At 44.3% G+C, this 126,389-nt stretch overlaps 2 protein-coding genes across 5 annotated transcripts; both read right to left on the reverse strand.

The window, feature by feature from the left end:
- Positions 1 to 26,526: 26,526 nt before the first annotated feature.
- LOC124045456 (host cell factor 1-like) lies at positions 26,527 to 91,668 on the reverse strand. 4 transcript variants are annotated; one of them, XM_046364762.1, is made up of 29 exons: positions 90,337 to 90,596; positions 89,758 to 89,948; positions 88,770 to 88,918; positions 88,375 to 88,535; positions 84,549 to 84,745; positions 82,725 to 82,809; positions 81,760 to 81,866; positions 79,153 to 79,332; positions 77,120 to 77,416; positions 76,741 to 76,892; positions 74,847 to 75,023; positions 73,697 to 73,921; positions 73,340 to 73,399; positions 72,770 to 72,880; positions 69,632 to 69,839; positions 61,687 to 61,820; positions 60,578 to 60,716; positions 59,832 to 59,968; positions 58,080 to 59,151; positions 50,453 to 50,604; positions 45,230 to 45,406; positions 44,931 to 45,120; positions 42,499 to 42,650; positions 40,543 to 40,766; positions 37,610 to 37,739; positions 31,376 to 31,561; positions 29,733 to 30,042; positions 28,482 to 28,545; positions 26,527 to 28,184 (listed from the first exon to the last, which is right to left on the reverse strand). In XM_046364762.1, the coding sequence occupies exons 2-29, from the start codon at positions 89,924 to 89,926 to the stop codon at positions 28,145 to 28,147; spliced, it is 5,385 nt and encodes a 1,794-aa protein (XP_046220718.1). In that variant the 5' UTR covers positions 89,927 to 89,948; positions 90,337 to 90,596; the 3' UTR covers positions 26,527 to 28,144. The 4 variants fall into 4 exon arrangements, with proteins under 4 accessions (XP_046220718.1, XP_046220715.1, XP_046220716.1 ...); XM_046364759.1 differs by lacking the exons at positions 26,527 to 28,184; positions 28,482 to 28,545; positions 29,733 to 30,042; ... (1 more) ...; positions 37,610 to 37,739; positions 90,337 to 90,596 and adding exons at positions 42,273 to 42,293; positions 91,509 to 91,668 and having other exon boundaries at positions 40,302 to 40,766; positions 42,415 to 42,650; XM_046364760.1 differs by lacking the exons at positions 26,527 to 28,184; positions 28,482 to 28,545; positions 29,733 to 30,042; positions 31,376 to 31,561; positions 37,610 to 37,739 and adding an exon at positions 42,273 to 42,293 and having other exon boundaries at positions 40,302 to 40,766; positions 42,415 to 42,650.
- Positions 91,669 to 94,055: 2,387 nt separating this feature from the next.
- Positions 94,056 to 120,954, reverse strand: irak1 (interleukin-1 receptor-associated kinase 1). The gene is made up of 16 exons (XM_046364687.1): positions 120,644 to 120,954; positions 117,364 to 117,531; positions 116,402 to 116,554; positions 115,351 to 115,433; positions 112,699 to 112,761; positions 112,589 to 112,666; positions 107,314 to 107,378; positions 106,110 to 106,168; positions 105,814 to 105,863; positions 104,388 to 104,500; positions 101,706 to 101,916; positions 97,337 to 97,408; positions 96,865 to 97,158; positions 96,253 to 96,673; positions 94,831 to 94,944; positions 94,056 to 94,547 (listed from the first exon to the last, which is right to left on the reverse strand). The coding sequence occupies exons 1-16, from the start codon at positions 120,753 to 120,755 to the stop codon at positions 94,429 to 94,431; spliced, it is 2,175 nt and encodes a 724-aa protein (XP_046220643.1). The 5' UTR covers positions 120,756 to 120,954; the 3' UTR covers positions 94,056 to 94,428.
- Positions 120,955 to 126,389: the final 5,435 nt, after the last annotated feature.

Consider the following 126,389-nt stretch of genomic DNA (forward strand, 5'->3'; position numbering starts at 1 on the left):
GGTGATGGATCGTGATGATGCAGTAATTAGGTGATGGATCGTGATGATGCAGTAATTAGGTGATGGATCGTGATGATGCAGTAATTAAGTGATGGATCGTGATGATGCAGTAATTAAGTGATGGATCGTGATGATGCAGTAATTAATGGATGATGGATCGTGATGATGCAGGATAATGCAGTAGTGATGGATCGGATGATGCAGTAATTAAGATGATGCAGTAATTAAGTGATGGATCGTGATGATACAGTAATTACGTGATGGATCGTGATGATGCAGTAATTAAGTGATGGATCGTGATGATGCAGTAATTAAGTGATGGATCGTGATGATGCAGTAATTAAGTGATGGATCGTGATGATACAGTAATTACGTGATGGATCGTGATGATACAGTAATTACGTGATGGATCGTGATGATACAGTAATTAAGTGATGGATCGTGATGATGCAGTAATTAAGTGATGGATCGTGATGATGCAGTAATTAAGTGATGGATCGTGATGATGCAGTAATTAAGTGATGGATCGTGATGATACAGTAATTAAGTGATGGATCGTGATGATACAGTATGTTAGTACATTCTTACATGGCAATGTAAATGAAAGTACCAGGAACCAAATAAGGTATTTAAATAACAGAGAATTACTTTTACTTGACATTGATAGGGAAATACTAGGATCTTGGAATAGGACTTAATTGAGCATGAATCCATAGTGAATCTACATTGATGATCAGTAACTAAATCCATAGTGAATCTACATTGATGATCAGTAACTAAATCCATAGTGAATCTACATTGATGATCAGTAACTAAATCCATAGTGAATCTACATTGATGATCAGTAACTAAATCCATAGCGAATCTACATTGATGATCAGTAACTAAATCCATAGTGAATCTACATTGAAGATCAGTAACTAAATCCATAGTGAATCTACATTGATGATCAGTAACTAAATCCATAGTGAATCTACATTGAAGATCAGCACACAGGGGAAATTATTATAATCATTTATAGTGGTTTGATCATAACTTTAATTTTGATTTAACTAAATCCATAGCCAGGAAAGTCAATGTATCAGTAACACCATAGTGAATCACTGTGTCCATTAAATGTAATAACTAAATCCATAGTGAATTACATTGATGATCAAATAAATATTACTCACTGAATCAAACTGTTTTCAGGAATCAGATGATGCTAAATCTCCTCATTGATGAACAGTGAATCAGATGATCAGTAACTAAATCCATAGTGAATCTACATTGATGATTGTTCTGATGATCAGTAACTAAATCCATAGTCAGTGATCAGATAACTAAATCCATAGTGAATCTACATTGATGATCACTAACTAAATCCATAGTGAATCTACATTGATGATCAGTAACTAAATCCATAGTGAATCTACATTGAAGATCAGCACACAGGGGAAATTATTATAATCATTTATAGTGGTTTACATATTTAATTTTATTTAGCCAGGAAAGTCAATGTATTAACACTTGCCACTGTGTCCATTAAATGTAATATAACGTGTTACCAAATAAATATTACTCACTGAATCAAACTGTTTTCAGGTCAGTGATGCTCTCCTCAGGAACAGCAGAGAGAGAGAGTTGTTCTGGATCAGGTCATGAAGACTAGAGGTCTGGAACAGGGACCTATCAGGATGAGTGTTGGTCGAGGCTGAGGTGAGATAAAAATGTGAGCGAATTCTGCTTTTTATCCGTTTTTTTCTTCTTCTGTGAGCAAGAATCAAGTCAAGTCTAAGAGTGGGAGATGTGGTTGGCACAGCCAGGGCACTATGGTAGAGGAATAGAAACCGTCTGGTGCCTGGGTTAACACTAGGCGGAGGTTAGGGTTGAGGGGAGGGGAGTGGAGGAGGGGGTATGGGGAGGGGAGGGGGAGGGGGTATGGGGAGGGGAGGTGGGGTGGGGAGGAGGGGGTATGGGGAGGGGAGGTGGGGTGGGGAGGAGGTATGGGGAGGGGAGGAGGGGAGGGGGTATGGGGTGGGGAGGAGGGGGAGGGGGAGGAGGAGGGGGAGGGGGTATGGGGTGGGGAGGAGGGGGAGGAGGAGGGGAGGGGGTATGGGGAGGGGAGGGAGGAGTGAGTATGGAGAGGGGAGGAGGGGGGGGGTATGGGGAGGGGAGGGGGTATGGGGAGGGAGTATGGGGAGGGGAGGAGGGGAGCAGGGGAGGGGAGCAGGGGGTATGGGGAGGGGGAGGAGAGGGGGGTATGGGGAGGGGGTATGGGGAGGGGAGGGGAGGAGGGGGTATGGGGAGGGGAGCAGGGGAGGGGAGGAGGGGGTATGGGGAGGGGAGCAGGGGAGGGGAGCAGGGGAGGGGGTATGGGGAGGGGAGGGGGTATGGGGAGGGGGAGGGGGGTATGGGGAGGGGGTATGGGAGGGGAGGTGTGGGTATGGGGAGGGGAGGAGAGGAGGGGAGGGGGTATGGGGAGGGGGTATGGGGAGGGGAGGAGGGGGGGGGGAGGGGGAGGGAGGGGGGAGGTGTGGGTATGGGGAGGGGAGGAGGGGGGAGGGGAGGGGGTATGGGGAGGGGGTATGGGGAGGGGAGGAGGGGGAGGAGAGGAGGGGAGGAGTGGGTATGGGGAGTGGAGGAGGGGAGGAGGGGAGGGGGTATGGGGAGGGGAGGGGGTATAGGGAGGGGAGGAGGGAGGGGGTATAGGGAGGGGAGGGGGTATGGGGAGGGGAGGGGGTATGGGGAGGGGGTATGGGGAGGGGAGGTATGGGGAGGGGAAGTATGGGGAGGGGGTATGGGGAGGGGAGGTATGGGGAGGGGAGGTATGGGGAGGGGAGGGGGTATGGGGTATAACTACAGGTCGTTACTTTCTCTGACGGGCAGTGAAACACTACTCGTGTGTCAGTTAGGCACCACAATACCCTAAACTCTCTAGATTCCTCAGGGTGACGAGATCAGAAAGGAGACGTTAGATAGAGGTTAGAACAGAGGTTAGACAGACGTTAGATAGAGGTTAGAACAGAGGTTAGAGGTTAAACAGAGGTTAGAGGTTAGATAGAGGTTAGAACAGAGATTAGACATTAGATAGAGGATAGAACAGAGGTTAGACAGACGTTAGATAGAGGTTAGAACAGAGGTTAGAGGTTAAACAGAGGTTAGAGGTTAGAACAGAGATTAGACATTAGATAGAGGATAGAACAGAGGTTAGACATTAGATAGAGGATAGAACAGAGGTTAGACATTAGATAGAGGTTAGAACAGAGGATAGAGGTTAGACATTAGATAGACAGAGGTTAGACATTAGATAGACAGAGGTTAGACATTAGATAGAGGTCAGACATTAGATAGACAGAGGTTAGACATTAGATAGACAGAGGTTAGACAGAGGTTAGACATTAGATAGAGGTCAGACATTAGATAGACAGAGGTTAGACAGAGGTTAGACATTAGATAGAGGTTAGAACAGAGGTTAGACATTAGATAGACAGAGGTTAGACAGAGGTTAGACATTAGATAGAGGTTAGAACAGAGGTTAGACATTAGATAGACAGAGGTTAGACAGAGGTTAGACATTAGATAGACAGAGGTTAGACAGAGGTTAGACATTAGATAGAGATTAGAACAGAGGTTAGACATTAGATAGACAGAGGTTAGACAGAGGTTAGACATTAGATAGAGGTTAGACATTAGATAGACAGAGGTTAGAACAGAGGTTAGAGGTTAGATAGACAGAGGTTAGACATTAGATAGACAGAGGTTAGACATTAGATAGAGGTTAGACATTAGATAGACAGAGGTTAGAACAGAGGTTAGAGGTTAGATAGACAGAGGTTAGACATTAGATAGACAGAGGTTAGACATTAGATAGACAGAGGTTAGAACAGAGGTTAGAGGTTAGATAGACAGAGGTTAGACATTAGATAGACAGAGGTTAGACATTAGATAGACAGAGGTTAGACATTAGATAGAGGTTAGACATTAGATAGACAGAGGTTAGACATTAGATAGAGGTTAGACATTAGATAGACAGAGGTTAGACAGAGGTTAGACATTAGATAGAGGTTAGACATTAGATAGACAGAGGTTAGACATTAGATAGACAGAGGTTAGACAGAGATTAGACATTAGATAGAGGTTAGACATTAGATAGACAGAGGTTAGAACAGAGGTTAGAGGTTAGATAGACAGAGGTTAGACATTAGATAGACAGAGGTTAGACATTAGATAGAGGTTAGACAGAGGTTAGACATTAGATAGAGGTTAGAACAGAGGTTAGACATTAGATAGACAGAGGTTAGACATTAGATAGAGGTTAGACATTAGATAGAGGTTAGAACAGAGGTTAGACATTAGATAGAGGTTAGACATTAGATAGAGGTTAGAACAGAGGTTAGACATTAGATAGACAGAGATTAGACATTAGATAGAGGTTAGACATTAGATAGACAGAGGTTAGACAGAGATTAGACATTAGATAGAGGTTAGAACAGAGGTTAGACATTAGATAGAGGTTAGACATTAGATAGAGGTTAGAACAGAGGTTAGACATTAGATAGACAGAGATTAGACATTAGATAGAGGTTAGACATTAGATAGAGGTTAGAACAGAGGTTAGACATTAGATTATTATTATTATTAGATAGACAGAGGTTAGACAGAGGTTAGAACAGAGGTTAGACATTAGATAGACAGAGATTAGACATTAGATAGAGGTTAGACATTAGATAGACAGAGGTTAGACAGAGATTAGATAGAGGTTAGAACCGAGGTTAGAGGTTAGATAGAGGTTAGACAGAGATTAGACATTAGATAGACAGAGGTTAGACATTAGATAGACAGAGGTTAGACAGAGATTAGACATTAGATAGAGGTTAGACATTAGATAGACAGAGGTTAGACAGAGATTAGATAGAGGTTAGACATTAGATAGACAGCGGTTAGACAGAGATTAGACATTAGATAGAGGTTAGACATTAGATAGACAGAGGTTAGAACAGAGGTTAGACATTAGATAGACGTTAGACAGAGGTTAGATAGAGGTTAGAACCGAGGTTAGAGGTTAGATAGAGGTTAGAACAGAGGTTAGACTTTAGATAGACGTTAGACAGAGGTTAGACATTAGATAGAAAGAGGTTAGACATTAGATAGACAGAGATTAGACGTTAGACAGAGATTAGACGTTAGACAGAGGTTAGACGTTAGATAGAGGTTAGAACAGAGGTTAGAACAGAGGTTAGAGGTTAGAACAGAGGTTAGAGGTTAGACAGAGGTTAGACAGACGTTAGATAGAGGTTAGAACAGAGGTTAGAGGTTAGACAGAGGTTTGATAGAGGTTAGAACAGAGGTTAGACATTAGATAGACAGAGGTTAGACAGAGATTAGACATTAGATAGAGGTTAGACATTAGATAGACAGAGGTTAGACAGAGATTAGAACAGAGGTTAGACATTAGATAGACAGAGGTTAGACAGAGATTAGACGTTAGACAGAGGTTAGAACAGAGGTTAGACATTAGATAGACGTTAGACAGAGGTTAGATAGAGGTTAGACATTAGATAGACAGAGATTAGATGTTAGACAGAGGTTAGACGTTAGATAGAGGTTAGAACAGAGGTTAGACATTAGATAGACGTTAGATAGAGATTAGAACAGAGGTTAGACATTAAATAGACAGAGATTAGAAGAGGTTAGACATTAGATAGACAGAGGTTAGACAGAGATTAGAAGAGGTTAGACATTAGATAGAGGTTAGACGTTAGATAGACGTTAGACAGAGGTTAGATAGACGTTGAATAGAGGTTAGAACAGAGGTTAGACATCAGATAGACAGAGGTTAGACAGAGATTAGACGTTAGACAGAGGTTAGACAGAGATTAGACGTTAGACTGAGGTTAGGCAGAGGTTAGACGTTAGATAGAGGTTAGAACAGAGGTTAGAACAGAGGTTAGAGGTTAAACAGAGGTTAGACAGAGGTTAGACGTTAGATAGAGGTTAGAACAGAGGTTAGATAGAGGTTAGATAGAGGTTAGACAGAGGTTAGATGTTAGATAGAGGTTAGAACAGAGGTTAGAACAGAAGTTAGAGGTTAGACAGAGATTAGACAGAGGTTAGACAGAGGTTAGACAGAGGTTAGACGTTAGATAGAGGTTAGAACAGAGGTTAGATAGAGATTAGAACAGAGGTTAGATAGAGGTTAGAACAGAGGTTAGAGGTTAGACAGAGGTTAGACAGAGGTTAGACGTTAGATAGAGGTTAGAACAGAGGTTAGATAGAGGTTAGACCAAAACCTCTCAGTGGAACTATAGAACCACAATGATTTAAAGCATTTATTACCAACAATAAAACTTGATGATTTCACTGGTTCTCAAAAAAACAAACACATGCTGAAGTCACAGTTTTTTATTTTACCTTTATTTAACTAGGCTGGTCAGTTAAGAACAAATTCTTATTTTCAATGACAGCCTACCGGGGAACAACTGCCTTGTTCAGGGGCAGAACGACAGATTTTTTACCTTGTCAGCTCAAGGATTTGATCTTGCAACCTTTCGGTTTCTAGTCCAACGCTCTAACCACTAGGCTACCCTGCCTCCCCAGGATCAACAAATGTCATTGATACAGTATGTTAAATATCTAGATGTATAGACTACAACACTTGTAGTACAATGCTCTTTTTGCATTTTACAGTGTTGATGATACACAGATCTGTCAATAATATTGTCAAAAGTGAGAATACACAGGACAAAATAACATGTAGGGTTAACCCTAACCCTAACCCAAGCATAATGTTACAGACAGACACTTGGTGATTCGCAATGAAACTGTTACTGAACTCAACCAATGACACTGTTACTGAACTCAACCAATGAAACTGTTACTGAACTCAACCAATGAAACTGTTACTGAACTCAACCAATGAAACAGTTTCTGAACTCAACCAATGAAACTGTTACTGAACTCAACCAATGAAACTGTTTCTAAACTCAACCAATGAAACTGTTTCTGAACTCAACCAATGAAACTGTTTCTGAACTCAACCAATGAAACTGTTTCTGAACTCAACCAATGAAACTGTTACTGAACTCAACCAATGAAACTGTTACTGAACTCAACCAATGAAACTGTTTCTGAACTCAACCAATGTGAAACTGTTACTGAACTCAACCAATGAAACTGTTTCTGAACTCAACCCATGAAACTGTTACTGAACTCAACCAATGAAATTGTTTCTGAACTCAACCAATGAAACTGTTTCTGAACTCAACCAATGAAACTGTTACTGAACTCAACCAATGAAACTGTTTCTGAACTCAACCAATGAAACTGTACAAAGTAAAGGTTTGAGTGGGGAGCAAATCCAGCCAAACTCTGCCATCATACGGAGAGATATGCCTTTTCCATAGTGAGAGTAGAGATAGAGCTGAAACTGTACAAAGGTCAGTTGTTAACCAAAGTGTACAGATAGGGAGGGAGGTGTGGTGGTGGGCGGTGGGGGGGGGGGGGGGGGGTTAGAGATTTTTGGTTCCAACCGCCAAGTCTGTGAGATGCAGTGTAGGTGAATGGATAATCTCTGCATGTGTGGTTCCCACCGTGAAGCAAGGAGGAGGAGGTGTGATGGTGTGAAGGTGCTTTGCTGGTGACACTGTCAGGGATTTATTTAGAATTCAAGGCACACTTAACTATTATTTGTTTTTCAACAAGACATTGACCCAACACACCTCCAGGCTGTGTAACGGCTATTTGACCAAGAAGGAGAGTGCTGCATCAGATGACCTGTCCTCCACAATCCCCTGACCTCAACCAAATTGAGATGGATTGGGATGAGTCGGACCGCAGAGTGAAGGAAAAGCAGCCAACAAGTGCTCAGCATATGTGGGAATTCCTTCAAGACTGTTGGAAAAGCATTCCAGGTGAAGCTGGTTGAAAGAATGCCAAGAGTGTGCAAAGCTGTCATCAAGGCAAAGGGTGGCTACTTTGAAGAATCTCAAATATAAAATATATTTTGATTTGTTAAACACTTTTTTTGCTTACTACATGATTCCAAATGTGTTATTTCATAGTTTTGATATCTTCACTATTATTCTACAATGTAGATAATTGTCAAAATAAAGAAAAACCCAAGAATGAGTAGGAGTTGTAAAACCTTTGGACCAAATCAAATCAAATCAAATTTTATTTGTCACATACACATGGTTAGCAGATGTTAATGCGAGTGTAGCGAAATGCTTGTGCTTCTAGTTCCGACAATGCAGTGATAACCAACAAGTAATCTAACTAACAATTCCAAAACTACTGTCTTATACACAGTGTAAGGGGATAAGGAACATGTACATAAGGATATATGAATGAGTGATGGTACAGAGCAGCATACAGTAGATGGTATCGAGTACAGTATATACATATGAGATGAGTGTGTAGACAAAGTAAACAAAGTGGCATAGTTAAAGTGGCTAGTGATACATGTGTTACATAAGGATGCAGTCGATGTTGTAGAGTACAGTATATACATATGCATATGAGATGAATAATGTAGGGTAAGTAACATTATATAAGGTAGCATTGTTTAAAGTGGCTAGTGATATATTTACATCATTTCCCATTAAATATACACCAGTAGTGTATATTTAAAAACTAACAACTATAAAACGTGGGAGATTATCACACTGGAGTAAAGTGTATCGTTCTACAGTAGGCCTATCTGTCAATCAGCTGATGGCCTAAATCAGCTCATAAACTCAGCCAGGGAGTAGCCTATTATGGGTTTTCACAACTTTTATTATGTGACTATTGATAGGCTAACGGTTAGCTTGCAAAATGGAGCCTATTAGAATATAATCAATTAACAAGGGGCCTATTGGAATATAATCAATAAACAAGGGGCCTATTGGAATATAATCAATTAACAAGAGGCCTATTGGAATATAATCAATAAACAAGGGGCCTATTGGAATATAATCAATAAACAAGGGGCCTATTGGAATATAATCAATTAACAAGGGGCCTATTGGAATATAATCAATTAACAAGGGGCCTATTGGAATATAATCAATAAACAAGGGGCCTATTAGAATATAATCAATTAACAAGGGGCCTATTGGAATATAATCAATAAACAAGGGGCCTATTAGAATATAATCAATTAACAAGGGGCCTATTGGAATATAATCAATAAACAAGGAGCCTATTGGAATATAATCAATTAACAAGGGGCCTATTGGAATATAATCAATTAACAAGGGGCCTATTGGAATATAATCAATTAACAAGGGGCCTATTGGAATATAATCAATTAACAAGAGGCCTATTGGAATATAATCAATAAACAAGGGGCCTATTGGAATATAATCAATAAACAAGGGGCCTATTGGAATATAATCAATAAACAAGGGGCCTATTGGAATATAATCAATTAACAAGGGGCCTATTGGAATATAATCAATTAACAAGGGGCCTATTGGAATATAATCAATAAACAAGGAGCCTATTGGAATATAATCAATCAACAAGGGGCCTATTGGAATATAATCAATTAACAAGGGGCTTATTGGAATATAATCAATTAACAAGGAGCCTATTGGAATATAATCAATAAACAAGGGGCCTATTGGAATATAATCAATTAACAAGGGGCCTATTGGAATATAATCAATAAACAAGGGGCCTATTGGAATATAATCAATTAACAAGGGGCTTATTGGAATATAATCAATTAACAAGGGGCCTATTGGAATATAATCAATAAACAAGGGGCCTATTGGAATATAATCAATAAACAAGGGGCCTATTGGAATATAATCAATAAACAAGGGGCCTATTGGAATATAATCAATAAACAAGGGGCCTATTGGAATATAATCAATTAACAAGGGGCCTATTGGAATATAATCAATTAACAAGGGGCCTATTGGAATATAATCAATAAACAAGGGGCCTATTGGAATATAATCAATAAACAAGGGGCCTATTGGAATATAATCAATAAACAAGGGGCCTATTGGAATATAATCAATAAACAAGGGGCCTATTGGAATATAATCAATTAACAAGGAGCCTATTGGAATATAATCAATTAACAAGGGGCCTATTGGAATATAATCAATTAAACAAGGGGCCTATTGGAATATAATCAATTAACAAGGAGCCTATTGGAATATAATCAATTAACAAGAGGCCTATTGGAATATAATCAATTAAACAAGGGGCCTATTGGAATATAATCAATTAACAAGGGGCCTATTGGAATATAATCAATTAACAAGGGGCCTATTGGAATATAATCAATTAAACAAGGGGCCTATTGGAATATAATCAATTAACAAGGGGCCTATTGGAATATAATCAATTAACAAGGGGCCTATTGGAATATAATCAATAAACAAGGGGCCTATTGGAATATAATCAATTAACAAGGGGCCTATTGGAATATAATCAATTAACAAGGGGCCTATTGGAATATAATCAATTAACAAGGAGCCTATTGGAATATAATCAATTAACAAGGGGCCTATTGGAATATAATCAATTAACAAGGGGCCTATTGGAATATAATCAATCAACAAGGGGCCTATTGGAATATAATCAATAAACAAGGGGCCTATTGGAATATAATCAATCAACAAGGGGCCTATTGGAATATAATCAATTAACAAGGGGCCTATTGGAATATAATCAATTAACAAGGGGCCTATTGGAATATAATCAATTAACAAGGGGCCTATTGGAATATAATCAATAAACAAGGGGCCTATTGGAATATAATCAATAAACAAGGGGCCTATTGGAATATAATCAATTAACAAGGGGCCTATTGGAATATAATCAATAAACAAGGGGCCTATTGGAATACAATCAATAAACAAGGGGCCTATTGGAATATAATCAATTAACAAGGGGCCTATTGGAATATAATCAATTAACAAGGGGCCTATTGGAATATAATCAATTAACAAGGGGCCTATTGGAATATAATCAATCAACAAGGGGCCTATTGGAATATAATCAATTAACAAGGGGCCTATTGGAATATAATCAATAAACAAGGGGCCTATTGGAATATAATCAATTAACAACTATCAACGTCACTAGATTATCACCAACTGATGTTCAGTTCAACCATCAATATGTGCTATATTCTGCCTTCCTGCCTTCCCCAAGGCAGAGGACAAGCTTAGGCCTGCATATTACACCCATAGAAACGCATTGGACTGATTTTGGCCAGAGTGAACCCTCTCGCTTCGCCCTCTTCCGCTCTGCCTGAGTCCTTCTTGCAAACAAGGAGATATGTTCACCCGCTGGTTGGTCTTGTCATCCAAACCCCACTTAGACCTTTCGAAACTAATATTGGTGTAGCCTACACTGGAATGGTACCCACACTTTGTATGAACAGAAACTAATATTGGTGTAGCCTACACTGGAATGGTACCCACACTTTGTATGAACAGAAACTAATATTGGTGTAGCCTACACTGGAATGGTACCAATACTTTATATGAACAGAAACTAATATTGGTGTAGCCTACACTGGAATGGTACCAACACTTTATATGAACAGAAACTAATATTGGTGTAGCCTACACTGGAATGGTACCAACACTTTATATGAACAGAAACTAATATTGGTGTAGCCTACACTGGAATGATAACAACATGGCATTTGCTGAAGGCAACGGGCCTGACCACTACATCAACCCAGGCCATAATTCAATTCAATTTTGACAGCTCATTCGCTCATAACCTTAGGATACACTAAACACTTGTAGGTCGTAGCCTAGTGGAGACCAATATCTATCTTGTGTTATTAAGCTATATTAAACAACAGTTGTTGATGTGCTTGGCTGCATTTCAGATACATTGTTGTACATTTGAATGTTGCAGTAGTAGGACCTTGGCCTGTAGTGTTTGAACATCATTTTGATAGCAAGCCCTGATCCCAATGACTAGACTGCCCCCCGATGGAGAGAAAGAGAACTGGCTCGTTTTTGAATTTCCTAATGCTTCAGGAAAATTCTCTGTGACAAAAGAGTGATCAAATTAAGATCCGACATCTGTACTGCAGGCCAAAATGGAGGAAGGGTGGCACATCTGTACTGCAGGACAAAATGGAGGCACATCTGTACTGCAGGCCAAAATGGAGGAAGGGTGGCACACTGTACTGCAGGACAAAATGGAGGAAGGGTGGTACATCTGTACTGCAGGACAAAATTTGTATTTGTATTTATTATAGATCCCCATTAGCTGCTCCCAATGTTATACAGTCTATCACAGTGCCATCCTTTTTGTCACCAAAGCCCCATATACTACCCACCACTGCGACCTGTACACTCTCATTGGCTGGCCCTCGCTTCATACTCGTCGCCAAACCCACTGGCTCTATGTCATCTACAAGACCCTGCTAGGTAAAGACCCCCCTTATCTCAGCTCACTGGTCACCATAGCCGCACCCACCTGTAGCACACGCTCCAGCAGGTATATCTCTCTGGTCACCCCCAAAACCAATTCTTTCTTTGGCCGCCTCTCCTTCCAGTTCTCTGCTGCCAATGACTGGAACGAACTACAAAAATCTCTGAAACTGGAAACACTTATCTCCCTCACTAGCTTTAAGCACCAACTGTCAGAGCAGCTCACAGATTACTGCACCTGTACATAGCCCACCTATAATTTAGCCCAAACAACTACCTCTTTCCCAACTGTATTTATTTTATTTATTTATTTATTTTATTTTGCTCCTTTGCACCCAATTATTTCTATCTCTACTTTGCACATTCTTCCACTGCAAATCTACCATTCCAGTGTTTTACTTGCTATATTGTATTTACTTTGCCACCATGGCCTTTTTTTCCTTTACCTCCCTTCTCACCTCATTTGCTCACATCGTATATAGACTTGTTTATACTGTATTATTGACTGTATGTTTGTTTTACTCCATGTGTAACTGTGTGTTGTTGTTTGTGTCGAACTGCTTTGCTTTATCTTGGCCAGGTCACTGTTGAAAATGAGAACTTGTTCTCAACTAACCTACCTGGTGAAATAAAGGTGTTCTCAACTAACCTACCTGGTGAAATAAAGGTGAAATAAATAAATACATTATAAAAAACATGACAATACATTTACAATAGATTTCACCACATATTAAGTGTGTTCCCTCAGGCCCCTACTCTACTACCACATATCTACAACATATTAAGTGTGTTCCCTCAGACCACTACTCTACAATACATTAAGTGTGTTCCCTCAGACCACTACTCTACAATACATTAAGTGTGTTCCCTCAGGCCCCTACTCTACTACCACATATCTACAACATATTAAGTGTGTTCCCTCAGACCACTACTCTACAATACATTAAGTGTGTTCCCTCAGACCACTACTCTACAATACATTAAGTGTGTTCCCTCAGACCACTACTCTACAATACATTAAGTGTGTTCCCTCAGACCACTACTCTACAATACATTAAGTGTGTTCCCTCAGACCACTACTCTACAATACATTAAGTGTGTTCCCTCAGACCACTACTCTACAATACATTAAGTGTGTTCCCTCAGACCACTACTCTACAATACATTAAGTGTGTTCCCTCAGACCACTACTCTACAATACATTAAGTGTGTTCCCTCAGACCACTACTCTACAATACATTAAGTGTGTTCCCTCAGACCACTACTCTACAATACATTAAGTGTGTTCCCTCAGACCACTACTCTACAATACATTAAGTGTGTTCCCTCAGGCCCCTACTCTACAATACATTAAGTGTGTTCCCTCAGACCCCTACTCTACAATACATTAAGTGTGTTCCCTCAGACCACTACTCTACAATACATTAAGTGTGTTCCCTCAGACCACTACTCTACAATACATTAAGTGTGTTCCCTCAGACCACTACTCTACAATACATTAAGTGTGTTCCCTCAGACCACTACTCTACAATACATTAAGTGTGTTCCCTCAGACCACTACTCTACAATACATTAAGTGTGTTCCCTCAGACCACTACTCTACAATATATTAAGTGTGTTCCCTCAGACCCCTACTCTACTACCACATATCTACAACATATTAAGTGTGTTCCCTCAGACCACTACTCTACAATACATTAAGTGTGTTCCCTCAGACCACTACTCTACAATACATTAAGTGTGTTCCCTCAGACCACTACTCTACAATACATTAAGTGTGTTCCCTCAGGCCTCTACTCTACTACTACATATCTACAACATATTAAGTGTGTTCCCTCAGACCACTACTCTACAATACATTAAGTGTGTTCCCTCAGGCCTCTACTCTACTACCACATATCTACAACATATTAAGTGTGTTCCCTCAGACTACTACTCTACTACCACATATCTACAATACATTAAGTGTGTTCCCTCAGACCACTACTCTACTACCACATATCTACAACACATTAAGTGTGTTCCCTCAGACCACTACTCTACTACCACATATCTACAATACATTAAGTGTGTTCCCTCAGACCACATATCTACAATACATTAAGTGTGTTCCCTCAGACCACTACTCTACTACCACATATCTACAACATATTAAGTGTGTTCCCTCAGACCACTACTCTACAATACATTAAGTGTGTTCCCTCAGACCCCTACTCTACTACCACATATCTACAACATATTAAGTGTGTTCCCTCAGACCACTACTCTACAATACATTAAGTGTGTTCCCTCAGACCCCTACTCTACTACCACATATCTACAACATATTAAGTGTGTTCCCTCAGACCACTACTCTACAATACATTAAGTGTGTTCCCTCAGACCACTACTCTACAATACATTAAGTGTGTTCCCTCAGGCCACTACTCTACAATACATTAAGTGTGTTCCCTCAGACCACTACTCTACTACCACATATCTACAACATATTAAGTGTGTTCCCTCAGACCCCTACTCTACTACCACATATCTACAACATATTAAGTGTGTTCCCTCAGACCCCTACTCTACTACCACCACAACACATAACACATGTGTAAGTGTGTATGTTATTGTGTGAGATTGAGCGTGTTGCCTCTCACCAGACCCGGGTTGAATACTGTTTAAAATATTTGATGAAAGTGTTTGACCTGAGCTTGATTCAACTTAGAGTGTGTACTTTTGGGACTATTCTATTGGTTCATTGAGTTCACTGTACCTGACTGACTAACTAAATCAAATGCAACTGAAATATGTAGCAGAATAATAATGTATATATATTTGTCACCAATAAAATCATGTAGCTTTTGGTAGGTTATATTGTGTCATCCTTAAATCGTTGTTGATCATTCTAGTAGCTGATCTGTCGGGCCTTGATCCTCTGATGAAAGGGGTAGACCAGGAACGTGTTGAGCAGGTCCACGGCCTGAGACGAGACATCAGGTCCACAGCCGGAGACATCAGGTCCACAGCCTGAGACGAGATATCAGGTCCACAGCCTGAGACATCAGGTCCACAGCCTGAGACGAGATATCAGGTCCACAGCCTGAGACATCAGGTCCACAGCCTGAGACGAGACATCAGGTCCACAGCCGGAGACATCAGGTCCACAGCCTGAGACGAGATATCAGGTCCACAGCCTGAGACATCAGGTCCACAGCCTGAGACGAGATATCAGGTCCACAGCCTGAGACATCAGGTCCACAGCCTGAGACGAGACATCAGGTCCACAGCCGGAGACATCAGGTCCACAGCCTGAGACATCAGGTCCACAGCCTGAGACGAGACATCAGGTCCACAGCCTGAGACGAGACATCAGGTCCACAGCCGGAGACATCAGGTCCACAGCCTGAGACGAGACATCAGGTCCACAGCCTGAGACGAGACATCAGGTCCACAGCCGGAGACGAGACATCAGGTCCACAGCCTGAGGACGAGATATCAGGTCCACAGCCGGAGACGAGACATCAGGTCCACGGCCTGAGACGAGATATCAGGTCCGAGAGAGAGAGAGAGAGAGAGGGAGAGAGACAGGGGGAGACAGGGGGAGACAAAGACAGATGGAGGCAGAGAACCCAAAGAGCTGTATCCAACATCCTCCACCATTGTTGCTAAGCAGCAGACAATCATTTAATTCCGAATGCTCTGAGTTGACTGGACTGAATGATGCAGAACGCTCTCAGTTTAAACTTTGATCACCAATGACATTGTTGTGAATTGTGAAACAGGCCATTCATAAATTCCAAGCATTATCATGTTCCTCAATTCATTCAGCGCATTTCAGCAGTAGGCCTAGGCTATCTCGACACCCGAGTAGGCTATAGCGTTGGGTGAGAAGTAATCCCTCTCACCTCCCCCCCTTTAAGATTTAGATGCACTACTGTAAAGTGACTGTTCCACTGGATGTCATAAGGTGAATGCACCAATTTGTAAGTCGCTCTGGATAAGAGCGTCTGCTAAATGACTTAAATGTAAATGTCATGGAAGTCAAACAAAAGTAAATTTATCAAAGTTGATAACCTCCAACAAATGACAGAATGCTTCCTATTTGGCCAAGTTGATCATTATACAGAAAGCAGATCACCTCATGGATAACAGAGACATGAAGAGTGGAAATAGTTTAAATATCAAGGTATCTTAAACGGGGAACAACTAAAAATATATCCATCGCCCACTTTCATACCGTTTGTTGATCACACATTTTCTACCGAAGCTCTCATATGGACAGCAACAGGGGACAGCGCAGAGATCAATTAACCAAACATACAGACAGAGATTCAGTGAAACAGAATCACATTGATTGATTATAAAGTCACAGAATTCTGGTAGGAAGTAGGACAGGCTGAAGAGAAAAATCCACGTGTATAGTTCAAAACGTTCTGATCAGCTAATGTATAACACGCTAACAAAACGTTCTGATCAGCTAATGTATAACACGCTAACAAAACGTTCTGATCAGCTAATGTATAACACGCTAACAAAACGTTCTGATCAGCTAATGTATAACACGCTAACAAAACGTTCTGATCAGCTAATGTATAACACGCTAACAAAATGTTCTGATCAGCTAATGTATAACACGCTAACAAAACGTTCTGATCAGCTAATATATAACACGCTAACAAAACGTTCTGATCAGCTAATGTATAACACGCTAACAAAATGTTCTGATCAGCTAATGTATAACACGCTAACAAAATGTTCTGATCAGCTAATGTATAACACGCTAACAAAACGTTCTGATCAGCTAATGTATAACACGCTAACACGCTAACAAAATGTTCTGATCAGCTAATGTATAACACGCTAACAAAATGTTCTGATCAGCTAATGTATAACACGCTAACAAAACGTTCTGATCAGCTAATGTATAACACGCTAACAAAATGTTCTGATCAGCTAATGTATAACACGCTAACAAAACGTTCTGATCAGGTCATGTATAACACGCTAACAAAATGTTCTGATCAGCTAATATATAACACGCTAACAAAACGTTCTGATCAGCTAATGTATAACACGCTAACAAAACGTTCTGATCAGCTAATGTAAAACACGCTAACAAAACGTTCTGATCAGCTAATGTATAACACGCTAACAAAATGTTCTGATCAGCTAATGTATAACACGCTAACAAAATGTTCTGATCAGCTAATGTATAACACGCTAACAAAACGTTCTGATCAGCTAATGTATAACACGCTAACAAAACGGTCTGATCAGCTAATGTATAACACGCTAACAAAACGTTCTGATCAGCTAATGTATAACACGCTAACAAAACGTTCTGATCAGGTCATGTATAACACGCTAACAAAACGTTCTGATCAGCTAATATATAACACGCTAACAAAACGTTCTGATCGGGTCATGTATAACACGCTAACAAAACGTTCTGATCAGGTCATGTATAACACGCTAACAAAACGTTCTGATCAGCTAATGTATAACACGCTAACAAAATATATAACACGCTAACAAAACGTTCTGATCAGCTAATATATAACACGCTAACAAAACGTTCTGATCAGCTAATATATAACACGCTAACAAAACGTTCTGATCAGGTCATGTATAACACGCTAACAAAATGTTCTGATCAGGTCATGTATAACACGCTAACAAAACGTTCTGATCAGCTAATATATAACACGCTAACAAAACGTTCTGATCAGGTCATGTATAACACGCTAACAAAACGTTCTGATCAGCTAATATATAACACGCTAACAAAACGTTCTGATCAGGTCATGTATAACACGCTAACAAAACGTTCTGATCAGGTCATGTATAACACGCTAACAAAATGTTCTAACAAAACATTCTGATCAGCTAATGTATAACACGCTAACAAAACGTTCTGATCAGCTAATATATAACACGCTAACAAAACGTTCTGATCAGCTAATATATAACACGCTAACAAAACGTTCTGATCAGGTCATGTATAACACGCTAACAAAACGTTCTGATCAGCTAATGTATAACACGCTAACAAAACGTTCTGATTAGCTAATGTATAACACGCTAACAAAACGTTCTGATCAGCTAATATATAACACGCTAACAAAACGTTCTGATCAGCTAATATATAACACACTAACAAAACGTTCTGATCAGCTAATATATAACACGCTAACAAAACGTTCTGATCAGCTAATATATAACACGCTAACAAAACGTTCTGATCAGCTAATATATAACACGCTAACAAAACGTTCTGATCAGCTAATATATAACACGCTAACAAAATGTTCTGATCAGCTAATGTATAACACGCTAACAAAACGTTCTGATCAGCTAATATATAACACGCTAACAAAACGTTCTGATCAGCTAATGTATAACACGCTAACAAAACGTTCTGATCAGGTCATGTATAACACGCTAACAAAACGTTCTGATCAGCTAATGTATAACACGCTAACAAAACGTTCTGATCAGGTCATGTATAACACGCTAACAAAACGTTCTGATCAGCTAATGTATAACACGCTAACAAAACGTTCTGATCAGCTAATGTATAACACGCTAACAAAACGTTCTGATCAGCTAATATATAACACGCTAACAAAACGTTCTGATCAGCTAATGTATAACACGCTAACAAAACGTTCTGATCAGCTAATGTATAACACCCTAACAAAACGTTCTGATCAGCTAATATATAACATGCTAACAAAATGTTCTGATCAGCTAATGTATAACACGCTAACAAAACGTTCTGATCAGGTCATGTATAACACGCTAACAAAACGTTCTGATCAGGTCATGTATAACACGCTAACAAAACGTTCTGATCAGGTCATGTATAACACGCTAACAAAACGTTCTGATCAGGTCATGTATAACACGCTAACAAAACGTTCTGATCAGGTCATGTATGAGCAAACTAGGAAAAAGATGATAATTAGCACACACCTCAATTTAGCTAACATTTCCCCAATTGAATTGTTAACAAATATCCAAACAGAGATTCAATGAAAACAAAGATGTGCCATTGATTGATTTATCGAGACAAGTCCCCCCCACTTGTCAAAACGGTGCCAACAAGTAGAATGTAAGTGACCACACACAACTATTGCTTTAAATTAGTATAATGGTTGCATATCAATCAAATGTATTTATAAAGCCCTTCTTACATCAGCTGATGTCTCAAAGTGCTGTACAGAAATCCAGCATAAAACCCCAAACAGCAAGCAATGCAGGTGTAGAAGCACAGTGGCTAGGAAAAACTCCCTAGAAAGACCAGAACCTAGGAAGAAACCTAGAGAGGAACCAAGCTATTAGGGGTGGCCAGTCCTCTTCTGGCTGTGCCAGGTGGAGATTAGAAACCTAGAGAGGAACCAGGCTATGAGGGGTGGCCAGTCCTCTTCTGGCTGTGCCAGGTGGAGATTAGAAACCTAGAGGAACCAGGCTATGTGGGGTGGCCAGTCCTCTTCTGGCTGTGCCAGGTGGAGATTAGAAACATAGAGAGGAACCAAGCTATGTGGGGTGGCCAGTCCTCTTCTGGCTGTGCCAGGTGGAGATTAGAAACCTAGAGAGGAACCAGGCTATGAGGGGTGGCCAGTCCTCTTCTGGCTGTGCCAGGTGGAGATTAGAAACCTAGAGAGGAACCAGGCTAAGAGGGGTGGCCAGTCCTCTTCTGGCTGTGCCCGGTGGAGATTAGAAACCTAGAGAGGAACCAGGCTATGAGGGGTGGCCAGTCCTCTTCTGGCTGTGCCAGGTGGAGATTAGAAACCTAGAGAGGAACCAGGCTATGAGGGGTGGCCAGTCCTCTTCTGGCTGTGCCAGGTGGAGATTAGAAACCTAGAGAGGAACCAGGCTAGGAGGGGTGGCCAGTCCTCTTCTGGCTGTGCCAGGTGAAGATTAGAAACCTAGAGAGGAACCAGGCTATGTGGGGTGGCCAGTCCTCTTCTGGCTGTGCCGGGTGGAGATTAGAACAGAACATGGCCAAGATGTTAAAATGTTCATAGATGACCAGCATGGTCGAATAATAATGTTTATTTATCCGTTATTTTACCAGGTAAGTTGACTGAGAACATGTTCTCATTTACAGCAACGACCTGGGGAATAGTTACAGGGGAGAGGAGGGGGATGAATGACCCAATTGTAAACTGGGGATTATTAGGTGACCATGATAGTTTGAGGGCCAGATTGGGAATTTAGCCAGGACACCGGGGTTAACACCCCTACTCTTACAATAAGTGCCATAGGATCTTTAATGACCTCAGAGAGCCAGGACACCAGGGTTAGCACCCCTACTCTTACAATAAGTGCCATAGGATCTTTAATGACCTCAGAGAGTCAGGACACCAGGGTTAGCTCCCCTACTCTTACAATAAGTGCCATGGGATCTTTAATGACCCCAGAGAGTCAGGACACACGTTTAATGTCCCATCTGAAAGACAGCACCCTACACGGGGCAGTGTCCCCAATCACTGCCCTGGGGCATTGGGATATTTCTTTAGACCAGAGGAAAGAGTGCTTCCTACCAGCCCTCCAACACCACTTCCAGCAGCATTTGGTCTCCCATCCAGGGACTGACCAGGACCAACCCTGCTTAGCTTCAGAAGCAAGCCAGCAGTGGTATGCAGGGTGGTATGCTGCTGTCTTAATAATCACAGTGGTTGTAGAGGGTGCAACAGGTCAGCACCTCAGGAGTAAATGTCAGTTGGCTTTTCATAGCCGATCATTCAGAGTTAGAGACAGCAGGTGTGGTAGAGAGTCGAAAACAGCAGGTCCAGGACAAGGTAGCACGTCCGGTGAACAGGTCAGTGTTCCCTAGCCGCAGGCAGAACTGTTGAAACTGGAGCAGCAGTACGACCAGGTGGTCGTGGGGACAGCAAGGACTAGTACCCTCCAAGCTCGTCATCAAGCTCGAGAACCTGGGTCTCGACCCCGCCCTGTGCAACTGGGTACTGGACTTCCTGACGGGCCGCCCCCAGGTGGTGAGGGTAGGCAACAACATCTCCTCCCCGCTGATCCTCAACACGGGGGCCCCACAAGGGTGCGTTCTGAGCCCTCTCCTGTACTCCCTGTTCACCTCAGGAGGCTGAAGAAATTTGGCTTGTCACCAAAAGCACTCACAAACTTCTACAGATGCACAATCAAGAGCATCCTGGCGGGCTGTATCACCTCCTGGTACGGCAACTGCTCCGCCCTCAACCGTAAGGCTCTCCAGAGGGTAGTGAGGTCTGCACAACGCATCACCGGGGGCAAACTACCTGCCCTCCAGGACACCTACACCACCCGATGTTACAGGAAGGCCATAAAGATCATCAAGGACATCAACCACCCGAACCACTGCCTGTTCACCCCGCTATCATCCAGAAGGCGAGGTCAGTACAGGTGCATCAAAGCTGGGACCGAGAGACTGAAAAACAGCTTCTATCTCAAGGCCATCAGACTGTTAAACAGCCACCACTAACATTGAGTGGCTGCTGCCAACACACTGACTCAACTCCAGCCACTTTAATAATGGGAATGGATGGGAAATGATGTAAAGATATCACTAGCCACTTTAAACAATGCTACCTTATATAATGTTACTTACCCTACATTATTCATCTCATATGCATACGCATATACTGTACTCTACATCATCGACTGCATCCTTATGTAATACATGTATCACTAGCCACTTTAACTATGCCACTTTGTTTACTTTGTCTACATACTCATCTCATATGTATATACTGTACTCGATACCATCTACTGTATGCTGCTCTGTACCATCACTCATTCATATATCCTTATGTACATATTCTTTATCCCCTTACACTGTGTATAAGACAGTAGTTTTGGAATTGTTAGTTAGATTACTTGTTGGTTATCACTGCATTGTCGGAACTAGAAGCACAAGCATTTCGCTACACTCGCATTAACATCTGCTAACCATGTGTATGTGACAAATAAAATTTGATTTGACTCAGGTAGTCCTGAGGCATGGTCCCAGAGCTCAGGTCCTCCGGGAGGGGAGAGGAGGGAGAGAGAATTAGAGAGAACATACTTAAATTCACACAGGACACCGGATAAGACAGGAGAAATACTCCAGATATAACAAACTGATCCTAGCCCCCAGTACATAAACTATTGCAGCATAGATACTGGAGGCTGAGACAAGAGGGGTCGGGAGCCACTGTGGACCAGTCTGACGATACCCTGAACAGGGCCAACCAGGCAGGATATAACTCCACACACTTTGCCAAAGGACCAACTTACTACCCTGAGACAAGGCCGAGTATAGCCCACTAAGATCTCCCCCACGGCACAAACCCGGTGGGGTGCCAACCTGGACAGGAAGATCACGTCAGTGACTCAACCCACTCAAGTGACATACCCCTCCTAGTGACGGCATGGAATAGCACCAGTAAGCCGGTGACTCAGCCCCTGTAATAGGGTTAGAGGCAGAGAATCCCAGTGGAAAGAGGGGAACTGGACAGGCAGAGACAACAAGGGCGGTTCGTTGCTCCAGAGCCTTTCCGTTCACCTTCCCACTCCTGGGCCAGACTACACTCAATCATATGACCCACTGAAGAGATGAGTCTTCAGTAAAGACTTAAAGTTGAGACCGAGTTTGCGTCTCTCACATGGGTAGGCAAACCATTCCATAAAAATGGAGCTCTATAGGAGAAAGCCCTGCCTCCAGCTGTTTGCTTAGAAATTCTAGGGACAATTAGGAGGCCTGCGTCTTGTGACCGTAGCGTACGTGTAGGTATGTACGGCAGGACGAAATCAGAGAGATAGGTAGGAGCAAGCCCATGTAAAGCTTTGTAGGTTAGCAGTTAAACCTTGAAATCAGCCCTTGCCTTGACAGGAAGCCAGTGTAGAGAGGCTAGCACTGGAGTAATATGATCACATTGTTTTGGTTCTAGTCAGGATTCTAGCAGCCATATTTAGTACTAACTGAAGTTTATTTAGTGCTTTTAGTGCCCCTCCCCATACCCCCTCCTCCTCAACCCTAACCTCCGCCTGGTGTTAACCCAGGCACCAGACGGTTTCTATTCCTCTACCATAGTGCCCTGGCTGTGCCAAACACATCTCCCACTCTTAGACTTGACTTGATTCTTGCTCACAGCAGAAGAAGAAAAAGGCCAGTCCAAGATGGACTTATTTTCCACCAAAATTTGCAAATAAATTCATTAAAAATCATACAATGTGATTTTCTGGATTTATTTTCCTCATGTTGTCTGTCATAGTTGAAGTGCACGTATGATGAAAATTACAGGCCTCTCATCTTTTTCAGTGGGAGAACTTGTTCAATTGGTGGCTGACTAAATACTTTTTTGCCCCACTGTATAACCGAACAGTATGTACTTTATATTTTACATTTACACAAGGATGAACAATTTCACTTAAGTAGAGGTGGTGGTGAACTCAACCAGTGTCCAAGTTAAGGAAAAGATGTCTCTCCCCTCATTTAGCTACACAACATTCACACAAAATAAGTCACATCTCCAGAAATTGTAAGAAAAGGATGCACTAAAAAGTTTTATTTTCCATAGTAATATTCACAAACAGTTTAATACCCAAACGTCTGTCAGATCAAATTGAACACAGCTCAAATCTCCATCAGCTAGCTGTTGCTTCCATAGAAATATAATCTATTCAACAATCTATTCTAGATTCTATTTCTATGTTTGGTTCAACCTCCTGACCTCCTTGCCTGCCAACGCAACTTGGGCATTATAACCATAACAACGATATCAAGAAGAAGGGTTCTTTCTGCATTATAGTCAATGAGGAAAAACAGAAGTGATAACAAGACAAGAGCAGGAAGACATTTCCTTTTTAATTATTATTATTATTATTATTTTTATATCTAGACAAAGCAACCGAGTTGACAAACATATAAAAGCCAATTTTGTTACAGATAATTATATAAAAAGCAATTTTTTTCTCAAATGTTTTTATTTGATTTTAAATGTTTTTTTTATTTATTTTTTAAACTTCTTGCTAAGTGAAGGAACGTATTTACAACTGAGCCGATACTAGCTACGCCAATCAATCACTCTTCCTGCCATCCTATCCACACTAGGTCACTGAAAACAAATTCCGCTCAAAAAGACTACGTGGAAAACACTCGTCACGTTACACAACTACATACCTTAACACATAATACACCAAAAACAAAATGTCAATGTTGAAATACGAAAACTTCCTCCACAATTTGGGGGCGGAATAAACTGGGATATATCTAAAAAAAAAAAAAAACAAGCCGTGGGAAAATAAAACTAACCTTTTGGATTCCATTGTCCAACAAATTAATCCTACTACGGAATATCGACAGATTGAAAAAAAAGGGGGGGGGGGGGTAAAAAATAAATATTTTTTTTCCAGCAAATTAATTTCTTTAATAAAAAAAAAAACGAAGTAAACAAAAATAAAACAATCCACTCCTCTTTTTCTGGTAAATCTTATGTTCTGCAGCAGAACAAGTACAAAAAGTCCTTGTTACGTAAATTGTTCCTTACACCACCAATTCTGAAACGGTCAAATAAGGTTATAAAATATGTATTGGGTTGTTTCACCCTGGCAGTCAGCCAATCACTGTCACCCTGGCAGTCAGCCAATCACTGTCACCCTGGCAGTCAGCCAATCACTGTCACCCTGGCAGTCAGCCAATCACTGTCACCCTGGCAGTCAGCCAATCACTGTCACCCTGGCAGTCAGCCAATCACTGTCACCCTGGCAGTCAGCCAAATCACTGTCACCCTGGCAGTCAGCCAATCACTGTCACCCTGGCAGTCAGCCAATCACTGTCACCCTGGCAGTCAGCCAGATCACTGTCACCCTGGCAGTCAACCAAATCACTGTCACCCTGGCAGTCAGCCAGATCACTGTCACCCTGGCAGTCAGCCAGATCACTGTCACCCTGGCAGTCAGCCAGATCACTGTCACCCTGGCAGTCAGCCAGATCACTGTCACCCTGGCAGTCAGCCAGATCACTGTCACCCTGGCAGTCAGCCAGATCACTGTCACCCTGGCAGTCAGCCAGATCACTGTCACCCTGGCAGTCAGCCAAATCACTGTCACCCTGGCAGTCAGCCAAATCACTGTCAACAAACTCCTCCAATGAAAGCAGAGAAACTACCGGAGTAGATTGTCAACTAGAGGGAGAATAAAGCAGTCTCCTAAACCTACATGAATCACAGATATTTTTTTCTGAAGCTAATCCTTTAACTCAAGTCTCCTCTCTGACATAGCTACACATTAAAAACACAGTGATGTCACAAAGCAAGATGACAGCCAGGACAGATACAGAGTGTTGATTGGTCGATGAGGATTCCCTTGGAATGGGGAACACTTGTCCTCTCCCCAGCGACCTGCTGTCCATTTGGTGTATTTATTAAATCTCTATGACGATGTGACAATGATGTCATCTTCTTATGTTCCAACCGTCTCCTATAGCAACCGTCTGATTCTTCTGAATGGAACCTACTGATGCCGCCGCCCCCCCCCTCCAATAATGAGATACACTAGATTATATTATGAGCAGTTATGTGTGTTGTCTATTGCTTGTGTAGATTAACAGGGGAGAGGAAACGCACGAACGAGACTAGAGAACTATCTAGCAACAACAGTTAAACCAGACAGAACAGTATTTTGTATTCCACAGAAAATCATATCATAGGAAAATAAAAAAAAGTTAATTATGTGCTTTCCATGGTTTAAAAAAGTAAATGTCAATAATAATAATAATAATAAGAAGAAGAAATACAGAAGAGTGAAATAAGGCGTCCATAGCACCACAATGTTCAGTGATGAGGGGATCTGGTTTTTCTCAGCTTTATCTATTTTGCAGCCATTTTGTGACTGATGGGTGGTCGGGCCTGGTCTGGGTTCAGGATGGGGGCCTGGTCTAGGTTCAGGATGGGGGGCCTGGTCTGGGTTCAGGATGGGGGGCCTGGTCTGGGTTCAGGATGGGGGGCCTGGTCTGGGTTCAGGATGGGGGGCCTGGTCTGGGTTCAGGATGGGGGGCCTGGTCTGGGTTCAGGATGGGGGGCCTGGTCTGGGTTCAGGATGGGGGGCCTGGTCTGGGTTCAGGATGGGGGCCTGGTCTGGGTTCAGGATGGGGGGCCTGGTCTGGGTTCAGGATGGGGGGCCTGGTCTGGGTTCAGGATGGGGGGCCTGGTCTGGGTTCAGGATGGGGGCCTGGTCTGGGTTCAGGATTGGGGGCCTGGTCTGGGTTCAGGATGGGGGGCCTGGTCTGGGTTCAGGATGGGGGGGTCTGGTCTAGTTTCAGGATGGGGGGCCTGGTCTGGGTTCAGGATTGGGGGCCTGGTCTGGGTTCAGGATTGGGGGCCTGGTCTGGGTTCAGGATTGGGGGCCTGGTCTGGGTTCAGGATTGGGGGCCTGGTCTGGGTTCAGGATTGGGGGCCTGGTCTGGGTTCAGGATTGGGGGCCTGGTCTGGGTTCAGGATTGGGGGCCTGGTCTGGGTTCAGGATGGGGGCCTGGTCTGGGTTCAGTAAGGGGGCTGGTCTAGGTTCAGGATGGGGGCCTGGTCTAGGTTCAGGATGGGGGGCCTGGTCTGGGTTCAGGATGGGGGGCCTGGTCTGGGTTCAGGATGGGGGCCTGGTCTGGGTTCAGGATGGGGCTGGTCTGGGTTCAGGATGGGCCTGGTCTGGGTTCAGGATGGGGCTGGTCTGGGTTCAGGATGGGCCTGGTCTGGGTTCAGGATGGGGCTGGTCTGGGTTCAGGATGGGGGGGCCTGGTCTGGGTTCAGGATGGGGCTGGTCTGGGTTCAGGATGGGGCTGGTCTGGGTTCAGGATGGGGGGCCTGGTCTGGGTTCAGGATGGGGCTGGTCTGGGTTCAGGATGGGGCTGGTCTGGGTTCAGGATGGGGCTGGTCTGGGTTCAGGATGGGGCTGGTCTGGGTTCAGGATGGGGCTGGTCTGGGTTCAGGATGGGGGGCCTGGTCTGGGTTCAGGATGGGGCTGGTCTGGGTTCAGGATGGGGCTGGTCTGGGTTCAGGATGGGGCTGGTCTGGGTTCAGGATGGGGCTGGTCTGGGTTCAGGATGGGGCTGGTCTGGGTTCAGGATGGGGCTGGTCTGGGTTCAGGATGGGGCTGGTCTGGGTTCAGGATGGGGCTGGTCTGGGTTCAGGATGGGGCTGGTCTGGGTTCAGGATGGGGCTGGTCTGGGTTCAGGATGGGGCTGGTCTGGGTTCAGGATGGGGCTGGTCTGGGTTCAGGATGGGCCTGGTCTGGGTTCAGGATGGGCCTGGTCTGGGTTCAGGATGGGCCTGGTCTGGGTTCAGGATGGGGGGCCTGGTCTGGGTTCAGGATGGGGGGCCTGGTCTGGGTTCAGGATGGGGCTGGTCTGGGTTCAGGATGGGGCTGGTCTGGGTTCAGGATGGGGCTGGTCTGGGTTCAGGATGGGGCTGGTCTGGGTTCAGGATGGGGGGGTCTGGGTTCAGGATGGGGCTGGTCTGGGTTCAGGATGGGGCTGGTCTGGGTTCAGGATGGGGCTGGTCTGGGTTCAGGATGGGGCTGGTCTGGGTTCAGGATGGGGCTGGTCTGGGTTCAGGATGGGGCTGGTCTGGGTTCAGGATGGGGCTGGTCTGGGTTCAGGATGTGCCGTTGTAGGGTTAGATGGGGTTCTGGTAGAGGTTGGAGTCCGGGGTCTAGGTGGAGCCTGCGGTATTGTATTCAGTAGGAAGGTGTTGTATTCATTTCAGTCATAGTCATCATGGACAACAAGGGGAGAGGAAGGTAACCCCTCACTGGTCTGATCTGGCCTTCTTCGGACCAGCAGGTTTCCTACATGAGGAGACAAAACATGAATCAACAGATGAACATGGATAAGGCTGCAGAGTTAGGACAGAGAGTTAAGTTGAGAGTTATGACCGAGGGGTGACTACGACCGACGACTGAAAAACTTTTTCAAACACTTTTGCATTTCCAAATAAATAAATAAATTCATAGTATTTTTTAAAATAGGAATGTACAGTTTAAAAACACCCGAATTCACGAATTCTAACTTCTTATTTAAATCGTTCTGTGGATACTAAAAATAAAAAGAGAGAGAGAGAAAGGAGGATGAATCCTAGTACTCACATGTCAGGTGAGGAACCTGGTCGCTTCACGGTAGGTTTACCAGCAAGGCCATCTTTACTAATCTCTACAGGGAGAGGGGAAACAGATTGTACTGAACAACATTTCAAAGATTTTACTGGAGTTACAAGTTCATATGAGGAAATCAGTCAACTGAAAAATTTTGATTCCGGCCCTAATTTATGGGTCCTTCTGTAGCTCAGTTGGTAGAGCATGGCGCTTGTAACACCAGGGTAGTGGGTTCGATTCCCGGGACCACCCATACGTAGAATGTATGCACACATGACTGTAAGTCGCTTTGGATAAAAGCGTCTGCTAAATGGCATATATTATTATTATTATTATGGCCTAGATGAGAAAACCAGTCGGTGTCTGGGTGTGACCACCATTTTGTCTTTTTGCAGCATGACATCTTCACAGAGTTGTTGTCCCGCTCCTCTTCAATGGTTGTGTGACGATACCGGATATCGTCAGGAACTGGAACACACCGCCATACACGTCGATCCAGAGCATCCCAAACATGCTCAACGGGTGTGGTGACGTCTGGTGGTTATGCAGACCATGGGGGGGCTGGGAAACCCTGGTGAGGACGAGCACGCAGGTCAACTTCCTTAAGACAGGTTTCTGACAGTTTGTGCAGAAATTCTTCGGTTGTGCAAACCCACAGTTTCATAAGCTGTCCAGGTGGCTGGTCTCAGACGATCCCGCAGGTGAAGAAGCCAGATGTGGAGGTCCTGGGCTGGCGTGTTTACACATGGTCTGTGGTTGTCAGGCCGGTTGGACTTACTGACGGCTTAGAGGCGGCTTATGGTAGAGAAATGAACATTCAAATTCTCTGGCAACATCTCTGGTGGACATTCCTGCAGTCAGCATGTCAATTACACGCTCCCTAAAAACTTGAGACATCTATGGCATTGTGTTGTGTAACAAAACTGAACATTTTAGAGTGGCCTATTAATGCTCCCAGCACAAGGCGCACCTGTGTAATGAATATTTTGTTCACTCAGCTTCTTGATATGCCACATGTCAGGTGGATGGACTATCGTGGCAAAAGAGAAATGCTCACTAACAGGGATGTAAACAAATTTGTGAAAAACAATTTAGAGAAAAAAAGATTCTTGTTCATAATGGAACATTTCTGGGATCTTTAATTTCAGCTCATGAAACATGGGACCAACACTTTACATGTTGCGTTTATATTTTTGTTCAATGTGATATTGACAAGTGAATCGAGTTTAACATAACGTTCCGTACCTTGGAGCCACCTGACTTGCGTGGCAGGGCCATAACCTTTCTCGTTGCGAGCTGCGATGCGGAAGATGATGGCAGGCTTGGTGGTGTAGTCTATGTGTGCGTTGGAGAGGCTGGACGACTGCACCAGGCAGGAAGGGTTGGGCCCACAGAACACTCGCATGAAAGCCAGCTGGGCTGGGGTGGTGGTGGTGGTGGGCTTGGCCTGCTCCCCGCTCTGGGCGCTCTGGATGGCCAGGTACACAGAGTACTCAATGATCTTACCAGATGTGACCGACGGAGGCTCCCAGGTCAAGTGGGCGCCGTCTGGGCTCTGAGGGGAGAGAGGGAGGAAAGATAGAGGGAGGAGGGGGGAGAGGAAGAGGGGGAGAGGAAGAGGGGGAGAGGAAGAGGGGAAGAAAGTGTGATATGAGCTAAAAACACAATCATATAAACAAGGTGAAATAAAACATGCGTGATAAAATAACACTTCCTGGGTCAAATATGTTTGATAAAATAACACTTCCTGGGTCAAATATGTTTGATAAAATAACACTTCCTGGGTCAAATATGTTTGATAAAATAACACTTCCAGGGTCAAATGTTTGATAAAATAACACTTCCAGGGTCAAATATGTTTGATAAAATAACACTTCCAGGGTCGAATATGTTTGATAAAATAACACTTCCTGGGTCGAATATGTTTGATAAAATTACACTTCCTGGGTCAAATATGTTTGATAAAATTACACTTCCTGGGTCAAATATGTTTAATAACACTACACTTCCTGGGTCAAACATGTTTGATAAAATTACACTTCCTGGGTCAAATATGTTTGATAAAATTACACTTCCTGGGTCAAATATGTTTGATAAAATTACACTTCCTGGGTCAAATATGTTTGATAAAATTACACTTCCTGGGTCAAATATGTTTAATAACACTACACTTCCTGGGTCAAATATGTTTGATAAAATTACACTTCCTGGGTCAAATATGTTTGATAAAATTACACTTCCTGGGTCAAATATGTTTGATAAAATTACACTTCCTGGGTCAAATATGTTTAATAACACTACACTTCCTGGGTCAAATATGTTTAATAACACTACACTTCCTGGGTCAAATATGTTTGATAAAATTACACTTCCTGGGTCAAATATGTTTGATAAAATTACACTTCCTGGGTCAAATATGTTTAATAACACTACACTTCCTGGGTCAAATATGTTTGATAAAATTACACTTCCTGGGTCAAATATGTTTGATAAAATTACACTTCCTGGGTCAAATATGTTTAATAACACTACACTTCCTGGGTCAAATATGTTTGATAAAATTACACTTCCTGGGTCAAATATGTTTGATAAAATTACACTTCCTGGGTCAAATATGTTTGATAAAATTACACTTCCTGGGTCAAATATGTTTGATAAAATTACACTTCCTGGGTCAAATATGTTTGATAAAATTACACTTCCTGGGTCAAATATGTTTGATAAAATTACACTTCCTGGGTCAAATATGTTTGATAAAATAACACTTCCTGGGTCAAATATGTTTGATAAAATAACACTCCCTGGGTCAAATATGTTTAGAATTGGTTCTTTACTGACTTAACTGGTTAAATACTACAAATGTAATTGAATCAAATAAAATGTGTTACCTTGCTGATCTTGATAGCACAGGGAGCTCCGGGGAAGCCCGGTAGACACGTCTTGAAGGCCGAGACCTCTGAGAAGTTCCCCCGACCACAGGTGTTGATCCCGGCCACTCTGAATTTATACGCCGTCCCTGGCTGGAGGTCCATCTTCCTCATCTGACTGTAGTCCGGGATCGTCCCAGAGTCATCCTACAACACACAGAAAAACGACATGTTTTCCTTGATATCTTATCAGGCTCCGTGACATAGGCTGACGGGACAGTAGTGGGTAGTAAGTTAAGTTCCTCGGCGTACACATCACAGACTAACTGAATTGGTCCACCCACACAGACAGTGTGGTGAAGAAGGCGCAGCAGCGCAGGTGCATCCTGTTTCCATTGATCGTCCTTGAGATGTTTCTACAACTTGACTAGAGTCCACCTGTGGTAAATTCAATTGATTGGACATGATTTGGAAAGACACACACCTGTCTATATAAAGGTCCCACAGCTGACAGTCCATGTCAGAGCAAAAACCAAGACATGAGGTCGAAGGAATTGTCCGTAGGGATTGTGTCGAGGCACAGATCTAGGGAAGGGTACCAAAACATTTCTGCAATATTGAAAGTGCCTAAGAGGACAGTGCCCTTTATTCTTAATTAGAAGAAGTTTGGAACCACCAAGACTCTTCCTAGAGCTGGCCGCCCGGCCAAATTGTGCAATCGGGTGAGAACGGCCTTTGTCAGGGAGGTGACCAAGAACCCGATGGTCACTGACAGAGCTCCAGAATTCCTCTGTGGAGATGGGAGAACCTTCCAGATGGACAACCATCTCTGATGAAACCAAGATTGAACTCTTTTGCCTGAATGCCAAGCGTCACGTCTGGAGGAAACCTGGCACCATCCCTACGGTGAAGCATGGTGGTGGCAGCATCATGCTGTGGGGATGTTTTTCAGAGGCAGGGACTTGGAGACTAAATCAGGATCGAGGGAAAGACGAACGGAGCAAAGTACAGAGAGATCCTTGATGAAAACCTGCTCCAGAGCGCTCAGGACCTCAGACTGGGGGCGAAGGTTCACCTTCCAACAGGACAACAAGCCTACGCACACAGCCAAGACAATGTAGGAGTGGCTTCGGGACAAGTCTCTGAATGTCCCTGAGTGGCCCAGCCAGAGCCTGGACTTGAACCTGATCGAAAATCTCTGGAGAGACCTGAAAATAGCTGAGCAGCAACGCTCCCCATCCATCCTGACAGAGCTTGAGAGGATCTGCAGAGAAGAATGGGAGAAACTCCTCAAATACAGGTGTGACAAGCTGGTAGCGTCATACCCAAGAAGACTCGAGCCTGTAATTGCTGCAAAAGGTGCTTCAACAAAGCACAGAGTAAAGTGTCTGAATACGTATGTAAATGTGATATTTTTTTATATTTTTTTTTAAAACATGTTTTTGTTTTGTCATTATGGGGTATTGGGTGTAAATTGATAAGAACAAAAAAAAACAATTTAATACATTTTAGAATAAGGCTGTAATGTCATGAGCTCTCTAACCTTGTTCCTGTAGCTACCCAGAGCTTCATTTAATAACATTGATTGTAACATGTTGTCGCAATGAAAGATAGTGTCACTAAACAGTTGACAGCATTGCTGTGCGCTCTAGAAAGGACTAAAAAGTGAGGGAGGAGACTGGTGGTGAGATATTCTGTATAACTAAAAAGGTAATGTGTCACTCAATTAATTATGAAAATATATAAAAATTACCTTTTACGAGGCTATTCAAAATCAAAATTCACTATAACCGAAGGTGAACTATAAGCCGCCCTGCACAATCATTTAACCAACAGTATCGCCAAGGGTTATAGGTTCTCTCCCACAATCAATGGACCAACAGTATCGCCAAGGGTTATAGGTTCTCTCCCACAATCAATGGACCAACAGTATCGCCAAGGGTTATAGGTTCTCTCCCACAATCATTGGACCAACAGTATCGCCAAGGGTTATAGGTTCTCTCCCACAATCATTGGACCAACAGCATCGCCAAGGGTTATAGGTTCTCTCCCACAATCATTGAACCAACAGTATCGCCAAGGGTTATAGGTTCTCTCCCACAATCATTGGACCAACAGTATCGCCAAGGGTTATAGGTCCTCTCCCACAATCATTGAACCAACAGCATCGCCAAGGGTTATAGGTTCTCTCCCACAATCATTGGACCAACAGCATCGCCAAGGGTTATAGGTTCTCTCCCGCAATCATTGGACCAACAGCATCGCCAAGGGTTATAGGTTCTCTCCCGACAATCATTGGACCAACAGCATCGCCAAGGGTTATAGGTCCTCTCCCACAATCATTGAACCAACAGTATCGCCAAGGGTTATAGGTTATATAATTATGGGTGTTTTGAAATAATCATTAGCTCGGAAAGCATTGTCCATTTTGTTGTGTTAAGGCTTTAAAACAGGGGTGTCAAAGTCAAATGGACGGAGGGCCAAATAAAAAATTTAGCTACAAGCCGAGGGCCGGACTGTTCGAATGTTCATTGAATTTTTTTAAATGACGCATATAGTCTAGTGAACCTAATTGAACCTACTGAAAACCTAACAAATATATTCCAATATGATCAGATAAATAAAGCAATATTTTCTTATGGCTCTGTCAGTAATCTTTAATTTTCAACAGACACAAAAGACACATTTCCTTTATATAAAAATCCCCATAACATGAACATTAAATGAAAGAAACCGGTATTCAAGGCACCATCAGTAGCCTATATTTTCTATTTTAGCAAAAGTGGGCTAAATTTACTTCAAAGAAAAAAACAATAATAGCAATTTTCTATCATCCACTCAACTGAAATATTTTTAAAATATAATTGGATTGAAATACAATAAAATAAAGTGCAAAAATCTATTAATCAAAAACAACACTTTGTTTAAGGAGAAGTAACATGCAGTGAAAACAAATATTAAACTTTAACTTTTAAACTTGAACTGAGTAAAAACTCTAAATATGTGATTGCACAGTAATGTTCACTTGTTTGAGGTTGAGGGTGATACTTGGTGGTGTCCCATCTTTTCCACAAGTTCATCAATGTTCGGGGTAAGGCTCTGAGCTGAGGAAATCCTCAGAATTGAGTGGAGGTGTTCAGCAGTAAGTCGACTTCTGTGTGATGTTTTGTTCAAGTTCATCAAAGAAAACAGTTGTTCACACAGGTATGTGCTGCCAAACATAGACAACGTTTGAGCAGCCTGGATGCGCAGCTGGGGCATTGTGTCGGGAGGAAACGGGCGAACTCCGCAGCACCCACTGCCGCATATTTTGCCCTCAGTGCATCATTGCATTGGAGGTCAATCAACTCCATTTGGAGGTTTGGTGGTGAGCTTTCCACGTCAACAGCAAATGGGTTACCGAGCAGTTCCAACCTGCTTTTTGTGCTTCAAAGTCAGCAAATCGGCGTCGAAAGTCAGCGGCAAGCATACCTATTTTATCAGCCAACTGTGCGCTCGGGAACGCACTGGTAGAGAGCTTCTCTTTCATGGTCTGGCAGCTGGGAAAGTGGCTCAAATTTTCTTTCCGCATCTGCGTCTCCCACAGAGTCAGTTTGGTTTTAAATGCCTTCACTGTACTGTACATATCAGAGATGACACGATCCCGACCCTGCAGCTGCAAGTTCATTGCATTCAGATGACTCGTAATGTCACACAGAAAAGCCATTTCACACAGAAACATTTCGTCTCGGAGTTGTGTTGTGTCTTTCCCTTTGCTGTCCAAGAACAGACAAATCTCCTCACGAAGCTCGAAACATCTTTGAAGCACCTTTCCCTGGCTTAGCCATCGCACCTCTGTGTGATAAGGCAAATCACCATGCTCCGTTTCTAACTCCGTCAGAAATGCCTTGAACTGGCGGTGATTCAAACCTTTGGCTCTGATAAAGTTAACTGTGCGCGTGATGATGCTCATTACATGCTCCATTTTCAAGGCTTTACCGCACAACGCTTCCTGGTGTATGATACAATGATAAGCTGTCAGCTCACCTGTCGCGTTTTCCTCTTGCATCTTTTCCCGTATCTTTGACACCAGTCCGCTCCTGTGTCCACACATCGCAGGTGCTCCGTCGGTTGTCAAACCCACGAGTTTTTCCCAAGGCAGCTCCATCTCATTTACACATCTTGACACCTCTTCATACAAATCATGCCCCGTAGTTGTGCCATGCATAGGACGTAAAGCCAAAAACTCCTCTGTCACGCTTAGGCTGGAGTCCACTCCGCGGATGAAAATTGACAACTGGGCAATGTCAGAAATGTCGGTGCTCTCATCCACAGCCAAGGAATATGCAATGAAATCTTTTCCCTTTTTCACAAGCTGCTCTTTTAGATTGATGGACAACTGGTCTACTCTCTCGGCAATGGTGTTTCTGCTCAGACTCACATTTAAAAAGAGTTGCCTTTTTCTGGGCAAACTTCGTCACAAACTTTAATCATGCAGTTTTTGATGAAATCCCCCTCCGTAAATGGCCGGGCTGATTTAGCGATCTCTTCTGCCAAAATAAAACTGGCCTTGACAGCAGCCTGGCCTTGTGATTTGGCTTTTTTGAACAGAGCCTGTCGAGATTTGAGGCCTCGTTTTAATTCCTCTGCCTTTTGTAGCCTTTGTTCCATGTCCATATTCTTGTTTTTGTCCGCGTGTTTCGTTTCATAATGTCGTCTCAGATTATACTCTTTCAGTACCGCCACACTTTCTCCACACAGAAGACACACAGGTTTTCCAGCTACCTCCGTGAACAAATACTCCGACTCCCACCTTGTTTGAAACCCCCGGTTCTCAGTGTCCACCTTCCGTTTTGCCATTTTTGATGGGTATCTGAAAGTTAATTTTACTGTGATGCTGACAACTGCTGTGCCAATAAATATTGAAATGAAGCAGCCTACTGCTCGGTGCGTCACCGTTGCATTGTGGGAAATGTAGTATTGGTGCGTGTAAAAGATCTGCGGGCTGCTGGCTTGCTGCGGTCTGCGGGCCGGTTCTAATAATAAATCAAGATCATCCCAGGGGCCGTAAAAAACCTTCTCGCGGGCCGGATGTGGCCCGCGGGCCTTGACTCTGACATATGTGCTTTAAAACAACCATGTTTTCCACTGTTTCAACCTGCTGTTGAACTTGTTTCTTCAATACTGATCATCACAGTGAGGGGAGTTTTAAAAAGCTTTTAAAAGCTGTGTACTGTTTTGATGATAAGTGTTGGATGTGATTTCAGATCACATCTGCATCAAAGTCAGAGGCGTTAGAGTGACAATAGAGCCCTGAGTACCAGGCCATTAGGACCTGATGGAGGGACAACAGAGCCCTGAGTACCAGGCCATTAGGACCTGATGGAGGGACAATAGAGCCCTGAGTACCAGGCCATTAGGACCTGATGGAGGGACAACGGAACCCTGAGTACCCGACCATTAGCACCTGATGGAGGGACAACAGAGCCCTGAGTACCAGGCCATTAGGATCTGATGGAGGGACAATAGAGCCCTGAGTACCAGGCCATTAGGACCTGATGGAGGGACAATAGAGCCCTGAGTACCAGGCCATTAGGACCCGATGGAGAGACAATAGAGCCCTGAGAACCAGACCATTAGGACCTGATGGAGGGACAATAGAGCCCTGAGAACCAGGCCATTAGGACCTGATGGAGGGACAATAGAGCCCTGAGTACCAGGCCATTAGAACCTGATGGAGGGACAATAGAGCCCTGAGTACCAGGCCATTAGGACCTGATGGAGGGACAATAGAGCCCTGAGTACCAGGCCATTAGGACCTGATGGAGGGACAATAGAGCCCTGAGTACCAGGCCATTAGGACCTGATGGTCATTAGCAAGTTGGGTACAACCAAAGCATGTTTATAATGCATAAAAGGAGATCACCGTGACTCAATGGCCATGTGGAATTTTACTGTGGCCATGACTGATGACTGCCGGTACTACGGTCAACCGCCGTAGATCATAAGTCTCTCCTTGATTCGTCGCATCGTCTCTCCTTAGCTCCTCCCCCTCAAAAAGCATTGGAGGAGAAGTTCAGAGGGCTGAACCTTGGGAGGTTCTCCTCCAACACATTTTGAGAATGAGACTATGAGCGAGCGTGTGAGGAATTGAGGAAACACAAAGTCCGAATGTGTGAAAGCACTTAGAAAAGCTCTATATAAAAACCCCAATGCATTATCATCGGTAACATCAGTGGCTTCAGAACAACAGTAGTCACGTCAGCGGAGTCTTACATCAACGGCAGCCGCGTCTTCGTCGGGTAGGTAGTAGTGCGTGACCACCGTGTTGGTCACCTTGACGATGCCAACGTCAAACCACTGGTTGTCTTTCTTCAGCGGGGCTTTGGCCACCGCAGGAGGCGTGGTTAGAACAAAACACAAAGGTTAGAACAAAACACAAAGAAGAAGAAGAAGAAAAGAAGAAGAAGAAGAAGAAGAAGAAGAAGAAGAAGAAGAAGAAGAAGAAGAAGAAGAAGAAGAAGAAGAAGAAGAAGAAGAAGAAGAAGAAGAAGAAGAAGAAGAAGAAGAAGAAGAAGAAGAAGAAGAAGAAGAAGAAGAAGAAGAAGAAGAAGAAGAAGAAGAAGAAGAAGAAGAAGAAGAAGAAGAAGAAGAAGAAGAAGAAGAAGAAGAAGAAGAAGAAGAAGAAGAAGAAGAAGAAGAAGAAGAAGAAGAAGAAGAAGAAGAAGAAGAAGAAGAAGAAGAAGAAGAAGAAGAAGAAGAAGAAGAAGAAGAAGAAGAAGAAGAAGAAGAAGAAGAAGAAGAAGAAGAAGAAGAAGAAGAAGAAGAAGAAGAAGAAATGTCACATTTAGGAAGACAAAACAGAAAAAATATGTAATAATTAAAATGAGCGAATCTACATTAATATATATATATATATATATTTACAATTTCAAAAAATATTATTTCTTTTGGAACCTTTATTCAGCCAGATTAGTCATTTAAAAAAATAAAAATAAGAAGATATTATACAATAATGAGGTGGTTTGTCAAAGAAGAGAAGAGAAAATCAGGACTCTGGAAGAAACATGATGGTTAGGAAACATACGCATCATTCTTTGGCAGGGTTTTTTCCTGTATAAAAAAAGTCTTTGGCGGGCCGCCTATGTTCAAACAGATTATTTTAATAATAATTTTCAGGGCGGAAAAATATTTCTTCAGTGTAAACTTAAAATGATTAAAACCAGATATTTAAAGATATATTATCTTTTCTAAGATCAACAATCACCAAAATAAAAGTTTGATGAGAATCTTAAATTCCAAAAATTACGCATTACGGAGGATTTGTCATTAATGTTATGTTTGAGTCACTCAGATAGCATACAGGTGAAGTCGGAAGTTTACGTACACTTAGGTTGGAGTCATTAAAACTAGTTTTAACCAGGCCACACATTTCTTGTTAAGAAACTATAGTTTTGGCAAGTCGGTTAGGACATCTACTTTGTACATGACACAAGTAATTTTTCCAACAATTGTTTACAGACAGATTATTTCAGTTAACCCACTAGTTCCTAGGCCGTCATTGAAAATAAGAAGCCATTGCTCCAAAACCGCCATAAAAAAAGCCAGACTACAGTTTGCAACTGCACATGGGGACAAAGATTGTACTTTTTGAAGAAATGTCCTCTGATCTGATGAAACAAAAATAGAACTGTTTGGCCATAATGACCATCGTTATATTTTGAGGAACAAGGGGGAGGCTTGCAAGCCGAAGAACACCATCCCAACCGTGAAGCATGGGGGTGGCAGCATCATGTTGTGGGGGTGCTTTGCTGCAGGAAGGACTGGTGCACTTCACAAAATAGATGGCATCATGAGGAAAGGAAAATTATGTGGATATATTGAAGCAACATCTCAAGACATCAATCAGTCAGGAAGTTAAAGCTTGGTTGCAAATGGGTCTTCCAAATGGACAAAAACCCCAAGTATACTTCCAAAGTTGTGGCAAAATGGCTTAAGGACAACAAAGTCAAGGTATTGGAGTGGCCATCACAAAGCCCTGACCTCAATCCTAGAATATTTGTGGGCAGAACTGAAAAAGCGTGTGCAATCAAGAAGGCCTTCAAACCTGACTCAGTTACACCAGCTCTGTCAGGAGGCCTACACACCTGACTCAGTTACACCAGCTCTGTCAGGAGGCCTACTAACCTGACTCAGTTACACCAGCTCTGTCAGGAGGCCTACACACCTGACTCAGTTACACCAGCTCTGTCAGGAGGCCTACTAACCTGACTCAGTTACACCAGCTCTGTCAGGAGAAATGGGCCAAAATTCACCCAACTTATTGTGGAATGCAACCGAAACGTTTGACCCAATTTAAACAATTTAAAGGTAATGCTACCAAATACTAATTGAGTGTATGTAAACTTCTGACCCACTGGGAATGTAATGAAAGAAATTAAAGCTGAAATAAATCATTCTCTCTACTATTATTCTGACATTTCACATTCTTAAAATAAAGTGGTGATCCTAACTGACCTACGACAGGGAATTTTTTACTAGGATTAAATGTCAGGAATTGTGAAAAACTGAGTTCAACTGTACGTCATGGCAAGATGTGAAGAATTTCAGGAAATTTGCTTTAAAACAGCACATTTTCTCTCAGCCTCATGGCAAAGTGTAGAATTGAGGTCTGGGCGATAAATCAAACTAAATTGAATTCATTTGAATGTATGTTTTCACTCAAAAAAAGCAGGTTAAACTAGTTTGATAAAATACTCCAATTAATTAGTGGGTCTCATGGCTGTGGCTTGTATTTAGACTAAGTATAATTTTACAAGCCCTAAATTAATTACATTAACATTAAATTACTGACTGTTTTAAAATGCAGTTTATTTTACCTTTACATTTTTTTTTTTACAAAAACTTATGTAGAGAAAACATTGTATATATTAAAATCGGGCATCACCCATTTTTGCAGGAAATTCGCCAAGCCCACCACCTAAACCCCATTTTTATCCAGGAAAAACCCTGTTTGGTAACACTTTACCTGAAGCCTGCGGTTATAATGCATTATAAGACATGTCATGAGCATGTGTGACCCGTTTTATAATGTCTCATAGTGAACCTAACTAAATAACAGCCATTTTGAGTTACTTCAATAATTATTTTTTATTTATTTTTTAAAATCAGGTTAACAGAGGTCAGCCAGAAAGCCAATCTAGTCCAATCCACTCACCCCAGCAGCAGACTCTATTCCATTGACCACCTCTGCCATGGTTGTAGCTGCCTGTATCTTAGCCGGGCTGGTCACCATCATTGTCTGAGTGGGGGTTAAGGTGCAGGACGGAGCCAATCGGGCCGCAGCCTGGGTCACTGCGGCAGCCAGCTCATTGGCGTTGCTCTCTGACGCTGGGTCGTTCAGGCTGTCTGCCGGGGCCAGGCCCTCGGTGGGCTGGGTCAAATCATAAACTTTACTTATAAAAGCATTTCGTAATAATTAAAATGCAGTTCAAGGTGCTTCCTTAACAAATGCAAACAATACATTCAGATCGCCTATAAGACAGACAGAAAACAGACAAGACAGCAGGGCTGCACAATAATTCACATCGAAACCATAATATCAATATCGCAAAAAGAGATGCATATCGCACGCAATACTAAAGCCCAACGTTCGTTTCCCCCCCCCCCTAGTTTACTCTGTCGTCTCCCTCCTCAACTCGTGGCTACTTCCCACACACACAACAAGCCCCGCCCCCTGTCAATCAAGCAGCGCAGGTAATCCTCCTCGCTGTTAGATTCACTATAAAGTTAATTCTGTTAGGTCAACGAATGGTTCCATACACGAACGGTGTTGCTTTCTATCTTAACATAAATCATACTATTTAAATGATTCCAAGTGTCGTGATCTATACGATCAATAGAATGAGACTAGACAGAACGATAGATACAGACAGACAGTTAGACAGAGACAGTTAGACAGAGACAGTTAGACAGAGACAGTTAGACAGAGACAGTTAGACAGAGACAGGCAGACAGAGACAGTTAGTTTGAGGCAGGCAGAGCGATTAGAGACAGGCAGACAGAGACAGGCAGAGCGATTAGAGACAGTTAGACAGAGACAGTTAGACAGAGACAGGCAGACAGAGACAGTTAGTTTGAGGCAGGCAGAGCGGTTAGAGACAGAGACAGGCAGAGCGGTTAGAGACAGGCAGAGCGGTTAGAGGCAGAGGCAGGCAGAGCGGTTAGAGACAGGCAGAGCGGTTAGAGACAGGGACAGGCAGAGCGATTAGAGACAGGGACAGGCAGAGCGATTAGAGACAGAGACAGGCAGAGCGATTAGAGACAGAGACAGGCAGAGCGGTTAGAGACAGAGACAGGCAGAGCGGTTAGAGACAGGCAGAGCGGTTAGAGACAGGCAGAGCGGTTAGAGACAGGCAGAGCGGTTAGAGACAGGCAGAGCGGTTAGAGACAGGCAGAGCGGTTAGAGACAGGCAGAGCGGTTAGAGACAGGCAGAGCGGTTAGAGACAGGCAGAGCGGTTAGAGACAGGCAGAGCGGTTAGAGACAGGCAGAGCGGTTAGAGACAGGCAGAGCGGTTAGAGACAGGCAGAGCGGTTAGAGACAGGCAGAGCGGTTAGAGACAGGCAGAGCGGTTAGAGACAGGCAGAGCGGTTAGAGACAGGCAGAGCGGTTAGAGACAGGCAGAGCGGTTAGAGACAGAGACAGGCAGAGCGGTTAGAGACAGAGACAGGCAGAGCGGTTAGAGACAGAGACAGGCAGAGCGGTTAGAGACAGAGACAGGCAGAGCGGTTAGAGACAGAGACAGGCAGAGCGGTTAGAGACAGAGGCAAGCAGAGCGGTTAGAGACAGAGGCAAGCAGAGTGGTTAGAGGCAGGCAGACCAGTTAGAGACAGAGACAGGCAGACCGTTAGAGTAAAACAGAGGTTGGGCCGACTGACCTGGTTGTGTTGTGCTGCTGCCTGGGCAGTAGGAGACAGTTGGAGACAGGCAGTTAGCGACAGACAGGCAGAAAGTTAGTGACAGACAGGCAGGCAGACAAACGGTTAACGACAGGCAGTAAAAGTGGTTGGGTTGACCGACCTGGTTGTGTTGTGCTGCTGCTGCCTGGGCCTGAGCAAGAGCCTGGGCCTGAGCAAGAGCCTGGGCCTGAGCAAGAGCCTGGGCCTGAGCAAGAGCCTGGGCCTGAGCAAGAGCCTGGGCCTGAGCAAGAGCCTGGGCCTCCTGCAGCTGCTGCTGTTGTTGTACCAGGGCTGCCAGCTCAGCCTGAGTCAACACAATGGGGATGGTGGTGGTGTGATGGCCACCGTCTCCTTCATCTGGAGGGAGACAGGAGAGACGAGACTGCTAACACCAAGGTTTCTCTCTCCAGCCCTACCACACATCTGGTTAAAACAGCCAACCTGCTAGTCTTCATAAGATGTGCCAGCGCTGGGATTCAACAAGTCTGTAATGACACGCCTGCTGGTTCTACATCAGGGCCCGTATTCATAGTGTCTCAGAGTAGGAGTGCTGATCTCGGATCAGGTCCCCCTTGTCCAAGTAACCTCATTCATTTTTATTTTAAAAAGTTTAAACTGATCCTAGATCAGCACTCCTACTCAGATGCTTTGTGTAAACAGGCCCTGGTGCTGGAGCAGTAGGCCCTAGTGGAGCAGTAGATTCTAGTGGAGCAGTAGACCCAGTAGGACCTAGTGGAGCAGTAGGCCCTAGTGGAGCAGTAGGCCCTAGTGGAGCAGTAGGACCAGTAGACCCTAGTGGAGCAGTAGACCCAGTAGGACCTAGTGGAGCAGTAGGCCCTAGTGGAGCAGTAGGCCCAGTAGGCCCTAGTGTAGCAGTAGATTCTAGTGGAGCAATAGACCAGTAGGCCCTAGTGGAGCAGTAGGCCCTAGTGGAGCAGTAGGCCCTAGTGGAGCAGTAGGCCCTAGTGGAGCAGTAAAACCTAGTGGAGCAGTAGGCCCTAGTGGAGCAGTAGGCCCTAGTGGAGCAGTAGGCCCTAGTGGAGCAGTAGGCCCTAGTGGAGCAGTAGGCCCAGTAGACCCTAGTGGAGCAGTAGACCCTAGTGGAGCAGTAGGCCCTAGTGGAGCAGTAGGCCCAGTAGGCCCTAGTGGAGCAGTAGGCCCAGTAGGACCTAGTGGAGCAGTAGACCCAGTAGGACCTAGTGGAGCAGTAGACCCAGTAGGACCTAGTGGAGCAGTAGGCCCTAGTGGAGCAGTAGGCCCTAGTGGAGCAGTAGATTCTAGTGGAGCAGTAGACCCAGTAGGACCTAGTGGAGCAGTAGGCCCAGTAGGACCTAGTGGAGCAATAGACCCAGTAGACCCTAGTGGAGCAGTAGACCCAGTAGACCCTAGTGGAGCAGTAGACCCAGTAGACCCTAGTGGAGCAGTAGACCCAGTAGACCCTAGTGGAGCAGTAGGCCCAGTAGGCCCTAGTGGAGCAGTAGGCCCAGTAGGACCTAGTGGAGCAGTAGGCCCAGTAGGACCTAGTGGAGCAGTAGACCCAGTAGGACCTAGTGGAGCAGTAGACCCAGTAGGACCTAGTGGAGCAGTAGGCCCTAGTGGAGCAGTAGGCCCTAGTGGAGCAGTAGGCCCTAGTGGAGCAGTAGACCCAGTAGGACCTAGTGGAGCAGTAGGCCCAGTAGGACCTAGTGGAGCAGTAGACCCAGTAGGCCCTAGTGGAGCAGTAGGCCCTAGTGGAGCAGTAGACCCAGTAGACCCTAGTGGAGCAGTAGACCCTAGTGGAGCAGTAGGCCCTAGTGGAGCAGTAGGCCCTAGTGGAGCAGTAGGCCCTAGTGGAGCAGTAGATTCTAGTGGAGCAGTAGAACCTAGTGGAGCAATAGACCCAGTAGACCCTAGTGGAGCAGTAGACCCAGTAGACCCTAGTGGAGCAGTAGACCCAGTAGACCCTAGTGGAGCAGTAGACCCTAGTGGAGCAGTAGACCCAGTAGACCCTAGTGGAGCAGTAGACCCAGTAGACCCTAGTGGAGCAGTAGACCCAGTAGATTCTAGTGGAGCAGTAGACCCAGTAGACCCTAGTGGAGCAGTAGACCCAGTAGACCCTAGTGGAGCAGTAGACCCAGTAGACCCTAGTGGAGCAGTAGACCCTAGTGGAGCAGTAGACCCTAGTGGAGCAGTAGATTCTAGTGGAGCAGTAGATTCTAGTGGAGCAGTAGATTCTAGTGGAGCAGTAGATTCTAGTGGAGCAGTAGACCCAGTAGACCCTAGTGGAGCAGTAGACCCAGTAGGACCTAGTGGAGCAGTAGACCCTAGTGGAGCAGTAGATTCTAGTGGAGCAGTAGACCCAGTAGACCCTAGTGGAGCAGTAGACCCAGTAGGACCTAGTGGAGCAGTAGACCCTAGTGGAGCAGTAGACCCAGTAGGCCCTAGTGGAGCAGTAGGCCCTAGTGGAGCAGTAGATTCTAGTGGAGCAGTAGGCCCTAGTCCCCAGTCTGTCTTTCTCTACTTCCTCATGACAGCGTGTATGGCCAGGGCCAGGCTGGCTGGCTCTCTCTCGCTCTCTCTGGCTGGCTCTCTCTCTGGCTGGCTGGCTGTCTGGGTCTCTGCCCACCCTTCCGCACACCCACCCATCTGTGCACTCACTCATGACAGCGTGCTGTGCGGCCTGCAGGACAGCCTGTATGGCCTTGGCCTGGGCCTCCTCAGTCGCAGCGTGTTGTGCTGCCTGCTCGGCTGCAGCGGTAACAGCCAGCTCCTCGGGGGTTAAACCCGTCACCATCAGGGTCTGCTGGCCCCCCGAGCCACCTTCAGACATCAGCTCCGCAGGCAGACCCTAGACAACAGGATGCAGAGAAAAAAAGGGGGAAAATGTTGAGGACAATGTAATTACATTCACACACCTTGACAACTAAACAACAAGCTTGCTCAGAAATGAAGCGTACCTCCTGCTCCCCTTGGTTCTGTTCCTCCATATGGACCTGTATCCCAGCTGCAGCAGCCTCTTCCAGGGTCACGACCCTCACTGTGCCCTCTGGGAGAGAGTCGGTCTGCATGGCCTCCTCTTCCTCTTCAGCCCTCGATGCCACCGCCTCGGACGACCCAGACATTGATGAGATCTCCTGGAGAATATAGAAGAGAAAGAGTCAAGGAGAGAAGAGAGAAGCAGAGCGGGAAGCAGAGAGAGAGAGAAGGAGAACGAGAAGGAGAGCGAGAGAGAGAAGGAGAGCGAGAGAGAGAAGGAGAGCGAGAGAGAGAAGGAGAGCGGGAAGGAGAGCGAGAGAGAGAAGGAGAGCGAGAGAGAGAAGGAGCGAGAGAGAGAAGGAGAGAGAGAGAAGAGAGCGAGAGAGAGAAGGAGAGCGAGAGAGAGAAGGAGAGCGAGAGAGAGAAGGAGAGCGAGAGAGAGAGAGCGAGAGAGAGAAGGAGAGCGAGAGAGAGAAGGAGAGCGAGAGAGAGCGAGAGAGGAGAGCGAGAAGAGAGAGAAGGAGAGCGGGAAGGAGAGCGAGAGAGAAAAAAGAGCGAGTGCGAGGAAGAGCGAGAAGGAGTGAGCAAGAGCGAGAAGGAGAGAGAAGGAGAGCGAGAGAGAGAAGGAGAGCGGGAAGGAGAGCGAGAGAGAGAAGGAGAGCGGGAGAGAAGAGAGCGAGCGAGAAGAGAGAGAGAAGGAGAGCGGGAGAGAGGAGAGCGAGAGAGAGAGCGAGAGAGAGAAAGGAGAGCGGGAGAGAGAAGGAGAGCGGGAAGGAAGAGAGCGAGAGAGAGAGAAGGAGAGCGAGAAGAAGAGAGAGAAGGAGAGCGAGAGAGAGAAGGAGAGCGGGAAGGAGAGCGAGAGAGAGAAGGAGAGCGAGAGAGAGAAGGAGAGCGAGAGAGAGAAGGAGAGCGAGAGAGAGAAGGAGAGCGAGAGAGAGAAGGAGAGCGAGAGAGAGAAGGAGAGCGAGAGAGAGAAGGAGAGCGAGAGGAGAGCGAGAGAGAGAGAGAGGAGAGCGAGAGAGAGAGAAGGAGAGCGAGAGAGAGAGAAGGAGAGCGAGAAGAAGAGAGAGAAGGAGAGCGAGAAGAGAGAGAGAAGGAGAGCGAGAAGAAGAGAGAGAAGGAGAGCGAGAAGAAGAGAGAGAAGGAGAGCGAGAAGAAGAGAGAGAAGGAGAGCGGGAAGGAGAGCGAGAGAGAGAAGGAGAGCGGGAAGGAGAGCGAGAGAGAGAAGGAGAGCGGGAAGGAGAGCGAGAGAGAGAAGGAGAGCGAGAGAGGAGAGCGAGAGAGAGAGAAGGAGAGCGAGAGAGAGAGAAGGAGAGCGAGAGAGAGAGAAGGAGAGCGAGAGAGAGAGAAGGAGAGCGAGAGAGAGAGAAGGAGAGTGAGAGAGGAGAGCGAGAAGGAGAGAGAGAAGGAGAGAGAAGGAGAGCGAGAGAGAGAGGAGAGCGAGAGAGAGAGAAGGAGAGCGAGAGAGAGAGAAGGAGAGCGAGAAGGAGAGAGAGAAGGAGAGCGAGAGAGAGAGAAGGAGAGCGAAGGAGAGCGAGAGAGAGAGAGAGAGAGAGAGAGAGGAGAGCGAGAGAAGGAGAGCGAGAGAGAGAGAAGGAGAGCGAGAAGGAGAGAGAGAAGGAGAGAGAAGGAGAGAGAGAAGGAGAGAGAGAAGGAGAGCGGGAAGGAGAGCGAGAGAGAAAAAAGAGCGAGTGCGAGGAAGAGCGAGAAGGAGTGAGCAAGAGCGAGAAGGAGAGAGAAGGAGAACGAGAGAGAGAGAGAAGGAGAGCGAGAGAGGGAGAAGGAGAGCGAGAGAGAGAGAAGGAGAGCGAGAGAGAGAGGAGAGTGAGAGAGGAGAGCGAGAAGGAGAGAGAGAAGGAGAGAGAGAAGGAGAGCGGGAAGGAGAGCGAGAGAGAAAAAAGAGCGAGTGCGAGAAGAGCGAGAAGGAGTGAGAAGGAGAACGAGAGAGAGAGAGAAGGAGAGCGAGAGAGCGAGAGAGCGAGCGAAGGAGAGCGAGAGAGCGAGAGAGCGCGAAGGAGAGCGAGCGAGAGAGCGAGAGAGCGAGAGAGCGAACGAGAGAGAGAGAGAAGGAGAACGAGAGAGAAGAGAAGGAGAAAGGAGAGCGAGAGAGAGAGGAGAGCGAGAGAGCGAAGGAGAGCGAGAGAGCGAAGGAGAGCGAGAGAGCGAAGAGAGCGAGAGAGCGAAGGAGAGCGAAGGAGAGCGAGAGAGCGAAGGAGAGCGAGAGAGCGAAGGAGAGCGAGAGAGCGAAGGAGAGCGAGAGAGCGAAGGAGAGCGAGAGAGCGAAGGAGAGCGAGAGAGCGAGAGAGCGAGAGGAGAGAGCGAAGGAGAGCGAGAGAGCGAAGGAGAGCGAGAGAGCGAAGGAGAGCGAGAGAGCGAAGAAGAGCGAGAGAGCAGAGGAGAGCGAGAGAGCGAAGGAGAGCGGGAAGGAGAGCGAAGGAGAGCGGGAAGGAGAGCGAGAGAGAGAAGGAGAGCGGGAAGGAGAGCGAGAGAGAGAAGGAGAGCGAGAGAGGAGAGCGAGAGAGAGAGAAGGAGAGCGAGAGAGAGAGAAGGAGAGCGAGAGAGAGAGAAGGAGAGCGAGAGAAGGAGAGCGAGAGAGAGAGAGGAGAGCGAAGAGAAGGAGAGAGAGGAGCGAGAAGCGAGAGAGGAGAGCGAAGGAGAGCGGGAAGGAGAGCGAAGGAGAGCGAGAGAGCGAGAGAGGAGAGCGAGAGGAAGAGAGCGAGAGAGAAGCGAGAGGAGAGAAGGAGAGCGAGAGAGAGAAGGAGAGCGGGAAGGAGAGCGAGAGAGAGAAGGAGAGCGAGAGAGAGAGCGAGAGCGAGAGAGAAGGAGAGCGAGAGAGAGAGAAGGAGAGCGAGAGAGAGAGAAGGAGAGCGAGAGAGAGAGAAGGAGAGCGAGAGAGAGCGAGAAGGAGAGAGCGAAGGAGAGAGCGAGAAGCGAGAGGAGAGCGAAGGAGAGCGAGAGAGAAAAAGAGAGCGAGAGGAAGAGCGAGAAGGAGAGCAAGAGCGAAGGAGAGAGAAGAGAACGAAGGAGAGAGAGAGAGAGAGCGAGAGAGGGAGAAGGAGAGCGAGAGAGAGAAGGAGAGAGAGCGAGAAGGAGAGCGGGAAGAGAGCGAGAGAGAGAGCGAGAGAGCGAGAAGAGGAGAGCGAGAGAGAAGGAAACGAGAGAGAGAGAGAGAGAGAAGAGAGCGAGAAGGAGAGCGGGAAGGAGAGCGAGAGAGAAAAAAGAGCGAGTGCGAGGAGAGCGAGAAGAGAGAGCGAAGGAGAGCGAGAGAGAGAGGAGAGCGAGAGGAGAGCGAAGGAGAGCGAGAGAGAGAGCGAAGAGAGCGAGAGAGCGAGAGGAGAGCGAGAGAGCGAAGGAGAGCGAGAGAGAAGGAGAGCGAAGGAGAGCGAAAGGAGAGCGAGAGAGAAGGAGAGCGAGAGAGCGAAGGAGAGCGAGAGAGAGAGAGAGAGCGAAGGAGAGAGAGCGAGAGAGCGAAGGAGAGCGAAGCGAGAGAGAGAGCGAAGGAGAGCGAGAGAGAGAGCGAAGGAGAGCGAGAGAGAGAGCGAAGGAGAGCGAGAGAGAGAGCGAAGGAGAGCGAGAGAGAGAGCGAAGGAGAGCGAGAGAGCGAAGGAGAGCGAGAGAGAGAGCGAGAGAGCGAGAGCGAAGGAGAGCGAGAGAGAGCGAAGGAGAGCGAGAGAGCGAAGGAGAGCGAGAGAGCGAAGGAGAGCGAGAGAGCGAAGGAGAGCGAGAGAGCGAAGGAGAGCGAGAGAGCGAAGGAGAGCGAGAGAGCGAAGGAGAGCGAGAGAGCGAAGGAGAGCGAGAGAGCGAGAGCGAGAGAGCGAAGGAGAGCGAGATTCGAAGCGAGCGAGAGCGAAGAGAGCGAAGAGAGCGAGAGAGAGAGAGCGGAGAGCGAGAGAGAGCGAGAGAGGGAGAGCGAGAGAGCGAAGGAGAGCGAGAGCGAAGGAGAGCGAGAGCGAAGGAGAGCGAGAGCGAGAAGGAGAGCGAGAGAGCGAGAAGGAGAGCGAGAGAGCGAGAAGGAGAGCGAGAGAGCGAGAAGGAGAGCGAGAGAGCGAGGAGAGAGCGAAGGAGAGCGAGAGAGCGAAGGAGATAGAGAGCGAAGGAGAGCGAGAGCGAGAGAGAGAGAGCGAAGGAGAGCGAGAGAGCGAAGGAGATAGAGAGCGAAGGAGAGCGAGAGAGGAAGGAGAGCGAGAGAGCGAAGGAGAGCGAGAGAGCGAAGGAGAGCGAGAGAGAGCGAAGGAGATAGGAGAGAGCGAAGGAGAGAGAGAGAGCGAGGAGATAGGAGAGAGCGAAGGAGATAGGAGAGAGCGAAGGAGATAGGAGAGAGCGAGAGCGAAGGAGAAGGAGAGAGAGAGCGAGCGAGGAGATAGCGAGAGAGCGAAGGAGATAGGAGAGAGCGAAGGAGATAGGAGAGAGCGAAGGAGATAGGAGAGAGCGAAGGAGATAGGAGAGAGCGAAGGAGATAGGAGAGCGAAGGAGATAGGAGAGCGAAGGAGATAGGAGAGCGAAGGAGATAGGAGAGCGAAGGAGATAGGAGAGCGAAGGAGATAGGAGAGCGAAGGAGATAGGAGATCGAAGGAGATAGGAGAGCGAGAGATAGGAGAGCGAGAGATAGGAGAGCGAGAGATAGGAGAGCGAGAGATAGGAGAGCAGGAGATAGGAGAGCAGGAGATAGGAGAGCAGGAGATAGGAGAGCAGGAGATAGGAGAGCAGGAGATAGGAGAGCAGGAGATAGGAGAGCAGGAGATAGGAGAGCGAAGGAGATAGGAGAGCGAGAGATAGGAGAGCGAGAGATAGGAGAACGAGAGATAGGAGAACGAGAGATAGGAGAACGAGAGAGCGCGAAAGGAGTCAGCGATGAAGTAAAAAAAAGAAAGGGATGAATTGTCATTCTCAAAAAACTTACTGGGTGGTTTGCACCAACATTGTTGAAATTTATTTTAGATTAAGGTTAAATAATACTAGGATTAATTAAAAGCTTGGTTTAAAGTTTGATTAATAGATAAAACCTGGATTTAACCAGTTTAATAGTTAATCCATGTTGGTGCTACCCATCCATGATGTCCAAAATAAATATCTTTAACAGTCTATAGTGCAGAGAACGGCTGTGGGGCTCAAACCAGGGATGCCTAACCCCCAAGGACAAATACACTAACCACAACCCCAAGAAGAGTTGACCGTATGAAAGCCAGGTGTAATAATGTCCTTACAGGTACGCAGGGCCCAGGTGTGGGCGTGGACTGAGTAACCGTGGTGACGGCTCTGCCAGATGTCGTCGATGCGCTGGACTCGGTGGTTGCCGAGGACGACGAGGGAGCCTCTTGAGTTCCGTTGTCTCCTTGTGTCGAGTCTCCAGGCTGGGCTGGAGGGAGAAGAGACATCCCAACAGTATGAATAAAAACGGTCCCCCCAACAGCAGGACTAACACACAGGTGTTGACCAATCAGATCTGTTGACAATAATTGGGCAAAAAAATAAATAAATTGGGCTGCCTGTGTAAAACGCAGCATAAGGGACAACTTCCCGGACCCAAATTAAAACCGATTCCTTACGGAGATTCATCTTCGCTGTCTAGGACCAGACTCAATCTGTGTCCGGAAAAATCTTTCCTATTATATACATGTAAGGGTTCATACACATTTTCAAAGATGGAATTTCATTACTTTTCCATGAGCAACAACTGTCAGCGTCTCTTAGTACGTATACACAAAAAATAAGGAGTTTGGTGTCGACACCGCGAGGCTGTTCTCTGATCCCATTTGGTGTCGACACAGCGAGGCTGTTCTCTGATCACATGTGGTGTCGACATCGCGAGGCTGTTCTCTGATCCCTGTTCTCTGATCCCATGTGGGTATCGACACCGCGAGGCTGTTCTCTGATCCCATGTGGGTATCTCCACCGCGAGGCTGTTCTCTGATCCCATGTGGTGTCGACACCGCGAGGCTGTTCTCTGATTCCATGTGGGTGTCGACACCGCGAGGCTGTTCTCTGATCCCTGTTCTCTGATTCCATGTGGGTGTCGACACCGCGAGGCTGTTCTCTGATCCCTGTTCTCTGATTCCATGTGGGTGTCGACACCGCGAGGCTGTTCTCTGATCCCTGTTCTCTGATCCCATGTGGTATCGCCACCGGGAGGCTGTTCTCTGATCCCATGTGGTGTCGCCACCGGGAGGCTGTTCTCTGATCCCTGTTCTCTGATCCCATGTACCAACTCCTGTTGTTCTGTACATCCAATAAAGTAGAATACCTGTTAGGTAACTGTATAAAACACATACATTCAAACCCATTATCTCTCCCAGAGGATGGTGGCCCACCCATTATCTCTCCCGGAGGATGGTGGCCCACCCATTATCTCTCCCAGGGGATGGTGGCCCACCCATTATCTCTCCCAGGGGATGGTGGCCCACCCATTATCTCTCCCAGGGGATGGTGGCCCACCCATTATCTCTCCCAGAGGATGGTGGCCCAACCAAAAAATTTGATCATATTACTCCAGTGCTAGCCTCTCTACACTGGCTTCCTGTCAAAGCAAGGGCTGATTTCAAGGTTTTACTGCTAACCTATAAAGCATTACATGGGCTTGCTCCTACCTACCTCTCTGATTTGGTCCTGCCGTACATACCTACACGTACGCTACAGTCACAAGACGCAGGCCTCCTAATTGTCCCTAGAATTTCTAAGCAAACAGCTGGAGGCAGGGCTTTCTCCTATAGAGCTCCATTTTTATGGAACGGTCTGCCTACCCATGTCAGAGACGCAAACTCTGTCTCAACCTTTAAGTCTTTACTGAAGACTCATCTCTTCAGTGGGTCATATGATTGAGTGTAGTCTGGCCCAGGAGTGGGAAGGTGAACGGAAAGGCTCTGGAGCAACAAACCGCCCTTGCTGTCTCTGCCTGGCCGGTTCCCCTCTTTTCACTGGGATTCTTTGCCTCTAACCCTGTTACGGGGGCTGAGTCACTGGCTTGCTGGGGCTCTCTCGTGCCGTCCCTGGGGGGGTGCGTCACCTGGGTGGGTTGATTCACTGTTATGGTCGGCCTGTCTGGGTCCCCCCCCCCTTGGGTTGTACCGTGTCGGAGATCTTTGTGGGCTATACTCGGCCTTGTCTCAGGATGGTAAGTTGGTGGTTGAAGATTTCCCTCTAGTGGTGTGGGGGCTGTGCTTTGGCAAAGTGGGTGGGGTTATATCCTTCCTGTTTGGCCCTGTCCGGGGTGTCCTCGGATGGGGCCACAGTGTCTCCTGACCCCTCCTGTCTCAGCCTCCAGTATTTATGCTGCAGTAGTTTATGTGTCGGGGGGCTAGGGTCAGTTTGTTTATCTGGAGTACTTCTCCTGTCCTATTCAGGTGTCCTGTGTGAATCTAAGTGTGCATTCTCTAATTCTCTCCTCTCTTTCTTTCTCTCTCTCGGAGGACCTGAGCCCTAGGACCATGCCCCAGGACTACCTGACATGATGACTCCTTGCTGTCCCCAGTCCACCTGGCCATGCTGCTGCTCCAGTTTCAACTGGCCTGGGCCCTAGGACCATGTCCCAGGACTACCTGACATGAGGACTCCTTGCTGTCCCCAGTCCACCTGGCCATGCTCCTGCTCCAGTTTCAACTGACCTGAGCCCTAGGACCGTGCCCCAGGACTACCTGACATGATGGCTCCTTGCTGTCCCCAGTCCACCTGACTGTGCTGCTGCTCCAGTTTCAACTGTTCTGCCTTATTATTATTTGACCATGCTGGTCATTTATGAACATTTGAACATCTTGGTCATGTTCTGTTATAATCTCTACCCGGCACAGCCAGAAGAGGACTGGCCACCCCACATAGCCCGGTTCCTCTCTAGGTTTCTTCCTAGGTTTTGGCCTTTCTAGGGAGTTTTTCCTAGCCACCGTGCTTTTACACCTGCATTGTTTGCTGTTTGGGGTTTTAGGCTGGGTTTCTGTACAGCACTTTGAGATATCAGCTGGTGTACGAAGGGCTATATAAATAAATTTGATTTGATTTGATTTTGCTTCCTAAGTGGACAGTTTTATTTCACAGAGGTGTGATTGACTTGGAGTTAGATTGTGTTGTTTAAGTGTTCCCCTTATCCCTTTATTTTGAGCAGTGTATATTGTATGACGGTCATTCATATTCACCCAGTTCAATGTAACAGTGACAGGTTTAGGCTACTGTCATTCATATTCACCCAGTTGAATATATATAAACCCATTACGAGGTTACGTAGGTGCACACAGGTCGAGAGACAAATCTGAGGCGACCGACAGTGACATTCAATATTTCCTTGCACACTCTTGCCTTGTTATCTAGCTGATCTGGGGGTGTAATCATTAGTCCAACTGTTGCAAACGAGAGTTTCTATTGGACAAACACAGGTATGTTTTTTTTATACCCGTTTTGTTTCGTTTGCTTCTGTTGAATAAACTTTTTTTTCTTTCTTCCCCACCAACAGAATCGACGGAATGAATACACCCCTGATCACATGTGAAACACAGTTCACTTTCATAGCAGCCACGTTGTATTCCTTCTATGCACTCTCCTCTCACCTTTTCCATTCCCTTGAGGACTTCAAATGCACAACACATCTGCTGTTTGTGACCAGGCAAAAAAACAACAAAAAAAACAACTTTAACCATATTAGTTAAAGTAGCATCATAGTCAACATTGCTAATATAACTAATGCATTAGTAAACCCGCTACAATCACGCAGTAACGTTAGTGTACAGTCAGTAAGCAGTTACAGGGCCCCGGTAGAAATACATTAATAAAACCAAAAACTTAGCTTGGAAGAGTTCCAGTGTTGTGTTAGAAAGTCATAGCCTGTTAGCTAACATAACATCCAGGGTGTTGCAGTAGGCTAAACTAGCTAGCGGCATTTGCTAGCTACGTAAGTGAAACAAAGTGAGAAAAATAAATAAATAGTAAATCTCTCTATTTCCACTCTTGCTTCTTCTTCATTTTGGAAGAAATTAATTTGTTCATAACTGTTCAATTACTGTCTTTCTCTCTCTTTGAGTCAACTACCCACCACATTTTCTACACTGCAGTGCTAGCTAGCTGTAGCTTATGCTTTCAGTACTAGAATTATTCTCTGATCCTTTGATTGGGTAGACAACATCAGTTCATGCTGCAAGAGCTCTGATAGGTTGGAGGACATCCTCCGGAAGTTGTCATAATTACTGTGTAAGTCTATGGAAGGAGGTGAGAACCATGGGCCTCTTAGGTTTTGTATTGAAGTCAATGTACCCAGAGGAGGATGGAAGCTAGCTGTCCTCCAGCTACACTATGGTGCTACCGTACAGAGTGCTGTTGAAGCTACTGTAGACCTTTGCAAAATAGTGTTTTAATCAATTATTTGGTGATGTGATTATATTTAGGATAGTGTTATCTAAAAATTATAACTTGAATGTTTTACAACTTATATTTTTATGAAAGTCACTGAGGAGGATGGTCCTCCCCTTCCTCCTCTGAGGAGCCTCCACTGGTACAGACACATGCCATAGTGCCAGCTAGGCTACTAACATGCTGCAGTCTGGCTTCGGTTTCTAATGCTTGACAATAAACAGCCCCTCCAAAAAAAGCAGCAACCCCCTCATCTAGGCCCATCACAGCATAATTTTGAACAGTAGTCTAGGCTGGCTACTCAACGAGGCCTACAACACATTGAGTGCACCATACAACAATTCAACTGCACCACTGGAGTTATGCACATCTGCAAGCATAGCAGCAAAGGCTGGACAAATATAACTGATCTCTTGTTTTTATAATGTTAAAACTTTATTTATAGCATCCTGTGTACATAAGTGGACATTATAAAAAAGATCGGATCAGTTGTATGCACTGATCGTAATAATCGTCTGGCCCGCGAATTCGTAGCGTTTTCAATATGGCCCGTGTGGTGATCGAGTTTGACACTCCTGCAACAATGTGTCATTTACATCCTGGCTGAGATATATATCTATATCTACACACACACAAAAGTATGTGGACACCCCTTAAATTTAGTGGATTCAGCTATTTCAGCCACACCTGTTGCTGACAGTTGTATAAAATCAAACGCACAGCCATGCAATCTTCATAGACAAACATTGGCAGTAGAATGGCCTTACTGAAGAGCTCAGTGACTTCCCAATGTGGCACTGTCCTGTGAGGCCTCCTTGTCAACAAGTCAGCTCATCAAATTTCTTCCCTGCTAGATGTGCCCCGGACAACAATAAGTGCTGAAAGTCGTCTGTTCTTTCTTTATACCCTATGTGTATAATATCAACTTTCGTGCATTGAGCTTGTCTGATGCTTTAAGCTTACAGTTTTATGCCTCAAGAGGGTGCCAGAGATCTAGATAACCAGAATTTAAAACACTTTAACCTCCAGCTCCTACTGGCTGAAGCATATTTTGGTTAATCAAAATTATATCTAAATCTAAATGAAAATGATACTAACCTAAAAAGTTACTTCTATTGCCGTTGCAAAAACATGGCTTTATGTAGGCTATATTTGACAACAAAAACATTACAGCTTGCAGGTAGAAAATATCCAGATTAAAAATAAATATCCTATAAATCACCATTGGCTACACATGGCCTGTCTGCAACAAACTTTAAACATTGTATCAACTATTAACTTGGGTCAGGCCCAAAGCGTGCACTAGCAAACTTGCAACATTGTATAAAATATTCTGGGTCCTCAGAGTTTCCATGCCAGTGAGGTCGGGATAAGTAGCAGTGCTCAACTTGGGCAGGAGCTCGCTCGAGGGATTCCCGCCATCCTCAAAATAGTTTTGATATCTCCATTATTATTCTACAATGTATAAAATACTAAAAAATAAAAAAACACTTGAATGAGTAGGTGTCCCCAAAGTGGACTGGTACGTTTGTTTTAGTGGAGCAGTAACACAATCTCGGTCGATCAACAGCCTAACGACCAAACAATCAACTAATTGGGGTCAGCTATACAGTGCTGTTATTGTGAAGTGGAAATGTCTAGGAGCAACAACGGCTCATTTATACTGCGAAGTGGTAGTCCACACAAGGTCACAGAACCGGACCACCGAGTCCTGAAGCGCGTAAATTCGTCCTCGGTTCCAACACTCCCTACTGAGTCCCAAATTGCCTCTGGAACCAACATCAGCACAAGAACGGTTTGTTGGTAGCTTCATGAAATGGGTTTCCATTGGCGAGCAGCCGCACACAAGGCTAAGATCACCATGTGCAATGCCAAGCGTCGGCTGGAGTGGTGTAAAGCTCGGCACTATTGGACTCTGGAGCAGTAGAAACACTTTCTCTGGAGTGATGAATCACGCTTCACCATCTGGCAGTCTAACGGACAATTCTTGGTTTGGCGGATGGCAGGAGATACTACCTATCCCAACGCATAGTACCAACTGTAAAGTTTGATGGAGGAGGAATAATGGTGTGGGGCTGTTTTTCAGGGTTCAGGCTAGGCCCCTTCGCTCCAGTGAAGGGAAATCATAAAGCATGACATTCTAGACAATTCTGTGCTTCCAACTTTGTGGGAACAGTTTGGGGAAAGCCCTTTCCTGTTTCAGCATGACAACGCCCCCGTGCACAAAGCGAGGTCCATACAGAACTGGATTGTCGAGATCGGTGTGGAAGAACTTGACTGAGCTGCACAGAGCCCTGACTTCAAAAACATTGAACACCTTTTCGGATGAATTGGAACGCCGACTGCGAGCCAGGCCTAATCACTTGTGGATGAATGGAAACAAGTCCCTACAGCAATGTCCCAACATCTAGTGGAAAGCCTTCCCAGAAGAGTGGAGGCTGTTATAGCAGCAATGTTCCTACATCTAGTGGAAAGCCTTCCCAGAAGAGTGGAGGCTGTTATAGCAGCAATGTCCCAACATCTAGTGGAAAGCCTTCCCAGAAGAGTGGAGGCTGTTATAGCAGCAATGTCCCAACATCTAGTGGAAAGCCTTCCCAGAAGAGTGGAGGCTGTTATAGCAGCAATGTCCCAACATCTAGTGGAAAGCCTTCCCAGAAGACTGGAGGCTGTTATAGCAACAATGTTCCAACATCTAGTGGAAAGCCTTCCCAGAAGAGTGGAGGCTGTTATAGCAGCAATGTTCCAACATCTAGTGGAAAGCCTTCCCAGAAGAGTGGAGGCTGTTATAGCAGCAATGTTACAACATCTAGTGGAAAGCCTTCCTAGAAGAGTGGAGGCTGTTATAGCAGCAATGTTCCAACATCTAGTGGAAAGCCTTCCCAGAAGAGTGGAGGCTGTTATAGCAGCAATGTTCCAACATCTAGTGGAAAGCCTTCCCAGAAGAGTGGAGGCTGTTATAGCAGCAATGCAACATCTAGGGCCTTCCCAGAAGAGTGGAGGCTGTTATAGCAGCAATGTTCCAACATCTAGTGGAAAGCCTTCCCAGAAGAGTGGAGGCTGTTATAGCAGCAAAGGGGGGACCAACTCCATATTAATGCCCATGATTTTGGAATGAGAAGTTCGACGAGCAGCTGTCCACTACATGACCAAAAGTATGTTGATTTTTATTTGATTAATAAAATATTTAAAAACTGTGCTTAAATAAATGACATTAAATTAATTTCCATGACTTTTCCGATTTGATAATTTCCCCAAACTTTCCAGGACTGGAAAATAAAAACATTTTCAAATACAATGACCTTTCCAGGATTTTCATTACTGTACGAACCCGAATCTGTCAACTTGAAGAAAGGGATGGGTTACAGTCATGCTCAGTGGATAGATAACAGTAGGTCCTACCTGTGGTAGCTGGGTTACAGTCATGCTCAGTGGATAGATAACAGTAGGTCCTACCTGTGGTAGCTGGGTTACAGTCATGCTCAGTGGATAGATAACAGTAGGTCCTACCTGTGGTAGCTGTGTTGGTCGTCCCCGTTTCGTGCGTTTCACACGGAGGATTGGAACACACCCTCTGGACCGTGCCCGTCCCTGTCAGGTTGGACGTAGTCTGAGACGGGGTGTTGGTCGTCCCCGTTTCGTGCGTTTCACACGGTGGATTGGAACACACCCTCTGGACCGTGCCCGTCCCTGTCAGGTTGGACGTAGTCTGAGACGGGGTGTTGGTCGTCCCCGTTTCGTGCGTTTCACACGGAGGATTGGAGCAGACAGGAGATGTGAGGGGGGATCCTCCTCCTCCTCCACTGGATGACTTGCTCTGGTTATCTGAGGACGAGGAGCTGAGGGTCATCCCCATCTGATCAGAGCCCATGTTAGAGCGTGCGGTGGTGGAGGTGTAGGTGGTCCCTGTTCTCAGAGTCTCCGGTCGCAGCACCCCGGGCACAGAGCTGGTACCAGAAACAGACGAGGGGGAGAGGTCTCCGGAGGAGGAGGGCGGAGAGGACGGGGGGTCAGACCCGCAGCTGTTTGTTACGCTGGAGCCTTGTTGTTGCTGGTTGGAGCCTTGTTGTTGCTGGTTGGAGCCTTGTTGTTGCTGGTTGGAGCCTTGTTGTTGCTGGTTGGAGCCTTGTTGTTGCTGGTTGGAGCCCATGTTACAGCTGGCTGTGGTCTGGGTGTTGGTGGTACCTGTATCGTGGGTCTCTGACGGTGGATTGGTGCACACCTGCTGTACCTGGCCCATGTTGGAGGACGCTGTCGTTTGAGTGTTGGTGGTGCCGGTCTCGTGGGTTTCACACGGCGGGTTTGAACACACCCTCTCCACCCCACCATTACCAGTCATGTTAGCGGAGGCCGTGGTAGCTGTATTGGTGGTGCCGGTCTCGTGGGTCTCGCAAGGGGGATTTGAGCAGACCAGGGTCACGGTGCCTGGGTCGCCTGCCTCAGGCTGGGTGGAGGAGGGGTCGGCGGAGGTGGGGGACGACAGGATGGAGACAGGAAGGTCATGGACAGGCTGCGCCTCCACACCGCTAGGGGAAGTGATTAAGGTCACCTGGGTGGCCTGGCCTCCTGCCTGGCCTCCTGCCTGGAGGACAGAGATGCAGGGGGTCAATTAAACAACTTAATACAATTCAATCTAGCCATTATAATTAAGAAAAATGTATATAAAATGGAATGTTATGTCACTCCGAGTCATATGTTTTCATGGTGGCATGTTTGAACAGAAAAATAATTTCCACAGTTCAGCTAGGTGTCTCCCAGGTGTATCATAGTCAGCTTGGTGTCTCCCAGGTGTATCATAGTCAGCTTGGTGTCTCCCAGGTGTATCATAGTCAGCTTGGTGTCTCCCAGGTGTATCATAGTCAGCTTGGTGTCTCCCAGGTGTATCATAGTCAGCTTGGTGTCTCCCAGGTGTATCATAGTCAGCTTGGTGTCTCCCAGGTGTATCATAGTCAGCTTGGTGTCTCCCAGGTGTATCATAGTCAGCTTGGTGTATGGTCTCCCAGGTGTATGCCACCAGGAGAAGCATAGCAGCAAATTTAAATGGAAGTCAATCCACTCCAAGTATTAATGACGACACCTGTACTAAACTGGACTGACATAGCAAATGTGCTAGATAAAACACTAAGGCTGCAATTCTGATCTTTTTATTCACTAATTGGACTCTTGACCAATTAGATTAGCTCTTTTGCCAATAATTGGGCAAAAGACCAGAATTGGGCTACCTGTGTAAATGCATCCTAACGTCATCTACATAAACTGTACCTGTGCTGCGGAGACAGTGACCTGTCCAGGCAGGGTCGTCATGGTGCCCAAGGTGGTGATAGGAGCAACGGTGGCAACACTTCCTCCTGCCAGGCTGGTCGACACTGTGCCAGTCACCGTACCCAACGAAGTCACACCTGTTCAGAGGGAGAACATTGAATTATGAATTGATTGACGGCCATTGGTAGCGCAAACAGACTGGTTCCCAGGCTCATGTAACGGGACTGATGCTGCAAAACAGCACAAGCTAAAGCCTGCCGGTGACCTGTTGATAATTCAATGTGTCGCTAACTAAAATCACTACCTAAAATCACATTAAATCATATTAAATCACTACCTAAAATCACGTTAAATCACTACCTAAAATCACATTAAATCACTACCGAAAATCACATTAAATCACTACCGAAAATCACATCAAATCACTACCTAAAATCACATCAAATCACTACCTAAAATCACATTAAATCACTAACTAAAATCACATCAAATCACTAACTAAAATCACATCAAATCACTAACTAAAATCACATTAAATCACTAAAATTAAATCACTACCTAAAATCACATCAAATCACTAACTAAAATCACTTTAAATCACTAACTAAAATCACATTAAATCACTAACTAAAATCATGTTAAATCACTAACTAAAATCATGTTAAATCACTAACTAAAATCATATTTAGTAGCATAACTAGACATGAATAGCAAAGCTGTGATGAGATTATCACTGAGCTCCTTACCTGTGGTTCCCTTGACGACCAGGGTGGTGACGTTAGGTTTGACACCGGAAACCGTTACCGGGGAGACGAGACGTACACCTCCCATGGGGACAGTCCGTAAAATAGTTCCGGGCTGTCCTGGGGCACCCTTCAGCACCACCTGGTAGTAACATAATAATAATAACAGCTACATAGAGGCCTTATATACAGTAAAATAGTTAGTGGGGATCCATAATAAACCCCAGGAAGAGTAGCTGCTGCCTTGGCAACAGGAACTAATGGGGATCCATAATAAACCCCAGAAAGAGTAGCTGCTGCCTTGGCAGGAACTAATGGGGATCCATAATAAACCCCAGGAAGAGTAGCTGCTGCCTTGGCAACAGGAACTAATGGGGATCCATAATAAACCCCAGAAAGAGTAGCTGCTGCCTTGACAGGAACTAATGGGGATCCATTATAAACCCCAGGAAGAGTAGCTGCTGCCTTGGCAGGAACTACCAGTCCATTAGGATAGGATAAGTAATCCTTCTCACCCCCCCCTTTAAGATTTAGATGCACTATTGTAAAGTGACTGTTCCACTGGATGTCATAAGGTGAATGCAACAATTTGTAAGTCGCTCTGGATAAGAGCGTCTGCTCTTATATGTAAATGTAAATGTAAATTTGACATTGTATTGAATGGTTTTGTTCTGGTTTCTTATAGGTTTTTAGTGTCATCTTTCTCTGCTTACACAGCCTAGTGGTTAGAGCGTTGGACTTGTAACCGAAAGGTTACAAACCCCCGAGCTGACAAGGTAAAAATGTGTCGTTCTGCCCCCGAACAAGGCCGTTAACCCACTGTTCCTAGGACGTCATTGTAGATAAGAATTTGTTCTTATTAACTGACTTGCCTAGTTTAAAAAAAAGTCAAATTTCTGCAGCATTTTACAAATGTTAGTTTTACTAATGTGAGCCACTCACGTTATGGCTTTTTATCATAAAGGGGTTTATTAATGACTTGTACATCCTCTTTACCTGTGTGAGTCCCTGTTGACCAGTCCCAGTTCTGGGCATAGTGCTAATGATCATGCCTGGTGTTACTGCACCAGGGTTAAAGGTTAGAGAGGGGATAGAGGGGGGGGTTAGGGTACCTGTGTGAGTCCCTGCTGACCAGCCCCAGTTCTGGGCATTGCGCTGATGATCTTGCCTGGTGTCCCGGTGCCTGGTGTCATCATCTTAGTGGTAATGATGGTAATGGGGGACTTCATACCACTTCCTGTCACTCCTGACCAGACAACAGATTAAAACACATTAGTAAATGTAGTAGGCAAGGGGGAACCCATTTCTGGTAAATCAATCAAATAAATCCCAGCACGCTTCTGGATTCATTTAGTAGTTACCTGATAAAGTACAATATCATTGGAAATTAATGTTGAAAATTAAATTTATATTCCCGAAAATTTAATTGAAAATTATGCTATAGCTAGAACAAGGAGACGGAACAAGGAGAAGAAACAAGGAGACGGAACAAGGAGACGGAACAAGGAGACGGAACAAGGAGACGGAACAAGGAGACGGAACAAGGTCCTTCTGTAGCTCAGTTGGTAGAGCATGGCGCTTGTAACGCCAGGGTAGTGGGTTCGATCCCCGGGACCACCCATACGTAGAATGTATGCACACATGACTGTAAGTCGCTTTGGATAAAAGCGTCTGCTAAATGGCATATATTATATTATATTATTAACAAGGAGCCAGACGTTTCACCAGATTTATAAACCTGAAGAATCCGGTTGGAATTTCTACTCCCCACCAAATATGGTCATGACAGGAAGCCCAGTAGCCGGCAGTGGGAAGAGATGGAACTGGGACAAATTTCTGCTCGCGGAAGAAAATCCCGACCTCAATACAGATTTCAGTTTTTGTGTTCTTAATGTTTACACTGCATTTATTTTTTAATTTTTTTTTTTTTTGGGGGGGGGGGTTAAATCTATAAGACAAAACTGCAGGTGAAATCCTATGGGTGGTATGACTACTAGGGGGGCCAATACAATTCCACTGCAGTCATACAGTTGGCTTTGGCAAATAGAGTCTGCTTTGTGGCAGGTGAAATTATCCCACAGACAAACGTTAATTCACACAAACTCCAGTGGTCCTTCGATTTGTTAAAGCGACTCACACAACAACAAAAAGAAACCAAACCAAGTGATCAGTTGTGTTCCCTACGTTCTCCTTTTCCCACTCCGTTACGTGTCTGAAATTGTGTTCCCCTCCACTCCCTCTGCACCTGCGCATCCTGTCACTCCCTCCTACAGAAATGTACTTTTTGCAAATGTGTCTTAATTTCTGCTAAATCTGTGTGTTAATTTCTACCAAATCGGTGTGTTAATTTCTCCAACCCGGTGTGTTAATTTCTACCAAATCGGTGTGTTAATTTCTACCAAATCGGTCCTGAATTTCTCCCCCCTCGGTGTGTTAATTTCTGCAAATGACTGTGTTAATTTTGAAAAAATCGGTCGTGTTAATTTCGATCCAAATCGGTGTGTTAATTTCAAACAAATCGGTGTGTTAATTTCTACCAAATCTGTGTTAATTTCTACCAAATCGGTGTGTTAATTTCTACCAAATCGGTGTGATAATTTCTACCAAATCGGTGTGATAATTTCAACCAAATCCGTGTGTGCCATCCCCTACGGTTTTCATATCCACCTTTTCAGGTTAAATTTAATTTAAAAAAATAAAATGGCTTCATCAACTCCAAATCATTGCCCGTAGTTAATCAAAATTATAAATAAATTATAAAAACCTCAAAAAGTTACTTATATTAGCAACTATGTAAAAAAAAAAATCCTCCATAAAGCCAACAATTACAAACAGTGCAGCATTCAAATAGACTTTCTGGATAAAAATAAATTATAAATCAACATTGGCTACACTGGTCTGCCTGCAAAAAACTTGAAACATTGTATCAACTATTAACTTGATCAGGCCCAAAGCAGCACTAGCAGTTTCAAAACTAGTCCTGGTCCTCAGACCAGGAATATACTCTGTATCACTGAGATGGCGCTCCGCACTGCTAAAACTAACAGTTTTTTGTTTTTTGCTCTTATTTCTTACATTAGTACCCCAGGTCATCTTAGGTTTCATTACATACTGTGAAAGAACCAATATAAGATCAGCTCAACTCACCATCAGTACTCCGAATATGTTTTCCGGGCATCCTGTGTTCTGCCCAAACGGACAACGGAATGGATCGCATGCCTACCTGACAGGTCGACTCCTAAAGAGTGGCGTGGCGAGAATTCTGTCAGACCTCACCACGCGCACCACTTGTCCCCCAGGGCTCTGTCTTGCCAATGTCCAGTCTCTACACAACAAGGTTGATGAAACCGACATGGTCTCTCTTATCATTGCTATCAGAGACTGCAATTAATCTTCTCTGCTTTACCATGGCTTACTGAAAACGACCAGGTGGCAGCCAACGGGTTTCTGCATGTCTGGCAGAAACAAACATCTCTCTGGTAAGAAGAGTGGAGGGGGCATGCCTCATGACTAACGGGACATGGTGTGATGAAGGAAACATACAGGAACTGCAAATCCTTCCTCCCTGGGAAGGACTGCCACAATCAAATGATCCGCATTATCTTGAGAACTCCATTATAATCCAGCCGTATATATCCCCCCCAAGAACCATCGTGGCTCCTGGACAACATTTAACTCTTTGCAAACTGGAAAATCATTTATCCGGAGGCCCGTTCCTTGTAGGGGATTCAAAGCCAATCTGAAAACAAGACTCCGCAAATTTTATCAGCATATCTGCCTCACACAGGGGTGGTAAAACCTTGGATCACTGTCCTAATCCAGGCACTATAAGTCATCTCCCGCCTGGAAAACTGACAACTCCATTTTGGCTGGGCTCCCTGCCTACAGGCAGAAATTAAAACAAGAACGGCAGCCCGCTGGTCTGTCAACCTGGTCCCAAGTTCTCTCACTCCAAGACTGCTTCCATCACGTGGACTGGGACTGGCTTCCAGTTGAAGCGTCAGATCCGAAAGACCATGGTGATTGCCTGGAGCATGTGAGGGGAACGTCGTTCCCATAGCAACGATAAAAACATTCCCTCCAGGCTCTGATCATGGCAGCATTCACCCAAACAAGGGCCACTGCTTTTAATCCAAGGTGTCTGGCCTGACTGCCTACAAACCACTGAGGAATTCCCTCCGCTAAGCCCAGTCAAAAAGCTAAGCGTCAGTACAGAGACAAATGTGGAACAAATTCAATGGCTCACGACACAAGAGGCATGTGGCAGGGTCAATCAATCCGGAGACAAGATGAAACCCCACCCAGTCAACCAGAATACTTGCTCCCAGGCAGACTAAATAACTTTTGCCCGCTTTGAGGACAATAAGTGCCACTGACACGGCCTGCAACGGAAACATGCAGTCTCCCTTCACCCCCCTGTTTTAGATGTGATTAAGACATTGTCAAAGGTGATTGCACCAATTTGCAAGGCTGCAGGCCCAGACGGCATAAGAGCGCCTCCGAGCATAAATGACTTAAATGTAATATTCAATCAATCCCTATACCAGTCTGCTGTTCCCACATCCAAGAGGGCCACCATTGCACATCCTGTTCCCAAGAAAGCTAAGAAATGTACTTGAGCAAATGTGTCCGTAATTTCTACCAAATCGAAGTGTTTAATTTCTAGTCAAACCATATCACCTAATTTCTACCAAACCGACCCACTTAATTTCTACCAAATCGGTCCACAGACGATAATTTCTACCAAACTGCACACTGATAACCCACCAAATACGTGAGAATGCTGTTAATTTCTACCAAATCGGTGTTCAACACCATAATTCCAAGCTCTAAGCCAAACCCTGGGTCTGAATTTCTACCAAATGGGTGTGTTAATTCCTGACCAAATCGGTGGTTAATTTCTACCAAATCTCCTCCCCGCTGATCCTAATTTCCCCAAATCGGTGCGTTAATTTCTGAGCCCTCTCCTGTACTCCCTGTTCACCAAATCTGCGTGGCCACGCACGCCTCAACTCAATCCACCTTTTCATGGAACAGGTTAAATTTAATTACCAAAACGAAATTGCCTATCTCAAAATCATTGTCACGTAGTTAATCAAAATTATAAATAAATTATAAAAACTAAAAGATGATTATATTAGGAACTATGCAGAAACACCCCTATCCATAAAGGAACAAATAGAAACAGTGCAGCATTCAAATAGACATATCTCATAGAAAATAAATTATAAATCAACTGACAGCGGTCTGCCTGCAAGAAACAGCAGCGCCTATTCAACTCAGGAGGCTGAAGAAATTCGGCTTGTCAAAAAGCACTTGGGTCAGATGCACCAAAGCTAGCACTAGCACCGCATTGTATAAAATATTCCTGGTCCTCAGAGTTAGTTTCTGTGCCAGAGAGGTCAGGACAGACACAGCTGAAGGCCATTTTGCACTCCAGGATTAGACCATTTCCATTGGATCAGGAAGGCCATAAAGATCATTTTGTCCATCAACCACCGAACCACTGGTTATTCACCCCGAGAGCTCCAGACACATTGAGGAACTATTGTCAGGTTTGCATGTTGTTTGGGACCGTGAGACTGAAAAACATTCTATCTCAAGGCCATCAGACTGTTAGTGGCCACCACTAACATTGAGTGGCTGCCAATCACTGAAATACATCAGATCCCAAATGGACCATTTTAATAATGGGAATTGATGGGAAATGATGTAAATATATCACTAGCCACTTTAAACAATGCTACCTTATATAATGTTACTTAGGTAGTTATTCATCTCATTCTATATGTAATCAGGTAGTCTATAACATACTTCCTTATGTAACACATGTATCACTAGCCACTTTAACTATGCCACTTTGTTTACTTTGTCTATATACTCATCTCATATGTATATACAGGTAGTCTATAGACCATCTACTGTAATCAGGTGTCTGTAGATCACTCATTCATATATCCTTATGTACATGTTCCTTAGACCTACTTACACTGTGTATAAGACAGTAGTTTTGGAATTGTTATTAGATTACTTGTTGGTTATCAGGCAGTCTAACTAGACACAAGCATTTATGTGTAATCAGGTAGTTAACATCTGCTAACCATGTGTAATCAGGACAAATAAATTTGATTTGATTTGATTTGATTTGAGTTAGTTTCTGTGCCAGTGAGGTCAGGACAGACACAGCTGAAGTCATTTTGCACAAGGGATTAGACCTATTTCCATTGGATCAGAGCATGACATTTTGTCCCTTTCACACCGAGTGGTTATCGAAAGAGAGAGCTAGACACATTGAGGAACTATTGTCATTGGTTTGCTTGTTGTTTGGGGTGAAGAAAACATTACTTTGAGAGGCTCTACAGCTCATTAGTGGTGGCAGTTAAGTCAATCAGAAATACTATCAGATCCCCAAATGGACACATTTAAATGTTTAAATTTGCATGTGTAAGCCAGGTGGTCTATAGACCTACTTCTATGTGTAATCAGGTAGTCTATAGACCTACTTCTATGTGTAATCAGGTAGTCTATAGACCTACTTCTATGTGTAATCAGGTAGTCTATAGACCTACTTCTATGTGTAATCAGGTAGTCTATAGACCTACTTCTATTTGTAATCAGGTAGTCTATAGACCTAATTCTATGTGTAATCAGGTAGTCTATAGATCTAATTCTATGTGTTATCAGGTAGTCTATAGACCTACTTCTATGTGTAATCAGGTAGTCTATAGACCTACTTCTATGTGTAATCAGGTAGTCTATAGACCTACTTCTATGTGTAATCAGGTAGTCTATAGACCTACTTCTATGTGTAATCAGGTAGTCTATAGACCTACTTCTATTTGTAATCAGGTAGTCTATAGACCTACTTCTATGTGTAATCAGGTAGTCTATAGATCTAATTCTATGTGTTATCAGGTAGTCTATAGACCTACTTCTACTGGTAAAGGAAGTCTAAACCTAAATTGGTGTTATCAGGTAGTCTATAGGTTTTCTACTTCAATGTGTAATCAAACAGTCTATAGACCTACTTCAATGTGTAATCAGGTAGTCTATAGACCTACTTCTATGTGTTATCAGGTAGTCTATATACCTACTTCTATGTGTAATCAGGTAGTCTATAGAACTACTTCTATGTGTAACCAAGGTAGTCTATAGACCTATTCGGGTATGTGTTATCAATTTAGTCTATAGACCTACTTCTATGTGTAATCAGGTAGTCTATAGACCTACTTGAGTATGTGTAATCAGGTAGTCTATAGACCTACTTCTATGTGTAATCAGGTAGTCTATAGACCTACTTCTATGTGTAATCAGGTAGTCTATAGACCTACTTCTAACTGTAATCAGGTAGTCTATAGACCTACTTTATGTGTAACAAGGTAGTCTATAGACCTAGCTTCTATGTGTAATCAGGTAGTCTATAGACCTACTTCTATGTGTAATCAGGTAGTCTATAGACCTACTTCTATGTTTAATCAGGTGCGCATCCTTACTTAACATTGACAGTGTCGCTCCAAACAAAAGACAATCACTAAACTGACAAAGGAAATTAAATAAATTGGTGTTTCAATGGGCCATAAAACAAAAATATACATTTTCTACTGCTAAAAAAATGAAACAGCCTATTGACCAACCAATCGATCAGTCAGCCCTAAAAAACATGACACCAAACTCTGTCATAAGATTGGTTAGCACTTGAGGTCCCTGGTTTACAATAGGACTATTTGTAGAAGACTGCTTGGTTCAAGACTATTTGTAGAAGACTGCTTGGTTCGAAGACTATTTGTAGAAGACTGCTTGGTTCAAGACTATTTGTAGAAGACTGCTTGGTTCTTTATAAGACTATTTGTAGAAGACTGCTTGGTTCGAAGACTATTTGTAGAAGACTGCTTGGTTCGAAGACTATTTGTAGAAGACTGCTTGGTTCGAAGACTATTTGTAGAAGACTGCTTGGTTAGAAGACTATTTGTAGAAGACTGCTTGCTTGGACTTTTGTAGAAGACTGCTTGGTTAGAAGACTATTTGTAGAAGACTGCTTGGTTAGAAGACTATTTGTAGAAGACTGCTTGGTTAGAAGACTATTTGTAGAAGACTGCTTGGTTAGAAGACTGTAGAAGACTGCTTGGTTAGAAGACTATTTGTAGAAGACTATTTGTAGAAGACTGCTTGGTTAGAAGACTATTTGTAGAAGACTGCTTGGTTAGAAGACTATTTGTAGAAGACTGCTTGGTTAGAAGACTATTTGTTGCTTGGTTAGAAGACTATTTGTAGAAGACTGCTTGGTTAGAAGACTATTTGTAGAAGACTGCTTGGTTAGAAGACTATTTGTAGAAGACTGCTTGGTTAGAAGACTGCTTGGTTAGAAGACTATTTGGTTAGAAGACTGCTTGGTTAGAAGACTATTTGTAGAAGACTGCTTGGTTAGAAGACTATTTGTAGAAGACTGCTTGGTTAGAAGACTATTTGTAGAAGACTGCTTGGTTAGAAGACTATTTGTAGAAGACTTGGTTAGAAGACTTTTGGTTAGAAGACTGCTTGGTTAGAAGACTATTTGTAGAAGACTGCTTGGTTAGAAGACTATTTGTAGAAGACTGCTGCTTGGTTAGAAGACTATTTGTAGAAGACTGCTTGGTTAGAAGACTATTTGTAGAAGACTGCTTGGTTAGAAGACTATTTGTAGAAGACTGCTTGGTTAGAAGACTATTTGTAGAAGACTGCTTGCTATTAGGTTCATTTTGAAGCGTTGCATTTTGATTCAAGTCAAGACAAATATCTATGGAACGTCGAATGTTGATGTCGAGAGACTGCCATCACAGAAAAGGGGGAAGAGACCACTTTTCCCTGTTAATTTAAACCAATCACAACATGGCATAGCATAGCAGCAGTGACAACGGTTGGCTGCTATTTAAGTGATAGTTTGACTGTCCAATCCATGAACTGGTGCGCAGCAAGAGACTTTTTCCAGAGTAATATTCACCAGCGCCTGACAATTATAAAAAAAAAAGGCTCCAGACCTGCAATTGACTGATTGAAACGATTGATAGGAAGCAGACGAACCAGTTTGTCCGATGGAGGACATGGGTATGGTCTTGATAATGTGGGTGCCCGGCTTGGAGGTGGAGGTAGGCATGCTGCTGTAGGACAAGATGGTGGGCTTGCCCCCTACGGTGGCCCCGGCCTTGGAAGTGGTGATGATGGTGGTGGGCGTGCCGTCGGCTGACGTCACCAGCTTCAGGATAGTACCCGCCGGAAGAGGACCCTTCGTCTGGCGGGACAGGAAGAGGAGAGACAGAGACATACAGAGAGAGAGTCAGAGAGAGAGACAGACAGAGACAGAGAGAGTCAGAGAGAGAGTCAGAGAGAGAGTACCACTGTCCCGTATTACACAACTACCACTGTCCCGTATTACACAACTACAGGCACCACTGTCCCGTATTACACAACTACAGGCACCACTGTCCAACTACAGGCACCACTGTCCCGTATTACACAACTACAGGCACCACTGTCCCACAACTACAGGCACCACTGTCCCACAACTACAGGCATTCCACAACTACAGGCACCACTGTCCCACAACTACAGTGTCCCACAACTACAGGCACCACTGTCCCACACACAGGCACCACTACAGGCACCACTGTCCCGTATTACACAACTACAGGCACCACTGTCCCACAACTACAGGCACCACTATTACACAACTACAGGCACCACTGTCCCGTATTACACAACTACAGGCACCACTGTCCCATATTACACAACTACAGGCACCACTGTCCCACAACTACAGGCACCACTGTCCCACAACTACAGGCACCACTGTCCTGTATTACACAACTACAGGCACCACTGTCCTGTATTACACAACTACAGGCACCACTGTCCTGTATTACACAACTACAGGCACCACTGTCCTGTATTACACAACTACAGGCACCACTGTCCCGTATTACACAACTACAGGCACCACTGTCCCGTACACAACTACAGGCACCACTGTCCCGGCACCACTGTCCCGTACATCACACAACTACAGGCACCACTGTCCCGTGTCCCACAACTACAGGCACCACTGTCCCACAACTACAGGCACCACTGTCCCGTATTACACAACTACAGGCACCACTGTCCCGTATTACACAACTACAGGCACCACTGTCCCGTATTACACAACTACAGGCACCACTGTCCCGTATTACACAACTACAGGCACCACTGTCCCGTACCACTGTACACAACTACAGGCACCACTGTCCCGTATTGTCCTGTATTACACAACTACAGGCACCACTGTCCCGTATTACACAACTACAGGCACCACTGTCCCGTATTACACAACTACAGGCACCACTGTCCTGTATTACACAACTACAGGCACCACTGTCCTGTATTACACAACTACAGGCACCACTGTCCCACAACTACAGGCACCACTGTCCTGTATTACACAACTACAGGCACCACTGTCCTGTACATTACACAACTACAGGCACCACTGTCCTGTATTACACAACTACAGGCACCACTGTCCTGTATTACACAACTACAGGCACCACTGTCCCGTATTACACAACTACAGGCACCACTGTCCCACATTACACAACTACAGGCACCACTGTCCACCACTGTCCTGTATTACACAACTACAGGCACCACTGTCCCACAACTACAGGCACCACTGTCCCACACAACTACAGGCACCACTGTCCCACACAACTACAGGCACCACTGTCCCACAACTACAGGCACCACTGTCCTGTATTACACAACTACAGGCACCACTGTCCTGTATTACACAACTACAGGCACCACTGTCCTGTATCACACAACTGTCCCACAACTACAGGCACCACTGTCCTGCATTACACAACTACAGGCACCACTGTCCTGCACACAACTACAGGCACCACTGTCCTGTATTACACAACTACAGGCACCACTGTCCTGCATTACATTACACAACTACAGGCACCACTGTCCTGTATTACACAACTACAGGCACCACTGTCCTGTATTACACAACAGGCACCACTGTCCTGTTACTACAGGCACCACTGTCCTGCATTATCTGGCACCACTGTCCTGTATCACACAACTACAGGCACCACTGTCCTGTATTACACAACTACAGGCACCACTGTCCCGTATTACACAACTACAGGCACCACTGTCCCGCATACAGGCACCACTGTCCTGCATTACACAACTACAGGCACCACTGTCCTGCATTACACAACTACAGGCACCACTGTCCTACAGGCACCACTGTCCTGCATTACACAACTACAGGCACCACTGGCATTACACTGTCCTGCATTACACAACTACAGGCACCACTGTCCTTACACAACTACAGGCACCACTTACACCACGTCCTGTATTACACTACCACTGTCCTGTATTACACAACTACAGGCACCACTGTCCCACATTACACACCACTGTCCTGTATTACACAACTACAGGCACCACTGTCCTGCATTACACAACTACAGGCACCACTGTCCTGCATTACACAACTACAGGCACCACTGTCCTGTATTACACAACTACAGGCACCACTGTCCTGCATTACACAACTACAGGCACCACTGTCCTGTATTACACAACTACAGGCACCACTGTCCTGCATTACACAACTACAGGCACGACTGTCCTGCATTACACAACTACAGGCACCACTGTCCTGTATCACACAACTACAGGCACCACTGTCCTGGCACCACTGTCCTGTATCACACAACTACAGGCACCACTGTCCTGTATTACACAACTACAGGCACCACTGTCCCACAACTACAGGCACCACTGTCCTGCATTACACAACTACAGGCACCACTGCCCTGCATTACACAACTACAGGCACCACTGTCCTGTATCACACAACTACAGGCACCACTGTCCTGTATTACACAACTACAGGCACCACTGTCCCACATTACACAACTACAGGCACCACTGTCCCACAACTACAGGCACCACTGTCCTGTATTACACAACTACAGGCACCACTGTCCCACATTACACAACTACAGGCACCACTGTCCTGTATTACACAACTACAGGCACCACTGTCCCACATTACACAACTACAGGCACCACTGTCCTGTTTTACACAACTACAGGCACCACTGTCCTGTTTTACACAACTACAGGCACCACTGTCCTGTACCAACTAAATGTACTACTGACCTGTAGGATGTGCTGGAGGCTGGAGCCAGCCTGTCCCGTCACCGCTCCTGTCTGACCAGGCTTGGTCTGGACCACGGACATCACCTTCCCCAGGTTGGACAGGTTAGACAGCTAGAGGACAGGAAGTAGGAGACCGACAGGAAGTAGGAGAGACCGTCAGATCACAGAGGAAAGACTGGTCCGGACTGTTCTACTGTACGTGTTTAATATGTGACCCCCCCGTGGAGGGAATGGACTGTTCCACTGTACATGTTTAATATGTGACCCCCCCCCATGGGGATAATGGACTGTTCCACTGTACATGTTTAATATGTGACCCCCCCGTGGAGGGAATGGACTGTTCTACTGTACATGTTTAATATTTAACCCCCCCATAGAGGGAATGGACTGTTCTACTATACATGTTTAATATGTGACCCCCCCATGGGGATAATGGACTGCTCCACTGTACATGTTTAATATGTGAGGGGATAATGGACTGTTCCACTGTACATGTTTAATATGTGACCCCCCCCCCATGGGGATAATGGACTGTTCATGTAAAAGACAACAGAAGACATCCTAACTAACCCAATGCTGCACGTCCTTCCCAGACATCACTTTGTTTTGACCCTGGTTGGCCGCGGTCAGCTTAGAACGGGGGCACAAAACAGACGCAGTGAGTCCCTGCTAAACCCAGGGGTCAATAAGCTGACTGGCTTAAAACGTTGTTTTGTTTTAAATACATTTTTATGATGATGCTTGAAAAATTGGCATGGATTATTTCAATAAGAGTCGAAACGAACAATTACAGAAACCGAACCAGAAAATCTTAAGTGTCTACTGAATTATAAAAAATGATTATGGTTATTCATATGGATCAGTTCACTGGCTAACTTAGCGATCCTACTAAGGCCAGTAAACAGCCTCTGTCAGGTGTGATCTTACCAGCGTGCCACCTCCCCCCAGAGTGAGGGGACTCTTAACCAGAGTGATGGTCTTGGTGACTCCTCCCACTACCGTGGTAACCACCTGGTGTTGCTGGGCAACTGTCACCGTGCCGGACTTGTGCACGGTGATGATTGGCCGATTGGGCGTTCCGGGTGTGGCGACACCTGACGTGCCCACCTGAGCCGCAGCAGTCTTCAGCATGCGAGTAGCTGGGTTACTAATCTGAGAGGATGAACGAGACATGGAGGGGGTGAGAGTCAGGTTTCAAATATCTACTGTTCTTTTTTTTTTTTTTCATGTAAGTAGTGCCTTTAAAGCCCATATGGGCTTGACACCTGTTTCAAATACTGAATATATATTTTTTCCCCAAAGTACTCTAATATTATGTTCATATATGCAGTGTGTTCTGAAAGTATTCAGACCCCTAAACTTTATCACGTTACAACCTTATATTCTAAAATGGATAAAATATATATTTTTTCTCCTCATCAATCTACACATAATACCCCACCGACAATGACATCACACTAACCCATAATGACATCACACTAACCCATAATGACAACACACTAACCCATAATGACATCACACTAACCCATAATGACATCACACTAACCCATAATGACATCACACTAACCCATAATGACATCACAATAACCCATAATGTCATCACAATAATTTTAGAGTGGCCTTTTATTGTCCCCAGCACAAGGTGCACCTGTGTAATGATCATGCTGTTTAATCAGATTCTTGATATGCCACACCTCTCAGGTGGATGGATTATTTTAGCAAAGGAGAAACACTCACCGACAGGGATATAAAACAAATTTGTGCACAAAATTTGAGAGAAATAAGCTTTTTTTGTTCATAATGGAACATTCCTGGGATCTTTTCTTTCAGCTCATGAAACATGTGACCAACACTTTACATGTTGTGTTAATAATTTCCTTTAAAATACATTCCTATAGCACTTAGAATAAAAGGGTTGCTTCATTCCAAGTGGTACGGTAAGTAATGTGGATATTGATCAAATATCCACATCCCTACTACAAAAATCGCTCTAGTAAGCCAGCCAGATGACTTTATAACTGACAGCTGAGGTTTACATGGAGACTCTGTTACTATTATTCCAAGCAGGATCTCTTACCATAACAGGCGAAGCTACTTTGACAGTCTGTGCGCCAGGGCTCATGGCTACTGTCTTGACTATGGTGGCACCGGCTGGCAGCTGCATGGTGGCCGTGGAGGGCGGGATCTTCTGGGTGGCCGCAGCTGCTGCAGCCAACGCAGCCATGCCACTCATCTGAGGGCTGCTGCCCATTGGCTGAGAAGGAGGAAGCAGATAGGAATAGGCCCACAGAGACGACATACAGTGACGACACCCAAATAACCTTTTATTTGTAAAAAATGTATACAAAAAATGAGCCAATTCTTCAGTCTTAGTCCATTATTTGACGGTTTAATGTCAGATGGAACCAAATGGAACCCTGTCAGATGGAACCAGATGGAACCCTGTCAGATGGAACCCTGTCAGATGGAACCAGATGGAACCCTGTCAGATGGAACCAGATGGAACCAGAGGGAACCCTGTCAGATGGAACCCTGTCAGATGGAACCAAAGGAACCCTGTCAGATGGAACCAGAAGGAACCCTGTCAGATGGAACCAGAGGGAACCCTGTCAGATGGAACTAGAAGGGACCCTGTCAGATGGAACCAGAAGGGACCCTGTCAGATGGAACCAGAAGGGACCCTGTCAGATGGAACCAGATGGAAACCTGTCAGATGGAACCAGAAGGAACCATGTCAGATGGAACCAGAAGGAACCCTGTCAGATGGAACCAGAAGGAACCCTGTCAGATGGAACCAGAAGGAACCCTGTCAGATGGAACCAGAAGGAACCCTGTCAGATGGAACCAGAAGGAACCCTGTCAGATGGAACCAGAAGGAACCCTGTCAGATGGAACCAGATGGAACCCTGTCAGATGGAACCAGATCAGATGGAACCCTGTCAGATGGAACCAGATGGAACCCTGTCAGATGGAACCAGATGGAACCCTGTCAGATGGAACCAGATGGAACCCTGTCAGATGGAACCAGATGGAACCAGAAGGAACCCTGTCAGATGGAACCAGAAGGAACCCTGTCAGATGGAACCAGAAGGAACCCTGTCAGATGGAACCAGAAGGAACCCTGTCAGATGGAACCAGATGGAACCCTGTCAGATGGAACCAGATGGGCCCCTGTCAGATGGAACCAGATGGGACCCTGTCAGATGGAACCAGATGGAACCCTGTCAGATGGAACCAGAAGGAACCCTGTCAGATGGAACCAGAAGGAACCCTGTCAGATGGAACCAGAAGGAACCCTGTCAGATGGAACCAGAAGGAACCCTGTCAGATGGAACCCTGTCAGATGGAACCAGAAGGAACCCTGTCAGATGGAACCCTGTCAGATGGAACCAGATGGGACCCTGTCAGATGGAACCAGATGGAACCCTGTCAGATGGAACCAGAAGGGACCCTGTCAGACGGAACCAGAAGGGACCCTGTCAGATGGAACCAGAAGGGACCCTGTCAGATGGAACCAGAAGGGACCCTGTCAGATGGAACCAGAAGGGACCCTGTCAGATGGAACCAGATGGAAACCTGTCAGATGGAACCAGAAGGAACCATGTCAGATGGAACCAGAAGGAACCCTGTCAGATGGAACCAGAAGGAACCCTGTCAGATGGAACCCTGTCAGATGGAACCAGAAGGAACCCTGTCAGATGGAACCAGAAGGAACCCTGTCAGATGGAACCAGATGGAACCCTGTCAGATGGAACCAGAAGGAACCCTGTCAGATGGAACCAGAAGGAACCCTGTCAGATGGAACCAGATGGAACCCTGTCAGATGGAACCAGAAGGAACCCTGTCAGATGGAACCCTGTCAGATGGAACCCTGTCAGATGGAACCCTGTCAGATGGAACCAGAAGGAACCCTACACAGTGCACTACATTTGACCAGAACTCAGACCATAAATGTATTTATTTATTCATACGGTTCCCTGTGCGACCTGGGCCGGCACCACCATTCGGACCCCAGCAGGAAGTGATGTAACCATGACAGGGGATTTCCCGCCCTGGTTGGCCTGTCTCACCGTGACGATGGAGGCGCCTGTGGTGGATTGGGGAGCAGACACCTTAAGAATAGCTGAAGAAGAGAAACAATAAAAACCCTGTTTAGAAGGTTGCTGATCTGGAAAGAAACCATTTGATTTTGATGTAAAAAATAATAATAATAATAATTTAAAAAACAGATCGTTTAGACAGCATGTCTTTTCCTTCACCAGCTACTTATTTTTGAAAAGTTACAGAGAAATGAAACTACAGCATTTAAAATATTACAGTAACAGCCTAAAAACTGTAAGTAGCGGTTACCTGGTCCGCGAGCAGGAACTGGACTCCCAGGCATGGAGGGAACTAGGGTGATGCCCTGGAGAGGGTGGCCCTGGGCGGACACTGCCGAGGCCGAGACGGGGCTTTTGGGGGAGGAATTGACTGGCAGTGGCGTTGCGGGGCTGACGCCGGTCGTGGTGGCGGCCGGGGCGGGGGGGATATCGTACTTCTGCAGCTGTAACAGGTAGGTGTCTGCAGTAGGTACCGCCCCCCAGCTCACCTCCAGGCTACTGGTGTTAGCTCTCACCAGCTGCACCCTCGACGGGGGGCGGGGCTTCTCTGAGGGGAGACGAATAAAAACAGAGCAGTGGTTAAGATTTAAATAACAACCTGAATAAATCATTTACATTTTGTAATTTAAAAAATACATTTTCAATTAACACACAAGCATTTTTGTGAATAACCAGCATCATGCTGCCTGATGAATAACCAGCACCATGCTGACTGACAAATAACCAGCACCATGCTGACTGACGAATAACCAGCACCAGACTGATGAAGTGAATAACCAGCATCATACTGACCTGATGAAGTGAATAACCAGCATCATGCTGCCTGATGAATAACCAGCACCAGACTGATGAAGTGAATAACCAGCATCATACTACTGATGAAGTGAATAACCAGCATCATGCTGACTGACGAATAACCAGCATCAGACTGACTGACGAATAACCAGCATCATGCTGCTGACTGAAGTGAATAACCAGCATCATGCTGCCTGATGAAGTGAATAACCAGCATCATGCTGCCTGATGAATAACCAGCATCATGACCAGCATCATGCTGCCTGATGAATAACCAGCATCATGCTGCCTGATGAATAACCAGCATCATGCTGCCTGATGAATAACCAGCATCATGCTGCCTGATGAATAACCAGCATCAGGCCTGATGAATAACCAGCACCATGCTGACTGATGAATAACCAGCACCATGCTGACTGACAAATAACCAGCACCATGCTGACTGACGAATAACCAGCATCATGCTCTGATGATAACCAGCAATGCTGCCTGAAATAACCAGCATCATGCTGCCTGATGAAGTGAATAACCAGCATCATAATGCCTGATGAATAACCAGCATCATGCTGCCTGATGAAGCATCATGCTGCCTGAAATAACCAGCATCATGCTCTGACTGAATAACCAGATCATGCTGCCTGTGAATAACCAGCATCATACTGCATCTGATGAAGATGAATAACCAGCATCATACTGACTGATGAAGTGAATAACCAGCATCATACTGACTGATGAAGTGAATAACCAGCATCATACTGACTGATGAAGTGAATAACCAGCATCATACTGACTGATGAAGTGAATAACCAGCATCATACTGACTGATGAAGTGAATAACCAGCATCATTCTGACTGATGAAGTGAATAACCAGCATCATACTGCCTGATGAATAACCAGCATCATACTGCCTGATGAATAACCAGCATCATACTGCCTGATGAATAACCAGCATCATACTGCCTGATGAATAACCAGCATCATACTGACTGATGAATAACCAGCATCATACTGACTGATGAAGTGAATAACCAGCATCATAATGACAGGTGAATAACCAGCATCATACGACTGATGAAGTGAAAACCAGCATCATTCTGCCTGATGAAGTGAATAACCAGCATCATACTGCCTGATGAAGTGAATAACCAGCATCATACTGCCTGATGAAGTGAATAACCAGCATCATACTGCCTGATGAAGTGAATAACCAGCATCATACTGCCTGATGAATAACCAGCATCATTCTGCCTGATGAATAACCAGCATCATACTGCCTGATGAATAACCAGCATCATACTGCCTGATGAATAACCAGCATCATACTGCCTGATGAATAACCAGCATCATACTGCCTGATGAATAACCAGCATCATACTGCCTGATGAATAACCAGCATCATACTGCCTGATGAATGAATAACCAGCATCATTCTGACTGATGAATAACCAGCATCATACTGCCTGAAGAAGTGACAGAAGCACACTCACCTGTCTCCAGGTACCAGAGGTCCTTACAGCACACCTGGTTGTTCCAGGCCTTGCGGTAGCCGTCCCGTCCGCTCCAGACGTACAGACGTGAGTTGATGGCCACGGAGCAGTGTCCAGCTCGGGCCCTGGGGATATTATCCTCTAGAGAGTCCAGTAGAACTGACTCCCACACCATCGAGTCTGGTAAAATATGATGTTATCGTCAATGGCCATTTTATCTAAGAGAGCAGCATTTTACATGGAACAGTTGAGAGGTACATTGTTACCGAGGTATGTTTGTCAGGCCAGCCTTTTTAAATATTTTTTGAGACAGGCCATTTCTTTTGACATTGCATTTTTGAGACAGGCCAGCTGACATGACCTGTGTTTGACAGGCCAGTTTGATAAAAACTGGGCATCAAATGTGGTAATTTTTAGGCCATTTTATCTAAGAGAGTGGTGTGTTGGGTCAGCCTGACATACCTAGGTTGAGACAGGCCAGTCTGACATACCTAGGTTGAGACAGGCCAGTCTGACATACCTAGGTTGAGACAGGCCAGTGTGTTGGTCCAGCCTGACATACCTAGGTTGAGACAGGCCAGCCTGACATACCTAGGTTGAGACAGGCCAGTCTGACATACCTAGGTTGAGACAGGCCAGTCTGACATACCTAGGTTGAGACAGGCCAGTCTGACATACCTAGGTTGAGACAGGCCAGTCTGACATACCTAGGTTGAGACAGGCCAGTCTGACATACCTAGGTTGAGACAGGCCAGTCTGACATACCTAGGTTGAGACAGGCCAGTCTGACATACCTAGGTTGAGACAGGCCAGTGTGTTGGTCAGCCTGACATACCTAGGTTGAGACAGGCCAGTGTGTTGGTCAGTCTGACATACCTAGGTTGAGACAGGCCAGTGTGTTGGTCAGCCTGACATACCTAGGTTGAGACAGGCCAGTGTGTTGGTCAGCCTGACATACCTAGGTTGAGACAGGCCAGTCTGACATACCTAGGTTGAGACAGGCCAGTGTGTTGGTCAGCCTGACATACCTAGGTTGAGACAGGCCAGTGTGTTGGTCAGCCTGACATACCTAGGTTGAGACAGGCCAGTGTGTTGGTCAGTCTGACATACCTAGGTTGAGACAGGCCAGTGTGTTGGTCAGCTCTGACATACCTAGGTTGAGACAGGCCAGTGTGTTGGTCAGTCTGACATACCTAGGTTGAGACAGGCCAGTGTGTTGGTCAGTCTGACATACCTAGGTTGAGACAGGCCAGTCTGACATACCTAGGTTGAGACAGGCCAGTCTGACATACCTAGGTTGAGACAGGCCAGTGTGTTGGTCAGCCTGACATACCTAGGTTGAGACAGGTCAGTCTGACATACCTAGGTTGAGACAGGCCAGTGTGTTGGTCAGTCTGACATACCTAGGTTGAGACAGGCCAGTGTGTTGGTCAGTCTGACATACCTAGGTTGAGACAGGCCAGTGTGTTGGTCAGTCTGACATACCTAGGTTGAGACAGGCCAGTGTGTTGGGACAGCCAGCCTGACATACCTAGGTTGAGACAGGCCAGCCTGACATACCTAGGTTGAGACAGGCCAGCCTGACATTGGTCAGCCTGACATACCTAGGTTGAGACAGGCCAGTGTGTTGGTCAGTCTGACATACCTAGGTTGAGACAGGCCAGCCTGACATACCTAGGTTGAGACAGGCCAGCCTGACATACCTAGTTGAGACAGGCCTGACATACCTAGGTTGAGACAGGCCAGCCTGACATACCTAGGTTGAGACAGGCCAGTGTGTTGGTCAGTCTGACATACCTAGGTTGAGACAGGCCAGCCTGACATTAGGTCAGGCCAGCCTGACATACCTAGGTTGAGACAGGCCAGTCTGACATACCTAGGTTGAGACAGGCCAGTGTGACATTGGTCAGGCCAGCCTGACATACCTAGGTTGAGACAGGCCAGTGTGTTGGACAGGCAGTCTGACATACCTAGGTTGAGACAGGCCAGCCTGACATACCTAGGTTGAGACAGGCCAGTGTGTTGAGACAGTCTGACATACCTAGGTTGAGACAGGCCAGCCTGACATACCTAGGTTGAGACAGGCCAGTGTGTTGGACAGGCTGCCATACCTAGGTTGAGACAGGCCAGTGTGTTGGTCAGTCTGACATACCTAGGTTGAGACAGGCCAGTGTGTTGGTCAGTCTGACATACCTAGGTTGAGACAGGCCAGTGTGTTGGTCAGTCTGACATACCTAGGTTGAGACAGGCCAGTGTGTTGGTCAGTCTGACATACCTAGGTTGAGACAGGCCAGTGTGTTGGGTCAGCCTGACATACCTAGGTTGAGACAGGCCAGTGTGTTGGTGCAGTCTGACATACCTAGGTTGAGACAGGTCAGTCTGACATACCTAGGTTGAGACAGGCCAGTGTGTTGGTCAGTCTGACATACCTAGGTTGAAACAGGCCAGTGTGTTGGTCAGTCTGACATACCTAGGTTGAGACAGGCAGCCTGACATGTGGTTGAGACAGGTCAGCCTGACATACCTAGGTTGAGACAGGCCAGTGTGTTGGTCAGTCTGACATACCTAGGTTGAGACAGGCCAGTGTGTTGGTGCAGTCTGACATACCTAGGTTGAGACAGGCCAGTGTGTTGGTGCATTTCCACTCCTTCTCGTGTGTCGCTACTTTGACGTCATCCATCACCAGGGGAACCCAGCCTCCGAACACGTACATCCTGTTACAGAACAGACAGGTGAGGAGGGAGAGAGGACAGAGACAGAGAGAGGACAGAGACAGAGAGAGGACAGAGACAGAGAGAGGACAGAGACAGAACAGAGAGAGGACAGAGACAGAACAGAGAGAGGACAGAGACAGAACAGAGAGAGGACAGAGACAGAACAGAGAGAGGACAGAGACAGAACAGAGAGAGGACAGAGACAGAACAGAGAGAGAGCCAGAGAGAGAGCCAGAGAGAGAGCCAGAGACAGAACAGAGAGAGAGCCAGAGAGAGAGCCAGAGAGAGAGCCAGAGAGAGAGCCAGAGAGAGAGCCAGAGAGAGAGACAGAGAGAGAGCCAGAGAGAGAGCCAGAGAGACAGAGAGCGAGCCAGACAGAGAGACAGAGAGCGAGCCAGACAGAAAGAGAGAAAGAGAGAGAGAGAGAAAGAGAGACAGAGAGAAAGAGAGAGAGAAAGAGAGAGACAGAGAGAGAGACAGAGAGAGAGACAGAGAGAGAGACAGAGAGAGAGACAGAGAGAGAGACAGAGAGAGAGACAGAGAGAGAGACAGAGAGAGAGACAGAGAGAGAGACAGAGAGAGAGACAGAGAGAGAGACAGAGAGAGAGACAGAGAGAGAGACAGAGAGAGACAGACAGAGACAGAGAGAGACAGAGAGAGACAGAGACAGAGAGAGAGAGAGAGACAGACAGAGAGAGAGAAGACAGAGACAGAAGACAGAGAGAGACAGGTGAGTTTGTGAGGAATAAAGATGGCCATCAGTATGATCCTGTGACTCAGTTGGTAGGAGCCAACAATGCCAACTCGGTGGGTTCAATTCCCACCTACGCACATTTGAAAACATGACATTGAACTCACTTGTTGGTGATAGTTGTGGCAGAGTGGAGACTGCGAGGGAGAGGAGCTGTTCCGTTGATCGAGGGCTTATTCCATGTGAGGGTGTCTGCAGAGAAAAAAGCAATTAACTCATCCAGTCACTGTACTTAAAAAAACAAACAAATGTCTCCATTTTAAATCATTTCAGCCCAGGCAGTAGGCTGAATCTGGGCCCAGAAAACCTTCTAGAAAGATCCACTATACCACTTCATAGTGTATTATCTCGGATTGTCTGCGGTCGTGGCTTTTCTCCTGTCCTGTGGTTCAGCGTAACCATACTAGTTTTAACATGGGATTTTAGTGATTTTGATCCTGCTGTGTAAAGTGACTTTGGGTGTCTTAAAAAGCATTATAATACTAATTATAATATCAATACTAATTACAATACTAATAATAATACTAATTATAATAACACTATTTGTAATAATACCAACAATTATAACAATACTAATTATAATAACACCAATAATTATAATAATACTAATGACACTACTAATAATAATTATAAAAAATAATATGAATAATAATACCAATAATTATAATAATAATAAACATAGATGGTGCAATAGGCTGTTTACACACACTAATTATAATAATACCAACAATTATAATAATACTAATTATAATAAAAATAATAATAAAAATAATAATACGAATAATAATACCAACAATTATAATAATACGAATAATAATACCAATAATTATAATAATACGAATAATAATACCAACAATTATAATAATACGAATAATAATACCAACAATTATAATAATACGAATAATAATACCAACAATTATAATAATACTAATAATACTAATGGTCCTTCTGTAGCTCAGTAAGCATTATAGTGGGTTCGATCCCGGGACCACCCATACGTAGAATGTATGCACATGACTGTAAGTCATAAAAGCGTAATTATATTATTATTATTATTATAATAATACGAATAATAATACCAACAATTATAATAATACTAATTATAATAAAAATAATAATACCAATAATTATAATAATACGGATAATAATACCAATAATTATAATAATACGAATAATAATACCAATAATTATAATAATACGAATAATAATACCAATAATTATAATAATACGAATAACAATACCAATAATTATAATAATACGAATAACAATACCAATAATTATAATAATACGAATAACAATACCAATAATTATAATAACACGAATAATAATACCAATAATTATAATAATACGAATAATAATACCAATAATTATAATAATACGAATAATAATACCAATAATTATAATAATACGAATAATAATACCAATAATTATAATAACACGAATAATAATACCAATAATTATAATAATACGAATAATAATACCAATAATTATAATAATACGAATAATAATACCAATAATTATAATAATACGAATAATAATACCAATAATGATAATAATACGAATAATTATACCAACAATTATAATAATACTACTAATTACAATACTAATAATAAACCTAGATCGTGCATTAGGCTACGTTTACACTCACAGCTCTATTTGGATTATTTTTTACACTATTTGGTCTTCTGACCAATCAGATCTTTTGACCATAATTGGATAACCTGTGTAAACACAGCCCGTGTAGGTGTTTCACATATCAGCCAAGCACATAACACGATATAACGACGTGATGCCCAACTGCGCAGTCGATAACGTAGCACGCAGCCAGCCAGTCAGCGTGTCACTGTACTGTGAATACCATGTGTATCCTGTCTAGACGGATGAACTTGATTTAAATTTCCTCGTCGGGCAGGAAACGAGGCGTCACTCACCTATGTCTAAGATCCACAGATCCCCCAGACGACAACCACTCATGCCTCCATAGATGACCAGACGGGACTTCTCTGTGTAGACGACGGCGGTGTGGCTCTCTCTGGGCGGGGGCAACACCCCGTAGGTGATGGGGATGTCCCAGCCAACCACACTGGAGCCGGCACGCAGCTCCAACGTATACAGATCGTTCAGGTATCTGGGGTGGAGGAAAGGAAACACAGTTACATTTGATTCTGTTCCATCATTACATTACGCTGTAAGAAAAAGACTAGATTGTGTTAAATGTTGCTATATTTTGACAAGGCCAACATTAACACCATCCAAACACCACATTGGATGGTAGACCCCCCCCCTAGAGTTAGCTGCGGGCCCCGATGTTCCTCTGTCTCATGATGACAGCCTCCCTTCATCTGGTTACATCTATAGTGTTTGGCAAGGTTACGGGTTCAACCCCAACAGGGATCACTGTGTACTGTGAGTCAATAATCTATTGGACAGGGGTTAAAATATCAACCAATCCACTATCTGGAACGTGGACAACGTTCTCCCGTGAGTTTAACTGCTTCCTGTTGAAACGTATAAAACACACTAAAAGGGTACAGAAATATGTTTTGAGCCAAAACAGTGTTGTTTTTTTAATAGACACAACTGCAAACTTCAAGAAGGGCATTCAAGGAGTTGGTTTGATGGGAAGTCGTGATGTCAACGGCCTCCCACCTTCTTGAGGAACAGAGGAGCATTAGAAAACAAAAGAAGAAAGTTGACGTAAGAAATCCCCCCCCGCGCTACTTCAGAAATCCCCCCCGCGCTACTTCAGAAATCCCCCCCGCGCTAAAGAAATCCCCCTGTGCTACGACACGACTTAAGAAACCCCTCCTGTGCTACGACTTAAGAAATCCCCCCCTGTGCTACTTAAGAAATCCCCCTGTGCTACTTAAAGAAATCCCCCTGTGCTACGACACGACTAAAGAAATCCCCCCGTGCTACTTAGAAATCCCCCGTGCTACTTAAGAAATCCCCCCGTGCTACTTCAGAAATCCCCCCGTGCTACTTCAGAAATCCCCCCGTGCTACTTAAGAAATCCTCCCGTGCTACTTAAGAAATCCTCCCCTGTGCTACTTAAGAAATCCCCCTGTGCTACTTAAGAAATCCCCCCCGTGCTACTTAAGAAATCCTCCCCTGTGCTACTTAAGAAATCCCCCTGTGCTACGACACGACTTAAGAATCCCCCGTGCTACTTCAGAAATCCCCCTGTGCTACGACACAACTAAAGAAATCCCCCCGTGCTACTTCAGAAATCCCCCGTGCTACTTCAGAAATCCCCCCGTGCTAATTCAGAAATCCCCCCCGTGCTAATTCAGAAATCCCCCTGTGCTACTTCAGAAATCCCCCCGTGCTACTTCAGAAATCCCCCCCTGTGCTACTTCAGAAATCCCCCCCGTGCTACTTCAGAAATCCCCCCCGTGCTACTTCAGAAATCCCCCTGTGCTACTTCAGAAATCCCCCGTGCTACTTCAGAAATCCCCCGTGCTACTTAGAAATCCCCCTGTGCTACTTAAGAAATCCCCCTGTGCTACTTCAGAAATCCCCCTGTGCTACTTCAGAAATCCCCCTGTGCTACGACACGACTTAAGAAACCCCTCCTGTGCTACACGACTTAAGAAATCCCCCTGTGCTACTTAAGAAATCCCCCTGTGCTACACGACTAAAGAAATCCCCCTGTGCTACGACACGACTAAAGAAATCCCCCCCTGTGCTACTTAAGAAATCCCCCTGTGCTACTTAAGAAATCCCCCTGTGCTACTTAAGAAATCCCCCTGTGATACTTAAGAAATCCCCCCCTGTGCTACTTAAGAAATCCCCCGTGCTACGACACGACGTAAGAAATCCCATACTAATCCTGTCTCAGAGCTCTACGGACAAATCTTTCGACCTCATGTCTTGGTTTTTGCTCTGACATGCACAGTCAACTGTGGGACCTTTATATAGACAGGGTGTGTGCCTTTTCAAATCATGTCCAATCAGTTGAATTTAAATGGAAACAGGATGCACCTGAGCTCAAGGCAATGGGTGTGAATACTTATGTAAATAAAATCCTGTTGTCACTTTCATGATGGGGCGTTGTGATGTCATGATGGGGTGTTGTGATGTCATGATGGGGCGTTGTGATGTCATGATGGGGCGTTGTGATGTCATGATGGGGCGTTGTGATGTCATGATGGGGCGTTGTGATGTCATGATGGGGCGTTGTGATGTCATGATGGGGTGTTGTGATGTCATGATGGGGTGTTGTGATGTCATTATGGGGTGTTGTGATGTCATTATGGGGTGTTGTGTGTAGGTTGATGAGGAAATAAATCTATTAAATACATTTTTAGAATAAGGCTGTAACATAACAAAATGTGTAGAAAGTCAAGGGGTCTGAATACTTTCCAAATGCAACTGTATATAAAATAATTATTCACTCAAAATATTTTGTTGGTTTCTATTACAAAATAGACCTATGTCATGAACATTTGAAGACGCCATTGGCCCTTTAAGAGTTCTATTGCTGCGCCGAACACGCTCGATACACGTGTAAAACAATGCCACTCGCACAATTGAAAGAGTAGAGAAGTAAATGTGGTAGCGATAGAAAACTGGGATTCCTCTTATTTTTATTTTTTTAACAAAAGGCCCAAACTGCTTTCAATAGTTTTCCCAGAATTGCATGAAGAATCACAAGGCCCCCCAGTGGGTGGTGAAGACAACCCAGTACATCACTGGGAACATGCTCCGCCCCCCACTCCCCCACAGTGGGTGGTGAAGACAACCCAGTACATCACTGGGAACATGCTCCCCCCTCCCCCACAGTGGGTGGTGAAGACAACCCAGTACGTCACTGGGAACATGCCCCCCCCACAGTGGGTGGTGAAGACAACCCAGTACATCACTGGGAACATGCTCCCCCCACCCCCAATTTGTGTTGCCAAACAGTTACAAATATGGTTTTAAAGAATTTGGCAACTCGTCCAACCGGCCTCACAACCGCAGACCACGAGCAACCACGCCAGCCCAGGACCTCCACATCCGGCTTCTTCAAATGCGGGATGGTCTGAGACCAGACACACAGACAGCCGATGAAACTGGGTTTGCACCACAGTAGACTTTAGGCACAAACTGTCAGAAACGGTGTCAGGGAAGCTCATCTGCGCGCTCGTCGTCCTCACCAGGGTCTTGACATGACTGCAGTTCGGCATCGTCACCAACTTCAGTGGGCAACATGCTCACCTTCGACGGCCACTGGCGCGCTGGAGAAGTCTGCTCTTCACGGGTTCATCCGGTTTCAACTGTACCAGGGACAGTTGTGGCAGACAGTCCCAAGGCCCTTTGTCGTTCCATTCATCCACCGCCATCGCCTCATGTATCAACATGATATGCATACTCACCAGACATGTCACTCATTGTTCATGTTTGGGGTTCATGTTTGGGATGCTCTGGATCGACAGCGTGTTCCAGTTCCCACCAATATACAGCAACATCGCAGAGCCATTGAAGTGGAGTGGGACAACATTCCACAGGTCACAATCAACAGCCTGATCAAGTCTATGCGAAGGAGATGTGTCGCACTACATGAGGCCAAATGGTGGTTACAACAGATACTGACTGGTTTTGTGATCCAGAATCCTGTTTTTTTTAAGGTATCTGTGACCAACAGATGCATATCTGTACTCCCAGTCATGTGAAATCCATAGACTAGTGCCTAATGAACATTTCAATTGACTGATTTCCTGATATGAACTGTAATTCATTTTATTTTGCTCAGTATATATTGATGTAGTGTACCTGGGGATGTTGTTCTTGGGGTCCTCGCTGTCGTTAGCCAGTCCTCCGAAAAGGTAGCATTTGTTCCCTACCAGGGAGAAGCTGTGGCCCAGACGGGGACAGGGAGGAGGGCCGTTCTTAGGAGACTTGGCCTTCAGACGCTTCCACTCCCAGCGGCTAGCCTGTGGACCGCCGGAGAAAACACCACCATGCAGATGATAACTCACTAACAAGCTTGGGTGTGGCCCTACGATCTCCAACTAGCCTAGGCTGACATCTGATGCAAAACAGAGAAATTGGTTTAAATTGACAGAATACAAAATACAGATTTTGTTTGTGCAGACTGTTTATAGTGTTTTACGCTCCAATGTCTCACGAAATAACTAATCAGTGTATTCTGTGGGCTGAGCGTGTACCTGCAGTTCATACAGATCGTTGCTGTATTTGCCGTACTCCACCATCCCTCCGAACACCAGCAGCCTGGTGCCGTCGCACACAAAACCATACGCAGCACAACCAGGAGGGATATCACCACGGACAGCAGGAATGAACCACTGGTTGGTCGCTGAAACACAATTAACTCTTAGATTAATGACAACCCCTGCTATTTAACAAATGTTACTGTAGTTAAACAGACAAATGTTACCTGCTTAACTACAAAATGTCAAAAGCCACAGTCTGAGGATTCCAGTGATTTCAATGAATAATATAGTCTAACAAATATGCCAATATGGAAAGTCATTACTGATGCTGCACATCTGACAGACCATAGAAATACTGCGCTATTGCATGTAAATGGTATGTGTTGTGTTTATCATCGCAGTTTTTTTTAGCCTTTTTTTTGTTGCATTTTTGTTTAGCAGCCAACTATTTGACATGCCATTTTGACAGTGCTCAGGTACGCTTAAAAAAATAGCACAACATAGAATGCATCGTGGATTAGTGTTTAATAATGATTGATCTTTGTTGATATTATGACGTTGCTGTTTTCTATTAACCCGCCATTTCTCTCTGGATTTTCTCTCCAATCAGCACCCAAGGCGAACCATTACCCACATAACTTAAACTACTGATCCCATTACATTTCACGGCACGTCAACACTGGCGCTTGCTTACCTTGCAAAATGATGAGCAATACAGAAGTCACATTTTAACCATGTACCAAACACAGAGGTGCATTGCTAATTCACTATGTTGAACGACAATGCATAAACGGATTAAGTACTTGGTTAAAATCATATGTATAGGTAGTTCGCTAGCCAACCATACATTCTATTTCTATAATAACTGACTAGCACAATTTAGCGGAAGCGCTAGTTAGAATCCAATTGCTAAAAAATGTTAACGAAAGGATTTATCCATATGTAGTAAATGTATGCATGAACCACTGGACGTTAAACTTACCTGTGTTATAAACGTGCAACTCATCCACAATTCCTTCATTGCCCCCCCCGAAAACGACCATCAATTCTTTGATTGCAACCGCACGGTGCCCATGTCGGGGCCGGGGGACAGGACCGGACCAACCCAAAACCCGCTTCCACCGTGGCTGCAGGACTGAGCCAGATGCCATTGTGCCGGGAGATTAAGTTCCTCTTTGAGTGGGGGAGAAAAAAAAATCAAAATTGAAAACCTTTTCAATATTAGTTGAAAATTGAGATAAAATAGCTAAAAGTATAACAATGCTAAATGAACTAGCTCGCTAGTTAGCTCCTGTCATGAATAGCCAGCTAGTTGGCTAACGCTAAGCTAACAGGATTAATAACCGCGTCCTGCTAAAATACTGCACACAAAAAAAAAAATATATATATATATAAAATCAAGATGTGTTTGTTTTGATCCCAGTTCAAGTCCAATTGTATATAGTTCTATTGAGAATAGGTCCAGGCGGCTGTGATTCTATCTTACTAGCTAAGAGTAGCAAGCAAGCTTATTTAGCCAAGAAGAAGCTAAATAAAAAATCTATGGGAGCCGCCATTTTACCTTTCTCGACGCTTTGCAGAATATTCGTAGAAAACCGGCAGGTCAAAACAACATAAATCCGTAACACCATGAATGCACAGCCATTTATATTAAAAAAATAATAATAATAAAAAAATAATGTAAAAATAAAATGGTGTTACTCGAAGTCAACTTTGTGCATCTCTTCAAAATTCACACAATACATTGTGTTTGGTTGTGTTTCTCAGTTGATAGTTCCACATAAGCAAAACGGTGCGATTCAATGGGTGCCGCCATCTTGGCGCAAACTAACCACCCAAAATGGCCGCCACAAATTAGGCGCTGAACCCAGTTTGCTAATTATTTTTTATTAATTATAATTATATATATATTTACGAGTTAGCTTCCTTCCACGTATATAATTTACAATTCAAATGTACATTTGGATATTATTGTCCCGGGAAGGTAGCCACACCAGCTGTTTATTTTTTTTCATGCTTTTATCATGAGCAGAAATGCATATTTAATGTTATTCAGGACATTTTTTTATTTTTATCTAGATGCAGATATGTTGATTTAATTGTAACCTGTTTCCAACAGTACCACTCCAATTGTCATCTCTAGTAATTGTTGCTCAAGTTCCAGGCAGGCAATGTTCATTTGTGTTGTTTTGTTGTACTGTGATGGTACCTGACAAAAGCTAGCTAGTTAGCTGTCAAAAAGGCGCTGGTTTAAGCTAAAAGCTAGCTAACACTAGTGAAGCGTCTTTGATAGTCCGCTAGCTAGCTAATACTCCAAATCAACATTCAAAATAACATTACTGACAGATTACAACATAGCATTTCAACAGAACAACCCAGATAGCATTTAGCATATAGCTATTTAGCTTCTTAGCTAGCTCTCTCGTTAGCTTCCGGCTTAGAAGCTAAAGTTAATATCCTTCTTGACCAAGAACAGCTAGTTATGAATGACGAGCAACCTCAGTACAAACCTAACATGGTAGAATAATTTGGGGGGGGGGATTTTAAGTTGAACTTCTTTTATTAACGTATCTTTCATTGAAGCATTAACAGTTATAAATTACTTTTCCTTATTAGCCTTGCTAGCAAGTTAGCCAACTTCCCTCAAGAAAAATGGCGGAGATACCGTCACAACAAAAAGCAACGAGAAAAAAAATTTAAAAGTTGAAATTATCAATACCACATTATACTTACACGTTAATTGTAACTAATCAAAAGTCTCGAGAGCGGGACTCAATTTAAGAAATTGCACCCAGATAATTATATCAGTTAAAATGAGAAGCTAGTACTGTCTTTGAGCTACTTCTCATGCCGCCCAGGAAGCCGCCATTTTCTCATCTGCAGCAAACAAACACCAGTATCCAGAAGCCCATAGTGGAGATGGCGAGCAAAGTGGCTTGCTGAAACCAGCAAAGGCTGTCTCACCACTCCAACAACAGGGCAAAGGTTTGCAGGACACTACATGGCATCAATTGGCCTAAACCAGGCTGCATGTATAAATGGTTCAAAAAACAACTTCACTGATAGAACTCAAATGTATTTTTGTTCAGTGTTGTAGAAAACAGATTATGAATGTTGACTAAATATCGGTCCAAGACTATAGCGAAATCATCTATATGAACGCAGTTTATCATAGCGCAGTGGCATCCAAACATTTCTCCCAAGTTTCACCATCATTGTAAAGTTCTAGTTATTTTGTTGCTTTGATTTCAGAAGTAATTTCTGAAGATCATTATTTAATGTAATTAGTGATTCTTTTACATCTGTCCCTCATTTAAGGGTCAATCCTGTTACGTGAACTGAACTGTAATTTTAATATGATGAAACTATTCCTTTAAAAACAAAAAGGTAAACTGTTGGTTTCATGAGCTGAAATAAAAGATCCCAAAATGGTACATAAGAACAAAAAGCTCAATTCTCTCAAATGTTGTGCACAAATGTGTTTACATCCCTGTTAGTGAGCATTTCTCCTTTGCCAAGATAATCCATCCACCTGACATGTGTGGCATATCAAGAAGCTGATTGAACAGCAATATCATTACACAGGTGCACCTTGTGCTAGGAACAATAAAAGGCCAATCTAAAATGTGCAGTTTCATCACAACACAATGCCACAGATGTCTCAAGTTTTTAGGGGGTGTGCAATTGACATGCTGACTGCAGGAATGTCCACCAGAGCTGTTGCCAGATAATTTAATGTTCATTTAGCCATCTCTGTCATTTTAGAGAATTAGGCAGTACGCCCAACTGGCCTCACAACCCCAGACCATGTGTAACCATGAAAACCCAGGACCTCCACATCCAGCTTCTTCACCTGCGGGATCGTCTTGAGACCAGCCACCTGGACAGCTTATGAAACTGTGGGTCTGTACAAACGGTCAGAAGCAGTCTCTGGGAAGCACATCTGCGTGCTCGTCATCCTCACCAGGGTCTTGACTTGACTGCAGTGCAGTGTCATAACCGACTTCAGTGGGTAAATGCTCACCTTCAATGGCCACTGGTGAAGTGTGCTCTTCACAGATTAATCCCATAGGATGCGTTTTGCATCATACCGGGTTGATTTATGTATTTTGAAAGTTGCATATCTTGAAACCTTGAGTGCTAACAAGCAAAACATTTTGGGACTATGTCAACAATCGACTAATGAAACAAACACCAAAATATAGTTTACGGGTGGTGTTTTCGTTTAATACTTATTTTACTATTGTCATTTTTATTATTTAACCTCTTGAAATGGGAAAAACGTGTTTTTATGAAGTTCAACATGTATTCTTTATGACATAATGTTAAAATGAGGTGAAATAAAATACAAAATTGGACCAAGTTACACTTTTCAAAAAGGCACCGAATTGGTGACATGACCCAAGTGCATTGTGGGACATGTTGTATACACTGGATTAACATACAATGTCACAATTACATCTCTCGATAACAAACTAAACACACCAGACAATTATATAAATTCATATTGTTCACATAATTAAATAACTCACATTGTTGTTGCATTGTCAAGGATCCTGCACGTAAGCCTTTCATTGGATGATGTGTACCATGTGTCTCTCATACATACGACTACCAAAACTTAAAATCATTAAATATCCAAATAATTCTACTTTCTTCACGAGAGTAGACAATACATGTTCAGCAGACTTCTAAATCATGATTGATAGGCCTAATTGTGTAAAATATAAATATATTTTATTTGTAACTGGCGTATTTGAAGTTATTAGTCGTATGTACGGGATATATCGTCCAATGAGATGCTTAGTTGCGGGTTCCTTCCTGACAATGCAACAATAACACATAAAATAATAATAATAGAAACCTAAAGGAAATGTCAGTAGAATAGAAAAATACATTTGAGCAGAAGTATAACAGGAAGGCACAATTTAGTCCAATATTTACAGGTTTTTGGGGAAGGTCGGGATGAGGGTAGTGTATAAACTGAGTAGAATTAAGAGTCTGGTAGCAACAGTTGTGATGTGTACGTAGCATTCGTGTATGGGTGTGTGTATATGGGTGAGCGCATGTGTATGGGTGAGTGCATGTGTATGGGTGAGCGCATGTGTATGGGTGAGCGCATGTGTATGGGTGAGCGCATGTGTATGGGTGAGCGCATGTGTATGGGTGAGCGCATGTGTATGGGTGAGCGCATGTGTATGGGTGAGCGCATGTGTATGGGTGAGTGCATGTGTATGGGTGAGTGCATGTGTACTAAGGTGCGAAGAATCAGAGCAGGTGGTCAGTCCAGTTCAAGTTTATTTAATGAAAACCTTGACATTCATATTGTACAAATACAAATCATACAGTTGTCTGAATTATCTAAAAGATACATTGTACAAATTGTAACCATAACTAGTGATGTGTGAAAGAAATGATTGGATTTGATTACATTGCAAGATATCAAAAACCGCAATGCTTCAGTTTTTTGAAATAAAAATGGAACATACTCCAATCCTGCCTTTTTATTGTCAAGTCAACATTTGCTTTGCTCTTCCCAAACTGCACTTGCATAACAGCCAATATTGACTGTTGGCCAATGTATGAGACACAGATCGCACCCATTTGGCCTTGTTTGTTTAGGTACTGCAGTGTGGAATGGTAGGCTGGGTTGTTAGTTGTGAGCGTTGGTCTGTCTGGGCGTGTTGGCTTGACTCTCACTGGCCTCACTGGAAAGATAATCAAGCTCATCACTCTCTTCTGGTCCTCGGCATTGTGGGTTCATCTCAGCATCTGAAATATCAATATATATATTTATAAAAAAATACAAATATTTTTATTTATTTATATTTATATTAAAACAATATATATAAATATATATTTGTATTTTATTTATTTTTTTATAAAGTGATTTTGTCATCCCATAAACCAGATAGAAACACAACAGCTGTTGAGCATACTGACAATAATACATACTTTGACTTGTAGTCAAATAAGCTATTTGCACCATGACAAGCACAGTTAGGGAGTTGAATGTAAAGGAAAGGTCAGATCACGGAAAGAAAGAGCAGCTTACAAATATCTGAGGAAAAAAGCTCGCCGGTCTGTATTCTGCCTTCGTCATAGAGCGCCATCTTGTGAAGGAAACGCTCTTTGCACGTATTTACAACTAGTCCATGGCAGGGCAAGCCTGGCAGAGAGAGAGAGACCATGTTTCCTAACAGGTCAGATAGACAGTGGTGGGTAAGGGCAGAGGTCCACAACTCCAGGCCACGAGAGATGTAGTCAGTGTTGTTTTTAGTTGCTGCCCCATTTAAAGTCAGTGACTAGTTTAGACCTGGGAAACCAGGGATGTGTTACTTCAGAAGGACACATCGTTTTGCAAAAGAAAAGATATGAATGGACAAGTCTAGGTAGTCTCTCCCCGTTTCATTCCACTTTCTTCCCTTTTGTGCCAATTACAAATTACACTGTCCTTACTGTTACTGAGTATTTTTATTTTACTGATGTAAAATGTTACTAATATAACTAGAGTAAACTATCACTGAAATAACAGGACTGTTACTAGAGTAAACTATCACTGAAATAACAGGACTGAAGTAAACTCACTGAAATAACAGTACTGTTACTAGAGTAAACTATCACTGAAATAACAGGACTGTTACTAGAGTAAACGATCACTGAAATAACAGTACTGTTACTAGAGTAAACTATCACTGAAATAACAGGAAACTCACTGAAATTACTAGAAATAAAGGACTGATCACTGAAATAACAGTACTGTTACTAGAGTAACACTATCACTGAAATAACAGGACTGTTACTAGAGTAAACTATCACTGAAATAACAGGACTGAAGTAAACTCACTGAAATAACAGTACTGTTACTAGAGTAAACTATCACTGAAATAACAGGACTGTTACTAGAGTAAACTATCACTGAAATAACAGGACTGAACTAGAGTAAACTATCACTGAAATAAATGTTGTTATGGTCAATGGAATGTTGTTATGGTCTGTTACTAATGAATGTTGTTAAAATGTATGCTGACTCACTGAAATAACAGGACTGAAAATAACAGTAAACTATCACTGAAATAACAGGACTGTTACTAGAGTAAACTATCACTGAAATAACAGGACTGTTACTAGAGTAAACTATCACTGAAATAACAGGACTGTTACTAGAGTAAACTATCACTGAAATAACAGGACTGTTACTAGAGTAAACTATCACTGAAATAACAGTACTGTTACTAGAGTAAACTATCACTGAAATAACAGGACTGTTACCAGAGTAAACTATCACTGAAATAACAGGACTGTTACTGAAGAAGGCTATTTGACAACTCTTTCCATCCCTGCTGATGAACATGACCCAAAAGGTGTGTTTTAACGGGCACTGACGGAGTAAAACTAAAATCCACAATGACTGCAGCCCTCATGGAGTTGAACTGTGCACCCTACCCCTGGGCTCTGAGACAACTAATCCTCTTACCTGACGCTGAGCACGGGGACCTGGAGCGTAACTGTCTGGCTGGTGAAGACCAACCACACGGCATGGAGGTCTGGGGGTCTGATCGGGTGTCACTGTGGAGGAGCTGAGAGGGAGGAGGACAGTACTGGGAATAACCTTGGCTCTCATCTGATTCACATGGACCAAGGAAGGACGAGGAGGAGGAGGAAGGAGGGAGGACCGAGGACGGGTGAGGCGAGATCGAGTAGGGGTGTGGAGGGCAGTGGTAGGTGTCTTCCAGTGGACCCACTTTTGACAGAACGTCTGTTAGGCAGTCTATACATGAGTCTATGGATGATTGAGGAGGTTTGGGGAAGGACTGTTGAGAAGGAGAAGAAGAGGAGGATACGGCTTCGTCTGAGGCCTTCAAACTGGTATGGATGTCTTGAAGCGCCTGGAACACCTAGGAGTCACGTCACAATTAGGGTTTTGAGTCAAGTCCATTTCAACTCAGGAAGTACACTGAAATTACAATTCTCTTCAATGCTTTTCAACGAGGGAAATTGGAATTCGGATTTACTTTCTGAATTGACTGTAATTTAAATTTAATTGAGCCTGGTCACTTGTTTAAATTCACATGGTGACAAGTATTACCTCTGTCATGGGGGGCCGTTTCTTCCCCCGGGCCTCCAGACAGCGACAGGCCAGAGTAGTCAGATCCAGGGAGCCCTGTGGGGCTGGAGAAGAGGAGCTCGGACCTGCCGTACAAACCCTGGATGAGCTAGAAAGAGAGCCTCCCATCAGTCTGGGGTCCAGGTGCTTCTGCCAGATATGTGTAGCGGCTGGAGGAATACTAGACAGTTCCTGGGTCACTTTCTCTGAAGTCCTCTTTGACCTCCCTCTGACCTGATGACCTCCGTCGTCTTCAACCTCCTTCACCAGGTCTTTCTGAAGAGGTAAATTATACAAGACGTTAAGTTTTTTTTTTTTTAACCGCCAGACATTATAACATTATACGGGTTACAGAACATCTGATCGGTCGTGTCAGTGTGACTAGTGGTTCATGGGTTCTTTTATTTTCTCTCGCAAGGAACAGAGATTAGAGTCTCAACTGCGTCACCCTCACCAGGTAGACAGCTTTGGATTGGCTGTGGTCCACTTCTAAAGCTCTACGACCAGTCAGAGCCTCCAGCAGCACCTGAGGAAGAGAAGACAAGGTGATTGTGTGACATCACATCTACCAGGTCATTGAAACAGTAGTTTTGGTGGGCATCTATGTTGTGTGTATCTGTAGGTCTGTGAGCATCGCATAGTACAGTAGTACAATAGTAGAGTAGAGTAGTACATTAGTATTGTAGTATAGTACAGTAATATAGTAGTATAGTACAGTAGTACATTAGTATTGTAGTATAGTACAGTAATATAGCAGAGTAGTACATCAGTATAGTATAGTAGTATAGTACAGTAATATAGTAGTATAGTACAGTAATACAGTAGTATAGTACAGTAATATAGCAGAGTAGTAGAGTAGTACATCAGTATAGTATAGTAGTATAGTACAGTAGTACACTAGTATAGTAGTATAGTACAGTAATACAGTAGAGTAGCACAGTAGTACATTAGTATAGTGGAGTAGTATAGTAGAGTAATATAGTAGTATAGTACAGTAGTACATTAGTTTAGTAGAGTAGTACATCAGTATAGTAGAGTATTAAAGTACAGTAATAGGGTAGTATAGTACAGTAATATAGTAGTATAGTACAGTAGCATAGTACAGTAGTACATTAGTATAGTAGTACAGTAGAGTAGCACAGTAGTACACTAGTATAGTAGTATAGTACAGTAATATAGTAGTATAGCACAGTAGTACACTAGTATAGTATAGTAGTATAGTACAGTAATATAGTAGAGTAGCACAGTAGTACATTAGTATAATGGAATAGTATAGTACAGTAATATAGTAGAGTAGTATAGCACAGTAGTACATTAGTATAGTAGAGTAGTATAGCACAGTAATATAGTAGTATAGTAGAGCAGTGTGGTACAGTAGTACACCAGTATAGTATAGTAGTATAGTGCAGTAATAAAAAGTAGTATAGTACTACATTAGTGTAGTAGAGTAGTATAGTACAGTAATACAGTAGAGTAGCACAGTAGTACATTAGTATAGTACTATAACACAGTAGTACATAAGTATAGTAGTATAGTACTATAGCACAGTAGTACATTAGTATAGTAGTATAGTACTATAGCACAGTAGAACATTAGTATAGTAGTACTATAGCACAGTAGTACATTAGTATAGTAGTATAGTACTATAGCACAGTAGTACATTAGTATAGTAGAGTAGTATAGTACAGTAATACAGTAGAGTAGCACAGTAGTACATTAGTATAGTACAGTAATATAGTAGTATAGCACAGTAGCACATTAGTATAATAGAGTAGTATAGTACAGTAATATAGTAGTATAGTACAGTAGTACATTAGTATAGTACAGTAATATAGAGTAGTATAGTACAGCAGCAAATTAGTATAGTAGTATAGTACAGTAATATAGTAGTATAGTAGAGCAGTGTGGTACAGTAGTACATCAGTATAATATAGTAGTATAGTGCAGTAATATAGAGTAGTATAGCAGTACATTAGTATAGTAGAGTAGTACATTAGTGTAGTAGAGTAGTATAGTACAGTAGTACATCAGTATAGTATAGTAGTATAGTGCAGTAATATAGAGTAGTATAGCAGTACATTAGTATAGTAGAGTAGTACATTAGTGTAGTATAGTAGTATAGCACAGTAGTACATTAGTATAGTAGAGTGGTATAGTACAGTCGTAAATCAGTATAAGAGTATAGTACCGTAATATAGTAGTATAGTACAGTAATATAGAGTAATATGGCACAGTAGTACGTTCGTATAGTAGTATAGTACAGTAGTACATTTGTATAGTAGAGTACTATAGTACAGTAGTACACTAGTAGAGTAGAGTAGTATAGTACAGTAATACAGTAGAGTAGCACAGTAGTTCATTAGTATAGTGGAGTAGTATAGTACAGTAATATAGTAGTATAGTACAGTAGCACATTAGTATAGCATATAGTATAGTGCAGTAATATAGTAGATGAGTAGAGTAGTATAGTACCGTAGTATATTAGTATAGTAGAGTAGTATAGGACAGTAATATAGTAGAGTAGTATAGTACAGTAGTACATTAGTACAGTTCAGTAGTACATAGTAGAGTAGTATAGTAGAGCAGCATAGTACTGTAATATAGAACAGTATAGTACATTAGTATAGTACAGTAATAGTAGAGTAGTAGAGTAGTACATTAGTATAGTACAGTAATATAGTACAGTAGTGCATTAGTATAGTGGAGTAGTATAGTACTATAGTACAGTAGTACATTAATATAGTAGAGTAGTATAGTACAGTAATACAGTATAGTAGCACAGTAGTTCATTAGTATAGTGAAGTAGTATAGTACAGTAATATAGTAGTATAGCACAGTAGTACATTAGTATAGTATAGTGCAGTAATATAGTAGATGAGTAGAGTAGTATAGTACCGTAGTACATTAGTATAGTAGAGTAGTATAGTACAGTAATAAAGTATAGTAGTATAGTACAGCAGTAAATTAGTATAGTAGTATAGTACAGTAAGATAGTAGTATAGTAGAGCAGTGTAGTACAGTAGTACATCAGTATAGTATAGTAGTATAGTGCAGTAATATAGAGTAGTATAGCAGTACATTAGTATAGTAGAGTGGTATAGTACAGTAGTAAATCAGTATAATAGTATAGTACAGTAATATAATAGTATAGTACAGTAGTACATTAGTATAGTACAATAATAGAGTAATATGGCACAGTAGTACGTTCATATAGTATAGTAGTATAGTACAGTAAGATAGAGTAGTATAGTACAGTAATATAATAGTATAGTACAGTAGTACATTAGTGTAGTATAGCACAGTAGTACATTAGTATAGTACAATAATAGAGTAATATGGTACAGTAGTACATTAGTATAGTACAATAATAGCACAGTAGTACATTAGTATAGTACAATAATAGAGTAATATGGCACAGTAGTACATTAGTATAGTACAATAGAGTAATATGGCACAGTAGTACATTAGTATAGTACAGTAGTACATAGTAGAGCAGCATAGTACTGTAATATAGAGCAGTATATTACATTAGTATAGTAGAGTAGTATAGTACAGTAATAGTAGAGTAGTAGAGTAGTACATTAGTATAGTACAATAATATAGTACAGTAGTACACTAGTAGAGTAGAATAGTACAGTAATATAGTAGCGTAGTATAGTACAGTAGTACATTAGTATAGTACATTAGTACAGTACAGTAGTACATTAGTATAGTACAGTAGTACATAGTAGAGTAGTATAGTAGAGCAGCATAGTACTGTAATATAGAACAGTATAGTACATTAGTATAGTACAGTAATAGTAGAGTAGTAGAGTAGTACATTAGTATAGTACAGTAATATAGAGTAGTATAGTAGAGTGTTATAGTAGAGTAGTAAAGTACAGTAATATAGAGTAGTATAGCAGAGTGCTATAGTAGAATAGTAAAGTACAGTAATATAGTAGAGTAGTACACAAGTATAGTATAGTAATACAGAGTAGTATAGTAGAGTGTTATAGTAGAGTAGTATAGTACATTAGTATAGAACAGTAGTACATTAAGATCGAATCCCAGAGCTGACAAGGTAAAAATCTGTCGTTCTGACCCTGAACAAGGCAGTTAACCCCACTGTTCCTAGACCAGTTAACCCACTGTTCCTAGACCAGTTAACCCACTGTTCCTAGACCAGTTAACCCACTGTTCCTAGACCAGTTAACCCACTGTTCCTAGACCAGTTAACCCACTGTTCCTAGACCAGTTAACCCACTGTTCCTAGACCAGTTAACCCACTGTTCCTAGACCAGTTAACCCACTGTTCCTAGACCAGTTAACCCACTGTTCCTAGACCAGTTAACCCACTGTTCCTAGACCAGTTAACCCACTGTTCCTAGACCAGTTAACCCACTGTTCCTAGACCAGTTAACCCCACTGTCCCTAGACCAGTTAACCCACTGTTCCTAGACCAGTTAACCCCACTGTCCCTAGACCAGTTAACCCACTGTTCCTAGACCAGTTAACCCCACTGTCCCTAGACCAGTTAACCCACTGTTCCTAGACCAGTTAACCCACTGTTCCTAGACCAGTTAACCCACTGTTCCTAGACCAGTTAACCCACTGTTCCTAGACCAGTTAACCCACTGTTCCTAGGCCGTCATTGAAAATAAGAATTTGTTCTTAACGGACTTGCCTAGTTAAATAAATGTAAAATAAATTAGTATAGTAGAGTAGTATAGTACAATAGTACATTAATACAATAGAGTAATGTAGCCCAGTACAGTAGTATACTATTATATACTACTAGGCTACTGTATAATAGTGTAGTCCAGTGTGTGCTTTCCTCCTACCACTCCAAAGCTGAAGATGTCAATGGCTACTCCCAACGCGCCTGTTTTGAGGTATTCGTCAGGTAAGTACGCCTGTGTTCCTCTCACTGTCTTGGTATAGGCTACCGTGGTGGTTCTACCAGCGGACCTACTGCTGGGGCTACAGCAGAACCGGGCCAGGCCAAAGTCTCCCAGCTTAGGTTCCATGTGCTCGTCTAGTAGGATGTTAGAGCTGGAGTGGGATTGATCAAAAAAAGAAAACCAGCATTTAGGATCAACGCAAACTTCAGTTATTTCGTGTGCCAAGTTGTCCTTCAAAAATGTCAGAGCGTCAGCTGTGGATCTGTCATCACCTGGTTAATCTTCTAGAGGCTAATTTCTCATTTGAAAGACGAGATAGAGAATTAATATGGTAGTAAGAAATGATGGGGACAAAGGTATGATTCAGTCAACAGAGCAGCCAACCTCTTGCCTGGTGACTCAGCCTGAATATAACAGAGCAGCCGACCTCTTGCCTGTTGACTCAGCCTACCTCTTGCCTGTTGACTCAGCCTGAATATAACAGAGCAGCCTACCTCTTGCCTGTTGACTCAGCCTACCTCTTGCCTGTTGACTCAGCCTGAATATAACCTCTCTTGCCTGTTGACTCAGCCTACTCACTCAGCCTGAATATAACAGAGCAGCCTACCTCTTGCCTGGTGACTCAGCCAACCTCTTGCCTGGTGACTCAGCCAACCTCTTGCCTGGTGACTCAGCCAACCTCTTGCCTGGTGACTCAGCCAACCTCTTGCCTGGTGACTCAGCCAACCTCTTGCCTGGTGACTCAGCCAACCTCTTGCCTGGTGACTCAGCCAACCTCTTGCCTGGTGACTGCCTGACTCAGCCAACTCAGCCTACCTCTTGCCTGGTGACTCAGACTCAGCCACTCACCTCTTGCCTGGTGACTCAGCCAACCTCTTGCCTGGTGACTCAGCCTACCTCTTGCCTGGTGACTCAGCCTACCTCTTGCCTGGTGACTCAGCCTGAATATAACAGAGCCTCTTGCCTGTTGACTCAGCCAACCTCTTGCCTGCCTGACTCAGCCAACTCAGCCTGAATATAACAGAGCAGCCTAACTCTTGCCTGGTGACTCAGCCGACCTCTTGCCTGGTGACTCAGCCTGAATATAACAGAGCAGCCTACCTCTTGCCTGTTGACTCAGCCTGAATATAACAGAGCACTCAGCCAGAGCCTCTTGCCTGGTGACTGACTCAGCCTGGTGACTCAGGCCTCTTGCCTGTGACTCAGCCTACCTCTTGCCTGGTGACTCAGCCTACCTCTTGCCTGTTGACTCAGCCAACCTCTTGCCTGGTGACTCAGCCTACCTCTTGCCTGGTGACTCAGCCAACCTCTTGCCTGCTCAGCCTGCCTGGTGACTCAGCCAACCTCTTGCCTGTTGACTCAGCCAACCTCTTGCCTGTTGACTCAGCCACTCACCTCTCTTGCCTGTGACTGAATATAACAGAGCAGCCTCACTCAGCCTGAATATAACAGAGCAGCCTACCTCTTGCCTGGTGACTCAGCCTGAATATAACAGAGCAGCCTACCTCTTGACTGCTCAGCCTACCTCTTGCCTGGTGACTCAGCCTGCCTGACTCAGCCAATATAACAGAGCAGCCAACCTCTTACCTGCTCAGCCTACCTCTTGCCTGGTGACTCAGCCTGAATATAACAGAGCAGCCAACCTCTTGCCTGTTGACTCAGCCAACCTCTTGCCTGTTGACTCAGCCAACCTCTTGCCTGTTGACTCAGCCAACCTCTTGCCTGTTGACTCAGCCAACCTCTTGCCTGTTGACTCAGCCAACCTCTTGCCTGTTGACTCAGCCAACCTCTTGCCTGTTGACTCAGCCAACCTCTTGCCTGTTGACTCAGCCAACCTCTTGCCTGTTGACTCAGCCGGAATATAACAGAGCAGCCTACCTCTTGCCTGGTGACTCAGCCTGAATATAACAGAGCAGCCAACCTCTTGCCTGTTGACTCAGCCGGAATATAACAGAGCAGCCAACCTCTTGCCTGGTGACTGACTGAACTAGCTAGCTGGGAAGGGCTCATCAGGACGGCTGACTAAACTAGCTAGCTGGGAAGGGCTCATCAGGACAGTTGATTAAACTAGCTAGCTGGGAAGGGCTCATCAGGACGGCTGACTAAACTAGCTAGCTGGGAAGGGCTCATCAGGACAGTTGATTAAACTAGCTAGCTGGGAAGGGCTCATCAGGACGATTGACTAAACTAGCTAGCTGGGAAGGGCTCATCAGGATGACTGACTGAACTAGAGCTAGCTGGGAAGGGCTCATCAGGACGGCTGAACCTAAATCCATTCGTCTCCACAACTCTCAGCTGCTCGAAATATGGTCATCAGTTTGGGCACCAGGCGTTTCTGTACAGCCTCTCCCTCCTAGAATACGTTTGTGTGACTTCAAAATGGAGGGGCGTTGTACCAAAATGCATCAGTGATTGGATCGTCTTTGACAAATCGAACCAATCAGAATATCAAAGTTGACAACACCGAGTAGGCTGTCTCTGGCCCAACCCATCTGTGTCTGGGAACAGAATGTGTTCATATTCTAGAAATCATCTGGGGAGGAAGGCAAATCCAGATGAACGATGGAAAAAGAAAAGGTCAGTTTGCTGAGCGATGTGGATGGGTAGCCAGGTAAAGCCTACCTCTTGATGTCTCCATGTATGAGCTGCGGAGAGGAGGAGTGGAGGAACTGAATGGCTCTGGCTGTGCCCAGCAACACACTGACACGCTGAGGCCAGAAGAGGGCAGCACTGGCCTGTGGGAGAGGCACACACACACACAGTCAACACATACCAACAACACATATATTCCAGGTTCAATACTTGTGTCATGTCCTCCTTTCTCATAGTTTAATAAGCTGTCCCGATAGCAGTCCCCGTCCGTCCCGATAGCAGTCCCCGTCCGTCCCGATAGCAGTCCCCGTCCGTCCCGATAGCAGTCCCCGTCCGTCCCGATAGCAGTCCCCGTCCTTCCCGATAGCAGTCCCCGTCCTTCCCGATAGCAGTCCCGTCCGTCCCGATAGCAGTCCCGTCCTTCCCGATAGCAGTCCCCGTCCTTCCCGATAGCAGTCCCCGTCCGTCCCGATAGCAGTCCCCGTCCTTCCCGATAGCAGTCCCCGTCCTTCCCGATAGCAGTCCCCGTCCGTCCCGATAGCAGTCCCCGTCCTTCCCGATAGCAGTCCCCGTCCTTCCCGATAGCAGTCCCCGTCCGTCTCGATAGCAGTCCCCGTCCGTCTCAATAGCAGTCCCCGTCCGTCTCAATAGCAGTCCCCGTCCGTCTCAATAGCAGTCCCCGTCCGTCTCAATAGCAGTCCCCGTCCGTCTCAATAGCAGTCCCCGTCCGTCTCAATAGCAGTCCCCGTCCGTCTCAATAGCAGTCCCCGTCCGTCTCAATAGCAGTCCCCGTCCGTCTCAATAGCAGTCCCCGTCCGTCTCAATAGCAGTCCCCGTCCGTCTCAATAGCAGTCCCCGTCCGTCTCAATAGCAGTCCCCGTCCGTCTCAATAGCAGTCCCCGTCCGTCTCAATAGCAGTCCCCGTCCGTCTCAATAGCAGTCCCCGTCCGTCTCAATAGCAGTCCCCGTCCGTCTCAATAGCAGTCCCCGTCCGTCTCAATAGCAGTCCCCGTCCGTCTCAATAGCAGTCCCCGTCCGTCTCAATAGCAGTCCCCGTCTGTCTCAATAGCAGTCCCCGTCCGTCTCAATAGCAGTCCCCGTCTGTCTCAATAGCAGTCCCTGTCTGTCTCAATAGCAGTCCCCGTCTCTCAATAGCAGTCCCTGTCTGTCTCAATAGCAGTCCCCGTCTCAATAGCAGTCCCCGTCTGTCTCAATAGCAGTCCCCGTCTGTCTCAATAGCAGTCCCTGTCTGTCTCAATAGCAGTCCCTGTCTGTCTCAATAGCAGTCCCTGTCTGTCTCAATAGCAGTCCCCGTCTCTCAATAGCAGTCCCCGTCCGTCTCAATAGCAGTCCCCGTCCGTCTCAATAGCAGTCCCTGTCTGTCTCAATAGCAGTCCCCAGTCAATGTTCCCTGTTTCTCAAAGATAGTCCCCGTCCGAATAAATCAGTCCCTGACCTGGTTGTAGCAGTCCCTGTCCATCTCAAGATATAGAGCAGACAGTAGGTCTCTCAATAGCAGTCCCACAAAGTCTCAATAGCAGTCCCCGTCTCAATAGCAGTCCCTGTCCGTCTCAATAGCAGTCCCCGTCCGTCTCAATAAGTCCCCGTCCTCTCAATAGCAGTCCTATTGTCTGCATCCCTGTCTGTCTCAATAAGCAGTCCCTTTTCAGATGTTTTTTTAAAGATATGAAGAATAAAAAACTGACCTGGAGTGCACTGGTCTTCAGAGAATAGGAGGAAGAAAGAGCAGACAGTATGGGCAGAGTCCAACACAGTAGCCCACAAAGTCTACAATGTTGGGATGTCTGTATCTGGGAGGGGAAAGGCAGAGTTGTTTTGTTCGCTGCTAAACCTACAACAGAGCCTATTGTCTGCATCTTACAATGAAGAAGACACTTTTCAGATGTATTTTTTTCAGGGGATAAATCGTACAGATGGAGCAGCACTTTGTTCAACAATAGGAGGAAGAAACAGAGCATATGGGCAGAGTAAAGATGACCTGATTGGCAGAGTAAAGATGACCTGCTTGGCAGAGTAAAGATGACCTGCTTGGCAGAGTAAAGATGACCTGCTTGGCAGAGTAAAGATGACCTGCTTGGCAGAGTAAAGATGACCTGCCTGGCAGAGTAAAGATGACCTGCTTGGCAGAGTAAAGATGACCTGCTTGGCAGAGTAAAGATGACCTGCTTGGCAGAGTAAAGATGACCTGCTTGGCAGAGTAAAGATGACCTGCTTGGCAGAGTAAAGATGACCTGCTTGGCAGAGTAAAGATGACCTGCTTGGCAGAGTAAAGATGACCTGCTTGGCAGAGTAAAGATGACCTGCTTGGCAGAGTAAAGATGACCTGCTTGGCAGAGTAAAGATGACCTGCTTGGCAGAAGACAAACTAACCACAGCAGACCAGCAGAAGACAAACTAACCACAGCAGACCAGCAGAAGACAAACTAACCACAGCAGACCAGCAGAAGACAAACTAACCACAGCAGACCAGCAGAAGACAAACTAACCACAGGTTCTTGATCTCTAGCTCCCTCTTGAGTCATTTGTGTCTTAATTATTTCATCACAGTATACTTAAAGCATAAAACAAGCTCAGTAGCCTACATATAGTTGATTTGATTAAAACACATATGGTCTGTCTATATATAGAAAAATATAAGTTTTATATCTTTATGTTTGAAGCCTGAAATGTGGCAAAAGGTCGCAAAGTTCAAGGGGGCCGAATACTTTCGCAAGGCACTGTATATGGAAAATATACGTTTTTAAACATTTTGACCAGTCGAAAGAACACGACTCTTGATTGACAAAGATTTTCTTTGGGGGGGAGGAGGGGCAGCTCTATTTTCTACACAGATAACTTCTTAGAAAAGAGAGAAAGACAACCAAGAGGAATGGAACGAGGTTGAAGTGAGATGCCAGAGATAAAAGTAGGAGTGGTTCTAAGACTGTCAGCTTACTGTGATAGCTTCTCCACCTCGGTCTTGAAGCTCTCCTTCACTACGCTCCAGTCTAGTGGAGAGTTCTACAAAGGGAATACAAGATCCAATATAAACAAAAAAGCATTTTACTGACTTTCAATATAAACAAAAACACATACACACATACATACATACACACATACACACATACATACATACAAGCATTTTATTGACTTTACATTTACATACATACATACATACATACATACATACATACATACATACATACATACATACATACATACATACATACATACATACATACATACATACATACATACATTACATACATGCATACATACATACATACATACATACATACATACATACATACATACATACATACATACATACATACATACATACATACATACATACATACATGCATACATACATACATGCATGCATACAAGGTTACATACATGCATACATGCATGCATACAAGGTTACATACATGCATACATGCATACATACAAGGTTACATACATGCATACATGCATACATACAAGGTTACATACATGCATACATGCATGCATACATACATACATACATACATTCATACATACAAATACATACATACATACATACATACATACATACATACATACATGCATGCATACATTTATACATGCACATGCATGCATACAAGGTTACATACATGCATACATGCATACATACAAGGTTACATACATGCATACATGCATGCATACAAGGTTACATACATGCATACATGCATACATACAAGGTTACATACATGCATACATGCATGCATACATATTCATTCAAATGACATTTACTGACCAGTTGAAACAGAAATAATAACGAAGCAATCAGCAGTTGACATTTATACCAAGCAGTGTCTGAGAAAGGCCCGGGAATATTCCAAGAAGACTAAAGCCACCCCAGCCATGGACTATTCTCTATTACAGTCTTGCTGTATCGGAGTATCAGGTCCCGGAACAACAGGCTCCAAGACATCTTCTATCTCCAAGCCATAAGACTGGTGAACAGCTAACTGACGGTGGCTCACCCTCACCTACGGACGACCTGACGATTACACACTCTCAGGTCTCTATTCACACTCACAATGTTACTCTCGCATGCGCACCCACGGTGCTGTTATTATTTATCCTGCTGACCAGTCACTTTTACCCCTGCCTAAATATACTATACAGTGCAGTGGGAAAGTTCAGACGCCTTTTCCACATTTTGTTACATTACAGCCTTATTTTAAAATGGATTCAAAATATATATGTTTTCTTCAATCTACACACAATACCCCATAATGACAAAGCAAAAATTGGTTAAGACATTTTTGCAAATTTATTACAAATTTATTACAAATAAAAAAAACATGCCTTATTTACATAATTATTCAGGCCTTTTGCTTTGAGACTCGATATTGAGCTCAGGTGCATCCTGTTTACATTGATCATCCTTGAGATGTTTCTACAACTTAACTGGAGATCACCTGTGGTAAATTCAATTGATTGGACATGATTTGGAAAGGCCCACACCTGTCTATATAAGGTCCCACAGTTGATAGTCCATGTCAGAGCAAAAACCAAGCCATGAGGTCGAAGGAATTGTCCGTAGAGCTCCAGGACAGGATTGTGTCGAGGCACAGATCTGGGGAACCTTCCAGAAAGAGAACCATATCTGCAGCACTCCACCAATCAGGCCAGACAGAAGCCAGAGTGGCCAGACAGAAGCCACTCCTCAGGAAAAGGCACATGACAGCCCGCTTAGGGTTTGCCAAAAGGCACCTAAAGGACACTCAGACCATGAGAAACAAGATTCTCTGGTCTGATGAAACCAAGATTGAACTCTTTTGCCTGAATGCCAAGCGTCACATCTGGAAGAAACCTGGCACCATCCCTACAGTGAAGCATGGTGGTGGCAGCATCATGCTGTGGGGGTGTTTTTCAGTGGCAGGGACTGGGAGACTAGTCAGGATCGATGGAAAGATGAACGGAGAAAAGTACAAAGTTCCTTGATGAAAACCTGCTCCAGAGCACTCGATCTCAAGACTGGGACAAAGGTTCACCTTTCAACAGGACAAGGACCTTAAGCAGACAGCCAAGACAACGCAGGGGTGGCTTTGGGACAAGTGTCTGGAACGTCCTTGAGTGGCCCAGCCAGAACCCGGACTTGAATCCGATCGAACATCTCTGGAGACCTGAAAATAGCTGTGCAGCAACGCTCCCCATCCAACCTGACAGAGTTTGAGAGGATCTGCAGAGAAGAATGGGAGGAACTCCCCAAATACAGGTATGCCAAGTTTATAGCATCATACCCAAGAAGACTCGAGGCTGTAATCGCTGCCAAAGATGCTTCAACAAAGTACTGAGTAAAGTGTTTGAATACTTATGTAAATATGATTTATTTGAATAAATATGCAAAAGTATAAAACCCTGTTTTGTGATGTCATTATGGGGTATTGTGATGTCATTGGGGTATTGTGATGTCATTATGGGGTATTGTGATGTCATTATGGGGTATTGTGATGTCATTATGGGGTATTGTGATGTCATTATGGGGTATTGTGTGTAGATTGAGGAGGGGGGGGACTACTGAATCCATTTTAGAATAAGGCTGGAAAGTAACAAAAATGTGGAAAAAGTCATAGGATAGGATTCAATTCTCAATCAATTTGACCAGCTATGAAACAAAACGTCAGAAATATTTTGTAAACAGCTACTGTAGCATTTATTTTACTATAAATGTGATCATACTTGACCATTTTTATTCACAAATGAGAGTTAAATGCTCACACTGTGGAGCCCTGATTTACAAATTTTCCATATGCACAAAAAGACCATTTTGAGCACAAATTAGTTTACATCCCTGTTAGTGAGCATTTCTCCTTTGCCAAGATTACCCATCCACCTGACAGGTGTGGCATATCAAGAAGCTGATTAAAGTATGCTCATTACACAGGTTCACCTTGTGCTGGGGAGACCAAGGACAATAAAATGTGCAGTTGTCACAACACATTGCCACAGATGTCTCGAGTTGAGGGAGCGTGCAATTGACATGCTGACTGCAGGAATGTCCACCGGAGATGTTGCCAGAGAATTGAATGTTAATTTCTCTACCATAAGCCGCCTCCAACGTTGTTTTAGAGAGTTTGGTAGGATGTCCAACCAGCCTCACAACCGCAGACCACATGTATGGCGCCGTGTGGGCGAGTGGTTTTCGGACGTCAACGTGAACAGAGTTCCCCATGGTGGCGGTGGGGTTATGGGTAGGCATAAGCTACGGACAACTAACACAATTGCATTTTATTGAAGGCACCGTGACGAGATCCTGAGGTCCGTTTGTCGTGCCATTCATCCGCCGCCATCACCTCATGTTTCAGCATGATAATGCACGGTCACAAGGATCTGTACACAATTCCTGGAGGCTGAGAATTTCCCAGTTCTTCTATGGCCTGCATACTCACCAGACATGTCACCCATTGAGCATGTTTGGGATGCTCTGGATCGACGTGTACGACAACATTCCACAGGCCACAATCAACAGCCTGATCAACTCTATGCAAAGGAGATGTCGCGCAGCATGAGGCAATACCGACTGGTTTTCTGATCCACACCCCTATTTTTTTATCTGTATTCCTAGTCATGTGACTTCCATAGATTAGGGCCTAATTCATATTTAAATTGACTGATTTCCGTTAATGAACTAACTTTGAAATTAATGAACTAACTCAAGTCAAATCTTTGAAATGATTTCATGTTGCGTTTATATTTTTGTTCCGTGTAGTGGACTGTTCTGAGTCATAAGTGTATTGAAATGATTTAGGAACTGTGACCAATGGGAGAGGAGTGTGGCCAATGGGAGAGGAGTGTGGCCAATGGGAGAGGAGTGTGGCCAATGGGAGAGGAGTGTGGCCAATGGGAGAGGAGTGTGGCCAATGGGAGAGGAGTGTGACCAATGGGAGAGGAGTGTGGCCAATGGGAGAGGAGTGTGGCCAATGGGAGAGGAGTGTGGCCATTTATCTTATTTTGCACCGACCCCTCCTTTCCCAGGAACATTCTGATCATATAACTGAAGAATCAGAAGAACTGTATTTTCACATTTGATCATCAACAAATGTGGCAAAAAGTACAGTAAATGTAAACTCGCCGGTTTATTCGGCTCCTACAGACGGTGAGGCACGTAGTCGCGGTTTGAAATATAAAGCATAGAGGCACTCAGTTCCTGTTCGATTAAATGTTAGATAGATAGAAGAGACCTAAGAGACGTTGAGCGCCGTGCTCAACGCGCGGCCGATCCAATATCTTTAGAAAACGTCCGCCCTCCCGGGCTTTTCACACACGACAGTGTCTAGGGATTTACCCAGAATGGTGCGACAAACAAACAACATCCAATCAGCTGCAAGTCCTGTGGGTCGAAAACAGCTCATTGATGAGAGGTCGAAGGTGAATGGCAAGAATCGTGCAAGATAAACAGACGGACCGGACCGCAAACAGACAAATAACGGGTCAGTACAACAGTGTTGTGCAGAACGGCGTCTCAGAACGCACAACTCGTCTGTCCTGGTCACAGATGGGCTATAGCAGCTGTAGACGTCCACACCGGGTTCCTATCAGAGACAAACACATCGTCTGGAACCATGACAACGAGTTCAGTTTACTTGAGTGGCCTGCACAGTCCCCAGACCTCAACCCAATGGAGCCTCTTTGGTATGAGAGATGTATAACAGGCTGTTCGCAGCATGAATGTACCGCCGTCCAAGCTGCAGCAACTTGTAGAATGAAGAACTCAGGCTGTCCGACAAGTGTAAAATGCACGTACAAAATCAACAGTGTAATGTTTCAATTCAGTCTTGTGTCAAGAAGACTGTTGTGTCCTCACCCCTGGTCAAATACATGTTTTTCCCATAATGTACAAACTATTCTCTTTCAATTGATGGTTATGGTTATGCATTTTCATATTTCTATAAGAAACATTTAAATGTAGCCTTATCCGTATAGGCCAATTCTCAACGAGTATAAAATCATTTAGAGATATTCTACTCTCTTAACAGTCGATATTGACCACGGCATTGTTGAGAAAGACCTGGTAAGTAAGCATTTCCTTTCAACAGTTTTACACACATTTTTACCCTGTTAACAAATACTTTTGATTTGATAGGAAACATTTACACCCCGAGATATATTGCCAGGGTTGACAGTCATCAAGATCTATTTATATCAACCATCTTCCTCTATGATGATGAAGAGGACCGAGCAGTCCAAAAGTCGCATACCTCCTTCAGTTTCTTGACAGCGAAGTCGGTGCTCCTCATGGTAGCCCGGTACACATGTCCAAACCCCCCCTCTCCAATCTGCTTGGCATGGGAGAAGTCCTCTGTTCCTCTCTGGACTTCCTCAAACGGCCAACACATGGCACTGACAGCAGGGGACCTCTGGAGATGGACCACTGATGAACAACAACACTTTATTCATACACTTTCAGCTTTGGTATCAACCCCTTAATGAAAGATACAGACACCCACAGACACCCACAGACACCCACAGACATCCACAGACACCTACAGACATCCACAGACACCTACAGACATCCACAGACACCCACAGACACCTACAGACACCCACAGACACCCACAGACATCCACAGACACCTACAGACATCCACAGACATCCACAGACACCCACAGACATCCACAGACACCTACAGACATCTACAGACACCTACAGACATCTACAGACATCTACAGACATCCACAGACACCTACAGACATCTACAGACATCCACAGACACCTACAGACACCCACAGACACCTACAGACATACAGACACCGGTGTCAGTAACTACTACTACTACTACTACTACAGTAACAAACTACTACTACCGGTGTTAGTAACACTACTACTAGAGTAACAAACTACTACTACTACTACTACTACCGAGTAACAACTACTACTACTACAGACACTACTACTACGGTGTTAGTAACAAACTACTACTACTACTACTACTACCGGTGTTAGTAACCGTGAACTACTACTACTACCGGTGTTAGTAACTAACTACTACTACTACCAGTGTTAGTAACCGTGAACTACTACTACTACCGGTGTTAGTAACCGTGAACTACTACTACTACCGGTGTTAGTAACCGTGAACTACTACTACTACCGGTGTTAGTAACCGTGAACTACTACTACTAACGGTGTTAGTAACCGTGAACTACTACTACTACCGGTGTTAGTAACCGTGAACTACTACTACTACTACTACTACTACTACCGGTGTTAGTAACCGTGAACTACCACTACTACCGGTGTTAGTAACCGTGAACTACTACTACTACCGGTGTTAGTAACCGTGAACTACTACTACTACCGGTGTTAGTAACCGTGAACTACTACTACTACCGGTGTTAGTAACCGTGAACTACTACTACTACCGAGTAACTAACTACTACTACTACCGGTGTTAGTAACCGTGAACTACTACTACTACTACCGTGTGTTAGTAACCGTACCACTACTACCGAACTACTACTACTACCCATGAACTGTTTAGTAACCGTGAACTACTACTACTACTGGTGTTAGTAACCGTGAACTACTACTACTACTACTACTGGTGTTAGTAACCGTGAACTACTACTACTACTACTACTGGTGTTAGTAACTGTGAACTACTACTACTACTGGTGTTAGTAACCGTGAACTACTACTACTACTACTACTGGTGTTAGTAACCGTGAACTACTACTACTACTACTACTACTACCGGTGTTAGTAACCGTGAACTACCACTACTACTACTACCGGTGTTAGTAACCGTAACTACTACTACTACTACCGGTGTTAGTAACCGTGAACTACTACTACTACCGGTGTTAGTAACCGTGAACTACTACTACTACCGGTGTTAGTAACCGTGAACTACTACTACTACCGGTGTTAGTAACCGTGAACTACTACTACTACCGGTGTTAGTAACCGTGAACTACTACTACTACCGGTGTTAGTAACCGTGAACTACTACTACTACCGAGTAACTACTACTACTACCGGTGTTAGTAACCGTGAACTACTACTACTACCGGTGTTAGTAACCGTGAACTACTACTACTACCGGTGTTAGTAACCGTGAACTACTACTACTACTACTACCGGTGTTAGTAACCGTGAACTACTACTACTACTACTACTACTACTACTGGAATGAATAGTCATTGTGGAGACCACCGGGCTTCCAGAGAAATACAACTGTTCTAAATATATATGTGTGTCAGTTCTGTTTTATTGTTTCGCTCTAGAACCATTTCCGGGAGTCAACTATTTCATTCTGCTTTTTACGTCTGAATCTTTTAAAAAACGCGTCTAACAATAGTTCTCTCTCATACCGGCTCCTCGTTCAAAGGCTGCGTTTACACAAGCAGCCCAATTATTGGCAAAAAATTCAATCTGATCTGTCAAGACTGAAAAAAGGGTTTTTTATGAAAATACACTGATTATACAAAACACTAAGAACACCTGCTCTTTCCATGACAGACTGACCAGGTGAATCAAAGCTATGATCCCTTATTGATGTCACTTCAAAATCGGTGTAGAGAGACGGGTTAAAGAAGGATTTTTAGGCCATGAGACATGACTTGTGTATGTGTGCTATTCAGAGTGCGAATGGGGCGAGACAAAACTTCCTTCGAACATGGGTATGGTAGTAGGTGTCAGGCGCAACGGTTTGTGTCAAGAACTGCAACGCTGCTGGGTTTTTTCACACTCAACAGTTTCCCCCGTGTGTATCAAGAATGGTCCACCACCCAAAAAGGACACCCAGCCGACTTGACACAACTGTGTGAAGCATTAGAGTCAACATTAGCCAGCATCCCTGTGGAACGCTTTCGACACCTTGTAGAGTCCCTGACCCGACGGATTAAGGCTAATGTGGAGGCAAAAGGAGGTGCAACTCAATATTAGGAAGGTGTTCCTAATGTTTGGTAAAGTCGGTGTACATTTGATTGATTGATTGCTACTTAATGGCTTCCGTCACCTGTTGGTCTACAAACTCCCCTCTGTGGTCCTGTGATTTCAGCCCTGAGGGTGGAGGGCCAGGTTTGGGCAGAGACCTCAGTCCTGGAGGGAGAGAAACAGCCAGAGTAAAGGTGGAGAACAGACTGCCACCTGATCTGATAGCACAGCACTTTAAACTGGGTTTACATGGATCGATGATCGCACTGAAAAATATAATAGAAGACGTTACACATGCAATGTTATGAACATATTAGAATCAATATAACAGAGATCCTATAAACAGAGAAACACAAAGATCCTAAAACAGAGATCCTATAAACAGAGAAACACAAAGATCATAAAACAGAGATAAACACAGATCCTATAAAAAACAGAGATCCTATGAAAAACACAGATCCTATAAAACAGAGATAAACACAGATCCTATGAAAAACAGAGATCCTATAAACAGAGAAACACAAAGATCCTAAAACAGAGATCCTATAAACAGAGAAACACAAAGATCATAAAACAGAGATCCTATAAACAGAGAAACACAAAGATCCTATAAAAAGAGATAAACACAGATCCTATAAAAAACAGAGATCCTATGAAAAACACAGATCCTATAAAACAGAGATAAACACAGATCCTATGAAAAACAGAGATCCTATAAACAGAGAAACACAAAGATCCTAAAACAGAGATCCTATAAACAGAGAAACACAAAGATCATAAAACAGAGATCCTATAAACAGAGAAACACAAAGATCCTATAAAACAGAGATAAACACAGATCCTATAAAAAACAGAGATCCTATGAAAAACACAGATCCTATAAAACAGAGATAAACACAGATCCTATGAAAAACAGAGATCCTATAAACAGAGAAACACAAAGATCCTATAAAACAGAGATAAACACAGATCCTATAAAAAACAGAGATCCTATATGTAATTCTACGGTGAACAAAATATGATAAGACGTTATAAGCCTGTGTTATTACAAGCAGCGTGAAATCTTGTAAGAAGTGTTCTAATAATCAGTTGTTGTAAAGCACACTGTGAGCGGCGATTAAATGAGACCATACCAGGTGGAGAGTAAGCCTTAGTGGTCAGAGTGTTGGTAGGATGGACTTTAGGAGGTGGGTTGAAGAGATGAGATGGAGGAACAAGAGGCTCCAGTTGAACCTGCGACGGAGCAGCAAGTGGAGTGGAAGAGGGCCGTAGTCCACTGGGCTTCCCTACAGTAAGACAACAGCAGCCATTACACAGCTGTCTTACAGAAGCATCCATTATAGAGAACAATGATTCACTAAAACCTTGGACCTGGGCTTCTTTACTGATACCCGCACGCGTCCCTCCCCCGTCCTTCCGTCCACACACGCGCGCCCCCCCGTCCGTCCGTCCGTCCACACACGCGTCCCCCCGTCCTTCTGGCCACACACGCATCCCCCGTCCACACACGCGTCCCCCCGTCCTTCCGTCCACACACGCGTCCCCCCGTCCTTCCGTCCACACACGCGCCCCCCGTCCTTCCGTCCACACACGCCCCCATCCTTCCGTCCACACATGCCCCACACGTCCTTCCGTCCACGCACGCCCCACACGTCCTTCCGTCCACGCACACGTCCTTCCGTCCGTCCGTCCACACACACACGTCCCGTCCGTCCTTCCACACACACACGTCCCGTCCGTCCCCCGTCCACACACACACACGTCCCGTCCGTCCCCCGTCCACACACACACGTCCCCCCGTCCGTCCACACACACGCGTCCGTCCCCCCGTCCACACACACACGTCCCCCTTGTCCACTCACGCGTCTCCCTGTCCCCCCGTGCTTCCGTCCGTCCCACCGCCCACTCACGCGTCCGTCCACGCACGCCTTCCTCTGTCCGTCTGTCCCCGCACGAGTCCCGCCATCCCCCGTCCGTGCCGCCATCCCCCGTCCGTCCCCCTTGTCCACTCACGCGTCCGTCCACACACGCGTCCCCCCCGTCCGTCTATGCACGCACACGTGTCCGTCTGTCCCCAGGTCTGTCCCCAACTCACAGTTCAAGATGATATCTCTAGCTCTTAACAGCTGCAGCCTGTCCAGTACGTTCAGTAGTTCTCCGACTGTTCCATTCCTTTGAGCCCAGTGATTCATCACCCAGTCTGTCCGTCTCTCTCTCCTCTCGGCCAGACGCCTGTCAGTCTGGTCAGTCAACACATGAGACGCTGCCATGGAGGACAAATGGTATAGAAATCAATCGTTGTTTAGAGATCAAATCACACCATAATGCAATTTAGTTACAGTCAGCAGCACTAATGTTGTCAGCTCGGTTCTTCCTGATCAGGAGAAACTCTGAATGGTATTTACAGGGTCATACTGGAGGACCCAGAGTTTATTCCTTATTAGATGATGTACCCAGGAAAAACTTTGGGTACCGCTCACTATGCACCCAGCTAGTTAACCGCTCACTAGGCACCCAGCTAGTTAACCGCTCACTAGGCACCCAGCTAGTTAACCGCTCACTAGGCACCCAGCTAGTTAACCGCTCACTAGGCACCCAGCCCACTAGGCACCCAGCTAGTTAACCGCTCACTACGCACCCAGCTAGTTAACCGCTCACTACGCACCCAGCTAGTTAACACTAGGCACCCAGCTAGTTAACCGCTCACTAGGCACCCAGCTAGTTAACCGCTCACTACGCACCCAGCTAGTTAACCGCTCACTACGCACCCAGCTAGTTAACCGCTCACTACGGCACCCAGCTAGTTAACCGCTCACTAGGCACCCAGCTAGTTAACCGCTCACTAGGCACCCAGCTAGTTAACCGCTCACTAGGCACCCAGCTAGTTAACCGCTCACTACGCACCCAGCTAGTTAACCGCTCACTACGCAGCACCCAGCTAGTTAACCGCTCACTAGGCACCCAGCACCCAGCTAGTTAACCGCTCACTAGGCACCCAGCTAGTTAACCGCTCACTAGGCACCCAGCTAGTTAACCGCTCACTAGGCACCCAGCTAGTTAACCGCTCACTACGCACCCAGCTAGTTAACCGCTCACTAGGCACCCAGCTAGTTAACCGCTCACTACGCACCCAGCTAGTTAACCGCTCACTACGCACCCAGCTAGTTAACCGCTCACTACGCACCCAGCTAGTTAACCGCTCACTAGGCACCCAGCTAGTTAACCGCTCACTAGGCACCCAGCTAGTTAACCGCTCACTAGGCACCCAGCCAGCACCCAGCTAGTTAACCGCTCACTACGCACCCAGCTAGTTAACCGCTCACTACGCACCCAGCTAGTTAACCGCTCACTAGGCACCCAGCTAGTTAACCGCTCACTAGGCACCCAGCTAGTTAACCGCTCACTAGGCACCCAGCTAGTTAACCGCTCACTAGGCACCCAGCTAGTTAACCGCTCACTAGGCACCCAGCTAGTTAACCGCTCACTACGCACCCAGCTAGTTAACCGCTCACTAGTTAACCGCACTACGCACCCAGCTAGTTAACCGCTCACTAGGCACCCAGCTAGTTAACCGCTCACTACGCACCCAGCTAGTTAACCGCTCACTACGTACCCAGCTAGTTAACCGCTCACTAGGCACCCAGCTAGTTAACCGCTCACTAGGCACCCAGCTAGTTAACCGCTCACTAGGCACCCAGCTAGTTAACCGCTCACTAGGCACCCAGCTAGTTAACCGCTCACTACGCACCCAGCTAGTTAACCGCTCACTACGCACCCAGCTAGTTAACCGCTCACTAGGCACCCAGCTAGTTAACCGCTCACTAGGCACCCAGCTAGTTAACCGCTCACTAGGCACCCAGCTAGTTAACCGCTCACTAGGCACCCAGCTAGTTAACCGCTCACTAGGCACCCAGCTAGTTAACCGCTCACTAGGCACCCAGCTAGTTAACCGCTCACTAGGCACCCAGCTAGTTAACCGCTCACTAGGCACCCAGCTAGTTAACCGCTCACTAGCACCCAGCTAGTTAACCGCTCACTACGCACCCAGCTAGTTAACCGCTCACTACGCACCCAGCTAGTTAACCGCTCACTACGCACCCAGCTAGTTAACCGCTCACTAGGCACCCAGCTAGTTAACCGCTCACTAGCACCCAGCTAGTTAACACCCCCAGCTAGTTAACCGCTCACTAGGCACCCAGCTAGTTAACCGCTCACTAGGCACCCAGCTAGTTAACCGCTCACTAGGCACCCAGCTAGTTAACCGCTCACTACGCACCCAGCTAGTTAACCGCTCACTAGGCACCCAGCTAGTTAACCGCTCACTACGCACCCAGCTAGTTAACCGCTCACTACGCACCCAGCTAGTTAACCGCTCACTAGGCACCCAGCTAGTTAACCGCTCACTAGGCACCCAGCTAGTTAACCGCTCACTACGCACCCAGCTTTGTGCCCCTGGCTATCTGTAATGATGTCTGAGTGTTGGAGCCCCTGGCTATCAGTAATGATGTCTGAGTGTTGGAGTGTGTCCCTGGCTATCTGTAATGATGTCTGAGTGTTGGAGTGTGTCCCTGGCTATCTGTAATGATGTCTGAGTGTTGGAGTGTGTCCCTGGCTATCTGTAATGATGTCTGAGTGTTGGAGTGTGCCCCTGGCTATCAGTAATGATGTCTGAGTGTTGGAGTGTGCCCCTGGCTATCTGTAATGATGTCTGAGTGTTGGAGTGTGTCCCTGGCTATCTGTAATGATGTCTGAGTGTTGGAGTGTGCCCCTGGCTATCAGTAAATAAAAATAAATAACAAAAAAATAGTGCAGTCTGGTTTGCTTAATATAAGGAATTTGAAAAGATTTATATTTTGACTTTTGATACTTAAGTATATTTAAAACCAAATATTTTAGAGTTTTACTCAAGTAATATTTTCTGTTAAAAAGGTACTTTTACTCAAGTATGACAACGGGGTACTTTTTCCACCACTGTTACATATTCCCTTAAAATAACTTGGCTTGAAAAGGGAGAAAAACGGGGTAATAATGTATTTGTCCACTTTGAGATGACGTAGTCAGTGTGTGTATATATATATATATATAAATAAACTTTATTGAATGACAACAGGAACTTCACTGAAGAATCCCTACTGTTACCAAATCTCTTGACGAGGGGGGAGTCCCCATGCCGCACAACCGAAACACATCATGCTGTTATTACTAACACATTTTGTGACGTTTTTTTAATGTTTTACATCAGCAAGGGCTTTTTTTAAATTTATTTTTTACGTCTGTTTCGGTCGAAATACGTCCTTTCAACTTGGTACTTATACTAGTGAACTAAGCATCGTTTATGAAACTATATTTAAATGTCGGTCAGTGGCATTTCTTACCGAATCTGTCCCAGTCCACATCGGAGATACTGTCCATAACAAGGGAGAAGTCGCACAGCACAACTGGTGGCAACTTGTACAAGTAGACCTTACTGATATCCCAGGACGACATCTTTTAAAACCTTGCTAGCGAGCTCGCTGTAACATTTTTGTTCTGATGTTTCAAATTCACTACGGTCACGGTGATATATAAATATATATATATAAATCGGTTATTCAATAAGTTATTTCCCTGCTTTCAATATGCCTAGAAACTTCGCTATCGCCAGCAAGCGGAACTTCCTCGTCAGCCACGCCCCCCACCCCACGTGATGGGCTACGTCACATCCTCTGCCTTCATGGAGAAGTATCAGTTACTGGAATTAGATTTATTTCATTAAAAAAAAAAATGTAATGCGCATTTAGTATTTTCTTGTATATACCGGTGGTTTTTTTGTTGTTTTTGTTAGACATGTTTGATGTAGCCATGTAAAAGTTTATAATTTTGTATTACATTTTATTTTCTTTATGTAAAGTTTCAACGTTTTGGCTGTGTTATTTTTTCAACTGCTTCGTAAGACATGTTTGTATATTGTGTTATATTTTTTCATTAACAATAAAACATAATAAAATACAAGTGAACAACGTTAATTGGCTTTTCACATAGAATTATTCCTTCTTGAGAAATGTCTTCGCATTTCCATGGATTATTATGTGCAGTGCATAGCAGTGAACCGACCTTGTCTCAATTAATTTATACATCTTGTCAAGACAATGTCTCTTAATGTCTCTCCCAATATTGCACTAAAGGAGCCTAATGTTTCTCGTCCATAGAGGGTGGTCTGGTAGGTCCATGTACGTTTCGTTATTTTGTTTTCCGTGTGAAAACGGAGAATGGAAAAACGGACAACGGCGGCTAATTTTGTCGTTTTTCCGTTTCTAAATTTGAAAAAATAAAATCTGAAATCGACATCTTTTCTCATTTATAGTGTCAGAATTGGACATGGAATAAGGGGAAAAACAAATAACAACACAGTTTATTACATTTTTTTATTTCCGTTTTTCATTTAGTTCATACCTGGAAGTTCCCAGGTGTTTCCAGCACAAAGAAAGGGTTAAGACTGTGGGACAGGACGATACAAATACTCATGTTAGCTAAAATACAGAGCTTAATATGAAGTTAGCATGTAAAGGGAACAAACTCAACAACAACTGAACAAAGTTGGCTTGTACTAGCTGGCTATTAAGCTATAGACAGTTCTGGTGTGTGTGTATGTGTGTGTGTGTGTGTGTGTGTGTCTCTCTGTGTGAGTTCTGAATGTTACCGCAGGAGAAAAGCACATTATGGCATCTGAGCTGATCATCATGAACTGCATGTAGTTCCCTCATCCGTTAAGTTGAAATAAGCCTTTTTTCTCAGTATGGGTATACTTCACCAACACCCTTTCCTGCTCACTGAAAGGCAGACGTAGGCTGCTATACTCTTCAGTTGTGAAGAGTTGCTCTGACAAATGGCCTACTTCTCTGAATGCAGGTGTAAGATCTTAATTTGATCACCCTGTTGTTGCAGGAAAGGGAAACTTTGAGTGTTTTAGAAAACTAAAATTTGGAATTTCCACCTTAAAATGCCAGACTTGATTTGCCAGACTTGATTTACCAAATTCTAACAAAAATGTAAATTAATTATAATCCACACAATACTTCACATTTTCTGTTGCTGCATGATTATTTTTCTGCTGTGAAAAAAATGATAATTAAGACCCTACATCTGTACATATCCTCTTTGGGGAGGTTGATGATCAATGATGTGGAACCAGCCTAATATTACTTGGTTACTGATCCCCCTCACACACACACACATTATTTCTTATCTCTCCCTTTCCTCTCCCTTTCCTCTCTCTCTCTCTCTCTCTCTCTCTCTCTCTCTCTCTCTCTCTCTCTCTCTCTCTCTCTCTCTCTCTCTCTCTCTCTCTCTCTCTCTCTCTCTCTCTCTCTCTCAAGGTCCTGCACTACCGCCTCCTACATTACAGCCTTATTCTGAAATGCATTAAATAGTTTTTTTGCTCATTTATAAATATTTTTTAAACTAGCACATTTACATAAATATTCAGACCCTTTACTCAGTACTTTGTTGAAGCACCTTTGGCAGAGATTACAGCCTCGAGTCTTCTTGGATATGACGCTACCCTTTCCTGCGTTGTCTTGGCTGTGTGCTTAAGGTCGTTGTCCTGTTGGAAGTTGAACCTTCGCCACAATCTGAGGTCCTTAGCGTTCGGGAGCAGGTTTTCATCAAGGATCTCCCTGTAATTTGCTCCGTTCATCTTGGCAGGGGGGCGACAAGTAGCCTAGTGGTTAGAGCATTGGATTAGTAACTTGAAAGGTTGCGAGATCAAATCCCAGAGCTGACAAGGTAAAATGTTGTTCTACCCATGAACAAGGCATTTAACCCACTGTTCTTAGGCTGTCATTGAAAATAAAAATGTGTTCTTAACTGACTTGCTTAGTCAAATAAAAATCTTTCCCTTGACCCTAACTATTCTTCCAGTCTCTGCAGCTGAAAAACATCCCCACAGCATGATGCTGCTACCACCATACTTGTTTTTGCTTTGTCATTATGGGGTATTGTGATGTCATTATGGGGTATTGTGATGTCATTATGGGGTATTGTGATGTCATTATGGGGTATTGTGATGTCATTATGGGGTATTGTGATGTCATTATGGGGTATTGTGATGTCATGATGGGATATTGTGTGTAGATTGATGAGGGGGAAAAACTATTTAATCTATTTTAGAATAAGGCTGTAACGTAACAAAATGTGGAAAAAGTCAAGGGGTCTGGATACATTCCGAAGGCACTGTATGCGTTGGTACTGTATGCACAATAAGGTATCCAATATTCTTAAATCTGACATGGCTTAAAATGAGTTTAATTAATCCTGCGTCGAGTCTCAAAAATGGCTCAATTGTAGTGTATTTATAGAATACAAAAAAAAAAATGTATCCACTAGATGGCAGTAATGTGCCACCACCTTTAAAGACTTCTAAAAGTGAGGGGTTTTCTATTCATCATTCAAGTACTGAGCAAATATCCAATTAATGAAATTCCCTGAATTTGCATTTGGGAATGTTGCTTTGATGGATACTAGACATGACTGATTGTGATCATGTGACATGTGATCATGTGACACACAAAGTTCAAGTGGCATACAAAGTGGGTAATACCAACTCCCATCTGTCGCTCACTGCATTAAACATATGCAGTTGAAGGTGTGGTCTCTGTACCTTGTGATTATTCAGTTTTGATAGCCCAAATATTCACATTTACTCTCTCTGGCAGCGTAGCCTAGTGGTTAGAGTGTTGGACTGGTAACTGCAAGGTTGCAAGTTTGAATCCCTGAGCTGACAAGGTACAAATCTGTTGTTCTGCCCCTGAACAGGCAGTTAATCCACTGTTCCCAGGCTGTCATTGAAAATAAGAATGAGTTCTTAACTGACTTGCCTAGTTAAGTAAAATATATATATATATAAATATATTTTTTAAAATAAGGATGCTTTTCTGAATTGCTGCCATAGACATATGTTAAATATTCAGGTATGAATAATTGTAATTAAACCTCTGAAACCCCTCCCACTTGTTGGCCAACCGATTTTCTCGTGGAATTTTCATTCAATAGGGTTTTCAGTACATTTAACTAAAGTAATTCCATTAAATATGGTGTACCTTTATTTTGTGCAACCCAAATGGCACCCTATTCCCTGTGTCGTGCACTACTTTAGACCAGGGTCTATAGGGTAGTAGTGCACTACTTTAGACCAGGGTCTATAGGGCCGTAGTGCACTACTTTAGACCAGGGTCTATAGGGCCGTAGTGCACTACTTTAGACCAGGGTCTATAGGGTAGTAGTGCACTACTTTAAACCAGGGTCTACAGGGTAGTAGTGCACTACTTTAGACCAGGGTCTATAGGGTAGTAGTGCACTACTTTAGACCAGGGTCTATAGGGTAGTAGTGCACTACTTTAGACCAGGGTCTATAGGGCCGTAGTGCACTACTTTAGACCAGGGTCTATAGGGCCGTAGTGCACTACTTTAGACCAGGGTCTATAGGGTAGTAGTGCACTACTTTAGACCAAGGTCTATAGGGTAGTAGTGCACTACTTTAGACCAGGGTCTATAGGGTAGTAGTGCACTACTTTAGACCAGGGTCTATAGGGTAGTAGTGCACTACTTTAGACCAGGGTCTATAGGGTAGTAGTGCACTACTTTAGACCAGGGTCTATAGGGTAGTAGTGCACTACTTTAGACCAGGGTCTACAGGGTAGTAGTGCACTACTTTAGACCAAGGTCTATAGGGTAGTAGTGCACTACTTTAACCAGGGTCTACAGGGTAGTAGTGCACTACTTTAAACCAGGGTCTACAGGGTAGTAGTGCACTACTTTAGACCAGGGTCTATAGGGTAGTAGTGCACTACTTTAGACCAGGGTCTATAGGGTAGTAGTGCACTACTTTAGACCAGGGTCTATAGGGTAGTAGTGCACTACTTTAGACCAGGATCTATAGGGTAGTAGTGCACTACTTTAGACCAGGGTCTATAGGGTAGTAGTGCACTACTTTAGACCAGGGTCTATAGGGTAGTAGTGCACTACTTTAGACCAGGGTCTATAGGGCCGTAGTGCACTACTTTAGACCAGGGTCTATAGGGTAGTAGTGCACTACTTTAGACCAGGGTCTATAGGGTAGTAGTGCACTACTTTAGACCAGGTCTATAGGGTAGTAGTGCACTACTTTAGACCAGGGTCTATAGGGTAGTAGTGCACTACTTTAGACCAGGTCTATAGGGTAGTAGTGCACTACTTTAGACCAGGGTCTATAGGGTAGTAGTGCACTACTTTAGACCAGGGTCTATAGGGTAGTAGTGCACTACTTTAGACCAAGGTCTATAGGGTAGTAGTGCACTACTTTAGACCAGGGTCTATAGGGTAGTAGTGCACTACTTTAGACCAGGGTCTATAGGGTAGTAGTGCACTACTTTAGACCAGGGTCTATAGGGTAGTAGTGCACTACTTTAGACCAGGGTCTATAGGGTAGTAGTGCACTACTTTAGACCAAGGTCTATAGGGTAGTAGTGCACTACTTTAGACCAGGGTCTATAGGGCCGTAGTGCACTACTTTAGACCAGGGTCTATAGGGCCGTAGTGCACTACTTTAGACCAGGGTCTATAGGGTAGTAGTGCACTACTTTAGACCAGGGTCTATAGGGTAGTAGTGCACTACTTTAGACCAGGGTCTATAGGGCCGTAGTGCACTACTTTAGACCAGGGTCTATAGGGCCGTAGTGCACTACTTTAGACCAGGGTCTATAGGGCCGTAGTGCACTACTTTAGACCAGGGTCTATAGGGTAGTAGTGCACTACTTTAGACCAGGGTCTATAGGGTAGTAGTGCACTACTTTAGACCAGGGATCAATGAAAGGAAGCCATGCAGTCTTAAATACATACATATTCATCTCCTTTTCAGCACCAATTGGTAGATATTTTTTTTTTTAAATACTCTGATTTTGTATACTATTTAGAGTTAGGTAAGTATTTATCAATAATAAAAAGACAGGTTTGGAGAGTCATTACGAACAAAATATATTGGTGAATCAAAAATACAATGGTTTGATTCATCCTGATGTTTGCCTTATTCAATGGATCAATCCATGAACTATTGGAAGGTGAGACAAGCATACAATAGGGGTTAACCAGTAGTCCTATAAATCTACC

This window comes from Oncorhynchus gorbuscha, linkage group LG10 (genome assembly GCF_021184085.1).
Source record: "Oncorhynchus gorbuscha isolate QuinsamMale2020 ecotype Even-year linkage group LG10, OgorEven_v1.0, whole genome shotgun sequence".
In the NCBI taxonomy this organism is placed as follows: Eukaryota; Metazoa; Chordata; class Actinopteri; order Salmoniformes; family Salmonidae; genus Oncorhynchus; species Oncorhynchus gorbuscha.

Excerpts from the sequence above, each read along its gene's own strand:
- irak1 (XM_046364687.1), bottom strand. The coding sequence starts at position 120,755 with ATGTCGTCCTGGGATATCAGTAAGGTCTACTTGTACAAGTTGCCACCA. Across the intron at positions 112,762-115,350 it reads GGGAGTTTGTAGACCAACAG|TGGTCCATCTCCAGAGGTCC; the intron begins GTGACGGAAGCC and ends GTTGTTCATCAG. Across the intron at positions 106,169-107,313 it reads GAGGTGGAGAAGCTATCACA|ATACAGACATCCCAACATTG; the intron begins GTAAGCTGACAG and ends TTCCCCTCCCAG.
- LOC124045456 (XM_046364762.1), bottom strand. The coding sequence starts at position 89,926 with ATGGCATCTGGCTCAGTCCTGCAGCCACGGTGGAAGCGGGTTTTGGGT. Across the intron at positions 77,417-79,152 it reads CCTCTGGTACCTGGAGACAG|AGAAGCCCCGCCCCCCGTCG; the intron begins GTGAGTGTGCTT and ends GTCTCCCCTCAG. Across the intron at positions 73,400-73,696 it reads TGGGGGGAGGTGGCACGCTG|CTGACCGCGGCCAACCAGGG; the intron begins GTAAGATCACAC and ends CCCCGTTCTAAG.